The sequence below is a fragment of the Lutjanus erythropterus genome, chromosome 4, assembly GCF_056507025.1.
Source record: "Lutjanus erythropterus isolate fLutEry1 chromosome 4, fLutEry1.hap2, whole genome shotgun sequence".
Lineage (NCBI taxonomy): Eukaryota > Metazoa > Chordata > Actinopteri > Lutjaniformes > Lutjanidae > Lutjanus > Lutjanus erythropterus.
In genome coordinates this window covers 32234772-32359667 of record NC_139320.1, presented here as the reverse complement: position 1 = coordinate 32359667, position 124896 = coordinate 32234772, and the positions used below count along the sequence as shown (strand labels likewise).

General features: G+C 39.0%; 14 protein-coding genes and 1 pseudogene across 15 annotated transcripts; 6 read left to right on the top strand and 9 right to left on the bottom strand.

The window, feature by feature from the left end:
* Nucleotides 1–1337: 1337 nt before the first annotated feature.
* On the bottom strand, nt 1338–2267 carry LOC146328652 (olfactory receptor 11A1-like). The gene has a single exon (XM_084716450.1). It carries the CDS (start codon nt 2265–2267, stop codon nt 1338–1340), a length of 930 nt encoding a protein of 309 aa, XP_084572576.1.
* Nucleotides 2268–6420: 4153 nt separating this feature from the next.
* On the bottom strand, nt 6421–7726 carry LOC146328651 (olfactory receptor 2A14-like). The gene has a single exon (XM_084716449.1). The coding sequence runs from the start codon at nt 7363–7365 to the stop codon at nt 6436–6438; it is 930 nt and encodes a 309-aa protein (XP_084572575.1). The 5' UTR covers nt 7366–7726; the 3' UTR covers nt 6421–6435.
* Nucleotides 7727–16221: 8495 nt separating this feature from the next.
* Nucleotides 16222–17201, bottom strand: LOC146328650 (olfactory receptor 10J5-like). The gene has a single exon (XM_084716448.1). The coding sequence runs from the start codon at nt 17199–17201 to the stop codon at nt 16275–16277; it is 927 nt and encodes a 308-aa protein (XP_084572574.1). The 3' UTR covers nt 16222–16274.
* A 5702-nt stretch (nt 17202–22903) lies between these two features.
* LOC146328649 (histone-lysine N-methyltransferase set-1-like) lies at nt 22904–26956 on the bottom strand (annotated as a pseudogene).
* LOC146328648 (olfactory receptor 11A1-like) lies at nt 26955–28846 on the top strand. The gene has a single exon (XM_084716447.1). It carries the CDS (start codon nt 26955–26957, stop codon nt 27873–27875), a length of 921 nt encoding a protein of 306 aa, XP_084572573.1. The 3' UTR covers nt 27876–28846.
* A 3244-nt stretch (nt 28847–32090) lies between these two features.
* Nucleotides 32091–33020, bottom strand: LOC146328647 (olfactory receptor 4E2-like). Its single transcript, XM_084716665.1, has one exon. The coding sequence runs from the start codon at nt 33018–33020 to the stop codon at nt 32091–32093; it is 930 nt and encodes a 309-aa protein (XP_084572791.1).
* An 8463-nt stretch (nt 33021–41483) lies between these two features.
* LOC146328646 (olfactory receptor 52E4-like) lies at nt 41484–42565 on the bottom strand. Its single transcript, XM_084716446.1, has one exon. It carries the CDS (start codon nt 42563–42565, stop codon nt 41606–41608), a length of 960 nt encoding a protein of 319 aa, XP_084572572.1. The 3' UTR covers nt 41484–41605.
* Nucleotides 42566–43947: 1382 nt separating this feature from the next.
* Nucleotides 43948–45544, bottom strand: LOC146328645 (olfactory receptor 52E4-like). Its single transcript, XM_084716445.1, has one exon. The coding sequence runs from the start codon at nt 45402–45404 to the stop codon at nt 44445–44447; it is 960 nt and encodes a 319-aa protein (XP_084572571.1). The 5' UTR covers nt 45405–45544; the 3' UTR covers nt 43948–44444.
* A 7365-nt stretch (nt 45545–52909) lies between these two features.
* On the top strand, nt 52910–54181 carry LOC146328644 (olfactory receptor 6E1-like). The gene has a single exon (XM_084716444.1). It carries the CDS (start codon nt 52910–52912, stop codon nt 53837–53839), a length of 930 nt encoding a protein of 309 aa, XP_084572570.1. The 3' UTR covers nt 53840–54181.
* A 5918-nt stretch (nt 54182–60099) lies between these two features.
* Nucleotides 60100–61041, top strand: LOC146328643 (olfactory receptor 10J5-like). Its single transcript, XM_084716443.1, has one exon. It carries the CDS (start codon nt 60100–60102, stop codon nt 61039–61041), a length of 942 nt encoding a protein of 313 aa, XP_084572569.1.
* A 6485-nt stretch (nt 61042–67526) lies between these two features.
* On the top strand, nt 67527–68570 carry LOC146328642 (olfactory receptor 10J5-like). Its single transcript, XM_084716442.1, has one exon. The coding sequence runs from the start codon at nt 67527–67529 to the stop codon at nt 68466–68468; it is 942 nt and encodes a 313-aa protein (XP_084572568.1). The 3' UTR covers nt 68469–68570.
* A 6212-nt stretch (nt 68571–74782) lies between these two features.
* LOC146328641 (olfactory receptor 11A1-like) lies at nt 74783–75736 on the top strand. The gene has a single exon (XM_084716441.1). It carries the CDS (start codon nt 74807–74809, stop codon nt 75734–75736), a length of 930 nt encoding a protein of 309 aa, XP_084572567.1. The 5' UTR covers nt 74783–74806.
* An 8063-nt stretch (nt 75737–83799) lies between these two features.
* LOC146328640 (olfactory receptor 11A1-like) lies at nt 83800–84753 on the top strand. Its single transcript, XM_084716439.1, has one exon. The coding sequence runs from the start codon at nt 83824–83826 to the stop codon at nt 84751–84753; it is 930 nt and encodes a 309-aa protein (XP_084572565.1). The 5' UTR covers nt 83800–83823.
* Nucleotides 84754–89886: 5133 nt separating this feature from the next.
* Nucleotides 89887–115997, bottom strand: abcg1 (ATP-binding cassette, sub-family G (WHITE), member 1). Of its 2 annotated transcripts, XM_084717671.1 has the most exons (16): nt 115837–115995; nt 115366–115636; nt 113103–113349; nt 102110–102227; nt 99649–99781; nt 99108–99158; nt 98354–98499; nt 96182–96305; nt 95368–95482; nt 94717–94862; nt 94109–94210; nt 93802–93970; nt 93442–93542; nt 92648–92806; nt 91409–91527; nt 89887–90978 (listed from the first exon to the last, which is right to left on the bottom strand). In XM_084717671.1, the coding sequence occupies exons 2-16, from the start codon at nt 115426–115428 to the stop codon at nt 90750–90752; spliced, it is 2022 nt and encodes a 673-aa protein (XP_084573797.1). In that variant the 5' UTR covers nt 115429–115636; nt 115837–115995; the 3' UTR covers nt 89887–90749. The 2 variants fall into 2 exon arrangements, with proteins under 2 accessions (XP_084573797.1, XP_084573795.1); XM_084717669.1 differs by having other exon boundaries at nt 115366–115997.
* A 3291-nt stretch (nt 115998–119288) lies between these two features.
* Nucleotides 119289–124675, bottom strand: spcs2 (signal peptidase complex subunit 2). The gene is made up of 5 exons (XM_084717668.1): nt 124568–124675; nt 121180–121263; nt 120850–121009; nt 119975–120110; nt 119289–119756 (listed from the first exon to the last, which is right to left on the bottom strand). Exons 1-5 carry the CDS (start codon nt 124607–124609, stop codon nt 119570–119572), a joined length of 609 nt encoding a protein of 202 aa, XP_084573794.1. The 5' UTR covers nt 124610–124675; the 3' UTR covers nt 119289–119569.
* Nucleotides 124676–124896: the final 221 nt, after the last annotated feature.

Sequence of the window (124896 nt, the reverse complement as noted above, 5' to 3'; positions counted from 1 at the left end):
ACCTTTGACATTACAAACATGTATAGAAGAAAAATTATTTTAGAATATAATAAAATTATACTCTAAAAACAAATATAAACCTATAAAACACTATTTTTTCCTCACCTTTTGGCTCTAAACACATTGTATAATTCCAGGTTAACTTGATATAACCTCAGACTTTCTAACTTTGCTCTTTTTGTGACTGATATGAGTAGAAACTTATGCAAAAACAAAGCAGGAGATGACTTTGTTTTCTACAGTAAGATCTAAACCTTTTCTGTGACAATGAAAAACACTTCATCACATAAAAAGATTCAAACTAACTTTGATTTAGAAATGTATTCATTTCCTATGACTTCTTGGTAATATTATTCACTTTTAATAAACAAACATCTACGTTGCTTAACAATATATATTACATGATTTTTACCATGAGTTTACATTGTACTGTACTTAAGGTGTTTACAAACCCAACATATTTTAGACATTTGCAATCCATAAAGTACAGGATTAAAAAGTGGTTGGCAAGTGAGAAAGTATAGTTGTAGCTATTTGTGTATTTGCATATGGAGCAGGGAAGTAAGATGTGATCACAAGTAGTAAGTCAAGATGCATTATGTTGACAGGTGTCAACTCTTAATTGATCACCCAACACACGAGTGTGGACCTGGGAGTCTGAACAATCAGCCTATCCTCACCATGTTAAATTAAAGCACAGCTGCCTGAACTATCTATGAGGTTTCTCACCCGATGTTCTCTTTCTTATAAGACTACACTGTGAGGGTTTTGTTACACAAGCAAGAAAAACTATTTAGGTTCATCAAGTGAATACGTTTGACTTGTAGAGATACAGCTTGGACACAGGCAAACCCAACTGGTAACTTTCCAGCTAATGTTCCAACAATTATACATATACCTTCAGGAAACGTATAAGCTAAAATAAAATATTAACATGAACGTGTAATAACAAAACAAAGACAGAGTACCAGTGATGTTTGTTTCTGATTTTGTTAGAATGTCTTGTTTAATTCCAGGTTAACTTGATCTAACCTCACACTTTCTAAGGTTACTTTTCTCTTTCTATAACTGACAAACATAGAAACATATTCAAAAACGAAGGAGGAGAAGACATTGTTTTCTAGAGTGAGTTTTAAACTTGTCCAGCTGAATAGTTCAAAATTAAAGAATGTCTCTGTGACTATGACAGATTATCTGTCACATCACAAGATTCAAACTTTGATTTCAAAATGTATTATTATTATTTATTTATTTTTATGAGTCGTAATTAATGGTATTCATATGTAACAAACCAATAACTGTTGAACAATATATATTACATGATTTTTTTCACTGGTTTAAATTTTACTTAAAACAAGATGTTTACATGAGCTGCGGATTTTAGACATCTTCAGTCCATAAAGTACAGGGTTAAACAGTGGTTGGCAAGTGAGAAAGTATAATGCCAAGAAAATGCGCATCATATTGGGTACATTGTTCATATTAAATCTGCTCTGTGCAACTTCAAAGAAAGCACCAAAACAAAAGTTGAGCAGAGAAGCGAGGTGAGGTGTGCAGGTACTGACAGCTTTTTGTCTGGTCTCTTTGGAACCAGAAAAACAAACAACAAGAATCTTAATGTACGTGTAAATGATCAGAATTAGAACACTAACTACTATGAATACAGTGTAAACAAGTCCATAGATGTTGTTGACTGTGGTGTCAGAACATGCAAGTTTAACAATAGAGTAGCTGTGACAGTAAACTTTGTCAATAATGTTTCCACACAGCTGTAAAGAGGAAGTCAAACATATCATGACAGCAACTTCAGTAACTGGGAATAACCATGTTAGAGCTATAAGCATGGCAACTTTGTTAGATGTCATAAGTGTGTTATACTGTAGAGGATAACAGATAGCAAGATATCTGTCATAAGACATGACGGCTAAATTACAAAACTGTACATTTACATATGTATACAAACAGAAAATCTGCAGAAAACAGAACGAAGTAGAAATAGTGTGAATATCAGAGAGAATCTGAATCAGAAGGAAAGGAAACAAGCCTGTACTACCCAACACTTCATTCATAAATAGGCTGCAGAGAAAAATATACATCGGTTCATGTAAACTTCTGTTCATACAGATAACCACAATGAGCAAAACATTAGCACAAATAATTAACATATATAATAACAAAACAATCATGAAAAATGCATATTTAAAAATTCCTGTTCCAAAGTAGGCAGAAAGTGTGAAATATGAAACATGTGTTGAGTTTACCATCATGCTCCTTTTTGATTTCCGACACATCAGTTGAACTTTGCCCATGGAAGAGTACTGTCAACGATTATTGTGCATGTATGTTTACAGCTTTTTACAATGTGATTACGTTTAAAATCTGTGGTCATTTTTGTCCAAAAGCACCATAACTAAACAAAATATATTTAGTCTATAAACGGTAAGAAACTTAATTTTTTTCTAAAATAAGCATGACAAATTCACTAAACTTACCATTTTATTATTGAAAGTCAGTGTAATGCTTTGACTTCACAGAACACAGTTTTGACAGTCAGACTGAGTCCCTGTTTAATGAGTTGAAACTCTGCTTCTGCTTCTTTTTAACTTTTTACAGCAGCAGTCATGACGTCAGACTGCTGTCAGCAAACAAGGTAACCTAACCTGATGTTTAAAAAAAAAGTATTAAAGGCAGTTTCAGCCCCTTTTATCTACAGAAATAAATGTATCTTTTTCAAACGATGTTACCATCATTACCCTCATACTGAAAGCTCTGTGTGTCCTATATGCTGGCATGGACGTTAAACAATACATCCACCAGAGCCCACTGCCCAGAGTCCAAAGTTACCCCAAAGAAGAAGAGACGTGACAACAACAAACATGGAATGTTAATGAGCCTCTGCAGAAAGAGACAAAAGTGGAGGCCATGTTGTAGACACCAGCGGTCTGAAAGTCTATTACAAACATCGCCGCATGTGGACAAAGAATTATTTTCACAGTAAGCGTATATGGACAGGTTTTTGTAACCTGCAAGGCATTTCTGCTTGTTGCACATCTGCCAGAGTCAGCGGGCCAGCAGCAGGGTCGTCAGCTGGGAGCCACCTTTCTCAGATGTTTCACCCTTTTGATCCCAGAACATCTCTGGGTGGTCTGCAGCTGGTCTCCTTGGTTCCCCCACTTGGGGCCTCTGAGCCACAGCCACAGGCTCCCTTCCTCAGCCAGTTGGCAGAGATGGACCACAGGACGATGTCTGGCTGTAAGGAAGTGATAGTTCTTTTTTTTTATTATTTATTTTTTGGGATTTTGCCTTTATTTTAGATAGACGACAGCTGAAGATATGACAGCACAGAGGGTAAAGAGAGTGAGGGAGGATGACATGCAGTAAATGGGCTGCAGGCAGGAGTCGAACCAGCAACGGCTGCAGAGGAATACCAGTCTCAGTGTATGGGGCGTGCTCTCTACCAACTGAGCTACAGAGGTGCCCCAGTGAAAGTTATTTCAGGTGGAAACTTAAGCTGCTGGTTCAGGTTGACCCTCACCTACCAGAATCACTGGTTCTGAGGATAATGGGCTGGTACTGTTGTCTTTGAGCCTACTTTCCTCCAACACCTCTTCCAGGACCCGGAGTATTTGGTCATGGTGCCATCTGACTCAGCCCTGGGTCAAAGCTGATTTGCAGCCAGTTGGGATGTGCTGTAAGTTGGGATTTGGGGCATTATAGAGACAGCAGGTTGTCTCTGAGCCATACCAGAGATGTACATTCTGTGGGTTTGGGAGGGTGTCATATGTGGACCTGATGAGGAAGCTCAGCCTTGCCTGTGCCACCTTCCATGTCAACCCAGGCAATGGCCCTGTTGGTGCCTGCCTTACAGTTTGTCCATCTTCCTTGCTGCTGCTGGCTGACAGCTCTGATGTTGAGTGGTTCATCCTCCATTGTTCTTTTTTGTGGCTTTGGACCAACCACCCAACAATCTCTTGTCGCTTTAGTTGATTGATAGCCTAGTTGACTGCTTGTTCAACCCTCTATTTATGCCCTGTTCAGAGTGATGCTTTGGCTTGTTGCATGATTGGGTTGGTCTCTCAGCTTGAACCTGTGGTCATGTCTCACGTGAGCTATTGGCTACACCCAAGAGATGCATAGAAAATACCGAAGCCAATAGCCAATTAGGACACAAAATGAAATAAATTAAGACCAGCAGTCAACCAGTAAGATATGAGAATTAGAAACATTTAAACAGAAGAAAAAGTAAGATGTAAATAGGATGAAATAAAATAATTAAAGCCAACAGTTGACCAATAAGAATATAAAAGCATGTGAGGTAAAAGAAACACAAGAGCACTGACAGGTGCAGCTGAAAAGGAATTTTTCTGTTTAATTTTAAAAGGTAATAGTGTTGTGGCACACCTGACATGATGGGATAGTATGTTCCAGTAGCTTGAAGCGTTAAAACTGAGGGCAGATTTACCAGTTTTTGTGGAGACCCAGAGAATAAACAGGTGACACAAAACTCCTAAGTATGTCCAAGAGATACTGAGGTGCCAGGCCATGCAGGGTCTTAAAAACAAAGCAATAAACTTTTAAAATCAATTCCAAAATTTACTGGAAGCCAGTGTGATGACCTAAGTATTACATGGTCAAATTTTCTTTTTTTAATTAAAACTCTGGCAGCTCTAGCAGTGCTTTTGAATATTTCTGCCAATAGCATGTTTCAGTAGTCTAAATGACTGGAAATGAAAGCATGGATGAGTTTTTCAGTGCCATCTTAGGATAAAAAACTCCTGACTTCGGAAATATTTCTCAAATGATAATATTGGGTTTTGAGTATACAGTTTGTATGGCTCTGGAAAGTGAGGTTAGCATCCAAGATGACACGAAGAGTCCACTGTGACAATTTAGAGGATATATATCCTGTCTGTTAGCCTTAGCCCTGAAAATCATAATTTCTGTTTAATTGTTTAACTGTAAACAAAAATATGGGATATCCAGTTATTAGTGTCCTTGATCCATTCAGATAGTGTATCAATAGAACTAATGCGATTGGGGGACAGGAAAATGTATAACTGTGTGTCATCGGCATAATTATTACACATTGGCCACAAATTACACAATAATGGGCCTAAAATTGACCCATGTGGAACACCCTATGAGAGAAAATTTATTCTGGAGGTAAAATTGCCAGGACAAACACTATAATCACATGTTTTTCTTATAAGGGATTAAGTACAACAGACTGGTTTACACTTAGGGCTTGTTTTCACCTGGTTTTAACATCCATCACCACATTCATTTATCAAAATGTTTCCACAAAGGTGTCCTGAGAAAGACTGATATACATGTTCATTCACATACCAACAACATCATATTACAGTGCATAACAAAAATAAGATGGTGTAAATAATTGCAATGAAGGTAGGGCTGCATCTAATTATTATTTTCATTATTGACAGCCAATCGAGTGTCAGGAAAGCTGTTAAAAAAAAAGCTCAACACAGTTTCCCAGGAAGCAACATTTTCAGATTGTTTCTTTTGTCCAACCAGCAGTCCAAAACCCAAAGCCTTTTAGTATACTATCATTAATGACAAAGAAAGGCAGCAAATACTCACATTTAAGAAGCTGGAACACGCAAATGACAATTTTGCTTGAAAAAATGACTGAAGAGATAGACATGGTTTAGCACACTTTTATTTGCATATATAGCACAGGGAAGTGAGATCTGATCACAGCACCCCCCCCCCCTCTCCGAGGGCTACCTGGTTGATCCTGCCAGTAGCATATGCTTGTCTCAAACATTAAGCCATGCATGTCTAAGTACACACGGCAGGTACAGTAAAACTGCAAATGGCTCATTAAATCAGTTATGGTTCAAGCTGTTTGAAGTATTTAAGAATAAATAAAGGCCCTAGTGCAGTTTTGGACATTTCATGCACAGCTAGCTACTTTCCATCTAATGTACAAACATTTTCATATATTTCCCCTGTTTTAGAATACTTCAACAGGAGACTTCATCAATTATAGCCTAAAAATATAACTCTAAATATATGTATACAATAACAGAAGAAAGACACAGTGTCTTCAGTGCTTGTTTCAAACTCTGTTGGCTCTAAATTCCCTGTATGATTCCTAGTTAACATGATTTCACCTCAGACTTTCTAACTTGTCTGTGCTCTTTCTGTAACTGATAAAAGTAGAAACCTATGCAAAAACAAAGCAGGTGATGACTTTGTTTTCTACAGTAAGATTTAAAATTTCTCCAACTGAAAAACTCCAATTTAAAGAATCTGGACCCACTAAACACAATTCATCACATCACAAGATTCAAACCAACTTTGATTTAGAAGTGTATTTATTTCATATGACTTGTTAGTAATACTATTCACATTTCATAGACAAACATCTACATTGTTGAACAATATATATTGGATGATTTTATCATGAGTTTACATTGTACTTAAGACAAGGTGTTTACAAAAGCTACGTATTTTAGACATTTGCAATCCATAAAGTACAGGGTTAAACAGTGGTTGGCAAGTGAGAAAGTATAATGACAAGAAAATGTGCATCATATTGGGGAAACTGTTCATATTAAATCTGCTCTGAGCAACTTCAAAGAAACAACCAAAACAAAAGTTGAGCAGAGAAGCAAGGTGAGGTGTGCAGGTACTGACAGCTTTTTGTCTGGTCTCTTTGGAACCAGAAAAACAAACTTTAAGAATCTTAATGTACGTGTAAACAATCAGAATTAGAACACCAAATACTATGAATACAGTGTAAACAAGTCCATAGATATTATTGACTGTTGTGTCAGAACATGCAAGTTTAACAATAGAGTAGTTGTGACAGTAAACTTTGTCAATGATGTTTCCACACAGCTGTAAAGAGGAAGTCAAACATAATGTGACAGCAACTTCAGCAACTGGGAATAACCATGTTAGAGCTATAAGCATGGCAACCTTGTTGAATGTCATTAGTGTGTTATACTGCAGAGGATAACAGATAGCGAGATATCTGTCATAAGACATGACAGCTAAATTACATAACTGTACATTTACATATGTAAACAAAGTGAAAACCTGTAGGAAACAAAACAACCTAGAAATAGTATGAATATCAGAGAGAATCTGAATCAGAAGGAAAGGAAACACTGATGTACTACCCAACAGTTCATTCATAAACAGGCTGCACAGAAAAAAGAACATCGGTTCATGTAAGCTTCTGTTCATACAGATAACCACAATGAGCAAAACATTAGCACAAATAATTAAAACATACAGTAACAAAACAATCATGAAAAATACATATCTGAAAATGCCTGTGCTAAAGTAGGCAGAAAGTGTGAAATATGAGACATATGTAGAGTTTACCATCATGCTCCTTTTTCATTCACAACAGATCAGTTAAACTTTGCCCAGGGAGGACTACTTTCAATGATGACTGCACATTTTGATGTAGGTTTCTTCCAATGTGTTTAAGTTTCAGATTCATCAAATTAACTTACCATTTTATTACTGAAAATCAGTGAAATGCTTTGCTCAGACTTCACAGTCAGACAGTCAGACTGAGTCCCTGCTCACTGAGATGAAACTCTGCTTCTGCTTCTTTTAACCTTTTCACAGCAGCAGTCATGACGTCAGACTGCTGTCAGAAAAAAAGGCAGCTTTACCCACTGAAAAAAAAACAAAAAAAAACATTCCTTAATGCAGTTAGAATCCAGAGATCTGAAGAGGGCAACACTGGGGTCTCGTTTAGGCGTTTAGGATTAATTATATGTACAAGGACCAGTGTGTCCAAAGGGAAATCATCTGACATTGGAAACTGTTCATACTGTGACAAACCTCCTTTTTTCCCTCACAAACAAGCAAGCAAGTATTTTGATACTGATCTTGTGTGTGCATGAGAGCATGCTTTTACTGTCAGGTATCTGCTTTATTAAACACAACTGAGGTCTCCCTGTTCATGCTCGCTGATGATTGTCTTGGTAAATTGTTGTGTGTGCGCATGATGCATTTGCTGCTGGTCTGATAGCAGGGGCTCAGGATGGAGAAAACAAAACTTATGCTTTCTAACTACTGCAGCTTTAATTTTCAAGTGTTTTTGACACCACAAGAAGTAAATGTAAATCACATGATGATTGCCACACAAGGTCTACTAACTGTTACCAGTAGATGGCGCAATGACTATGAATCCTAATTAGCATACAGATGTCTTCAGGGCGGGACTGTTGTCAAACGTGTAATTTGGGGCTGACAGGACAATGTACACACAAGTTATAACAAGTTCCTGTTTTATGACAAAACAGTGAAATTTGCCACTCCGCCACAGAAACGCCATTTGAGCAAAACTTTGCTTTATCTTTTGTTAACTTTGGTTTATCTTCACAATAAAGCATCATCACTGTCTCAAGGCTTTTCTGCTAAGAGGAGAGGATCAAAGTATGAAACATGTAATTTCCTTTAGCCAATCGGTGGCGCTGTGTCTATAACTCAATATTGTCCTGTAGACTCCCTCAGGTCAGGAGTCTTATCAAACCTGTGAAGTTTGGGGCAGACTGGATGACGCAAACTGAAAGTGCAACAACTTCCTGTGTCATAGCGTAACATAAAAAGTAACTGCTCCACCACAGCCACACTATTCAATGAGAACTCAAACTTTTGATAACTTTTCCTCACCAAAGTGTCTAGATTGTCAGTTTTTAAGTTATTCTGATCAATTCTGTTGAAAGAGTGTATTAAAGTGCGACACTTTTAAATTGCAACAAATGGAAAATTCAAAATGTACAATTTTCTGTAGGGTTAAGGTTATTATAATTATAATATTATAATAATATTATTGTAGAAATAAGAATATTATATATGGCTTTCAAATAAAACAGGTATATGACTGAGATAGTTTAATGTTTAGAAAGAAACTGTTTTTGTTTAAGCTTGGCAAATAGCCAATAAATTGAAGCTTACTCTCACTTTAACCAATCAAAAGTGGTCCACCTCCTGATCACTGACTGGTCATGAAGGTCAAAGTGCAAACTGTCTGTGCTCAATCCTTCAGGACAGCCAAGTGTCTTGTCTGAGTGGTAAGAACCTCAGCTAAGCAATGGAAAAACTTATTTGAAGTTAATGTTGTGTTTGCTTGTGTTAATACATACTTTTAGTTGGCATTTTAAAATCACAGTGTGTGTAAAAAAAAGTGTGTGAACTGAGGCCTGACGCCATTTTCCAATCTAATAAGTCAATTCATTGCAATGGTGAGTTGAGTCAACCTCTAGTATGTAGCTAACTAGCTAGCTGTAATGCTAACTATCGCTATATTAATCTCCACTGACAAACGTTAGCGCCTAAAAGTCTGCTAGCCGCGATGCTAGTTTTCGCTGTGTTAAACACTATTGAGTTATGCTAAAAACGTTAGCGTCTAAAAATCTGCGAGCTGCCATGCTAGGAACTGCCATAAAAATACCATTGCATTGCGCTAAAAGTGTTAGTAACTTAAAAACTGATTATGTAATTCATTTGAAGGATACTGCTGGCAGGCTAACATGCTCTGTTAGGTTGGTGTATTTAGATTACTGTCATTTATTTTTGCTTTGATGCATGTTTTGCTCTGTATAATTGCAGCAGCTTCTGTGCTAGCTGGCATGAATTCCACTGGCGGTGCTGGTAAAAGATAAAATATTCTTTCTTTAGTTCCACACTGGGGAAATTTACATTGTTACAGCAGCAAAGTTAACTTAAAAAATGTTAAGACTAATAAATAAATAAATAAATAAAATGAAAATACATAGTAAGAGGAAATCTAAAAAATATGAACAATATAAACAGGAATATAAGAATAAAAACAGGAATATTATAAACATGAAATATAACAATAGGAATAATATATACAATATAAGGAGACTTGGCAGTTGAATTTCCACTATTGCACAGAGGGAATAGCTACTGGATTATTACTTGATTATTGCACACTGGAAGTGAAATATTGATATTTTACAGACTGATAATACATCTGATTGAAATATTGAATATTGCACATGGAAAATTAAAAATTAAAAATATTACACAGTATGAAGTGATGTTACACCTGAAAATGAGTAATACTAATATTAAATTTTGCACAATTGGTATGTATCATAGTTCACATTTGCATATTTATTACATGAATATAATTTGAAGCTGCTGTTTCAATCACTTTTAAAATTACTCTACCAATTAATTTGCTGTGTATACTTCAAACACATGATGTAATACAGTACTGTGTGTAAAATATAGCTTTCTGTAGTTTCAGAGCTTCATCTCATTGGCTCATTTTTGGAACTTTGTCATAAGCTTTGATGAAACTCAGTTTTCATTCAGAGAAACTGCCTTTTTCTGTCTTGATTTCTGTGTGCATCAGCAGTAGCTTTAAGCAGAAGCAGGGCTGCACAATATGGAGGAAAAAAAACAACTTACAACACAAGTCTGAATTACAGCATGATTTTTATTAACTCTATCCTTATTCATAGGTTGGGTTTTTTTTTAATCCAAGACTTCAGAGGACATCTCAGATCCATCAGAGGAGAGTCAGAGGATTTGCTTGCAGTAAGAAAACTCAAATGAACTTCTAGTTCAGGTGAGACAGGATTCAACTGTACACACAAAAACCTTCAGCTGTGTCATGTATTTGCATTTCACTATGGTCACTGTTTCTCTTGGCTCCACGTCTCTGGTCCTAATCTTACAGTTCCCTTTGATATTTGTTTCTCATACTGTTTTAAGTGGTAACAAAAACTTACTGAAACTATATTGTGTACTTACAAAACCAAGTGAAATAAAATAAAAAATAGACAGGAAACATCTTCAGTTTCAGTCCTTGTAAGATTGGTTAAATTTGCCAACACAACATGTGAGTTGGTGCATCTAATACTGAAACTGATAGAACTAAACTAAAACTAAACATTTAAGCAATAAAAAAAAACAAAAAAGCAAAGCAAGTAAACCCACTTTGGAAACAAAAATTAAAAATGAATAAAAAGTAAAAAATAATGAAAAATACAGAACTATAATAACTCTGACCACCAGTATTCCCTACACTTTGTTTTTAAGTGAAATTCATTTGCCTGAAAAGCAACAAAATGAACAATAAACAAAGTTAAAGATGAATTTCACTGACAGCATTACTTTTCCCCAAAACTTTCTGTAGATACTGCTGTAATATCCTAATTGTAAATTCTTTTGGCCATGATAATTGTGTAGTGAAAATCTGATATTGTGACAGCCCTGTTTCCCTCTTAAATTTGCTGAAGCCTTAACAGATTGTTTTTTATTGTGATTTGATGCAGGGGAGTCTCATAGACCTACTGAAGGACATGCAGAAAGAGCGGAATCTAGTTGTGCTCTGATCACAGAGGTAACAAAAACTCAGCAGCAGACTCCTGAACCACAAGGTAAGAAATACACAGATGAGACTGTTGATAGTTTTTGCACGTTTGGGTAGTGATAGCTCTTCCTTAAAGGGAGGCATGAAAGCCTGGAAACATATTTACCAAAGGATAGTGCAGCCTAAAAGATTCATAAAGATAGTGCAGAATCTAACTTTCTAAATGTATAAAGTGCAGATATGAAAAGCCTGTTGACTGGCAAGCAAATGTCATACCGAGCAAGTGAAGAGGAGACGTCAGGTGAGGGAGCACATAGCATTGAATTAAGCATTAAAGCAAACGTGGCTACAGGGGAGATGAAGCAGAGGCTGCTGGTAGTTTGAATCATGGGTCCTGGAGTTGACAGTGGTTCCTCTGTAATGGTACAATGGGAATCTCCACCAGGGCAAAAAATATTTTTGTTAAAGGTATAATAAACAACATTTTCATAAAAAAACAATGTATAGACTCACATATTATATAACCCCTTTCAATCATCACTTCTGACCCACTGTTATTGTGTGGTGGTGTCTGTAGCTGCAGACACTATTAAGCCCTCTGCCTGTATTTCCTTGTTTTTTCCTCATTCTTCTGCTGCTTGGGGCTTTCCACCAACCCAAAACATTGGTATTTGATATCCTCGTGAACACTTTGGACAAATTTATGACTCTACCTTAAATGCCAAAAAGCACAACAAATATCCATGTATTCAAAACCCAAAAAATTGTGGGGACCTTTGTGTGGGTCTGTGCCCTAAACATGAGTCAACATCTGTGTTGTTGCTTGGGAAACTCTTGGATGTAATTGCCACTGCTCTTAACAGTCCCTTTTAATTATTGCAGAGCACGAGCTCAAGCACATAGATGCAGGTTAGCTAACTTGAGCATGGTACTGCCTAAAATGAGAAAAGGCTCAAATGCGAGGCTAACAGAGCAGGATGAGGTTAGCATAAATGTTGTTGATGCCGGTACAAATGAAGCTGAACCCGTGGAAAATAAAGGCAAACATGGAAAATCTCTCCGGGATCCAAAGTTGCAGAAAAACCCCAAATATGGCCCGACATTGTACCAGACTACCTATGGTAAGTTCCAATTTGTTGTTTTCACATTGTTGTAAAATGAAAGGAAACGTGTTTAGCTTATATTTTTGTTTTAATTAAGTTTTGTTTTGGTAGGCAATAGTGAGAAAAAAGTAGCTAGTATTGATATATTTTTTTAACTGGTATTCTTAATTTTATGTAGGAATGTTTTGTAATTTGCTGTCAGCACAAGAAGTCCGTGATAAGTCCTTTCAGGCCCACACAGCCTTGGTTAAAGATACGGTTTAATCAAGTGATTTGATATCAGTGATATAATTTGGGAATGCAAATTACATGGGTGTAAGGATTTCTAATGTAAAACAGTTGTCTGTCCTTTTGCTGCACTGTTCAGGTCATACTTTCAAAACAGCCTTTGAGTGAGCATTGAGTGTTAAATTGTGAGGCTGTGATGGGAGCCTTCAGATGCCTTTACTGGCTGGTGTAGCATGAAATCACCCACCACATCAACGATCCAGCTCTATCTTGCAGAGTGGATAGATAGATAGATAGATAGATAGATAGATAGATAGATAGATAGACAGACCTTTATTTAACCAAATTAGGGAATTCCTTTTATTCCTTTTCATTACATGCTATCTGAATCAACCATCACCTTTCATTTATTTGACTAGTGTAACATCTATTTTTTCAAAGATTGGAAAATCAACCAACTACAGGTCCCATCGCATGGTAGGTACAATGCTCGAAATACTTGCTGGCATTGTTGAAGCACCCGTCCTGGAAGACATCAGAAACTCTCCAGTCCTCATGCCACTAATATTAAAAGATCAAGCGATTCAATGTATATCTGTCTCTTTTGGACGTAGTTTTACTTCCTGACTGCCATGCATGACCTCACTGATCCCTCATGATCTCATTGGGATTCCACAGGACAAGATATTTGGTCTTGGGACAGATGGTGCCGCTGGTATGAGAGGTATGTTTACACCATCCTTCTCCACGCTACTTCACACAGGCCAATTCAAGTACTGTTTCAGAGGGGCCAGTTTAAAAAAAAAAAGTTAAGTACCTAACATTTACATTTCCTACATCTGACCTGTGAAGTTAGTAAAATAATTTATACATATATATAAATTAAAGGAATGACTCTGAAAAATGTATCACCACTGGTGGGGTCTCTATTTGAGAATCACTGCTGTACAGCTGTACTCTTCTAGTACAGAGGGAATAACATAACTAACTAAAATACCTTCTTCACTGAATGTAACCTAATTAAGCAACACCTGTAGAGTAGTGTTGAGTGTAGGGAACAACTTAATCTTGCTTTTAGATGTGTCTGCAGATTCTGAATCAGCCTCGTGTTTAAAAAGCTTTTTCAAATGTTTTTTGATACACATCATATCCCTGGGGCAAGGAAAACTTCACTCAGTTTGAATGGTTATTGACCGGTTGCTTTAACATCAGTTATAATAAAGAGGTTTGAGCTCTTTTTTACGTGCATCCTGCATATTTGTCAAATTGATTGGCCAAACGACATCCCTGTGTTATTGTTTGCTTGTTTGTTTTTCTTTTGTAGATTATTCATTATGTTAAACCCTGTTAGAGCCCATATTATGATGGAGAGATTGCTGCAGTTAGGAGTAAACAGTGGCATCATCAGATGGGGTGAATCTTTCCTCAGTCTTTTACCTGACAGAGAACAGTGTATCAGAGTAAATGGGGCAATCTCTTCCCTATTATTACCACAAGAGAGCATTGTTTGTCAAGTCTTATTTATCCTCTGTACAACTGAATGTAGCACCAACACATCTGGTCACATTACTATTAAATCTGCAGATAACACAGCAGTTATGGGTTTAATTCAACATGATGATAAAACCAGCTGTTGTGCTCAGTTTGCTGGTTGGTGTAGGTCCAGTTTTCTACATTTGAACACCCAGGAAACTAAAGAATTCGTTTTTGACTCTGAGACTGGTACCAACAGACACTAACAAATTATTATTGATGGGGAGAGTATTGAGGTGGTAGATGAGTACAAATATTTGAGATCAATTATAGATGCCAAACTGTAAGGAAAATCAACCACAGATAGTACTTATAAGAAAGGTCTGCAGAGTTTTACCTTTCTTTTCCATTGCCTGGAATTATTAATTGTTTGTGAATAACAAAAACAACTTGCCCTTTAAGATTACTGGACAACAGCAAAAATGCACGACAGTGATCTGTATCTGAGTGGTGAGGAAGAGACAGACTATCAATAGAGAGGAAGCATCCACAAGTAATGCGTGATTATGCCTTAATGCACTTATTTTTTCATTTATGAAGTACGCTAAACTGTCATACTGTGAAAACAAAAAAGTTAAGAAACTTACTTCAGTAGATTTTTTAGTTGTGAGCCCAACTGAAACTCTTAAGGTTTTCCAACTAATAATGTTTTGTTGAGATGATTTACGTTTCTTCTTTAGATAAACTGTAATCTTTGAGTTTTGGAAACCCCCAAAAATTGTATTTAAAGAATTATTATTGAGTAAACTTGTTGAAGTGAAAGTTAACAATGGTTTAATTTTCAAGCATCCAAATAATGACAAAGCTCACTGTGAACAATTTTTGAAATACGATTTTGAGTGTTTAAATTTCAAAGATTAAAATTTATCTTAAGAAGAAATCCAAATTATCTCAACAAGGTTAACATTTTTTTTAATTATTTCAAAAACCTAAAGTGTTTGATTCAAAACTCAAAAACCTGTAAGTTGCCTTGAAATTTTGAGTTGTCACAACTGTTTTTTTTTTTAAGTTTTGTTTTCTTAATGAGAGGAAATAAAAACAATGAGATGATCTGTTAACTCGGCCTAAATGCATTTATTTCTCATGTATAAATTATTTAACGTGTATATACATGTGTCAAGATAACATAAGGTGATGTGGCAGTAGAAAATGGTCAGAAGTATTCATTTGTGCACAGTGTAACTCACCCAAGATTTATTGATAATAAATTAACTTAAGTTGTTAAGCTGGGCTTATTAACACTGAACTGGAGATGATGATGTCACAGAAAAATACACTGTGGATACCAAGGTTTAAGAGAATAAGGCTTTAATTATACAGTGTAAGTCCAGTATAGTAAGTTGTGAACTTCAGTGGGTTTGTTTGAGGCATGAAACTCCCGAGCTGACAATGAGTCCTACTCCGGCCCTTACATTATTAATGATGTGGCAGCAGTGTACTCTGTAACAGACAAAAGTAGAAACCCACGAAAGACAAAGCAATTGTTGCTCTTTTCCCAATACGGAAGGGATACTATACAGAGACCTACCTTTAAGAAAAATATAATAAAAACAAAATACAAACTAAAATAGAAACACAAACAAAACCAAAAAAAACCAAGAAAAGTAAGCAACAACTACAATCACAGCCAGGAAAGTTTACATGTAGTTTGTATACTTGTATAAAGTTATTCTGTTATGTTGCCCACAAAGCAATTCTAAGTTTGTATCTGTGCCTGTGTTCATCATTTGAATCTGATCACAGTACAATATATATGTGTACATGTATACATTTAAAGGTATATTTGTTACATATACTTTCTTAATCTCACCTTGGACTGAAAAAAAAATTTTTTCATCATGTCCACAAAAGATAACTATATATGTGCTCTTCCTTATGCCTGAAATGTAAACATTGCTGTGGTACATAGAGTCATATTTACATTGAATAGCTGGAGTTACATATAGTCGATGAATAATCTTATATGGGGTGTCATAGGATTTGTGAGAAGAAACATGAATGCTGTTGACGCTAATTTCATCAAAGCATCCATCTTTCAGAGTTACCAAATTGTTGAGGCTGACACCAGTTTACATTTTACCAAAGACAAAACGTTTACATAAGGTACGTATTTTGGTCATTTGTAGTCCATAAAGTGTAGGGTTAAACAGTGGTTGGCTTGTCAGCCAATATAATGACAAGAAAATGCGTAACATATTTGGTACATTTCTCATATTAAATCTGCTCTGCACAACTTCAAAGAAACCACCAAAGCAAAAATTCAACAGAGAACAAATGTGAGGTGTGCAGGTACTGACAGCTTTTTTTCTGGTCTCTTTGGAACCAGAAAAACAGATTTTAAGAATCTTTATATAAGTATAAAGAATTACAGTTATGACACCAAATACTATGATAAATGAGTAAACCAGTCCATAGATGTTGTTGACTGTTGTGTCAGAACATGCAAGTTTGACAATAGAGTAGTTGTCACAGTAAACTTTGTCAATGATGTTTCCACACAGCTGTAAAGAGGCACTCAAACTTATCATGACAGCAACCTCAGTAACTGGGAATAACCACATTAGAGCAATAAGCTTTGCAACCTTCTTAGGTGTCATACGTGTGTTATACTGTAGAGGAATACAGATAGCAAGATATCTGTCATAAGACATGATGGCCAAGTTAATAAACTGTACATTTCCATACACAAACAAAGTGAAATTCTGCAGGAAACAAAAAGAAGTAGAAATAATATGAATATCAGAGAGAATCTGAATCAGAAGGAATGGAAACACTGCTACACTACCCAGCAGTTCATTTACAAACAGGCTGCACAGAAAAATGTACATAGGTTCATGTAAACTTCTGTTCATACAGATAACCACAATGAGCAAAAGGTTGACACAAATAATTGAAATATATAATAACATAATAATCATGAAAAATACATATCTGTAAATCCCAGTGCTGAAGTAGGCAGAAAGTGTGAAATATGAAACATGTGTAGAGTTTACCATCTTCCTCCTTCTTAGTGCACAACACATTAGTTAAATAGAACTGATAACAATCAATATTCAGTCTGCTGACAGTTAAGAAATTAAATTTCATACAGAACATAAAAATGACAAACTAACTAAACTTACCTTTCTATTATTGAGAATCAGTATAATGCTTCACAGAACATAATAATATGACTGTGATTTCTGAGATGTACCTGCTGTGCTGATACAGTCACACTGAGTTCCTCCTCACAGGGAGGAAACTCTGCTGCTTCTTTTATACTTGTCACAGCAGCAGCCATGATGTCAGATTGCTGTCAACAGTTACCCATTTGGAAAAACAAACAAACAATGCTTTCATGCAATTAATGTCTTAAGTATTTTATAAGCCACAACTTACCATGACTGGTAACACCTGAGGGTTTCACTAATACATGGATCAATTGTTCCCATCCCATAAGGTTTGTATGCAATTGAGACATTGTTTACTACTCCAGTAAATTGGACAAACCTTAGATAAGACTTGGCAACTGGAGATATTTCAAGTCTGCTCAGCTCATAGAACCATTTGCCTAAAGCCACAGAGCTCATGTTATGCTAGCATGATTCAAAGTTGACAGCAGAGTACAGTTGACAGACAGTGAATATAATTTGACAGTATGGCTGAGGACTAGCCAGCTACCAGCCATGTCACTGTCTCCAAATCAGTTTTACACAAAGAAATGATAGGCCATGTACCTGTCTTCTGCAGCCTAAACAATATTCAGCCAGTTCAGTAATGGGCAGGGTGAGATGATTCCCCATGTAACACAAAATATCAGCAAGTGAAGAGGGGCACAGAAAAAGTTGTGAGGGTCATATATTCTTGCAGTTTGTGTGTCACAGTCGCCGTCCTGTGGTGATCACAGGATGAGGCACTTGATTCTCTTGGTGTCACAGAATATTGTAGGTTAAATGGAGGCTTTGATTGCCCTCTGCCAATCACAATCAAGAATTCACCCAGACTGTGATGTAAGTGTAAAAAAAGATGACATAAATTGCATATAGTGTAAAGAAAGTAGAAGTTGATAGACACAAAGCGGAATATTATTTCAAGTGTACAGTTCGAGTGACATGTACGTTAAAACCAGGGCACGACATTTTAAACTGTATTATTGTAATGGATGTTTTGTTGTGAGAGTTATTGACACTATATGATGGTTTAACTGGTCATCTGTAGGAAGAAACTGTTCCTGTGTCTCGTTTGTTTTGGTGTACAGTTCTCTGTGGGGCCTACCAGAGGAAAGAGTTTGGAACAGGTTGTCTACAGGGTGTGATGGGTCTGTACTTGCTGTGTTTCTGCTTATTTTGTGAACTACATCTTCTGTTGGGCCTTTTTCCAATTTTTTAATGATTGTCAGTGTTGGACTCCCACAGAAATCTGAAGGTTTCCACAACAAGGTCTCTCAAGGTGCACTTGTTGTAGAGGGAGAAAAGCAGAGACGAGAGTGCACATCCCATGAGGGCACCATGGCTGTTTGTTACCTATCAGGTCCAGTCAGTTCCTGGGGAGTCAACTGAAGGAGTCTCACAGGGGGTAGGGGGCTGGTGTCCTTCAGGGGCATGGTCCTATAGTCATTTCATCCTGTGATAGAGAGTTTCTTAGAGACCACAATGATTATGAAGCAACTGAAACTGAAGGGAACTTCAATCCATCTGTTAAAGATCTGCATTAAGATGAGGCCATCTGGTCAGCACAGACTTTCAGACAGGAGAGTGACACTGTCTGGTTCTGGTGCTTTCCTGGCCTTCCATCTCTGAAAGACCTGACACACATAATGTTCGCAGGGGGATGAGGAGGTGGCATTTGATGCCGATGGTTGGTTGATGCAGCAGCCCTGCAGAGATAAAGAGCTAGTCTACTGGTTCATCGCCAAGACAGATTCTGCATTGCTCCTCCTGAACTAATTTTTTTCATCAGGTGGTGATCACTTGACAGCTCTACTCCTCTCTGCATCATAGTGTCCAACATATACAGTAGAAGGATTGATGATACAGCCACAAAGTCAGTCATCGATCTTTGGCCTCAGGTGTTCTTGTATCAGGTATTCTTATTAACTGTCTTGTGCTCGAACATGGTGTTTGTTTTGGCCAACCTGTGACCAGCACTTACCACCTAGCACTCCTGTACAGTATGCTTGCTACGTTTCATTAAATTTAAACAGTACATTTTTTTGTGTAACTACTTGACTACCTTTGGTGTGCATAGAGGAGTCATTGCGCACATGTACAAACTGAGATCAATTTGATAGGACTTTAACCAGTTTAGATGGTTGTTTCTATGGACTGAGGAGGAAGGATTTCACTGTTTGCTGCTTATGTAACCCAGGTTAAAAAGCAGACTATATATATACATACATACATATATATATATACTGTTCCTGATTCTTTTTGTTTCCTGCAGATTTTCTGTATCTGTACATATGGAAATGTAAAGTTTATTAATTTAGCCATCATGTCTTATGAGAGATATCTTGCTATCTGTTATCCTCTACAGTACAACACACTTATGACATCTAATAAGGTTGCTATGTTCATTGTTCTAAATTGGTTATATTCATTTATTGAAGTTGCTGCCTTGATATCTTTGACTGCACCTTCACAGCTATGTGGGAACATCATTAACAGCATACTGTGACAGTTACTCTATTGTCAAACTGGCATGTTATGACACCACAGTCATTAATGTCTATGGAATCATGTACATGTTTACAGTAGTTTTTGCTCTTATATTGTTAATTATTTACTCCTATATGAGGATTCTTAAAGTTTGTTTTTCTGGTTCCAAACAGACAGAGCACCTGCACACCTCACCTTGCTTCCCTGCTAAACTTTTCTTTTGGTTGTTTCTTTGAAATAATACAAAGCAGGTTTAATATGAGCAGCTTACCCAATATGTTAGGCATTTATTTATCATTATAGTGGCTTTCATCTCAGCCACTCTTGAATCCTATCCTGTATGGACTGGATTTTACAAAAATTTGCATAATTTATAAAAGTTTTGTTTTTGCTAAAAGTCATATTTCCACTAAATTCAATAGCATGAAAACCCCCAAAGAAAACTGTTGTTTCAACAGTACAATCAGGATGTCTGTATAAAGTGTTTGTACTGAGCAAGAAGAATACATATGTGAATGAAGTTTATGTAATAATAGACTGGAATGTTTGGACATTGATATGTAAAATTTATTACTCCAAGTTCACTGAGTTCAGTTTATGCATTAGATTCAAGGATCTGCTGTATTATCATTACACAACACAAGGAATGTCCAGTGAAATGTGATTGTGTCTGTGGGGTCATTTCTTTAGGTAATGAAGGGGTCAATGAAAAGCTTGATGAATTGTTGGACATGCGCGCGCGCACCCACACACACACACACACACACACACACACACACACACATTCATTCTTGTACTTGCTGCATAGTAAGGACCGAGTCAAACGACCCACTAAGTGAGGACTGGCATTTCTAGCCCACGTATCAACACAAAGCATTTCTGAACACTAGGTGGCACCATCATACTATACATTCACTCAGATTTAGTGAAAAACAAAGTTTCAGGAAAAAGTTTTTAACCAACAGAGTGATGTCTGGTTTGTGTTTTCATTAACCCAAAGTATATCACTGCTACTGTTGATGTTAATAATAATTAATTTTATATAGTAATAGTAATTTTATGTTTTTTACCTAGAATACCCCATAAATACCCCTTCCCTATTCAGTGGCCAACAAGGATGTCTTATTCATCATCAAATATGAATTAATATGACCTGTAATGAATCGTTTACTTCTAAAAATGGTCATTAGAAGGGTAATTTTATCTTATCTAATTTGCCATTAAAATGCCAAATTGGTCATCTCAACTGAGGGTATTTCTGATATTGTATTATCAAACATCTTCCAGGTAATTGGCAAACTGGGAAATAGGAATTGTTTTAGACATCAGACTACAGTAGAGCCCCACACAACTTATTCCATCTTAATAAATAAAGTAATTCATTTGAATTTTTGAAATGTTTTAATGGAACAATATTTGAGAATACTTGTATGATCAAACATACACCTTCCTGAAAAGAAATATACTGTTGCAGTTGTCATTTCTAACAGCACAAAACCACATAGCAGCTATAAGCTGAACAGACAGTTTTTAAGACTACTAAAACATGCTCAAACATACAGCTTCAAACAAGCTGCAGTTGCCAGTTCCCCATAAAAAACAAAACAAAACAACAACAACAACAAAACAGACCTCTCTCCTCCTTTTATCTCTGGTTAAATTTCTCCCTCTCAAAGTACGCTAATACAAAATGTGTTAAGATTACCTTAATTGCTCCTCTTTAAAAATCAAGCTTTCTCTTGATTTTTTCTTTTATTTCATTAGAGACAAAACATTTAATATCCTTCCATATTTGAGTGCGAAGGACTGGAGATTCTTTCCCAATACATAGCAGACAGTCATTCTTTCCTGGCACCTTCTTCAGCGCAATGAATTTTGCCATCCCTCGCTGGACTGCATTCTTCTCTCAGTCAGTCCAGGGTCTCTTCACTTATTTTTGCATCTATATAAAGGTTCCATATGGACAGTAACAAATGCTAACAGACAAGATAGATTTTTATTCAAACAATGATATCAAATTCAGAGCATCCTGTCAGAAGCATGGCTGACACACTCCCCTGGATGTGTCCTAACACCACTGCATCAGCTGTGGAGACTTCCAACCTTCCCTAATAATTCCTTTTAAAGCCTTTGCACTAGTGCTAGACCAAAAGTATCAACTCTAGACAGGAAATGGTCTGATGTCATCCATCAAAGCAGCTAATCTACCAAGAAATCAAACATGACGGCACCAATGCTCCCTTGCTCAGACCACCACTGATGTTCAGGTAGCTACTACAAACATAAATAAACCCCACCGTAAAACACAACAAACATCCTACCAATCATGTAACAACACTAATGAAATGAACCTGTACCACAACACATAATACATCTAATGCAGTCATCCAGTCCTAGTGACTTCTGCATTGTCAGCAAGTGGCAACTGTACAGTCTTCAGAAAATTTACCTGTATTCCCTCTTTGAGATGCAGTTTCCTTTCCCTTCTTGGCAGAGGATTTTGTGGCAGTGACACTTTGTTCCTCTTCATCTGAAAATGGATATTAATACAGTTAAAGTACTGAAGAGTCAGATTCAGAACACTTCACTTGTTTATATCACCTGGACTCACCTGAAACTTCATCATGTTTTTGTTTAGTTGAGGTCTTTTTTCGCCTCTTGACAGGGGGTGCAGTGTTCCTCATCGGCTGCTCCTTTCCATCTGACAAAAAAACATCAGTGGACTCTAACAGTAGTCTCTGGTTCAGAACATATTGTTTTTCATTTTAGTTCAAGTCTGAGATTTTATATTTTTCTCTTCTTCTCTAAAAGAAAAGTTTTAGTAGTGTGAAAGGTCTGATATCTGCAACTGTGTACAGAGTGCAGACTGAGAACATTTGTATTAACACCTGGACTTACCCACATCACGTTCACTTTCCTTATCAGCATCATAGTCATCATGTTTAGTAGTTGCACCCTTCTTTCGCCTATCAGCAGGGGATTTTCTTGTGATCGAGTGTTGCTCCTCTCCATCTGAAAAAATTATGTTTTAGTAATGTGTAAGTATTAAAATCTGAGAGGGTTTACACTAGCACGGTGAAAGAGTACTGAACTCTGAGACCATCTCTAGTGTTGACAGTGCCTGGACTCACCCCCTTCATCATCACTCCAATCAACAGGGGGCCTTTCGGGGGTCCGTGGTTGTTCCTCTTCATCTATGAAAAAATATTTTTTAGTCAAGTGAAAGCACTAATATTTCCATGTATATCATCTAAGAAAGATGACACTTGCACAGAGAAACAGTACTGAATTCAGAATTCAGTAGCAGTCTTCTTTTGTCTCTCAACAGGTGAGCTTGTGGTGGACAGGTGATCCAGATCTCCATCTGAAAGCATAAGTTGTGCTGAAAAATCTGCACTCATTGTTTAGGAAGGTTACCTTTTAATCAAGATAACCTCATACATAATTTAGACTGTGTTTTAAATTTTGGCCCCTTCTGTCACACCCCTGATCTATATGCATCATTGGCACTACTTAGTGAACATGGTGTTGAGTTTGGTGGCTCTACCCTTTAAGTGATAACATGAAGGAGCAAAAAAGAAGCTTACTGGACGGCAACAGTCTCTCCTTGGCCTTTGTGAAGCCATTTCAGACAGAGAAGTGGAAGCACCCTCTACACTGTCATCACTTGAATCGTAGAGAGCATCACAAACATTTGGTACTCTATCCATCTGTAAAAAGGACGTTATATCAAGGTATGACTATCCATTTTTGTTCACATTCTATTAAATTCAATTGCGAAGGAAAGATTTAGGAGGAAGTGGCCTATGTACCAGTTATTGACATTAAAAGTGTTAGAGACATACCAGAATGCTTTTTGTCCTTCTCAACTTTGGAACAAGTTCATCATCTGATTGCAGACTCAAAGTGTCTTTTATAGGATCTTCATTGTCAGTTTCTTCCACTATTTTCTCGCTGGAATCATACAGAGGATCAGAAAACTCTGGTGTTCCATCCATCTGCAAAAGGGAGTTGTGTCAATGTATGGTAATCCACTGTTGGTTAGATGCTATTAAAATCAATTACAAGGGAAGGATTTTTATACCACAGGTCTATTAATATTTTGCTGTGTAATATAAGTATCTGAGACACATCAGAATGTTTTCTGTCCTCAGCTTTTGAACAACTTACATCACAGTGTGCAGACAGAGGTTGGTCTTTCATACAGTCTCCATCAGTGTCAGGATAATCCACTAAGGAAAACCCTCTGACAGTACACACCTAAACATAAATTACCAAAGTTAGATCACATTAAAACTGTTTCTGAAACAGCATGTAACTTGAAGATAAGTGCATGTGGTCTCTTCTAGAGGCCTCAAAGAGTCTTACAGCAACCTATGAAGTGCTGCAATGGATCACATTGAAAATACTAATGATAATAATTACTAAAATGTGTCATCTCTCATATGGATCATTGTAATTCAACTATTTAGTGCAGAGTTAACATAAACAGTACATGAATTCAGTGTCAACATTACCTGTGTTTTAGCCTCATCTCTCTTTGAATCTTCAGGGGAAGTCAGATCCATAGAGAATCCCTCTGTCTCTACTGCCACAGTATCAGCCTGCTTGTCTGTCATCTGGAATTCAGATAAAAAAAAGAACAAATACTGTAGCTATATATCTGAAAGATAACTAGCTGTACTTGGCACGTTTTTGTAATATAATGCATTGGTATACATTGTATATTGTATATATTGTAACCAACACACCTTTTGACGCCATGGTCACTTTGAATCACCATAGTTGTAATCTATTTCAACTCCTACATCTATATTCTCCACAGCAAACAGGCACAAATGTGGCCTGTTGTTTACTATGACATTTTTCATGATGTAGTTTGGAAATTTGTGGTTGTCATTCACTAATCTTCCAAGGGATCCATCTTCTCTGGAAGCATGGATACTGGTAATAAGGTATAAGAAAATACCAAATTACACCAAGTGTATATATCATCACATCTAACTGTGTATTGTGATCCAGCCTGATCCAGATCAGAAGAGCTCTTATCATTAGCTACAGACGTCACTCATCAGCATCAGCTCAAATTAAAAACAAAAACTGATTCACAGCATTAACTGTTGCAGTCCAGCTAGCATGTGTGATTCCAAGATTATTCCTGCTTTCATTCATTCATTCATCAGCTGTTAAAATGTTTGCTTCGGGTTTTAAGTTTTATTTCCCTGATCTCTACAAAACATTTATCTTCATGTGCTTACCACCAGTTATGTTTCTGCCATTCAAATTCAAACAGAAATGTACTCTCAATCTCTGAGTAGTGTCTTGACTGGCATTCTTCCACTGATAGGAGTTCACCCCTTTACTCCAAGACAAAAGCACCTGCTTCGATGGGCTGGGTAGCAAACACTCTTCTTCCTATGAAGGCACATAAGTAAATTACATTCATTCATTACATTTGATTAGGAGATTGAGTCAACTTAACCTTTCCTCTTTGGAAATGACAATATAGTCTTGTAAAATTTTTCAACTGCAAAGGTAAGGATTAAAGTCAGTTCTCTGTCAACACATTTCTGTTTCTGATATATAGCCTAAATATATATTCCTTATGTGTATGTAAATGATAGTAGTGAGATATGCACTTGTGTAATATGCTGCCCTTAAAAGGACATCTTTGTACCTTTGTTATTATCAAGAAATCGTTCCATAAAGGCTTGTCCCTCGAAGACAAAATGTATGATAATGCATCATCAACAGGCCATATCTTTGTCTTCCTTTTGAACATTATGGCCCTGTGAAAATAATTTTAAAATCATTACACAAGCATCCAACATGAGAAAACAACCTCTCCCAACCTCAGCCCTCTGGGGTCAAAACTAATTTTTGCAATTTTTGGGTTTCCTGGTAGTATAACCTCAGTCCTGTAATGCACAATCAAGTTACACATCTTTTTTCAGTGTAACCTGGGCTATCAGAATATGTATGCTGCAGTATCCCCTTAAAGTATAAATAATTATATGACCATAAGGACCATAAAGATAGAAATAATAATAATAATAATAATAATAATAATAATAATAATAATAATAATAATAATCTGCAGCAATTTAAGAATAAAAATAATATAGTAGAATTACATAAACTCCTTTAAATTAAATAAATTTAAATTCGGAGCATTTCTTGCACCTAAGAGCCCTGATATACTTTACACTTTTACACTCAGATGTCACATACATAGGCAAATGACAAAATTTTTCAAATGACAAAAGTATGATTTTAGCTTACTATAAGATTTTTAGCTTTAATATAAATTTAAAATCATGCACAGCTATTTTCTGCATGTCGTGTACATGTAGAAAATATAATAACTGATCAAGGTAGACACTTTAACTATTTGCTTTTCAGTTTTACTGGGGGAATATAGAAATGCAGTAATAATGAAATCAATGCTGTTACATCTTTCACAAACATTTCTTCATGTTATACATGTTATACTGCCTGTTCAGTCATAAATATCTGCATGGATTCTCTATGAGTAAGAATTCATATTACTTTAAAAACAGAAGCTCATTTTTGCTGATGTGATTGAAAAAAAGATCCAGAATAGTGAGTTAGCATCTCAAAATAATGAGGCACTTTGAGATTGTTAACTTGTTATTTTAAGTTTCTCATAATATTTTTCTTGCATCACATGGGAATGGGCTTTCATATTAAAAGTACAGAATGAAGTCAGCTTATGTTTTCTTTACATTAATTTTTCTGAGCTGTCTTTCATAAATAATAAACTGTACATAAGTTTCTTTTTCCCCTTAGTGTTAACAATTAGTCAGTGATTGGTTCCTTTGGTAATGAAGTCAGACAGCTGCGGGGGCGTCCACTGACCTGAAAAGGTTAAAAGAAGCAGAGGTAGATGTTCAGCTCAGTAAGGAGGGGATCACAGTCTCACTCAGGTAAATGTTGTGGTTCAAATAAAGTCATAAACTAACTGTAGTTTAACAACTTAACAGTATATTGACTTTAGTGAAGGAGAGGGTTGGTTTGAGGTATGTTTGCAACTGTTTTCTTGATTATCTCTTTTGTGTCATTACAGTGAATTCTGTTCACATGAGACGGATCATGATAAACTCTACACAGGTTTCATATTTCACACTTGGTGCCTACTATGACACTGGGGTTTTAAAATACATATTTTTCATGCTTATTATGTCTTTGTATATTTTTATTATTTGCATCAATCTTTTGCTCATTGTGGTTATCTGTCTGAACAGAAGTTTACATGAACCTATGTACATTTTTCTGTGCAGCCTGTTTGTCAATGAACTGTATGGTAGTACAGGCTTGTTTCCATTTCTTCTGGTTCAGATTCTTTCTGACATTCACACTGTTTCTGTTTCCATTTGTTACCTTCAGATTTTCTGTTTGTATTCATATGCTTGTGTGGAATTTCTCAACTTAGCCATCATGTCCTATGACAGATACCTTGCTATCTGTTGTCCTCTGCAGTATAACACACGTATGACACGTAACAAGATCATAATCTTTATCTCTGTAGCATGGTTGTATGCTTCTGTTGTATGTTTTCTTCCATTAGCAATGAGTCTCCCTTTACAACTGTGCGGAGATATTATTAACAAAGTGTACTGTGACAACTATTCCATCGTCAAGCTGGCATGTTATGACACAGCAGTCAATAACATTTATGGACTCATTGCAACATTTCTCGCAATCTTTTGTCCTGTAACTCTGATCTTTTACACGTACATGAAGATTCTTAAAATCTGTTTCTCTGGTTCTAAACAGACCAGACAGAAAGCTGTTAGTACCTGCACACCTCATCTTGCTTCTCTGCTGAACTTTTCTTTTGGAGCTTGCTTTGAATTAATGCAGAGCAGATATAGTATGAACAATGTACCTAATATGCTGCGAATATTTTTATCTATGTACTGGCTTACATGTCAGCCTCTTTTTAATCCCTTAGTATATGGCCTGAATATGTCAAATATCCGCAGCATATGTAAAAATCTAATTTTTGTATAAACCACTAATGGAGGTCATCATCCGAGAGATTTGAGCTAAGATTGTTCTGCTTTGCAAACACTATGTATACAGTGATGTATTTTGTCATAGGTAGGAGAATATTGTAAAATTACTTGTTGTGTACTATTGTTACTGTTTTGCATTTGGGAAGATTGGCTTAGTAATAATCATGCTTTATTTGAAAGAAATTTGCATCACATTGTGTTAGATTGGGAAATGACGTACATATTTAATAGAAGAGAGCCAAACAAAAGCCATTGTTTATCAGCAGGAAGTACAATTATCAAGTACAGCTGTTTGTTTCTTTATTAGCCTTGAATGAAAAAAAGAAATTCAACCCAGTAAACAAATTAATAATGACTTAAGTGTTCTTTACTTTCTTCTGGGGTAATTCCACAACAGCAGGGACAAACAAGGAACCCCTGAATGATGAACCTTTGTGAGTTTGTGTTTCTGAGAACAGGTCTTCTCCTCTAACACCACATTATCTGTCATTTGATAGCTATGCTCTCCGGGTCCTGACAGATGGCTTTCTTTAGCTTGTTCAAAAGTAGATGATTGGGAATGACAATATTTTATAACTCCCACAGTCAGATGGCTTGATGCATCATGTTTTTAATACAAGATTTTAGGGGTAAGTCAGAAGCTATAGGAGGCATGGAAACATGATAGCGAATGGCCTGTTGAATGTGATCTAACAAGTCATTAGTGCATTGCTCCCTAATTCCCAAGGATGTCGTTAAAAGCTTTGACACAGCAGTTAAAATACACCTTTTGTGCTCCGCACTGTGCTACAGCCATTGAAAATATCAGTGAAAAGAAATGGATGTGAGCTTACACATACACATACAAAGCAGCTCAGTCTGTAGGGACTTGGCTTGGGAACTGGAGGGGAGCCACTTCTGGTCCAGTGCGAACCAGTCAGTTCAAAGCATGGACTGGCAGCTATTAGTTCACCTCCTGACTGTGTATTTGGCATCTCTCACTTAATGCATATTTGTGCATGTGTGTATTTTGGGCCTGTGTTTCTGAATAAAGAGTGAAAACATGTAATATACCCAAGAGGGATTAATAAAGTATGCATACTTCTTCTTCCACTTATTTTTCTTAATTAGACAGCATGACTGCAACGCCATATTATATCATACATAGCTTTTATAATAGACAAAACAGTGAGAGCTCAAAGGGCCTTCACTTATGGGGTCATTTGTTGGCCATTATAAGGATACAAGGGATATATTCAGCATTTACAACAAGATTGTATAACAAGATTGTGATGCAGTCCCAATTGATGTCAATTGTATGTATGTTATAAATTCAAGCAAGCCTTTAAAAGGCTATTGTGTAAGATTTTTTTTTTTTGGCGGGGGGGTCTATTGGCAGAATATGGCAGAAATGGAATATAATATCTACAGAGGCCACCATATTGCCCCACGATGTTTCTACAGTATCCCAGAATGGACAAAGCTTTGTCTTTTGAGAGGGCCTTTCATGTTTTATGTGAGTTTCGCTGCCATTGTAATTTCTCTCTACTTTTCTCTCTACCCTGTTTCCTGTTTGCTCTTCAACTGTCCATATCAAATCAAGAAAAAAGCTCCCCCCAAAAATCTTAAAACAAGAACTTGTACGAATTGTCTAAGAATTATGTGTACGTTCATTTCAAAAAGAATTTGTCCAAAGAAACATACATTTGTTGACTGTCAAAAAAAAATCAACTCAGTAGAACCACCAACCCTACAGTTACTGTCTGCATCCTTGACCACATGAGTTAAAGGGTTATTTAAAACATTCTTGACATCTCCACTAAAAATTTACCTTAAAGAGAGACCTCTATGCATGATCTGCCTAGAAGTTTGTGATTTAATAGAAATCAAAATTAATGACTACAAGTACACAGATACAATTGAAAGCATACTTTACTCCTTCTGGATGAGTTGACAAAATCGATTTGATGACACCTCCTATATTTCAGCAAATCCATACTTTTATATATGCCATGATTTTTTTTATAAATTCAGCCCATACATCACGGGGTTTAAAAGAGGCTGACTTACAAGAAAATATAATGACAAAAATATATAAAAAATATTTGCAACATTCTGGGTAAACTTTTCATGTTAAATCTATTTTGCACAATTTCAACCAAAAGAGAAGTTCAAGAGGGAAGCAAGGTGAGGTGTGCAGGTACCGACAGCTTTTTGTCTGGTCTCTTTTGAACCAGAAAAACAAACTTGGAGAATCTTCACATAAGTGTAAGAAATTAGAGATACAGTACATGAGATTGCAAGAGAGGCATAAATGAGTCCATAAATGTTATTGACTGTTGTATCATAACATGCCAGTTTGACAATGGAGTAGTTGTCACAGTACACTTTGTTGATAAAGTATAAAGTTTTGATACTGATTTCTAATTCATTGGAGAACAATCTTTTAATTCTACTCTCAGCTCACACCTACATATAACGGTTCACAACATGCATACACTTTGCTTCTACAGCACTGCATTTAATCCACAGGTCATAAAGATTAACATTCCAATTAATAGCAGTGAGGTGCAAGTGAATGCCTGTAAGACAGATGCTGTGCCCATTTATACACAGCAGCTGTAACTTCATTGATCGTTTAAATCCAACAGTATCATCAGGATCTGTCAATTAATGTTCTCTTAGTGGTAGCAAGCATTTAATGACTGTAAAATGAGATCTGCATACCCTCTATGTGTATGTGTGAATACAAAACAACTTTTGCAGTAACTACATTAACTGTCACAGTAATACAGAACAAGCTAGCTGGGCCAGTTGGTAAGATTATCTCCTGGTGAAGCTAATTTCTTCACAGGCAATTAATAAAAGGAGTTTGTACCTACAATTCAGCTATTCAATAAACACTCAGCATCAACAAGACAGAGCAACATCATGAACAACTGAAAGTAGAATTATTGTGTTACATGATCCTGACCGTACATCATAAGCGACTTCTGCACCGCAACAAAGGTAGAAACACGAAAGAGCAAAGTGACAGGAAGCAGAAACAAATGCATAAAATTTCATAATAAAAGTCTCTTAACATAAACGTCTGAACATGATGAATTCACACCATCTCTACTTTTTTGCACCCAGAACATGCACAGTACTGACAAGAGTGTGGAGTGGGTGGGTGACACACTGCGAGTTTGGCTGTGCTTGGCTTTGGCTTGTCTGTTCAGCAGGAAATAATGGAGGCCGCCTGATCACAGCCTTTCTCGTATTACTGCTAAACAGTCACTAAAATATGTTTCTGAAAACATTTAAAGCAGAAATAGTCTTAATTCATATTGACAGTTTGATCTGAGTTTTGTGAAAAGCATACCCTGCATTATGGTGTACTTTATTCTAAATGGACCATAATTTATAAAATCAACATCATGCCGTGTTGAAGATTAAGCTAGTGATTGAGACTAATTTTCTCAAAAGCTTACGTACAATGAGACGACTTGTGGGCTCACCCTGAGCTGGCTATTAGAAAGACAAAAGGTTAAACGCATTTTTGCATTGGCTTTTCAGACCCTGAAGCATCGTCCACTATTTATACAATTTGTGGGCACCCGTCTAGTGTCAGTTTTGCATATGCAAAATAAAGGCACAAAAACTAACTGGATAGGTCAATGCAATAAAAGTACTTAGTTTGACTTAGAAAATATGGTTTGGGTTAAAATAAGTATATTTGTTTAATTAGTTGATGTTAATGTGTAATGTACATAAGATTTGTTACAACTTAGATACATTATGTAAATTTTGAAGAAGTCAGTGATGAGTGTTTGGCCTCACATAGTATACAAACCCCAGATTTCTAGGTGAAAGTCCTGTGTCTGTTTGTTTTACCTGTTGAGTCACTCCACTTTGTATAGTATAGTATATATCAGGATTCAGGAGTTAAGTATTTTAAGCAAGGGGGTTGGTAAAATGTTGCATGGGGTGCAGGAGGACCAAATAATGGCTCTGCCTGCACTGTATTCACAACCTAACACTACACACCTTGATGTTTGAAACAAATACAAGAAACGCAGTCTGAAGTCTGAAAAACTCATGTCATGTTTTCATTGTTTTCCAAATTTATTACTGGAACTTTATTTCACTTCATCAAGAAAACTGCGTTTTCCCCATTGTGTTGCAATATATTTTCTCTTTAAAATTTAAATATTTTAAAATATTCACTGACACACCTCTATTATTACTCCTACACAGCATCTCTACCCCAGAGCAAATGTTTACATATGTTCCTTATTTTGGACATTTGTAATCCATACATGATAGGATTTAAAAGTGGTTGTATGATAAGAAAATACAGAGACAGAATGACTCTTAGGACATTGGGTACACTGGTCATATCAAATCTGGCCCGAACTATTTCAAAGCAGCAGCCGAAAGAAAAGTTCAGGAGAGAAGCAAGGTGAGGTGTGCAGGTACTCACAGCTTTTTGTCTCGTCTGTTTGGAACCAGAAAAACAAACCTTAAGAAGTTTAGTGTAAGAGAAAAGGATTGGAAGCAGAGGGACTAAGACAGTGACAACGGTACCAAAAAGCCCATAAATATTATTCACTTTGGTGTCAGAACATGCCAACTTAGCAACAAGGTAGTTATGACAATACAAACTGTTTATGATGTTTCCACAAAGTGGCAAACGGATGTTTAAAGATAAAGTAATCAGAAATTTCACAAAAGAGTACAACCATATTACAGCAATAAAGATAACTGCCTTCTTAAATGTCATACGTGTGTTATATTGTAGAGGACAGCAGATCGCAAGATATCTGTCATAAGACATGACGGCTAAATTACAAAATTCTACATGTGCATATGTGTACAAACAGAAGATCTGCAGGTAACAGAAGGGAGCGAAAACAGTGTGAATGTCAGAGAGAATCTGAACCAGAAGGAAAGGAAACAAACCTGTACTACCATACAGTTCATTTACAAACAGGCTGCACAGAAAAAGATACATGGGTTCATGTAAGTTTCTGTTCAGGCAGATGACCACAATGAGAGATGTGTTGGCAATAACAATAACAATGTAAAGCAAAGCAGTTAACATGAAATACAAGTATCTCAAAATTCCTACATGTATATAAGTGCTAAGAATGAAGTAAGATAAAGTTGAATTTACCATTATTCTTGTTTTAGGTGACACAACGTTTGCTTTTCATTTTTTAAGCCAAAATGAACAATTTGTTTTAATTGAGGACATCATTCTGAATAACACAGGCATTATTTTCATATTTGCTGAGTATTACACTGACAACACGGCTTCACTGGCCCTTTCTTTTAACACAATTAAGCATAAAGGGGAAAAAAACCTCACAAGCACCATAACACCATAACCTTACCAATTGCTCCCCACCCTTAATTATTGTATAAAATCAAATAGATTCTTTGAATAAGGAACATTCATCTTACACTCTGTTTGACATTTGTCATCTCCTGTGTTGCAGGCTGCTGCAGTAAATAATGGCAGGCTGCAGCAATGTCTGGTGCTTTTACCTCTTCATGACAAAACACTGCCAACATCACAGCAGTCCCCCCTCACTCATGTCATGTCAAGCAGGGAATACCAGAGTTAGCTGTCTGACAGACTTTGAGCTCTTCCTGCAAACTGTCTAAAATTGTGATGACAGGAATTCCAAAATCATCACAAAAGTTAGCAAAAATGTAAATAAATGTATAGATATTAATTAAAGGAAATATTTTCTGAAAAATATCTCTATGGATTCTTTAGAAGTTTAAATGTTTATTCAATTTGCAGTTATAGTTTGAAGGCCTAGACCTAAATTAAGTTTCAGTTTAAGCAGCAGCACCAATAAACATTTAAATGGCAGTAAGAATGAAAACAAGTTAAAATGGGAGTGCATTGATAGTTGACTTGTGTCCATAATACCATGTTCGAGCATAGGGTAAATCAACCAATTTGAATGAACCAACATCCAACACCAGTGACCATTTCATCTAAATGTGAAGTGAGACTGAACTGGTAACTCTTGGCTTAAGACAGTGCCTACCAAGTCTTAGACCAGGGGTGTCAAATGTACGGCCCGCAGGCCAAAACCGGCCTGCCAGAGGGTCCAGTCCGGCCCGCAGGATGACTTTGCAAAGTGTGAAAATTACAGAGAAGACATTAATTTTAGGGTTGAAACGATTCCTAGAGTAATTTGAGTAATTTGATTACTAAAATCCATTTAAATTCGCACGTGGGGCTTATTAAAGACCAGAGTACTGATGAGTGCTGGCATTTAAATTTTGATGTAATTTATTATCACACGGCTGCAGCATCTCTCCTCTCTGCATCAGTGCAGCTCCTCCATACACACACGTACAGTGCAGACACACACAGAGGAGGTCAGTGATTCTCTGACCCTGTCTGTATCTGATCTGTTGACTTTCTTCATCAGCAGGATGTTTTATAAAGACAAAAAGACAAAACCTATCTTGCATTCTGGGTTTTTCCCTACATATTAATCCCCCGCGATTCAGTTTTCACAGCAGCAGAGAATCTGCGTGTGGAGGAGTCTGTTGTTAATGACGGAGTTTATTACAACAGAAACTAACGCGATGGTTAATGACACCAACCATATAAAATTAAACAACTGTATAAGGAGGCCTATACGTAAAACAGGAGAGTTTCAGGAGAGTTTCAGATCTTATCACAGCAGAGTTAACAGGTGAGGGAGGAGAGGAGGGCACATTGATCACTAATCAATCACGGATGCCGTTGTCCTCTCAGACTGATCACTTTAGTGTTAGAACACGCCAACTTAATAATTAGGTAGTTATGGCAATACAAACTGTTAATGCTGTTTCCACACAGTGTCAAATGGATGCTTAAGGATATATTGATGACACATCTGACAAAAGAGTACCACCATATCACAACGATAAAGATTAATACATTGTTAAATGTCATACGTGTGTTATATTGTAGAGGAAAACAGATAGCAAGATATCTGTCATAAGACATGACAGCTAAATTACATAATTCTATATTTACATAAGAATACAAACAGAAAATCTGCAGATAACAAAAAGAAGCAGAAACAGTGTGAATGTCAGAGAGAATCTGAATCATAAGGAAAGGAAACAACCCTGTACTACCATACAGTTACTATTTCTGTACTACGAGAAATTTGTTGGCAATAATAATTATAACGTATAACAATGCAATAACCATGAACTGTAAGTATCTTAATGTTCGTACATGCACATACGCTTTAAGAATGAAATAAAACAAAGTTGATAAAGTTGCATTTAACATCTTTCTTTAAAAAAAGGGAAAAAAATTATTATTAGAATTTTGTTTCTCTTTTTTTAATCCTGCTTGCTTCAAAGACATTTAAAAAGCAGTGACATTGTAACATTTCTTTTCACTGTTTCACTGGACTTTTACTTGAAAATGATCGACAGGTCCGGTTAGAAGAGCACGAAGCACAATGCACTTAAACTTACAATCCATTTCCCTCCCTCACAGGACAAAACATGGTCACATTACACACAGTTTGTTTTTTCAGCTGTTGTGTTGCAGACGGCAGCAGTCACATCAGTTGTTTTATACTCTTAAAGATTGAGAGAACCACCCCCACTTCATCCTCAAGGCTTGATACCTGTTTATAGACAGGTTGACAGGTTCAGTGACCAATTTACTGTATTAGCACGCTCAAAGAAAATCTAGAAGTAGCTCCAAAACTTTCTCAATGACAGAGGTTTGTACAACAGTTCCTCCAGACTGAACACCAAAATATACTGTTTGTAACTGCCCTTCAGAATGTTTTCTGATCTGATGCTACTGTCAGCAGGACAATACCATCTTTTTGTCGTTGTCGTGTTCGAAGACAAAGCGACAACCCAGACCCAGTTTTGCTGCTGACTGCTTGAGGTTTTCTTTCAAAATCTTCATATATCCTTCTTTCTTCATGATTTCTTCCACCTTGATGAGATTCCCAGTTCTAGACACACTGAAGCATCTTCACAGCATAGTACTCCCACCACCGCGTTTCACTGTGGGGACGGTGTTCTTTGGATTACACGCCTCTCCCTTCTTTCTCCAAACATAAGCAACGTCTCTGTGGCCAGAGAGCTCTAGTTTTGTCTCATCTGACCAAAGGACATGCTTCCAGTGTGCATAATGTTTTTCCAGGTTGTTCTTAGCATACTTCAGTCTGGCTTGAAGGTGTCTCTTCTGCAGAAGTCGAGTTTTTCTTGGTCTGCAACCTCACAGTCCATTCCTATGCAGGGCTCTAGTGATTGTCTTCTTTGAGACGACAATTTCCGACTTTGCTAAGTAATTCACTCATGTCTTGGCAGTTGTTCTGGGATCTTTAGACTAGAGATGCACCAATTTCAATTTTCTAGGCTGATTACGATTTCTGATTTTATGAATGGTCTGACCTACGGATTCCAATTTTTAGTCTTTCTAAGAACTGTAATTGAGAGCATTCACAAACATTTTTGCAACTTTTCTTGTAAAAATAAATTGGATGTTCATGATAAGACACTGACTATTAAATATTCATTAAATACTATTTAAATTTTCTTCAAAGTCCTCCAGGTTACAGCTCGAGACTTATTATAGTTTTATATTAAGATTAGGAATCGGGTGAACGTGATCTCATGAGATCATGGAATCTCGCTGGATTTCGCAGGACGCGATTTCACGTGATCTCCTGCGGAAGCAGATGTAAACAAACTGGAGACGGACGTGGTGCAATAGTTTTCTGCAGTAAAACTTTTCCGTGAGAAAAACAGACGCAGAAGTTAAACGAGTCTGGACAAGAAAATGTTTGAGGAGACACATCAACACAGGTTGTTTATTCTTCAGCCAGAACATGTGAGATTTTAACTGTCCCTCTGTGAACAGCAGTCTGCTGCTGGCTAACATTAACTTGAAGAACCAGAGAGTTTACGGCTGTTCTGCGACATCGTCAGCTGCTCTGTCTCGTTGTAGACTGTCTGTCTTCTCTTTATCCTGTTCTTGGAATCTGCCGCTGCCACCATCTTCATGCAAGCATGTGTCTGAGTGTATAGTTTGTCTGCTGTGCGCATGACGTGACCATCATGCAGAACACGTGAAAATGACCGGCACAGAATCGGATATGTGATGCTGACCGGCCGGTCACTGGTCAGGGCCTGTCACGTGAAAACCAGCCCGATTCTGAGCATTGCCGATTAATCGGTGCAAGTCTACTTTAGAAATATCCCTCTTTAGTTTTCTTTCTAGAGTCTTTGAAATCTTTGGCTTCCTACCTCTGCCAGGCTTGTTTTGTATTGTGTGGCTCTCTTTGAATTTCTTGATGATACTTCTCACTCCAGTTCTTGACACGTGGAAACACTGTGATAACTTTGTATATCCTCCTCCTGCTTTGTGAGCATCAACAATTCTTTTTCTCAAGTCTAAACTGATTTCTTTTGTTTTTGGCATGATGCTTTCTCACCTCAAACCTTTACTGAAGTTTTTATACTGTATGTAAATTGAAAGATAACCCTCAGTTTTAACTTGATTTCACAAGCTTTGAGTCATTTTCAGTCTCATCATTGCACAATAGTGGTTTGCGCTATGGCTCAACAAAAAGGTTACTTCTTAAGGGGGGTAATAATATGGCAATTTTTGTTTTTTCTGAAATAATTCTGTTATTGTGTGTAAATAGAAATATTTTATGCTTTCTAAAGAAAACTAGTATGTTTAGAAATGTTATGTTGAAAATTCCTTGCTCTGTTAAAAAAACTTTTAATTTCAAAGGGGGGCTAGTAATTTTGATGTTGCCTGTAACACCAAAACTTATCTCACTCATCATAGAATTCATACTGCTACACACTTTATCCAGTACAAACTATCGTAAATTCTCATTTAGTGCTTTTAATTATCTCACCTGTAGAGGGTACCAGGCCTTCATTTGAGGCAAGCTTAATTAGACACAGGACTTTATTTGTAGTTCCCTCTGTTTTTGTCATATTTTAGTATAATAATGTGATCTTTATTGTAACTTTGGCAATGTCTGCTGCTGTTTTCCCTTTGACGTACAAACCACCTGCAGCCTGTTCAGTATTGCCAGATGCAAAATACAGCAATACTGTACTGAGACTTTAAAATGATCATATTCTAACTAAAATGATCATATATACAGAAACAACCTGGGAAGGGGACAAGACAGTACACTGAATGGCAAAACTATGCCATGTGCACCATACTACACAGAGGCTCTGTCATTTGAACAAGAAAGCAACTGTGTATAACTTCATACTGAATCGGTGGCAGCTCATCTCACAATCACTCCTGTTACCCCGTCAAAATAAAAGGCCCAAACTGTGTCACTGCTCCACCAGGTGCTTCATCAGCGCAATGCTGATATGATTGGCTGCCCTTGATTTTGTTGCAGGTTTATGGACATGTCAAAATTATCAAACATTCAGCTTTTTTTAATTATTATTATTTATCATATATAATACAGCTGTTATAATTATGCCACAAATACAATAATTATCACACATCTAGCAACACTGGCCCTGTTTGTGACAAATTGTTTATTGCTGATTGGCTGTTACTGGTGACGTTTATCCTGGGGGCAGGACATTGCATGACACATTGTATTGTAGAATTCTTGTACTTCATAGGGTAATGTGTCATAAAGTATATTAGTATTGTAGATTATTATTATTAGTGGTAGTAGTAGTAGTAGTGCTATTATAGAGTAGTTACTGTTACAATGTTACAATAGTGGTAACTACAAACAGAAAGAAGAGGCTACATTAGAGCATTTTTTTTTTTTATCTAATCTGAAAAATGATCCTATCCATGACTCAAAACCACGCTTCAATCCAAACGTTGAGGTTTGAAGTTTAATGGTCAGGAGTTTAATCTTTTAAGATACATTTTCCAGCATAATTGATTAGTTCATAGCAAGGGTTGTCATAGGCAACTTGAAGCCGTTTCGCCTCTTGTCCAAGAAGCTTATTGGATGAGAGGCAAAACAACCTGGCGACCTCGATGACTGAGAATCTTCACAGACATAATTGACTAGTAAAAATCAGAACCCCGTAAGGTACAGTTTTCTCCCAGTTCTCAAGAATGAGTAATATGGAACCACCTTTCTAATACATGAAAATTATTAGAAACAAAAACAAATTCACAGTCACCATCAGCTGAATAAAAAAACACCACCTATCAGAGAATTGGTGGCAGATTTCTGCCATGTGCTTACTGTGGATGCTTTTTGCAAGAGTTCTTTTGTGAACTTAAACTTCATGAAATCAACATTTCTTGCTGCTTTAAGACCATTTATATATACATTTTCCAAATACTATTTTTTTCTTTAGTTTTGTTTTGAAGATATAGCCCCTTTGTAAACATTTTAGTGGCAAACAGTTTGTATCTAGTAATTTTTCACTGTTGTTTTATTTTTATTTGTATTTTGTCATTTTAAATGTATTATTTGAACATTTTTTCACCACACTACACATTAAAACTGACAAAGACACTGTCACAGCACACAATCGGGACATTTCAGACCAACTATTAAGAATAACTTAGTGATACTTTTTTACACATTATCTCTCTGACCAGTCAACAATTTATTACAGAACAAATGTTTATATGTATTTCGTATTTTGGACATTTGCAGTCCGAACATGATGGGATTCAAGGGTGGTTGTATGATGAGAAAATACAAAGACAGAATGATTCGTAGGATATGTGGTACACTGGTCATATCGCCATTCTTAAATCTGTAAAGAAAACATGATCTCGTCACACACATTTCAGTTACCAGCTATGCTACAGACAGCTGCAGTCACCTCTGTCAGCTGCATCATCATCTGCTGCCTTATACCTTTTCAGAACATGAATCCCAGCAGTCCAATCAGGTCCCAAACAAGTCTATTGATTGACACATCCACCCATCTCCAACGAATAAACCAAATCCAAACCAAGTAGTTTTGGTGCCTAAGCCTATCCAAGACCTTTATTCTGAAAGTGTAACCAGCTGTTGCATATTTATTGTTGCTAACTTCAATTTTGAATTGAATAAGAATGATGATGGATGATACATTATTTTGAAAGTTGTGCTGACTGTCACAAAAAATGTCAAATTTGGCTCCATGTATATGAATCTGTGTTGGTCAGAAGTTAGTAATGTCTAAATTATCCTCATTGTCTTTTCCAAGTTGATAATACTGAAATAAACCATTCAAATACCTATATACTATATGTATGTATATATGTATATGTATATGTATATGTATATGTATATGTATATACGGTGTTACGAAATTAGGATACAAAAAAGGCTACTATTACAGTACAGAGAAGAAATACGTAATCAGATTACTGGTATATTTGATAAACGGGGATTACTGAGCAGGATTACATTTTAAAATCAAACAGAATATACTACAATGCAGCAGACACATGCACAGTGTACGCACATTGCAACACTTTATGACACAACACCACAACAAATCAACGCGAGAAACGACCAGCCGCGTAGTCTTGATCTGTGTGTAAACATAATGTAAGCTAAGGTGGTTCATCATCATGGCCTCTGCCAGGGAGAGAAATGCTTTTACTGGACGGAAACTCCGGCATCATTTTGAGTTTAAATCAGAAAAGGGGAACAACATCAAATTATGCCTCCCAGCTGTCAAAACACTGTCATCATCCAGGGCGTCGACATCCAATTTAAAGAAACATCCACAGGTACGAAGACAAGCTGCTAAGGTTTGCTGAAATACACAGAAATCCAGTAAGCTAAAGTTAAAGTTTGTTAGCTTGCTAACACATCAATAATCTGTCAGTACTGATTAATTTCTTTTTTTTTTAACAACTAAGTTAAAATATTAGTGTTGTGTTGGTTAAAAATGAATATGAACATGTTTTCTTTGCATTATTCGAGGTCTGAAAACACTGGATCTTTTTTTGTTATTTTGACCAGATGTCATTTTCTGCCAATAAATGCACTACATAGCAATATTTTAATTTCAAATTTGAGAGAAATGTTGTCAGCAGCTTATAGAATGGAACAATGATGTTCATTTTACTCAAATACATACCTATAAATAGTAAAACCAGAGAAACTGGTCATTTTGTAGTGGACTCTTAATTTTTTCCAGAGCGCTCCCTCTCTCTCTCTCTCTCTCTCTCTCTCTCTCTTTCCAATATGGACTACTGGCCATGGCCAAGGACCGAACTCTCCAAGTGCCATTGATTGTCACTTCCAACATGCCGGTCAGTGTGTGTGTAGCTCGGTCAATGTGTCTATGTTTCAAACTATGTAGTTCTCAAGAATGAGTAATATGAATCAACTTTCTAATACATGTTAAATCTTACAAAGGAGATAAAGATTATTAGAAGCAAAAACAAGTTCACAGTCCCACAGTTTCTGTGGGTCACCGTCAGCTGAATAAAAAAACACCACCTATCAGAGAATTGGTGGCAGATTTCTGTCATGTGCTTACTGTGGATGCTTTAAGACCATTTATATATACATTTTCCAAATACTATTTTTTCTTTAATTTTGTTTTGAAGATATAGCCCCCGTGTAAACATTTTAGTGGCAAACAGTTTGTATCTAGTAATTTTTCACTTTTGTTTTATTTTTATTTGTATTTTGTAATTTTAAATGTATTATTTGAACATTTTTTCACCACACTACACATTAAAACTGACAAAGACACTGTCACAGCACAAAACAGGACAGGACATTTAGTGATTCTTTTTTACACATCATCTCTCTGACCAGTCAACAATTTATAACAGAAAATATTTTTACATGTATTTCGTATTTTGGACATTTGCAGTCCAAACATGATGGGATTCAAGGGTGGTTGTATGATGAGACAATACAAAGACAGAATGATTCGTAGGATATGTGGTACACTGGTCATATCAAATCTACTCTGAACTATTTCAAAGCAGCAGCCAAAAGAAAAGTTCAACAGAGACACGAGGTGAGGTGTGCAGGTACTCACAGCTTTTTGTCTCGTCTGTTTGGAGCCAGAAAAACAGATTTTAAGAATTGTCATGTAAGAGAAAAGGATTGGAAGCAGAGGGACTAAGATTGTGATAACAATACCAAAAAGTCCATAAATGTTATTCACTTTGGTGTCAGAACATGCCAACTTAGCAACAAGGTAATTATGACAATACAAACTGTTAATGATGTTTCCACACAGTGTCAAACGGATGTTTAAGGATAAAGTAATCATGAACTTTACAAAAGAGAACAACCATACCACAATAATTAAGATAAGTGCCTTATTAGTTGTCATACGTGTGTTATACTGTAGAGGACAACAGATCGCAAGATATCTGTCATAAGACATGACGGCTAAATTACAAAACTCTACATTTGCATAAGTATAGATACAGAAGATCTGAAGGAAACAAAAGGGAGCCGAAACAGTGTGAATGTCAGAGAGAATCTGAATCAGAAGGAAAGGAAACAAGCCTGTACTACCATACAGTTCATTTACAAACAGACTGCACAGAAAAATGTACATAGGTTCATGTAAACTTCTGTTCAGACAGATAACCACAATGAGAGATGTGTTGACAATAACAATAATAATGTAAAGCAAAGCCGTTAATATGAAATACAAATATCTTAAGTTTCCAACATGCAAATAAGCTCCAAAAATAAAATAAGATGAAGCTGGTTCTGTTAAATTTAGCACCATTCTTAAATCTGTAAACAAAACATGATCTCATCACACACATTTCAGTTACCAGCTATGCTACAGACAGCTGCAGTCACCTCTGTCAGCTGCATCATCATCTGCTGCCTTATACCTTTTCAGAACATGAATCCCAGCAGTCCAATCAGGTCCCAAACAAGACAATAAATGCACTACATAGCAATATTTTAATTTCAAATTTGAGAGAAATGTTGTCAGCAGCTTATAGAATAGAACAATAATGTTGATTTTACTCAAATACATACCTATAAATAGAAAAAAACAGAGAAACTGATCATTTTGCAGTGGACTCTTAATTTTTTCCAGAGCTGTGTATATATATATATACATATATGTATGTATTAGGGGTGGGAATCTTTGGGCACCTGCCAATTCGATTACGATTCAAGGGCTACGATTCGATTATAAAACGATTATTGATGCATCTTTAATTTATGTATATTGATGCACTTTTTCACAACACACATTTCTTTTTGCCTCACTGAATAAGCATTCATCACTTGCAATTTTTAAAAACAGTGCATTTGTAATAAGAAACAAGAGTTGAATTCATTTCCATTATATTTTATTAAACTATTGGAAATGTGTACAAACTGGAAAGTTCCAACATTTGTGCAATACAGTATATAACCACTGACACAAAAAAACATTTTGCTATACCAAAAAAAATGGCAGCACTTCACCTTTTCCGTTGAGGGTGGCAGCTTTCTCATTGCTTCCTCGATTGTTCTCTGGTCGGTAGCACCACTAGTGGCTGCAGCAACAAAAGCCTGCCGTCTCCCTGACTCCTCCGTCGGGTAGAATCGAGTTACATGGCTTCTCATGTTTGTTGTGTTGCCAAAGTATTTTATTTTAGCACGACACAGCTTACATATAACATAGCTCTTGTCCAGTTCGCTTCCGCCGTCAACGTTGTAGAAGCCAAAGTGTTTCCACACATCTGCTGTTAAATTAGAAGGAGCTGTTCTGATCTCACGGGCGAGGTGGCTGGCGGTCAGCCATGTTTGTTTTCCTCTGTGCGCGTGACAGCGTGTCCGCTCCAGGTGCGCATCCCAAAGTGTCCCGGAGATGACGCGTACCACGCTTCTTAGTTCCGCATTATTTAAAACCTTCTGTATTACTTTAATTAACAGATTTAAATAATCGAAATTTGGACAATTGTGAATCGATTCAGATTCGTCCAACAATCTGAAATTTCCCCCACCCTTAGTATGTATATATATACATATATATATATATATGACATGGACTACTGGCCATGGCCAAGGACCGAACTCTCCAAGTGCCATTGATTGTCACTTCCAACATGCCGGTCAGTGTGTGTGTAGCTCGGTCAATGTGTCTATGTTTCAAACTATGTAGTTCTCAAGAATGAGTAATATGGAATCAACTTTCTAATACATGTTAAATCTTACAAAGGCGATAAAGATTATTAGAAGCAAAAAGAAATTCACAGTCCCACATTTTCTGTGGGTCACCGTCAGCTGAATAAAAAAACACCACCTATCAGAGAATTGGTGGCAGATTTCTGCCATGTGCTTACTGTGGTTGCTTTTTGCAAGAGTTCTTTTGTGAACTTAAACTTCATGAAATCAACATTTCTTGCTGCTTTAAGACCATTTATATATACATTTTCCAAATACTATTTTTTCTTTAGTTTTGTTTTGAAGATATAGCCCCTTTGTAAACATTTTAGTGGCAAACAGTTTGTATCTAGTAATTTTTCACTGTTGTTTTATTTTTATTTGTATTTTGTTGTTTTAAATGTATTATTTGAACATTTTTTCACCACACTACACATTAAAACTGACAAAGACACTGTCACAGCACAAAACAGGACAGGACATTTAGTGATTCTTTTTTACACATCATCTCTCTGACCAGTCAACAGTTTATTACAGAAAATATTTTTACATGTATTTCGTATTTTGGACATTTGCAGTCCAAACATGATGGGATTCAAGGGTGGTTGTATGATGAGACAATACAAAGACAGAATGATTCGTAGGATATGTGGTACACTGGTCATATCAAATCTACTCTGAACTATTTCAAAGCAGCAGCCAAAAGAAAAGTTCAACAGAGACACGAGGTGAGGTGTGCAGGTACTCGCAGCTTTTTGTCTCGTCTGTTTGGAACCAGAAAAACAGATTTTAAGAATTGTCATGTAAGAGAAAAGGATTGGAAGTAGAGGGACTAAGATTGTGATAACAATACCAAAAAGTCCATAAATGTTATTCACTTTGGTGTCAGAACATGCCAACTTAGCAACAAGGTAATTATGACAATACAAACTGTTAATGATGTTTCCACACAGTGTCAAACGGATGTTTAAGGATAAAGTAATCATGAACTTTACAAAAGAGTACAACCATACCACAATAATTAAGATAAGTGCCTTATTACTTGTCATGCGTGTGTTATACTGTAGAGGACAACAGATAGCAAGATATCTGTCATAAGACATGACGGCTAAATTACAAAACTCTACATTTGCATAAGTATAGATACAGAAGATCTGAAGGAAACAGAAGGGAGCCGAAACAGTGTGAATGTCAGAGAGAATCTGAATCAGAAGGAAAGGAAACAAGCCTGTACTACCATACAGTTCATTTACAAACAGGCTGCACAGAAAAATGTACATAGGTTCATGTAAACTTCTGTTCAGACAGATGACCACAATGAGAGATGTGTTGACAATAACAATAATAATGTAAAGCAAAGCAGTTAACATGAAATACAAGTATCTTAAGTTTCCAACATGCAAATAAGCTTCAAAAATAAAATAAGATGAAGCTGGTTCTGTTAGATTTAGCACCATTCTTAAATCTTTAAACAAAACATGATCTCATCACACACATTTCAGTTAACAACGACAGATAACCACAATGAGAGATGTGTTGGCAATAATAATGACAATGTATAGCAATGCAGTTACCCCAAAATATAAGTATTTTAAGTTTCCAACATTCAAATAAGCTCCAAGAATAAAATAAGATGAATTTGATACAGCTGAATTTGGCATCATTCTTGTTATGAGAGGCAAAACACCACTGCAAATATTGAAAAGGTTTGTTCCCATTGCTTACCCAAAATGATTTGTTTCATTAAAGGCTTCATTTTGAAAAAAAAATGAAAAAAGCAAGTAGAAAAGTAAAAAAAAAAAAAAATGTACAATATACTATGCAGCCTAAACTTGCCCAGCTATTAAACTCCCCACCCTTATCCTCTGTCCAGACTGTTGTGGTCATCACTAACTGTCAGCGACATCTGCTTTTATATCCCAATCAGTTCTACGTCATTATCGTTAGCAGTACTAGTTAGACAACAATTATTAAGACGCTTCTGTTTTGGAAGCAGCCATTAAATTAGATGCTGACAGTTTTTCAGGAATCCTGTGGGACATGGAATTCCTGTGGGAGTCAGTTTCACTTTTCAACTGACTGGGATGGGACAGGAAAAAACGGGCAAAGGGCAGGACAGAAATCACAATAACAGCAGGTCAATTTTAGATATGCAGTTACAGTATGAATGAACATTAATTATCTTTATTTTGAAAATAGAACTAGTCATTCCATTGTCTTTTTTATCCTCACCTGTCTACTCTGGTGGCTTGTTGTTGGTTGCAGCCACCTGACCAGTACATGACACATGTGGAATGACAATGCATGGTACAGCCACCAAAAATCAAATGCCACAATGGAGTCTGAGTTAGATTTAAGGAAGACAGCTTTGCGACTCAGAGCATAGGACACTGATCTGCACTGACCAAGCCTTCAGGCAAATCTGAAGTTTTAAACACTGTTTGTAAGATGTGTTGATTTGTCATGAACAGGGCTGAATGAGACCAAAACAGTTATTTGGCTGTAAGCATGTTTCTGCATTTCTGCTGTTCTACAGGAATTGACTCGCTCTTGGAGACAGTTTCAAGTGGACATTCAAGGAACTGAAGTTTTTGGCACTTTAGAGTTAGATACATTTTTCAGCCCGGAGCTTGTTTAGAGGAATGGGATACATTCTTCAGGGATTGGGATTGAACAGGAGTGAAAATCCATGTGTGTGTCACCCTCTAATTCAAGTGAAGCATTATTTGCTTCAGTCACATCTGCGGGAAAGCAAGAAGTGAAAAAAAATATGACTGTTGTCAAAACAGAAGTTTCTTATTGTGTTTTATATCACACTTATTTAGATTATTGTTTAATTTTGGAAGCGGCTGATCATAAGATGGTTAAACTTTTTTTTGACTTTTCCTAATGCTGAAGGGTTTAACCTCTTGAAAAGGACTTAAAAACTTTAAACAGTATGTGAACTGTTAACAAAAGACTGTTGTTTCCTTTCAACCAACCTGTGATGAGGCTGACAATTGGCATTTTCTGTGACTAAATGGTCAAAAGCCAAAAATGCCAAAATGTGTTCCTAGATTCAACTGCAAGGGCTATTGAACATTGAAGCCATGAATTGGAACCTCTGTTTTATAGTCACTGAATTTGAGAAAATATATCAAATCGCTCAAGAAAGACCCACATCATAGATAATCAAAGAAATGAAAAAATATAGTAAAATGTCATTAAACCAGGAAGTGAGACAGGGGTCCTCAGGGTATAACTGAGATCTTTAAAACATAGTTGATCAGACCAGCAGCAAATAAACAAATGTGTACATTTGAAAAAAAAACTGTCAGTATGTTCCTAGAAGTGTGTGTGTGTGTGTGTGTGTGTGTGTGTGTGTGTGTGTGTGTGTGTGTGTGTGTACTTTTATAGAAGTATTTCTTCAAAGGTCATGCAACAGAGATATGTTGGGTTTTAGTGTGTTTCTCCAGAATCTCCCATAAGCTTGAGTAGAACTGGTACCAGTTATGCTAATTAAGGTTCCGTTCCATTCAGGTTGAACAGAGACAGGGTGCTGCTATTGTGCATGTTGGCCCAGTATTAACACTCTGCTATGGGATGGGAGAGCTCTGGAACGACCATTTATGAGTGTCATTGGTAACACCTGTGTTTATGCTATGATTTCAGGCCTAAATCTTAAAGAGCTTCAATGGATTAGAAAGTTTGAGCTCTGCAAGTTCCAGCTGTCATGGACAGTTGTTGATTAAGGGAAATCTTCATGATAGTGTGTGTTTGTGTGTGTGTGTGTGTGTGTGTGTGTGTGTGTGTGTGTGTGTGTGTGTGTGTGTGTGTGTGTGTGTGTGTGTGTGATTTTAACACTAAATGAATCTGGACATTAAAGTTCATATCCAACATTGTTTTAGTGACCAGTAAAACTAATTAAACTTTTGTATTGTTGGACCAAATGCCTGTGTGTGTGTCCGTCCTGAGGTGTGATGTCACAGGGTGGTCTGGAGGGAGGCCAATATGCTCCTAAGCCCTCTGTGGACCAGTGAAACCAGTGCTGAGGTCTGCTCAGGCTGATTGGTCTCACAGGTTTACAGCTCGGACTGTAATTTGCAACAGAGGGAACTAGTGGAAACTGTGATTAATGTGAAGATGCCTCGGGGACAAACATGTTGACATGACCTTTGACCTAAGGGACTTCATTAATGAGCTGCAGTCACCTGAGGACACAATAGCCTCTGAGATGATTGCTTTAGTTACAGATAACAATAATATTAGTTTGTGCAAAAGTTTTTATTCATGACTACCACTTTAGATTGTCTGTCAGGAGTTGAAAACTTCAGTAATCATTGTTTTCATATCAGCAAATCAAATGACTGTGTTAATGTTGATTAAGTTACTCATAGTTGCAAAACCACAGAGTACACTCACCAGTTTTGCAGGTTTTTATCCTCTTTTACGTCCTGTTTAGTTTTTACAGCACATTTATCGTGTGTTTCTACTTACCAAGAGTGTCAAGTCACACTCTTCCACAAAATGTCATACCTTTAAAAACTGCTTGATTTTTTACATTTTGTATTGAGCGACATAAAGTAAAAGATGTGTGATTTATAACTCAGGATCAATAATGCAGTCAGTATTTCATCTGAGTTGTGTAAATGAAAGACATCACTTTGGGAACTGATGACTTTTGGGGATTTTATAGATTAAATAAATTGTGTAATGATCAATAGATAAAGCAGTCATTGGATGCTGATTTCATTCTCTGCAGCAATGTACCTTCGCCTTTCTGCATTGAAACTGCCAATAATAATGCATGCTAATATGAATATATTCCTTGTGCTTTTAGTTGCTAATTTCTCCAGCTGCAGGTAACACATGACTTGGACTCCTGTCTGACTCAAGTCACAAATTTGATGACTTTAGACATGACAAAATAACTCAAACACCAACAACTCATGACCATTGTTAGGACTAACACTTACAAAATAATACATTAAAGTACTTAGATTATTTTTTGTTGTAACAAGCAATGTATCATGTTAGTTTTGCAATTCAAGTACTCAGTTATTTGGTTACGCTTTCAAACAGACTGTTACAGTTACAATTTTGCCATGTTTTCATCACTGCAAGAAATACTGCCTGCACCTGTCAGCAGAGGATACTCTGAGGGTGACTTTTTTATTTGAGAAAGAGGACAGACTATAGTTATGGCAGACACTGAATCATGGGGTGTAGAAAACACTCAGACATCAATACAACGCACAACAGGTGGAACGCTTACAGTGCTCAACATCATTAAGGACTTTATCTAAGTCTGCTGGGTTTCGTTCTGGCCAGATCATACAGTCATGGATCCAGGCTGAACCCAAATGCAGATTCTGAAGACACAGATAAGTTAAAAAAAAACAAGTCAACTCCAGGAGAGCTTTGACCGAGGGAGGTTGGAGACATTGAGTCCAAATGGACCATGTTCTCCACCTCCATTGTTGATGCGGCCGTTTGGAGCTGTGGCCATAAGGTCTCCGGCGCCTGTCGCGGCAGCAATCCCTGAGCCCGGTGGTGGACACCTCAGGTAATGGATGCCATCAGGCTGAAGAAGGAGTCCTATCGAGCGGCCCAGGTGGTTGCAGTTGCAAAAACCCGGGTATGGGAAAAGTTTGGGGAGGCCATGGAGGAGCACTACCTGTCGGCCTCAAAGAGATTCTGGCAAACCGTCTGGCTCCTCGGGGGGGAAGCAGTGCCCTGCCGACACTGTTTACAGTGGTGGTGGGGAACTGTTGATTTCGACTGGGGATACTGTTGGACAGTGGAAGGAATACTTCGAGGATCTCCTCTATCCCACTGACACACCTTCTGTAGAGGAAGCAGAGGCTGGGGACCCAAGCTGAAGTCACTGAGGTAGTTCGGAAACTCCTCAGTGGCAAGGCACCAGGGGTGGATGAGATCCGCCCTGAGTATCAGTATAAATCTCTGGATGTTGCAGGGTTGACACGCCTCTGCAACGTCGCGTGGCAGTTGGGGACAGTGCCTCTGGACTGGCAGACTGGGGTGGTGGTCCCTCTATTTAAGAAGGGGGACTGGAGGGTGTGCTCCCACTATAGGGCGATCACACTCCTCAGCCTCCCTGGGAAGGTCTATTCCAGGGTACTGGAGAGAAGAATTTGGCCGATAGTCAAACCTCGGATCCAGGAAGAACAATGCGGTTTTCATCCTGGTTGTGAAACACTGGACCAGCTTTATACCCTCTGCAGGGTGCTTGGGGGTTCATGGGAGTTTGCCCAACCAGTCCACATATGTTTTGGAGAAGGCATTCGACTGTGTCCCTCACAGCATTCTGTGGGAGGTGCTTTGGGAGTATGGAGTTCGGGGCCCTCTGCTAAGGGCCGTACAATCTCTGTATGACCGGAGCAGGAGCTTGGTTTGCATTGCCAGCAATAAGTCAGACCTGTTCCCAGTGCATGTTGGACTCTGGCAGGGCTGCCCTTTATCACCAGTTCTGTTCATTATTTTTATGGACAGAATTTCTAGGCGCAGCCAGCGGCCAGAGGGAGTCCAGTTTGGGGACCACAGGATCTCATCTCTGCTTTTAATGGATGATGTTGTCCTGAACCAGGACCTTCAGCATGTACTGGGGCAGTTTGCAGCCGAGTACAAAGCAGCTGGGATGAGAATCAGCACCTCCAAGTCCGAAGCCATGGTTCTCAACCGGAAAAAGGTGGCTTGCCCCCTCCAGGTTGGAGGAGAGTTCTTGCCTCAAGTGGAGGAGTTCAAGTATCTTGGGGTCTTGTTCACGAGTGAGGGGAGGATGGAGTGTGACATTGACAGATGGATCGGGGCAGCGGCAGCAGTAATGAGGTCGTTGCACCAGTCTGTTGTGGGAAAGAAGGAGCTGAGCCGAAAGGCAAAGCTCCCTATTTCCCGGTCAATCTATGTTCCTACCTCACCTATGGTAATGAACTTTGGGTCATGACCAACAGAACCAGATCTCAGATACAAGCGGCTGAAATGAGTTTCCTCCGCAGGGTGGTGGGCGGGTGGTGAGAAGCTCTGTCACCTGGGAGTATGTCACTGAGGTTGGCTGTAAAGAAGGATTGATGAGTCCCAGCATCACAGTCGGCCTACCAGGAATGGTCCCAGATATTTGGTTCACACTGCAGACAGGACTGGATTTGGAGAAGGCATATGACTGGGTTCCTCGGGAGACATTGTGGGAGGTGCTGTGAGAATATTAGGTGAGGGGGTCACTGCTCAGGCCCATTCAATATCTGTACGCCCAAAGCTGGAACTCTTTCCTGGCGAGGGTGCCTCTGCCAGGGCTGCGCCTTATCCCAAATTCTGTTCATGATATGCATGGACAGGATCACAAGGGGTAGTCATGGAAGGAAGGATTTGCAGTTTGGTGGCCTGAGGATTGCAAAGCTGTTTTTTACAGATGATGTGGTTCTGATGGCATCATCAGTTTGAAGTGGCTGGGTTAAAGATCAGCACCTCTGACTCTGAGGCCATGGTTCTCAGCAGGGAACCAGTGGATTATCTACCCCGATTAGGGAATGAGTCCTTACCCCAAGTGAGGGAGTTCAAGTATCTTGCTGTTTTGTTCTCAAGTGCGGGAAAAATGGAACGTGAGATTGGCCATACAATCTGAGCAGTATAGTGGTCACTACTCTCACCTGTGGTCATGAAAGGTGGGTCTTTTTCTTTCTTTTTTTTTAACCTTTATTTATTCAGGGTAGGCACACTGAGAGCGATGCTCTCTTTTGCAGGGACGCCCTGATCACATTCACACACAGTTACACATTCACACCTGGAAGCCCACTGGAGTGGTTGGGGTTAAGGGCCTTGCTCAAGGACACCTCAGTGGTGGTAATGATAGGGGGGGGCAAGAGGGGCAAGCGCTGCCTTTCACTTTCCCCACCCAGATTTATCCTGCCTGTCGGGGGACTGAACCAGCAACCTTCCAGTCACAAGTTCACTTCTCTAACCTTTGGGCCACCACTGCCCATGAGGGATGTCAAGAGGATGACTGGCATCTCCCTCCGCAACCTGTTTTTGGATAAGCGATTGAAGATGGATGGATGGATGGATGGAGACAACAGACTTTCAAAAATCCTAACCCTAACCCTAACCAGCAACCTTCCGGTCACAAGTTCACTTCTCTAACCTTTGGGCCACCACTGCCCATGACCAAAAGGGTGTCAAGAGGATGACTGGCATCTCCCTCCGCAACCTGTTTTTGGATAAGTGATTGAAGATTGATGGATGGATGGATGGATGGATGGATGGATGGATGGATGGATGGAGACAACAGACTTTCAAAAACTAAAATTAAATGTATGAGCATGACATGAAGTTCCAGTTCACAAGTAGGTTCTAATTCCAGCTGGAAAATCTAATACTGTAACAGTATCTGTATGTCTGTATACTTATAGTTTTGCTGACATAACATCCAAAATGTCAAGAAAACCTTCAGTTTAGCCACAAAATTAAAAGCTCATTGAGCTTCATTATTAGCTATCTTCTCAAAATTCTCAAATATCTGGTCTACAAAGCATTAATTATACATCAATTTCAGTCAGTTGGGTGTTTTGATAATGAGGTCAGACTGCTGTTGTGGGCTGTGATTTGAAAAGTTTAAAAGAAGCAGAAGCTGAGTGTGAGCTTCATTAGGAGGGGGGAGGAGGAAGTGAGAGTTTGATTCATACAATGTCATAAAATTTGTCTTGTTTTAACATAAATGTTATATTGACTTTATATGAATCTAAGATAACAGTTCATATTCATCACATTTGTTTATTGAAAATCATTTACTTAAACAAAATATTGTTCATATGCACTTCATGTGTTATCTTGACCTTCATACCAACAATCATTAATGTGCTTTTGTTATTTTATATTAGTTAATCTCTGAAAATCTGTGACAACATGTAACATAATTAATGCAGTTAATTCATCCTGTAAACAGTGTTATAATTTGTTGGTGAATCAAAAGATGGTGAGAAATTCAACACAGGTTTCATATTTCACACTTGGTGCCTACTTTGACACTGGTCTTATGAAATATTTGTTTTTCATGATTGTTATATTTTTATATATAATTATTGTCATTGCTAATGTTTTGCTCATTGTGGTTATCTGTATAAACAGAAGCTTACATGAACCTATGTACATTTTTCTGTGCAGCATGTTTGTAAATGAACTGTATGGTAGTACAGGGTTGTTTCCTTTCCTCCTGCTTCATATTCTCTCTGACATTCACACTGTTTCTTTTTCCCTTTGTTACCTGCAGATTTTCTGTGTGTATACATATGGAACTACTCAATATTTAAACTTTGCTCTCATGTCTTATGACAGATATCTTGCTATCTGTTTTCCTCTACAATATAACACACACATGACATTTAAAAGAATTGTCACGCTTATTGTTGTAACATGGTTTTGGTCTTTTCTTTCAGTTATTGGCACGACATCCTTGAGTTCCCCTTTGCAGCTGTGTGGGAACATTATTGACAAAGTGTATTGTGACAACTACTCTATTGTAAAACTGGCATGCTACGACACCACAATCAATAATCTTTATGGACTTCTTATCACATCTGTTAACACTTTTGGTCCTGTATCTTTAATTGTTTTTACTTATATAAAGATTCTTAAAATCTGTTTTTCTGGTTCCAAACAGACCAGACAAAAAGCCCTCAGTACCTGCACACCTCACCTCGCTTCTCTCCTGAACTTTTCATGTGGGGCCAGCTTTGAAATATTACAGAACAGATTTAACATGAAAAGTGTACCTAATATATTGAGAATCATTTTGTCATTATACTGGCTTACATGCCAACCGATCTTTAACCCTGTACTATATGGACTGAAATTGTCTAAAATCCGTACCATATGTAAAAGTTTGTTTGGTTGGAAAGTGTAGGGCATCAAAAAGATTTGTTCAGCTTGACTTAAAGTAAAAAACAATAAATGGATGTTTCTGACTCCACTGTACTATTGTCTACTGTGACTTTGTATATTTCACTGTGGCACTGTATTGCTGCAACTGTGACAAGAAGGTGACAAGTGAGGTGTCAGGTCAGGAGCAATTAGTTGTTTAGTGTCTGTAACACCTTTACTAACAAATTCTGTTTTTACTGACTCACTGAACTTTATACTACTCTATAAATGTTCATAATAATGTGTTTAAATGTATAATAAGGTTTGTAAAGTATTATAAGTGGTGGACAACAGTGTTTGAAAGAGGAATCTGAGTCCTGGATTACACAACACATAACTAAGGTGCAAAAATAAAATTCTGAGGTAAAGGCAATTCAGTTTGACAAGAACTTATTAACTGTAAAATGCAAAATATGCTTCATTAGCTGTGTGTATAAACTGCATTCTTTGCTTTTAAACCACAGACTTGTAGACCACCTTGAGAGGAGAGGTTTGTGGATGAGCAAAATGGATAAGGAAAGTTCAGAGGATGTATTGATCATATATATACGGTAACTTCTATTATACATGCAAGAATTAAGGATAATAAATCTACTAATCCACTTACTTAATAAATCTACTTCTACTTGTTTTATTGATTTCAAAAGGGAGTTTGACTGGATTAATAGAGAACTTCTTCAGTACAGGTTGTTAAATTGTGGTGTTAATGGAAAGTTGTATTATGCCATTGAGTCTCTATCATTCATCTGCTACCTGTGTTAATGTATACATGACAGGATGGTTTCCTCAAGAATTTGGTGTGAAGCAGGACGATGTTTTGTCCTCGACATTGTTTTCCATTTATGTGAATGATTGAGCTCTTCAAATTAAAGTGTCTAGTTTGGGCGTTAAAGTTGATTATCAGATTGTGGGCTTATTATCATAAGTGGATGACAGTTTTACTTGCTGCACATAAAAAAATATCTGCAGATTATTAAGGACATTGTTGTGAAATGGTGCTGGAAATGGAGAATAGTTATAAAATCAAGACAAAACACAAATGGTACATCTTAGACAAAAATCACTAGAGAGAAGTTCAGTTGTCTTTAATCCTGGTCCAATAGTGCTGTCATATACTGATTATTATAAATACCTTGCCTTGACACCGGACAAGCACATGACATTTTAAGATGCTGTTAGTATGTTATCTCAGTCAGCAGGTAGAGCCCTGGGATCTGTACTGAACAAAGTTAGACATTGTGGTAATCTGGGATTTTATAACTAAACACAACTTTACAGTTCATGTGTTTGTCCTGTGTCTGATTATGCCTCTGGTGTTTGGAGTTTCCATGAACATTAAAGTTGTAACACTGTGCATCATAGAGTTATGTGATCCTTTTTGGAGTCCATCAATTCACTTCAGTTTTGGCCATCAGTGGAGATATGGGATGAGAGCCTCCAAACATCAGACATATAAGTGAAAATGAAATGCTTCAACATTGGAATAGACCTGTGAGGATGTCTGATCATAGACTCACTACAAAGATATTTATGTAGGACATTTCACATGGTCGTCCCTGTGCTTAGTTGATGAAATCTGCATTTCATTTGAATGCTTTGTCATTTATTTTCATAACAGATGACTTGTGTAATATTCACTAGATAAGAACTAGAATGTTTCTCACATATAGAGGAAAATGGTCGATGGATATACAGTATCTCACAAAAGTGAGTACACCCCTCACATTTCTGCAAATATTTAATTATACCTTTTCATGGGACAACACTGCAGAAATGACACTTTGATACAATGTAAAGTAGTCAGTGTACAGCTTGTATAACAGTGTAAATTTACTGTCCCCTCAAAATAACTCAGCACACAGCAATTAATGTCTAAACCGCTGGCAACAAAAGTGAGTACACCCCTAGGTGAAAATGTCCAAATTCGGCCCCATTAGCCATTTTTCCTCCCCGGTGTCATGTGATCCGTTAGTGTTACAAGGTCTCAGGTGTGAATGGGGAGCGGGTGTGTTAAATTTGGTGTTATCGCTCTCACACACTCTCATACTGGTCACTGGAAATTCAACATGGCACCTCATGGCAAAGAACTCTCTGAAGATCTGAAAAAAAGAATTGTTGCTCTACATAAAGATGGCCTAGGCTATAAGAAGATTGCCAACACCCTGAAACTTAGCTGCAGCACGGTGGCCAAGACCATACAGCACTTTAACAGGACAGGTTCCACTCAGAACAGGCCTCACCATGGTTGATCAAAGAAGTTGAGTGGACATGCTCAGCGTCATATCCAGAGGTTGTCTTTGGAAAATAGACATATGAGTGCTGCCAGCATTGCTGCAGAGGTTGAAGGGGTGGGGGGGTCAACCTGTCAGTGCTCAGACCGTACACCGCACACTGCATCATATTAGTCTGCATGGCTGTCATCCCAGAAGGAAGCCTCTTCTAAAGATAATGCACATGAAAGCCTGCAAACAGTTTGCTAAAGACAAGCAGACTAAGTACATGGATTACGGGAATCATGTCCTGTGGTCTGATGAGACCAAGATAAACTTATCTGGTTCAGATGGTGTCAAGTGTGTGTAGCAGCAACCAGGTGAGGAGCACAAAGACAAGTATATCTTGCCTACAGTCAAGCATGGTGGTGGGAGCGTCATGGTCTGGGGCTGCATGAGTGCTGCCGGCACTGGGGAGCTACAGTTCATTGAGGGAACCATGAATGCCAACATGTACTGTGACATACTGAAGCAGAGCATGATCCCCTCCCTTCAGAAACTGGGCCGCAGGGCAGTATTCCAACATGATAACGACCCCAAACACACAACACCTCCAAGACGACCACTGCCTTGCTAAAGAAGCTGAGGGTAAAGCTGATGGACTGGCCAAGCATGTCTCTAGACCTAAACCCTATTGAGCATCTGTGGAGCATCTTCAAATGGAAGGTGGAGGAGCACAAGGTCTCTAATATCCACCAGCTCCGTGATGTCATCATGGAGGAGTGGAAGAGGATTCCAGTGGCAACCTGTGAAGCTCTGGTGAACTCCACGCCCAAGAGGGTTAAAGCAATGCTAATAGGGTACACGGAGAGGAAGAGTTAAACAACAGAAAATCAAAATCAAAACAAAAATTAAAGACAAAGTGAGTGAAAACAAGAAACGCTGGGAGTGGGCATAGGAGACCTGGAGGGAGGTGCCGCAAGATCTTCTTCTGGGTGCCCACCAGACAGGCTGCAATATATTCCTCCACCTCTTTCTCTGTGGAAGGCCAACAGAAATGTTCATATCTAATGTCTGTGTGTGATGAAGGCAATCCACTGGGCTCCAAGATGGCAAGAGATACAGGAAGTGTGGGCCCAGTGGAGAGAGATAGGCACAAACAATGAATCTGGGGGGCACCCATCCAGCACTTCAACATGAGCAATGGGCTCCCTGACCCTCCTCTCAGCTTCCCATGTAACAGCCCCAACCACACAGGAACAAGGCAGGATATGGAAAGGAGACTTAGAAACAGCAGCAAGGTCAAACAGACAAGACAGGACATCAGGCTTAAAGTTTCTAGATCCAGGTCAATAGGACAGAGTAAACTTGAAACTGTTAAAGAAAAGAGCCCACCTGGCCTGTCTGGCATCAAGTTGTTTGGCAGTCATGATGTACTTCAAGTTCTCATGATCAGTCCACACCATGAACAGGTCCTCCGCCCCCTCCATTCTCCAATGCCATTTTGACTGCCAGCAGCTCTAAGTCCCCCGTGTAATAGTTCCTCTCTGCTGGAGAGAGTTTCCTCAACAGGAAAGCTCAGGGATGGCGTTTGTTATGCTTTGGGGAGCGCTGAGAGAAAACCCCACACATGGCCACATCAGAAGCATCCCCTTTCACCACAAACTGCCAGTGTGGATCAGGTAGAGTGAGAATGGATGCTGAAATGAAGCTCTCCTTTAGCTTTTGGAAGGCCACATCTGCCTGGGGAGACCACTGAAACTTGACATAGGAGGTTAAAGCATGCAGAGACACTGTGCTAAAGTTCCTGATTAAATGTCTATTAAAGTTAGAAAACCTCAAAAAAAATTGCACCAGGTTACAGCTAGTAGGCGTGGGCCATTCAGCCACAGCACTGACCTTGATGGGGTCCATCTGAATGTTCTTAGCAGTGACAACATAACCAAGAAAAGAAACACTTGCCTTGTCAAAGACCCACCAGCGCTCACGCAACCTCTCGGCCAGGGGTGGTGTGGTAAAAAATCTTGCTCAGCGTTTCCATTCAGGCCCAGGGAGCTGCAAACAGGGGAATCTCTAGCCCACTCTACTGTGGCCCAGGCTTCAGCTCTGCTAGAGAGGTGAGTTATGATAAATGCTACCTCAGAGCATTCAGAGGGAAATGTGGACACCTGGACACAAGTGCATCAGCTGGGCGTAAAAAAGAAGGTCATAACTTTTACGCTGGACTTAACTACGTTCAATGTTGTGATTGGAATTTACACTGAGTGCACCAAGCCTGACTGGCAATGGCCGTAGCTGCGCACGTCCACGTGACTACACGCGAATTGTTGATTGTTGCTAAGCAACACACTTCTACGCGAAGCATTATCATGCATTTATCATGTCTCCCGTAGTATTTTGAAAAGCTCTATTGGCATAAAACTGAGCGCAATCAGCACCTGCAGGGTGAGGGACAGTGCCGCATTTCTGTCTGACAGATGCTGCAGCCGAGAGGAGAGCTCTTCAATTAACTCAAACAGCGTTTCTCTGCTAAAATGAAACCTCTCTATCACTTTCTGAATATATATTAAGCATATCTGTCCTGTCGTGGATGACTCTTTCTCTTCCGAATGCCCTCTTGTAAATCATCCTGTAAACAAGATGCGCTGCTATCCTTGTTTCTCTTCTCTGGCTGTGTGATCCTATCAAAACTACCGTGGATACAAGTCTGAGTTTCCAACTTGCGCCTGCTCCACACTAGACATAAAAGTTACACCCAGGCAGAACACACCAGGGGCTTATGTCTAACTGGTGCACTCGTCATAACCTTAAACTGGTCATAACGTTTTGTTCTAAGTCGGATATATCATTACACCCAGGCATATGCCCAGCTGGTGCACTCTGATCCTGCAGCTCAAAATGAAGCCCACACTGAACCAGGAAGGACCAGCAGTTCTCAGAGTCTCCGGTGAAATGCTCAGGCTTGGCTAGGTGAAGAGAAAGAGCAGGTGTTGGAGCCAGTTGTGACACGGAAACAGGAGGCGGATGTAGGAGCAGGAGAAGAAGGGATGAGAGATTCACTGTGGCTCACCAGGTGTTAAAGCAGGTCACTCAGGTGGCTCACTTGAAAGTTCACTCACTCCCATACAGACTGACGTGAACTGCTCCTCATGGTGGTGGATCTGTTCTCCTTGAGCACACATGACAGCAAGCACAGGATCAATAAGGAAAAAGCAAAGGCAGAGTCGAACAACAAGCAAAAATCAAAGACAAACAAAACAAGAAATACACTAAATACTCTATTGAGAGGAAGAATAACGAGACAGGTGAGGCCAATCAGGGCGGGACAGACAATCGGATACAGGTGAAGCCAGTCAAAAATGGAGGGAAAACAGGGGCAGGAAGTGAAGTAATCTGAAATGTGAGGAGATGGGAGTTTCAAAGTAAAACAGGAAACAACATGAATGGATGGAATGAAAAACATAACCTAAAAAAACTTCACATATGTCAAGTGTGGTTTTATTCTAACTGGAACAAGTTGCTTTTGATTGCAAATTGCATCATTTTTTTTTTTTTTCAAAAACTGCCATGAAATTATGCATTTTAGGCCACAACATTCCACAAAAGAGTCAGCAAAATGCTGGACTGACTAAATTATACATCAGTATCAATGAGTTGGGTATTTGATAATGAGGTCAGACTGCTGTTGTGGACTGTGATTTGAAAAGTTTAAAAGAAGCAGAAGCCGAGTGTGAGCTTCATTAGGAGGGGGGAGGAGGAAGTGAAAGTTTGATTCATACAGTGTCATAAAATTTGTCTTGTTTTAACATAATTATTATTTTGACTTTAGTTCATATTCATCACATTTGTTTATTGAAAATCATTTAAACAAAATATTGTTCATATGTACTTCATGTGTTATCTTTACCTTCATACCAACAATTATTGATGTGTTTTATGTTAGCTTAAATTAGTTAATCTCTGAAAATCTGTGACAACATGTAACATAATTAATGCAGTTAGTTTATCCTGTAAACAGTGTTATAATTTGTTGATGAATCAAAAGATGGTGAGAAATTCAACACAGGTTTCATATTTCACACTTGGTGCCTACTTTGACACTGGTCTTATGAAATATTTGTTTTTCATGATTGTTATATTTTTATATATAATTATTGTCATTGCTAATGTTTTGCTCATTGTGGTTATCTGTATAAACAGAAGCTTACATGAACCTATGTACATTTTTCTGTGCAGCATGTTTGTAAATGAACTGTATGGTAGTACAGGGTTGTTTCCTTTCCTCCTGCTTCAGATTCTCTCTGACATTCACACTGTTTCTTTTTCCCTTTGTTACCTGCAGATTTTCTGTGTGTATACATATGGAACTACTCAATATTTAAACTTTGCTCTCATGTCTTATGACAGATATCTTGCTATCTGTTTTCCTCTACAATATAACACACACATGACATTTAAAAGAATTGTCACGCTTATTGTTGTAACATGGTTTTGGTCTTTTCTTTCAGTTATTGGCACGACATCCTTGAGTTCCCCTTTGCAGCTGTGTGGGAACATTATTGACAAAGTGTACTGTGACAACTACTCTATTGTAAAACTGGCATGCCACGACACCACAATCAATAATATTTATGGACTTCTTATCACATCTGTTAACACTTTTGGTCCTGTATCTTTAATTGTTTTTACTTATATAAAGATTCTTAAAATCTGTTTTTCTGGTTCCAAACAGACCAGACAAAAAGCCCTCAGTACCTGCACACCTCACCTCGCTTCTCTCCTGAACTTTTCATCTGGGGCCAGCTTTGAAATATTACAGAACAGATTTAACATGAAAAGTGTACCTAATATAGTGAGAATCATTTTGTCATTATACTGGCCTACATGCCAACCGATCTTTAACCCTGTTCTATATGGAATGAAATTGTCTAAAATCCGTACCATATGTAAAAGTTTGTTTGGTTGGAAAGTGTAGGGCATCAAAAAGATTTGTTCAGCTTGACTTAAAGTAAAAAACAATAAATGGATGTTTCTGACTCCACTGTACTATTGTCTACTGTGACTTTGTATATTTCACTGTGGCACTGTATTGCTGCAACTGTGACAAGAAGGTGACAGGTGAGGTGTCAGGTCAGGAGCAATTAGTTGTTTAGTGTCTGTAACACTTTTACTAACAAATTCTGTTTTTACTGACTCACTGAACTTTATATTACTCTATAAATGTTCATAATAATGTCTTTAAATGTATAATAAGGTTTGTAAAGTATTATAAGTGGTGGACAACAGTGTTTGAAAGAGGAATCTGAGTCCTGGATTACACAACACATAACTAAGGTGCAAAAATAAAATTCTGAGGTAAAGGCTTAAGATAGAAGATAGAAAAGGCAATTCAGTTTGACAAGAACTTATTAACTGTAAAATGCAAAATATGCTTCATTAGCTGTGTGTATAAACTGCATTCTTTGCTTTTAAACCACAGACTTGTAGACCACCTTGAGAGGAGAGGTTTGTGGATGAGCAAAATGGATAAGGAAAGTTCAGAGGATGTATTGATCATATATATACGGTAACTTCTATTATACATGCAAGAATTAAGGATAATAAATCTACTAATCCACTTACTTAATAAATCTACTTCTACTTGTTTTATTGATTTCAAAAGGGAGTTTGACTGGATTAATAGAGAACTTCTTCAGTACAGGTTGTTAAATTGTGGTGTTAATGGAAAGTTGTATTATGCCATTGAGTCTCTATCAATCATCTGCTACCTGTGTTAATGTATACATGACAGGATGGTTTCATCAAGAATTTGGTGTGAAGCAGGACGATGTTTTGTCCTCGACATTGTTTTCCATTTATGTGAATGATTTAGCTCTTCAAATTAAAGTGTCTAGTTTGGGCGTTAAAGTTGATTATCAGATCGTGGGCTTATTATCATAAGTGGATGACAGTTTTACTTGCTACACATAAAAAAATATCTGCAGATTATTAAGGACATTGTTGTGAAATGGTGCTGGAAATGGAGAATAGTTATAAAATCAAGACAAAACACAAATGGTACATCTTAGACAAAAATCACTAGAGAGAAGTTCAGTTGTCTTTAATCCTGGTCCAATAGTGCTGTCATATACTGATTATTATAAATACCTTGCCTTGACACCGGACAAGCACATGACATTTTAAGATGCTGTCAGTGTGTTATCTCAGTCAGCAGGTAGAGCCCTGGGATCTGTACTGAACAAAGTTAGACATTGTGGTAATCTGGGATTTTATACCTAAACACAACTTTACAGTTCATGTGTTTGTCCTGTGTCTGATTATGCCTCTGGTGTTTGGAGTTTCCATGAACATTAAAGTTGTAACACTGTGCATCATAGAGTTATGTGATCCTTTTTGGAGTCCATAAATTCACTTCAGTTTTGGCCATCAGTGGAGATATGGGATGAGAGCCTCCAAACATCAGACATATAAGTGAAAATGAAATGCTTCAACATTGGAATAGACTTGTGAGGATGTCTGATCATAGACTCACTACAAAGATATTTAAGTAGGACATTTCACATGGTCATCCCTGTGCTTAGTAGATTAAATCTGCATTTCATTTGAATGCTTTGTCATTTATTTTCTTAACAGATGACTTGTGTAATATTCACTAGATAAGAACTTGAATGTTTCTCACATATAGAGGAAAATGGTCAATGGATATCTCACAAAAGTGAGTACACCCCTCACATTTCTGCAAATATTTAATTATACCTTTTCATGGGACAACACTGAAGAAATGACACTTTGATACAATGTAAAGTAGTCAGTGTACAGCTTGTATAACAGTGTAAATTTACTGTCCCCTCAAAATAACTCAGCACACAGCAATTAATGTCTAAACCGCTGGCAACAAAAGTGAGTACACCCCTAGGTGAAAATGTCCAAATTGGGCCCCATTAGCCATTTTTCCTCCCCGGTGTCATGTGACCCGTTAGTGTTACAAGGTCTCAGGTGTGAATGGGGAGCGGGTGTGTTAAATTTGGTGTTATCGCTCTCACACACTCTCATACTGGTCACTGGAAATTCAACATGGCACCTCATGGCAAAGAACTCTCTGAAGATCTGAAAAAAAGAATTGTTGCTCTACATAAAGATGGCCTAGGCTATAAGAAGATTCCCAACACCCTGAAACTGAGCTGCAGCACGGTGGCCAAGACCATACAGCACTTTAACAGGACAGGTTCCACTCAGAACATGCCTCACCATGGTCAATCAAAGAAGTTGAGTGGACATGCTCAGCGTCATATCCAGAGGTTGTCTTTGGAAAATAGACATATGAGTGCTGCCAGCATTGCTGCAGAGGTTGAAGGGGTGGGGGGGTCAGCCTGTCAATGCTCAGACCGTACACCGCACACTGCATCATATTAGTCTGCATGGCTGTCATCCCAGAAGGAAGCCTCTTCTAAAGATGATGCACATGAAAGCCTGCAAACAGTTTGCTAAAGACAAGCAGGCTAAGGACATGGATTACGGGAATCATGTCCTGTGGTCTGATGAGACCAAGATAAACTTATTTGGTTCAGATGGTGTCATGTGTGTGGGGCAGCAACCAGGTGAGGAGCACAAAGACAAGTATATCTTGCCTACAGTCAAGCATGGTGGTGGGAGTGTCATGGTCTGGGGCTGCATGAGTGCTGCCGGCACTGGGGAGCTACAGTTCATTGAGGGAACCATGAATGCCAACATGTACTGTGACATACTGAAGCAGAGCATGATCCCCTCCCTTCAGAAACTGGGCCGCAGGGCAGTATTCCAACATGATAACGACCCGAAGCACACAACACCTCCAAGACGACCACTGCCTTGCTAAAGAAGCTGAGGGTAAAGCTGATGGACTGGCCAAGCATGTCTCTAGACCTAAACCCTATTGAGCATCTGTGGAGCATCTTCAAATGGAAGGTGGAGGAGCACAAGGTCTCTAATATCCACCAGCTCCGTGATGTCATCATGGAGGAGTGGAAGAGGATTCCAGTGGCAACCTGTGAAGCTCTGGTGAACTCCACGCCCAAGAGGGTTAAAGCAATGCTAATAGGGGCACACCTATAGCTCAGTCGGTAGGGCGTGCGCACCATGTATTGAGGCTGTTAGTCCTCTGCAGCGGCTGCCGGTTCGAATCCCGCCTGTGGCTCATTTGCTGCGTGTCATCCCCTGTCTCTTCACCCCCCTTTCCTGTCATACCTTCAGCTGTCACTGTCAATAAAGGCAAAAATGCCCAAAAAATAACCTATAAAAAAAAAAAAGCAATGCTAATAGGGTACATGGAGGGGAAGAGTTGAACAACAAAATCAAAATCAAAACAAAAATTAAAGACAAAGTGAGTGAAAACAAGAAACGCTGGGAGTGGGCATAGGAGACCTGGAGGGAGGTTCCGCAAGATCGTCTTCTGGGTGCACACCAGACAGGCTGCAATATATTCCTCCACCTCTTTCTCTGTGGAAGGCCAACAGAAATGTTAATGTCTAATGTCTGTGTGTGATGAAGGCAATCCACTGGGCTCCAAGATGGCAAGAGATACAGGAAGTGTGGGCCCAGTGGAGAGAGATAGGCACAAACAATGAACCTGGGGGACACCCATCCAGCACTTCAACATGAGCAATGGGCTCCCTGACCCTCCTCTCAGCTTCCCATGTAACAGCCCCAACCACACAGGAACAAGGCAGGATATGGAAAGGAGACTTAGAAACAGCAGCAAGGTCAAACAGACAAGACAGGACATCAGGCTTAAAGTTTCTAGATCCAGGTCAATAGGACAGAGTAAACTTGAAACTGTTAAAGAAAAGAGCCCACCTGGCATCAAGTTGTTTGGCAGTCATGATGTACTTTAAGTTCTCATGATCAGTCCACACCATGAACAGGTCCTCCGCCCCCTCCACTCTCCAATGCCATTTTGACTGCCAGCAGCTCTAAGTCCCCCGTGTAATAGTTCCTCTCTGCTGGAGAGAGTTTCCTCAACAGGAAAGCTCAGGGATGGCGTTTGTTATGCTTTGGGGAGCGCTGAGAGAAAACCCCACACATGGCCACATCAGAAGCATCCACTTTCACCACAAACTGCCAATGTGGATCAGGTAGAGTGAGAATGGATGCTGAGATGAAGCTCTCCTTTAGCTTTTGGAAGGCCACATCTGCCTGGAGAGACCACTGAAACTTGACATAGGAGGTTAAAGCATGCAGAGACACTGTGCTAAAGTTCCTGATTAAATGTCTATTAAAGTTAGAAAACCTCAAAAAAAATTGCACCAGGTTACAGCTAGTAGGCGTGGGCCATTCAGCCACAGCACTGACCTTGATGGGGTCCATCTGAATGTTCTTAGCAGTGACAACATAACCAAGAAAAGAAACACTTGCCTTGTCAAAGACCCACCAGCGCTCACACAACCTCTCGGCCAGGGGTGGTGTGGTAAAAAATCTTGCTCAGCGTTTCCATACAGGCCCAGGGAGCTGCAAACAGGGGAATCTCTAGCCCACTCTACTGTGGCCCAGGCTTCAGCTCTGCTAGAGAGGTGAGTTATGATAAATGCTACCTCAGAGCATTCAGAGGGAAATGTGGACACCTGGACACAAGTGCATCAGCTGGGCGTAAAAAAGAAGGTCTTAACTTTTACGCTGGACTTAACTACGTTCAATGTTGTGATTGGAATTTACACTGAGTGCACCAAGCCTGACTGGCAATGGCCGTAGCTGCGCACGTCCACGTGACTACACGCGAATTGTTGATTGTTGCTAAGCAACACACTTCTACGCAAAGCATTATCATGCATTTATCATGTCTCCCGTAGTATTTTGAAAAGCTCTGTTGGCATAAAACTGAGCGCAATCAGCACCTGCAGGGTGAGGGACAGTGCCGCATTTCTGTCTGACAGATGCTGCAGCTGAGAGGAGAGCTCTTCAATTAACTCAAACAGCGTTTCTCTGCTAAAATGAAACCTCTCTATCACTTTCTGAATATATATTAAGCATATCTGTCCTGTCGTGGATGACTCTTTCTCTTCCGAATGCCCTCTTGTTAATCATCCTGTAAACAAGATGCGCTGCTATCCTTGTTTCTCTTCTCTGGCTGTGTGATCCTATCAAAACTACCGTGGATACAAGTCTGAGTTTCCAACTTACGCCTGCTCCACACTAGACATAAAAGTTACACCCAGGCAGAACACACCAGGGGCTTATGTCTAACTGGTGCACTCGTCATAACCTTAAACTGGTCATAACGTTTTGTTCTAAGTCGGATATATCATTACACCCAGGCATATGCCCAGCTGGTGCACTCTGATCCTGCAGCTCAAAATGAAGCCCACACTGAACCAGGAAGGACCAGCAGTTCTCAGAGTCTCCGGTGAAATGCTCAGGCTTGGCTAGGTGAAGAGAAAGAGCAGGTGTTGGAGCCAGTTGTGACACGGAAACAGGAGGCGGATGTAGGAGCAGGAGAAGAAGGGATGAGAGATTCACTGTGGCTCACCAGGTGTTAAAGCAGGTCACTCAGGTGGCTCACTTGAAAGTTCACTCACTCCCATACAGACTGACGTGAACTGCTCCTCATGGTGGTGGATCTGTTCTCCTTGAGCACACATGACAGCAAGCACAGGATCAATAAGGAAAAAGCAAAGGCAGAGTCGAACAACAAGCAAAAATCAAAGACAAACAAAACAAGACATACACTAAATACTCTATTGAGAGGAAGAATAACGAGACAGGTGAGGCCAATCAGGGCGGGACAGACAATCGGATACAGGTGAAGCCAGTCAAAAATGGAGGGAAAACAGGGGCAGGAAGTGAAGTAATCTGAAATGTGAGGAGATGGGAGTTTCAAACTAAAACAGGAAACAACATGAATGGATGGAATGAAAAACATAACCTAAAAAAACTTCACATATGTCAAGTGTGGTTTTATTCTAACTGGAACAAGTTGCTTTTGATTGCAAATTGCATCATTTTTTTTTTTTTCAAAAACTGCCATGAAATTATGCATTTTAGGCCACAACATTCCACAAAAGAGTCAGCAAAATGCTGGACTGACTAAATTATACATCAGTATCAATGAGTTGGGTATTTGATAATGAGGTCAGACTGCTGTTGTGGACTGTGATTTGAAAAGTTTAAAAGAAGCAGAAGCCGAGTGTGAGCTTCATTAGGAGGGGGGAGGAGGAAGTGAAAGTTTGATTCATACAGTGTCATAAAATTTGTCTTGTTTTAACATAATTATTATTTTGACTTTAGTTCATATTCATCACATTTGTTTATTGAAAATCATTTAAACAAAATATTGTTCATATGTACTTCATGTGTTATCTTTACCTTCATACCAACAATTATTGATGTGTTTTATGTTAGCTTAAATTAGTTAATCTCTGAAAATCTGTGACAACATGTAACATAATTAATGCAGTTAGTTTATCCTGTAAACAGTGTTATGATTTGTTGATGAATCAAAAGATGGTGAGAAATTCAACACAGGTTTCATATTTCACACTTGGTGCCTACTTTGACACTGGTCTTATGAAATATTTGTTTTTCATGATTGTTATATTTTTATATATAATTATTGTCATTGCTAATGTTTTGCTCATTGTGGTTATCTGTATAAACAGAAGCTTACATGAACCTATGTACATTTTTCTGTGCAGCATGTTTGTAAATGAACTGTATGGTAGTACAGGGTTGTTTCCTTTCCTCCTGCTTCAGATTCTCTCTGACATTCACACTGTTTCTTTTTCCCTTTGTTACCTGCAGATTTTCTGTGTGTATACATATGGAACTACTCAATATTTAAACTTTGCTCTCATGTCTTATGACAGATATCTTGCTATCTGTTTTCCTCTACAATATAACACACACATGACATTTAAAAGAATTGTCACGCTTATTGTTGTAACATGGTTTTGGTCTTTTCTTTCAGTTATTGGCACGACATCCTTGAGTTCCCCTTTGCAGCTGTGTGGGAACATTATTGACAAAGTGTACTGTGACAACTACTCTATTGTAAAACTGGCATGCCACGACACCACAATCAATAATATTTATGGACTTCTTATCACATCTGTTAACACTTTTGGTCCTGTATCTTTAATTGTTTTTACTTATATAAAGATTCTTAAAATCTGTTTTTCTGGTTCCAAACAGACCAGACAAAAAGCCCTCAGTACCTGCACACCTCACCTCGCTTCTCTCCTGAACTTTTCATCTGGGGCCAGCTTTGAAATATTACAGAACAGATTTAACATGAAAAGTGTACCTAATATAGTGAGAATCATTTTGTCATTATACTGGCCTACATGCCAACCGATCTTTAACCCTGTTCTATATGGAATGAAATTGTCTAAAATCCGTACCATATGTAAAAGTTTGTTTGGTTGGAAAGTGTAGGGCATCAAAAAGATTTGTTCAGCTTGACTTAAAGTAAAAAACAATAAATGGATGTTTCTGACTCCACTGTACTATTGTCTACTGTGACTTTGTATATTTCACTGTGGCACTGTATTGCTGCAACTGTGACAAGAAGGTGACAAGTGAGGTGTCAGGTCAGGAGCAATTAGTTGTTTAGTGTCTGTAACACCTTTACTAACAAATTCTGTTTTTACTGACTCACTGAACTTTATATTACTCTATAAATGTTCATAATAATGTGTTTAAATGTATAATAAGGTTTGTAAAGTATTATAAGTGGTGGACAACAGTGTTTGAAAGAGGAATCTGAGTCCTGGATTACACAACACATAACTAAGGTGCAAAAATAAAATTCTGAGGTAAAGGCTTAAGATAGAAGATAGAAAAGGCAATTCAGTTTGACAAGAACTTATTAACTGTAAAATGCAAAATATGCTTCATTAGCTGTGTGTATAAACTGCATTCTTTGCTTTTAAACCACAGACTTGTAGACCACCTTGAGAGGAGAGGTTTGTGGATGAGCAAAATGGATAAGGAAAGTTCAGAGGATGTATTGATCATATATATACGGTAACTTCTATTATACATGCAAGAATTAAGGATAATAAATCTACTAATCCACTTACTTAATAAATCTACTTCTACTTGTTTTATTGATTTCAAAAGGGAGTTTGACTGGATTAATTGTTGTCCATTTATGTGAATGATTTAGCTCTTCAAATTAAAGTGTCTAGTTTGGGCGTTAAAGTTGATTATCAGATTGTGGGCTTATTATCATAAGTGGATGACAGTTTTACTTGCTGAACATAAAAAAAATATCTGCAGATTATTAAGGAGATTGTTGTGAAATGGTGCTGGAAATGGAGAATAGTTATAAAATCAAGACAAAACACAAATGGTACATCTTAGACAAAAATCACTAGAGAGAAGTTCAGTTGTCTTTAATCCTGGTCCAATAGTGCTGTCATATACTGATTATTATAAATACCTTGCCTTGACACCGGACAAGCACATGACATTTTAAGACGCTGTTAGTGTGTTATCTCAGTCAGCAGGTAGAGCCCTGGGATCTGTACTGAACAAAGTTAGACATTGTGGTAATCTGGGATTTTATACCTAAACACAACTTTACAGTTCATGTGTTTGTCCTGTGTCTGATTATGCCTCTGGTGTTTGGAGTTTCCATGAACATTAAAGTTGTAACACTGTGCATCATAGAGTTATGTGATCCTTTTTGGAGTCCATAAATTCACTTCAGTTTTGGCCATCAGTGGAGATATGGGATGAGAGCCTCCAAACATCAGACATATAAGTGAAAATGAAATGCTTCAACATTGGAATAGACCTGTGAGGATGTCTGATCATAGACTCACTACAAAGATATTTAAGTAGGACATTTCACATGGTCATCCCTGTGCTTAGTAGATTAAATCTGCATTTCATTTGAATGCTTTGTCATTTATTTTCTTAACAGATGACTTGTGTAATATTCACTAGATAAGAACTTGAATGTTTCTCACATATAGAGGAAAATGGTCAATGGATATCTCACAAAAGTGAGTACACCCCTCACATTTCTGCAAATATTTAATTATACCTTTTCATGGGACAACACTGAAGAAATGACACTTTGATACAATGTAAAGTAGTCAGTGTACAGCTTGTATAACAGTGTAAATTTACTGTCCCCTCAAAATAACTCAGCACACAGCAATTAATGTCTAAACCGCTGGCAACAAAAGTGAGTACACCCCTAGGTGAAAATGTCCAAATTGGGCCCCATTAGCCATTTTTCCTCCCCGGTGTCATGTGACCCGTTAGTGTTACAAGGTCTCAGGTGTGAATGGGGAGCGGGTGTGTTAAATTTGGTGTTATCGCTCTCACACACTCTCATACTGGTCACTGGAAATTCAACATGGCACCTCATGGCAAAGAACTCTCTGAAGATCTGAAAAAAAGAATTGTTGCTCTACATAAAGATGGCCTAGGCTATAAGAAGATTCCCAACACCCTGAAACTGAGCTGCAGCACGGTGGCCAAGACCATACAGCACTTTAACAGGACAGGTTCCACTCAGAACATGCCTCACCATGGTCAATCAAAGAAGTTGAGTGGACATGCTCAGCGTCATATCCAGAGGTTGTCTTTGGAAAATAGACATATGAGTGCTGCCAGCATTGCTGCAGAGGTTGAAGGGGTGGGGGGGTCAGCCTGTCAGTGCTCAGACCGTACACCGCACACTGCATCATATTAGTCTGCATGGCTGTCGTCCCAGAAGGAAGCCTCTTCTAAAGATGATGCACATGAAAGCCTGCAAACAGTTTGCTAAAGACAAGCAGGCTAAGGACATGGATTACGGGAATCATGTCCTGTGGTCTGATGAGACCAAGATAAACTTATTTGGTTCAGATGGTGTCATGTGTGTGGGGCAGCAACCAGGTGAGGAGCACAAAGACAAGTATATCTTGCCTACAGTCAAGCATGGTGGTGGGAGTGTCATGGTCTGGGGCTGCATGAGTGCTGCCGGCACTGGGGAGCTACAGTTCATTGAGGGAACCATGAATGCCAACATGTACTGTGACATACTGAAGCAGAGCATGATCCCCTCCCTTCAGAAACTGGGCCGCAGGGCAGTATTCCAACATGATAACGACCCGAAGCACACAACACCTCCAAGACGACCACTGCCTTGCTAAAGAAGCTGAGGGTAAAGCTGATGGACTGGCCAAGCATGTCTCTAGACCTAAACCCTATTGAGCATCTGTGGAGCATCTTCAAATGGAAGGTGGAGGAGCACAAGGTCTCTAATATCCACCAGCTCCGTGATGTCATCATGGAGGAGTGGAAGAGGATTCCAGTGGCAACCTGTGAAGCTCTGGTGAACTCCACGCCCAAGAGGGTTAAAGCAATGCTAATAGGGGCACACCTATAGCTCAGTCGGTAGGGCGTGCGCACCATGTATTGAGGCTGTTAGTCCTCTGCAGCGGCTGCCGGTTCGAATCCCGCCTGTGGCTCATTTGCTGCGTGTCATCCCCTGTCTCTTCACCCCCCTATCCTGTCATACCTTCAGCTGTCACTGTCAATAAAGGCAAAAATGCCCAAAAAATAACCTATAAAAAAAAAAAAGCAATGCTAATAGGGTACATGGAGGGGAAGAGTTGAACAACAAAATCAAAATCAAAACAAAAATTAAAGACAAAGTGAGTGAAAACAAGAAACGCTGGGAGTGGGCATAGGAGACCTGGAGGGAGGTTCCGCAAGATCGTCTTCTGGGTGCACACCAGACAGGCTGCAATATATTCCTCCACCTCTTTCTCTGTGGAAGGCCAACAGAAATGTTAATGTCTAATGTCTGTGTGTGATGAAGGCAATCCACTGGGCTCCAAGATGGCAAGAGATACAGGAAGTGTGGGCCCAGTGGAGAGAGATAGGCACAAACAATGAACCTGGGGGGCACCCATCCAGCACTTCAACATGAGCAATGGGCTCCCTGACCCTCCTCTCAGCTTCCCATGTAACAGCCCCAACCACACAGGAACAAGGCAGGATATGGAAAGGAGACTTAGAAACAGCAGCAAGGTCAAACAGACAAGACAGGACATCAGGCTTAAAGTTTCTAGATCCAGGTCAATAGGACAGAGTAAACTTGAAACTGTTAAAGAAAAGAGCCCACCTGGCATCAAGTTGTTTGGCAGTCATGATGTACTTTAAGTTCTCATGATCAGTCCACACCATGAACAGGTCCTCCGCCCCCTCCACTCTCCAATGCCATTTTGACTGCCAGCAGCTCTAAGTCCCCCGTGTAATAGTTCCTCTCTGCTGGACAGAGTTCCCTCAACAGGAAAGCTCAGGGGTGGCGTTTGTTATGCTTTGGGGAGCGCTGAGAGAAAACCCCACACATGGCCACATCAGAAGCATCCACTTTCACCACAAACTGCCAATGTGGATCAGGTAGAGTGAGAATGGATGCTGAGATGAAGCTCTCCTTTAGCTTTTGGAAGGCCACATCTGCCTGGAGAGACCACTGAAACTTGACATAGGAGGTTAAAGCATGCAGAGACACTGTGCTAAAGTTCCTGATTAAATGTCTATTAAAGTTAGAAAACCTCAAAAAAAATTGCACCAGGTTACAGCTAGTAGGCGTGGGCCATTCAGCCACAGCACTGACCTTGATGGGGTCCATCTGAATGTTCTTAGCAGTGACAACATAACCAAGAAAAGAAACACTTGCCTTGTCAAAGACCCACCAGCGCTCACACAACCTCTCGGCCAGGGGTGGTGTGGTAAAAAATCTTGCTCAGCGTTTCCATACAGGCCCAGGGAGCTGCAAACAGGGGAATCTCTAGCCCACTCTACTGTGGCCCAGGCTTCAGCTCTGCTAGAGAGGTGAGTTATGATAAATGCTACCTCAGAGCATTCAGAGGGAAATGTGGACACCTGGACACAAGTGCATCAGCTGGGCGTAAAAAAGAAGGTCTTAACTTTTACGCTGGACTTAACTACGTTCAATGTTGTGATTGGAATTTACACTGAGTGCACCAAGCCTGACTGGCAATGGCCGTAGCTGCGCACGTCCACGTGACTACACGCGAATTGTTGATTGTTGCTAAGCAACACACTTCTACGCAAAGCATTATCATGCATTTATCATGTCTCCCGTAGTATTTTGAAAAGCTCTGTTGGCATAAAACTGAGCGCAATCAGCACCTGCAGGGTGAGGGACAGTGCCGCATTTCTGTCTGACAGATGCTGCAGCTGAGAGGAGAGCTCTTCAATTAACTCAAACAGCGTTTCTCTGCTAAAATGAAACCTCTCTATCACTTTCTGAATATATATTAAGCATATCTGTCCTGTCGTGGATGACTCTTTCTCTTCCGAATGCCCTCTTGTTAATCATCCTGTAAACAAGATGCGCTGCTATCCTTGTTTCTCTTCTCTGGCTGTGTGATCCTATCAAAACTACCGTGGATACAAGTCTGAGTTTCCAACTTACGCCTGCTCCACACTAGACATAAAAGTTACACCCAGGCAGAACACACCAGGGGCTTATGTCTAACTGGTGCACTCGTCATAACCTTAAACTGGTCATAACTTTTTGTTCTAAGTCGGATATATCATTACACCCAGGCATATGCCCAGCTGGTGCACTCCGATCCTGCAGCTCAAAATGAAGCCCACACTGAACCAGGAAGGACCAGCAGTTCTCAGAGTCTCCGGTGAAATGCTCAGGCTTGGCTAGGTGAAGAGAAAGAGCAGGTGTTGGAGCCAGTTGTGACACGGAAACAGGAGGCGGATGTAGGAGCAGGAGAAGAAGGGATGAGAGATTCACTGTGGCTCACCAGGTGTTAAAGCAGGTCACTCAGGTGGCTCACTTGAAAGTTCACTCACTCCCATACAGACTGACGTGAACTGCTCCTCATGGTGGTGGATCTGTTCTCCTTGAGCACACATGACAGCAAGCACAGGATCAATAAGGAAAAAGCAAAGGCAGAGTCGAACAACAAGCAAAAATCAAAGACAAACAAAACAAGACATACACTAAATACTCTATTGAGAGGAAGAATAACGAGACAGGTGAGGCCAATCAGGGCGGGACAGACAATCGGATACAGGTGAAGCCAGTCAAAAATGGAGGGAAAACAGGGGCAGGAAGTGAAGTAATCTGAAATGTGAGGAGATGGGAGTTTCAAAGTAAAACAGGAAACAACATGAATGGATGGAATGAAAAACATAACCTAAAAATACTTCACATATGTCAAGTGTGGTTTTATTCTCCCTGGAACAAGTTGCTTTTGATTGCAAATTGCATCATTTTTTTTTTTCAAAAACTGCCATGAAATTATGCATTTTAGGCCACAACATTCCACAAAAGAGTCAGCAAAATGCTGGACTGACTAAATTATACATCAGTATCAATGAGTTGGGTATTTGATAATGAGGTCAGACTGCTGTTGTGGACTGTGATTTGAAAAGTTTAAAAGAAGCAGAAGCTGAGTGTGAGCTTCATTAGGACGGGGGAGGAGGAAGTGAAAGTTTGATTCATATCATGTCATAAATTTGTTGTTTTAGAATAACCATTATATTGACTTTATATAAATGTAAGATAACACTTGTTAACTGAAAATCATTTACTTAAACAAAATATTATTCATATGTTCTCCATGTGTTATCTTTACCTTCATACTAACAATTATTGATGTGTTTTATGTTAGCTTAAATTAGTTAATTTCTGCAAATCTCTGACAACATGTAACATAATTAATGCAGTTAGTTTATCCTGTAAACAGTGTTATGATTTCTTGGAGAACCAAAAGAGGATGGTGAGAAATTCAACACAGGTTTCATATTTCACACTTGGTGCCTACTTTGACACTGGTCTTATGAAATATTTGTTTTTCATGATTGTTATAATTTTATATATAATTATTATTAGTTCCAATCTTTTGCTCATTGTGGTTATCTGTCTGAACAGAAGTTTACATGAACCTATGTACATTTTTCTGTGCAGCATGTTTGTAAATGAACTGTATGGTAGTACAGGGTTGTTTCCTTTCCTCCTGCTTCAGATTCTCTCTGACATTCACACTGTTTCTTTTTCCCTTTGTTACCTGCAGATTTTCTGTGTGTATACATATGGAGTTATTCAATATTTAAACTTTGCTCTCATGTCTTATGACAGATATCTTGCTATCTGTTTTCCTCTACAATATAACACACACATGACATTTAAAAGAATTGTCACGCTTATTGTTGTAACATGGTTTTGGTCTTTTCTTTCAGTTATTGTCACGACATCTTTGAGTTCCTCCTTACAGCTGTGTGGGAACATTATTGACAAAGTGTACTGTGACAACTACTCTATTGTAAAACTGGCATGCTATGACACCAGAGCAAGTAACATTTATGGACTTCTTATCACATCTGTTAACACTTTTGGTCCTTTATCTTTAATTATTTTTACTTATATAAAGATTCTTAAAATCTGTTTTTCTGGTTCCAAACAGACCAGACAAAAAGCCCTCAGTACCTGCACACCTCACCTCGCTTCTCTCTTTAACTTTTCTTTTGGGACTTGCTTTGAAATATTACAGAACAGATTTAACATGAAAAGTGTACCTAATATATTGAGAATAATTTTGTCATTATACTGGCTTACATGCCAACCGATCTTTAACCCTGTTCTATATGGAATGAAATTGTCTAAAATTCGTACCATATGTAAAAGTTTGTTTGGTTGGAAAGTGTAGGGCATCAAAAAGATTTGTTCAGCTTGACTTAAAGTAAAAAACAATAAATGGATGTTTCTGACTCCACTGTACTATTGTCTACTGTGACTTTGTATATTTCACTGTGGCACTGTATTGCTGCAACTGTGACAAGAAGGTGACAAGTGAGGTGTCAGGTCAGGAGCAATTAGTTGTTTAGTGTCTGTAACACCTTTTCTAACAAATTCTGTTTTTACTGACTCACTGAACTTTATATTACTCTATAAATGTTCATAATAATGTGTTTAAATGTATAATAAGGTTTGTAAAGTATTATAAGTGGTGGACAACAGTGTTTGAAAGAGGAATCTGAGTCCTGGATTACACAACACATAACTAAGGTGCAAAAATAAAATTCTGAGTTAAAGGCTTAAGATAGAAGATAGAAAAGGCAATTCAGTTTGACAAGAACTTATTAACTGTAAAATGCAGAATATGCTTCATTAGCTGTGTGTATAAACTGCATTCTTTGCTTTTAAACCACAGACTTGTAGACCACCTTGAGAGGAGAGGTTTGTGGATGAGCAAAATGGATAAGGAAAGTTCAGCGGATGTATTGATCATATATATACGGTAACTTCTATCATACATGCAAGAATTAAGGATAATAAATCTACTAATCCACTTACTTAATAAATCTACTTCTACTTGTTTTATTGATTTCAAAAGGGAGTTTGACTGGATTAATAGAGAACTTCTTCAGTACAGGTTGTTAAATTGTGGTGTTAATGGAAAGTTGTATTATGCCATTGAGTCTCTATCAATCATCTGCTACCTGTGTTAATGTATACATGACAGGATGGTTTCATCAAGAATTTGGTGTGAAGCAGGACGATGTTTTGTCCTCGACATTGTTTTCCATTTATGTGAATGATTTAGCTCTTCAAATTCAAAGTGTTTAGTTTGGGCGTTAAAGTTGATTATCAGATTGTGGGCTTATTATCATAAGTGGATGACAGTTTTACTTGCTGAACATAAAAAAAATATCTGCAGATTATTAAGGACATTGTTGTGAAATGGTGCTGGAAATGGAGAATAGTTATAAAATCAAGACAAAACACAAATGGTACATTTTAGACAAAAATCACTAGAGAGAAGTGTTGTGCAGGGAAGGAGCTACATAAGATCATTGGCGATAATTCATAATTAATAATATGTGCGTACGTTCAGTCTCAAGAGCTCGGGCACTGACTTTGTCAAACAGCTTTTATCACAATATACACGAAAAACCAGGACAACTTCTCTTTATAGCATAACAGGATGTATTCACACTGATGACATTAATTTACAATCAACATCAACATTGCTGTATAAACCCTATTAACTATAACATGTTACACAAACAAGCATCAAGAAGGGTGTGTGTGTGTGTGTGTGAGAGGGTGTGGAAGACAGTGAGTGGTTTAGCGAGTGTGTGTGTGTGTGTGTGTGTGTGTGTGTGTGTGTGTGTGTGTGTGTGTGTATGTGTGAGCAGGTGAGTGAGTGTGAGGGAACGAGGTGTGTGAGAGAGAGGGGAGAGGGTGATGAGCCCGAGTGGGGGTAAGACGTGGCAAGATGGCGGCGGTGGCGCTGCAGGCTACGTCACGCGAGAGCCACTGACCACACCCGTAATGGCGGCTCGCCAAGAAAGCACGTGACTCACCACAAAGGAGGAGAGCAGGTAGCGGGAGATTCGAGTAGCTCAACTCCAAGTGTAGGTTAGTAGGGAAGAGGGAGAGAAAGGAAGGCACTCAAAGGTGTCGTCACGCAGGCGGTATTGAGGTGCAGTAACCTGTCTGTGTTACGCAGAGACGCACTCGGCTCAGCTGGTGAGCGGCGTGAATCTGGACATTGAACCAACACAGTCGAAGTACTGACCAATCCCGAGTGCGAGGCGACACAATAGCGGTCCGATGAGGTCGGACTACTATGCATCACAAGCAGACACAAATGAGCGGAAGAAGAAGAGACACAGTAACACAGACAATGTCCTTACAATATTAAAAATTGCAGCATAAAACCGGACGTGGCGGTCCGTATTAACAAGCCCTTACAGTTGGTATAAAAGAAAACACACACTATCTTATATCTGCCCAGAGCTAAAGCCTCTTACTTTGCAGAAGGTGGAGTGATGTGTCGTCGTTCCTCGTGCGTCCTGGTTGCGGCGGAGGTAACGGGGTTAGTGGCTCCCAGCAGCTAACGGATCCTCGGCGAGGGGGTAAGTCTCTGGCGAGGCGAGTCGATTCCGGCTCGTAGCAGGGAATCACTCAGGGAAAGAAGGGGTACTTATCCTTCTTCTTGAAGCGGGCAGTCCTGGTTATCTGCCAGGCTTCGCATCCGCGGGCATCCGGTCGAGAGGGTCGATCCGTGGTCTCGTACCGGGTGGCTCTGTGATCCTCGGCGAGGGGCAAGTCTCTGGCGAGGTGAGCTGATTCCGGCTCGTAGCAGGGAATCACTCAGGGAAAGAAGGGGTACTTATCCTTCTTCTTGAAGCGGGCAGTCCTGGTTATCTGCCAGGCTTCGCATCCGCGGGCATCCGGTCGAGAGGGTCAATCCATGGTCTCGTACCGGGCGGCTCTGTGTTCCTCGGCACACAGGGTGGAGGAGAGGAGAGGAGATCAGCTCGACCAGCGAGGGAAATCCGTAGGCCTAACGCGTCTACTGCTGCACTGTAGTAACTCTTGCTAAAGCGTTCGCCACGTGGGACGAGTTGTTAAATTTAGGAACAGTTACTGGTCACTTCTATTGACTATGGGGTCACAGTCGGAAGCGCTGCCTTTGGGTGCGCTTTGCGTTATTGTAGTCGTGCGTGACGTCATTGGCCATGGCGGATTTCACCCAATGGGAGCTGTGGGTTCCCTGGGGACCCCTGCTGGTCAGCGGGGGTTCTGCAGGGGTTTGACTCTGCTGAGTCATCCAAAAAGAGGGGGTTGACTCTGTTCTTTGTTCTCTTGGGAGCCACATGTGGTCTCAGGCTTTTATGGTTACATGCAGGCCCCAAAAGTAACAAAGAAAGTGTGGACTTTTGTTGGTAATCCTTGTACGGCACAACAGAAGTTCAGTTGTCTTTAATCCTGGTCCAATAGTGCTGTCATGTACTGATTATTATAAATATCTTGGCTTGACACCGGACAAGCACATGACATTTTAAGACGCTGTCAGTGTGTTATCTCAGTCAGCAGGTAGAGCCCTGGGATCTGTACTGAACAAAGTTAGACATTGTGGTAATCTGGGATTTTATACCTAAACACAACTTTACAGTTCATGTGTTTGTCCTGTGTCTGATTATGCCTCTGGTGTTTGGAGTTTCCATGAACATTAAAGTTGTAACACTGTGCATCATAGAGTTATGTGATCCTTTTTGGAGTCCATAAATTCACTTCAGTTTTGGCCATCAGTGGAGATATGGGATGAGAGCCTCCAAACATCAGACATATAAGAGAGAATGAAATGCTTCAACATTGGAATAGACTTGTGAGGATGTCTGATCATAGACTCACTACAAAGATATTTAAGTAGGACATTTCACATGGTCATCCCTGTGCTTAGTAGATGAAATCTGCATTTCATTTGAATGCTTTGTCATTTATTTTCTTAACAGATGACTTGTGTAATATTCACTAGATAAGAACTAGAATGTTTCTCACATATAGAGGAAAATGGTCAATGGATATCTCACAAAAGTGAGTACACCCCTCACATTTCTGCAAATATTTAATTATATCTTTTCATGGGACAACACTGCAGAAATGACACTTTGATACAATGTAAAGTAGTCAGTGTACAGCTTGTATAACAGTGTAAATTTACTGTCCCCTCAAAATAACTCAGCACACAGCCATTAATGTCTAAACCGCTGGCAACAAAAGTGAGTACACCCCTAGGTGAAAATGTCCAAATTGGGCCCCATTAGCCATTTTCCCTCCCCGGTGTCATGTGACCCGTTAGTGTTACAAAGTCTCAGGTGTGAATGGGGAGCGGGTGTGTTAAATTTGGTGTTATCGCTCTCACACACTCTCATACTGGTCACTGGAAATTCAACATGGCACCTCATGGCAAAGAACTCTCTGAGGATCTGAAAAAAAGAATTGTTGCTCTACATAAAGATGGCCTAGGCTATAAGAAGATTCCCAACACCCTGAAACTGAGCTGCAGCACGGTGGCCAAGACCATACAGCACTTTAACAGGACAGGTTCCACTCAGAACATGCCTCACCATGGTTGATCAAAGAAGTTGAGTGGACATGCTCAGCGTCATATCCAGAGGTTGTCTTTGGAAAATAGACATATGAGTGCAGCCAGCATTGCTGCAGAGGTTGAAGGGGTGGGGGGGTCAGCCTGTCAGTGCTCAGACCGTACACCGCACACTGCATCATATTAGTCTGCATGGCTGTCGTCCCAGAAGGAAGCCTCTTCTAAAGATAATGCACATGAAAGCCTGCAAACAGTTTGCTAAAGACAAGCAGACTAAGGACATGGATTACGGGAATCATGTCCTGTGGTCTGATGAGACCAAGATAAACTTATTTGGTTCAGATGGTGTCAAGTGTGTGTGGCAGCAACCAGGTGAGGAGCACAAAGACAAGTATATCTTGCCTACAGTCAAGCATGGTGGTGGGAGTGTCATGGTCTGGGGCTGCATGAGTGCTGCCGGCACTGGGGAGCTACAGTTCATTGAGGGAACCATGAATGCCAACATGTACTGTGACATACTGAAGCAGAGCATGATCCCCTCCCTTCAGAAACTGGGCCGCAGGGCAGTATTCCAACATGATAACGACCCCAAGCACACAACACCTCCAAGACGACCACTGCCTTGCTAAAGAAGCTGAGGGTAAAGCTGATGGACTGGCCAAGAATGTCTCTAGACCTAAACCCTATTGAGCATCTGTGGAGCATCTTCAAATGGAAGGTGGAGGAGCACAAGGTCTCTAATATCCACCAGCTCTGTGATGTCATCATGGAGGAGTGGAAGAGGATTCCAGTGGCAACCTGTGAAGCTCTGGTGAACTCCACGCCCAAGAGGGTTAAAGCAATGCTAATAGGGTACATGGAGAGGAAGAGTTAAACAACAGAAAATCAAAATCAAAACAAAAATTAAAGACAAAGTGAGTGAAAACAAGAAACGCTGGGAGTGGGCATAGGAGACCTGGAGGGAGGTGCCGCAAGATCTTCTTCTGAGTGCACACCAGACAGGCTGCAATATATTCCTCCACCTCTTTCTCTGTGGAAGGCCAACAGAAATGTTAATGTCTAATGTCTATGTGTGATGAAGGCAATCCACTGGGCTCCAAGATGGCAAGAGATACAGGAAGTGTGGGCCCAGTGGAGAGAGATAGGCACAAACAATGAACCTGGGGGACACCCATCCAGCACTTCAACATGAGCAATGGGCTCCCTGACCCTCCTCTCAGCTTCCCATGTAACAGCCCCAACCACGCAGGAACAAGGCAGGATATGGAAAGGAGACTTAGAAACAGCAGGAAGGTCAAACAGACAAGACAGGACATCAGGCTTAAAGTTTCTAGATCCAGGTCAATAGGACAGAGTAAACTTGAAACTGTTAAAGAAAAGAGCCCACCTGGCCTGTCTGGCATCAAGTTGTTTGGCAGTCATGATGTACTTTAAGTTCTCATGATCAGTCCACACCATGAACAGGTCCTCCGCCCCCTCCACTCTCCAATGCCATTTTGACTGCCAGCAGCTCTAAGTCCCCCGTGTAATAGTTCCTCTCTGCTGGACAGAGTTCCCTCAACAGGAAAGCTCAGGGGTGGCGTTTGTTATGCTTTGGGGAGCGCTGAGAGAAAATCCCACACATGGCCACATCAGAAGCATCCACTTTCACCACAAACTGCCAATGTGGATCAGGTAGAGTGAGAATGGATGCTGAGATGAAGCTCTCCTTTAGCTTTTGGAAGGCCACATCTGCCTGGGGAGACCACTGAAACTTGACATAGGAGGTTAAAGCATGCAGAGACACTGTGCTAAAGTTCCTGATTAAATGTCTATTAAATTTAGAAAACCTCAAAAAAAAATTGCACCAGGTTACAGCTAGTAGGCGTGGGCCATTCAGCCACAGCACTGACCTTGATGGGGTCCATCTGAATGTTCTTAGCAGTGACAACATAACCAAGAAAAGAAACACTTGCCTTGTCAAAGACCCACCAGCGCTCACGCAACCTCTCAGCCAGGGGTGGTGTGGTAAAAAATCTTGCTCAGCGTTTCCATACAGGCCCAGGGAGCTGCAAACAGGGGAATCTCTAGCCCACTCTACTGTGGCCCAGGCTTCAGCTCTGCTAGAGAGGTGAGTTATGATAAATGCTACCTCAGAGCATTCAGAGGGAAATGTGGACACCTGGACACAAGTGCATCAGCTGGGCGTAAAAAAGAAGGTCTTAACTTTTAATGCATTATCATGCATTTATCATGTCTCCCGTAGTATTTTGAAAAGCTCTGTTGGCATAAAACTGAGCGCAATCAGCACCTGCAGGGTGAGGGACAGTGCCGCATTTCTGTCTGACAGATGCTGCAGCTGAGAGGAGAGCTCTTCAATTAACTCAAACAGCGTTTCTCTGCTAAAATGAAACCTCTCTATCACTTTCTGAATATATATTAAGCATATCTGTCCTGTCGTGGATGACTCTTTCTCTTCCGAATGCCCTCTTGTTAATCATCCTGTAAACAAGATGCGCTGCTATCCTCGTTTCTCTTCTCTGGCTGTGTGATCCTATCAAAACTACCGTGGATACAAGTCTGAGTTTCCAACTTACGCCTGCTCCACACTAGACATAAAAGTTACACCCAGGCAGAACACACCAACTGGTGCACTCGTCATAACCTTAAACTGGTCATAACTTTTTGTTCTAAGTCGGATATATCATTACACCCAGGCATATGCCCAGCTGGTGCACTCTGATCCTGCAGCTCAAAATGAAGCCCACACTGAACCAGGAAGGACCAGCAGTTCTCAGAGTCTCCGGTGAAATGCTCAGGCTTGGCTAGGTGAAGAGAAAGAGCAGGTGTTGGAGCCAGTTGTGGCACGGAAACAGGAGCTGATGCCGAGGCGGATGTAGGAGCAGGAGAAGAAGGGATGAGAGATTCACTGTGGCTCACCAGGTTTTAAAGCAGGTCACTCAGGTGGCTCACTCGAAAGTTCACTCACTCCCATACAGACTGACGTGAACTGCTCCTCATGGTGGTGGATCTGTTGTCCTTGAGCACACATGACAGCAAGCACAGGATCAATAAGGAAAAAGCAAAGGCAGAGTCGAACAACAAGCAAAAATCAAAGACAAACAAAACAAGACATACACTAAATACTCTATTGAGAGGAAGAATAACGAGACAGGTGAGGCCAATCAGGGCGGGACAGACAATCGGATACAGGTGAAGCCAGTCAAAAATGGAGGAAAAACAGGGGCAGGAAGTGAAGTAATCTGAAATGTGAGGAGATGGGAGTTTCAAAGTAAAACAGGAAACAACATGAATGGATGGAATGAAAAACATAACCTAAAAAAACTTCACATATGTCAAGTGTGGTTTTATTCTCCCTGGAACAAGTTGCTTTTGATTGCAAATTGCATCTTTTTTTTTTTAAAAAACTGCCATGAAATTATGCATTTTAGGCCACAACATTCCACAAAAGAGTCAGCAAAATGCTGGACTGACTAAATTATACATCAGTATCAATCAGTTGGGTATTCGATAATGTAGTCAGACTGCTGTTGTGGACTGTGATTTGAAAAGTTTAAAAGAAGCAGAAGCTGAGTGTGAGCTTCATTAGGAGGGGGGAGGAGGAAGTGAGAGTTTGATTCATATCATGTCATAAATTTGTTATTTTAGAATAACCATTATATTGACTTTATATAAATGTAAGATAACACTTGTTAACTGAAAATCATTTACTTAAACAAAATATTATTCATATGTTCTCCATGTGTTATCTTTACCTTCATACTAACAATTATTGATGTGTTTTATGTTAGCTTAAATTAGTTAATTTCTGCAAATCTCTGACAACATGTAACATAATTAATGCAGTTAGTTTATCCTGTAAACAGTGTTATGATTTCTTGGAGAACCAAAAGAGGATGGTGAGAAATTCAACACAGGTTTCATATTTCACACTTGGTGCCTACTTTGACACTGGTCTTATGAAATATTTGTTTTTCATGATTGTTATAATTTTATATATAATTATTATTAGTTCCAATCTTTTGCTCATTGTGGTTATCTGTCTGAACAGAAGTTTACATGAACCTATGTACATTTTTCTGTGCAGCATGTTTGTAAATGAACTGTATGGTAGTACAGGGTTGTTTCCTTTCCTCCTGCTTCAGATTCTCTCTGACATTCACACTGTTTCTTTTTCCCTTTGTTACCTGCAGATTTTCTGTGTGTATACATATGGAGTTATTCAATATTTAAACTTTGCTCTCATGTCTTATGACAGATATCTTGCTATCTGTTTTCCTCTACAATATAACACACACATGACATTTAAAAGAATTGTCACGCTTATTGTTGTAACATGGTTGTGGTCTTTTCTTTCAGTTATTGTCACGACATCTTTGAGTTCCTCCTTACAGCTGTGTGGGAACATTATTGACAAAGTGTACTGTGACAACTACTCTATTGTAAAACTGGCATGCTATGACACCAGAGCAAGTAACATTTATGGACTTCTTATCACATCTGTTAACACTTTTGGTCCTTTATCTTTAATTATTTTTACTTATATAAAGATTCTTAAAATCTGTTTTTATGGTTCCAAACAGACCAGACAAAAAGCCCTCAGTACCTGCACACCTCACCTCGCTTCACTCCTGAACTTTTCATGTGGGGCCAGCTTTGAAATATTACAGAACAGATTTAACATGAAAAGTGTACCTAATATAGTGAGAATCATTTTGTCATTATACTGGCCTACATGCCAACCGATCTTTAACCCTGTTCTATATGGACTGAAAATGTCTAAAATCCATACCATATGTAAAAGTTTGTTTAGTTGGAAAGTGTAAGGCATCTAAATATTTGTTCAGCTTGACTTGGAATTTAAAAAATAAATAATAAAACAATAAATGGATGTTTCTGACTCCACTGTACTATTGTCCACTGTGACTTTGTATATTTCACTGTGGCACTGTATTTCTGCAACTGTGACAAGAAGGTGACAAGTGAGGTGTCAGGTCAGGAGCAATTAGTTGTTTAGTGTCTTTAACATAAAGCTCTTTATACAGGTTCATAATCATGTATTCAAACTTATAAAAAGGTTTTGTTAAGTATTGTAAGTGGTGGACACCATGTAGTATAATTTCAGCATTCATAATGCTTCATTGCACATTATAACTACCATAACTTTAGCCAGTTATAAAGACACATAGAGAGCAGCTCTAACATGTCATAACATTATACATTTTTTAAAAAACAGAGCAATGTCTCAAAATATCAACAATATCCTATAGCATGACTTTGTGAGCTCTAAGTGAAGTGACAGCATCAGTGTATTAACAATTTGTATTTTGTACAATTTGAAATTATTCTATCTCAGAAACTTAGAATGAATAACATTAGAGCAGTTCTCTATGTGTCATAACTGACCACAGCAATGGTTATTATAATTTGCTGTGTGACCCAGGACTCAGATTGTCCTTTCAAACACTGTCTTCTCTTTGTCACAGAGGTATAAATCATTATGAACACTGAATACAGCAATACAGTCACCACATATAATACTTTAAAAACCTTGTGATAAGTTATCATGCATGATTATAAACATTTAGTGTTTTATAAAGCCTTATAAATGCATATTGTTATGCCCCTGTGTGTAGGCCTATGCGGTATAAGATGCTTTAGATCTGGTGGATATCTGGAGATTTAAAAATCCAATTTTGACCAGGTATACTTTGAGACAGAATCAGGCTAGTAGAATTGATTATTTCTTAATAACCCTCCTGTTTCTTAATAAAAAGGCAGAGTGGATGGAGAAAAGGGGAAAAATGTTCAAAACTTTTTTTGACTCTTCAGCATAGAAATAACTTATTACAAAAATATTTCTAAGCTGATTTTGAATAATGGTCAAGTACTGTCTAACCAGAGAGATATTTTAAAGGAGATTATTTTGCTACGATATTTTCATTTCAGTCACCAGCAACTCCACCCAGCTCTCACAGCCCTTTTCCACAAAATTATGAAAAAAAGATTAACTACTGTGCAAAAACAACATTGTGAGGGTTTGAGCACAGAGGAACTTTTTTCTGCAGTTATGTCTTTTAAATCAGGGAAAACACCTGGAATAGATGGAATACCCGCTGAGGTTTATCAGAAGTTTTTTGACTTAATTAAAAAAAACACTTCTTTGTTGTTTTAATTTTTCATATAATGTCGGGTACTGGCCTGATTCTCAAAAAGAAGGCCTTATCTCATTGTTACAGGAACCCGATGGCCCGATGTGAACCTTAAGAATTGGAGACCAATAACGCTTCAATGTTACGATGTTAAAATACTTGCCAATAGAATGAAGAGTGTGTTAACAAGTATTATCCATCAAGATCAGTCTGGTTTTCTACAGGGTTGTTATATTGGTAATAATATTAGACAGTTGTTAGAGATTTTGGTGAATCCCTGATTAAATAGGTAAAAGTGTTTTATAATGATACCAGCTGTAGGATAATTAATAATGGTTATATCTCTGAATCTGTGCCCCTAATAAGAGGAGTAAAACAAGGATGCCCTTTGTCACCATATTCATTTATAATTGCCATGGAAATATTAGCTATTAATGTGAGCTCTAATGAACGTATAGAGGGACTTAAAGTTGGGAATATGCAAATAAAAAATCTCAGCGTATGTGGGAGATACTTTCTTCCTATTGAGTCCAAAATGTTCTTGTTTGCAAACCCTTCTTGAATTACTGGAACTTTTCTCAATTTGTTCTGGTTTGAAAGCACACTATGCACACTTTTATAAATGTAAAATTCTTAGGATTGGGGGACTGAAAGGCACAAAATATAAATTGCCAAGTAAATTACCGATTATGTGGACAGATGGACCAGTTAATCTTCTAGGTATTATGATCCCAGAAGACTTAGATGACTGTTGTACAATGAATAATAATAATAGACTGAGAAGGATAGATAAGATTTTACAAGAATAGAATGGGAAAACATTAAGACTCTGTGGGAAAATCTTCTTGGTAATACCACAATTTCTTTACCTCTATGTTCCCTCCCAACTCCATCATAGTCCTTATGAAAAAAAAAGACTTCTGAGTTTTTCTGGAATAAAAAAAAACTGAGAAAATCAAAAGAGAAGTTATTTTTAACAATTATGAACAAGGTGGATTAAAATGACTAAATTTGGAAGCACTATGCTTCTCTTTGAAAGCATCCTTTGTGCAAAAATTATATTTGAAGAAGGACTGGTGTCATGTTGTTTCTGCCTTTTTTAGAAAAGTCCAGAAAATGTGTAATGCAATGAAGCTGTGCTTTCAATTGGATTTTTTTCTCTGTGACATTAGATGATGCCTCAGAGATGAATGGTTACATTGTTAATTTGATTATTCTGTTGGGGGAAAGATTTATTTTCAAGGCTACTGGTGAGGATTCCTTAAATATCAATTATTTTAAAATGTTTGTTAAACGCCATTTTATTTTGGAAGGGCATATTGCAAACAGAAATGATGACTTTAAAAAGCACAGAGAAAGGTGGGGAAGATTTATTGAAGCTGAAGGCTGGCAAGAACTTCAAAGGTAATCCTCCTGTCTCTACATATAACAATGAAATTATATTTCATTTAATTTTGTTACTTGTTACCTAGAATGATGGGTCTGCTTTGATGTATTGGTTGTGACAATATAAGCTGTTTGTGTGTGTTTACATGGACGTATAGTTTTGGTTGTGTATTTGCTTAATTTTATAACTGTGATTCTGGTGTAGTTTTGTTAGTGTTTGGTTTGTGTCCATTGATGAGTTGTCTGTTTTGTTAATTAAATTTTAAAAGAAAAGAAGATGGAAAGTGAAAAAGCCAAACCTGATTGGTCAGTTGGCAGCACTTCATATTCTTCATATGGACAGAAGAGGACAGCTCTGCAGATTTATATTTAACATCAGGTTATTGTAATGTTACATTACCAGAATCGTATTTTTCTTCATGTTGTCAGGTGTACAAACAGTCTCTTACCTTGTGCAGAGGTTTATGCTGCAGCTCCCGGCGGTGCCGCTGGTGACGGCCTCTGAAAGCCGTCTGCTGAATCCTTTGTGCTGCACTACCAGCATACAGTGAGCTGAGGATCCAACATCCATACCATCGTCTTGTTTTTCTATCAGATCTGATTTGGTCGTTGTGTTTTCTTTTTTTTCTTATAATCCTGTTTCAGTTTCTTGATCTCCCCGCACTGCTTCGCTGTGTGGTGGAGGCCTGATGTAAGAAGTTGACAGGAAATGCTGTTGAAGATATTTATATCTGCAATCTCCATTTTAAAAATATTTATGAGCTGTTGCTTTTTTATGCTTCTCATGTTTATATGAGGGTTTAAAAATGGCGGTGCGTGCTGCGTTGGCTCCTGTGTTGTCCAGATAACGTCCACTTTCATCTGGACCAATCATCCACTCAGAGGCAGGAGCTAAAAAGGTTCCACAAAATGGAGTTCTAAGAACTATGAAAAAGTTTCTGCAGTCTGACAAGAACTTTTGTTAGAATTTTTATAATCCTGAACTTTTTTGTTTTGTGGCATTTTTCCCCTCTCCTACAATTTCATTTCAAAATCTACCTATAAACAAAGCAACATGCATCACAGTCTTTTTTTTAGAAAACGTGTCAATTGTCAAATTTTGAATTGATCAAATAAAGTCAGTTATCTTTTCTATTTTTTTAGATTATCTGAGTTCCTCTCTGAAGGTTCCCTTCTGAGTCAACTCACCTGTTTTAACTTTCCTCACTCTTTGACAGATCAGGGACAAACGCACTCGTGTGATGACACAATCTGTGTGATTGATGCCTGAATATACAGACGGCTTTACTACTTACTACTTACTTAATAGTTTATCATTTGAATTTATGATCCTATATCAGTACATCTACTGTCACACAGCCATGTGGTGTGGTGGTTGTGAATAAACAGCTCCACCTGCTGCTCACTCAAGGTCAGTACAGCTGCTCTGATCAGTAAATGCTGTTTGTTTCTTTGACAGAAAGAAAGAATTCCACAGTAAGAACAGACAGAGACAAGTTATTTAGAGGTCTCTGACTCAAAGTGACTTCAAACAAACCTCCTCTGAGATGTCCAGATTCAGGACAGTTCTAAATACACTTGTTGTCCCAAATCCTGAATCCTGTCTTGTTTGTCTTGAAAATTAACCATTATAGTAAAGTGCAATTATCAGATCTCTTACATGGGCTATGATTTCAGTCTTTAGTAATTAAAAATATCCTCTTCATTTTTGTAAAATATGTCAAAAATGTGTATAATTTGTTCTGTACTGATGAGGATTGATTCACACACGACGGAGAGTGCTGCCACAGCTGTGGAAGGAATTTGTGATAGAAATTTAGCACACCTGACACCTGTGTGTAATTGTTCACGTGTCATGTAAACAGCTGCTGTGCTTCATATCCTCAGAATCTACTGATTTTACAAACAGACTGATGTTATTCTATATTATTCAAGTAAATTCATCCATCTGATGTGACACTCACCCCCAGCAGCTCTTAAAGTTTACCAGACCTTAATTTCTTCACCCTGTGCAGAGTTCTGCAGCAGGTTTACTCACTCACACACAACTTTATTAAGTACAGCAGCTAAAACTCATGCAGACCAATCCAACAGTTGTCTGTGCAGTATGACCTGATTGGTCCAGCTTTGCAGTTGCAGAAGACAGCATGTGAGAGTTTTTATAGAATACAGAGAACTGTATAAAGAGTTCTAAAAATATCAGAAAACTTATCTCTGATGCAACATTCACAGAAATAATCTGCTCAAAATTCAATCATTTCACACAAATTGTGTCGCTGTTTGTGTTACTTGTGCAGTTTATCAGCTGTTTTGTACTGTTATTGTCATGAATTGAATATAATATGAGATATATCCATCCAGACTCTGTGCAGGCTGCTCACACACCAGCTCCTCTGTGTTGTTAAAGAACTGTCAGTGATGTGGGAGTAAATAAAGTTTATTCAGGAAATGATTCATCTTTACTCATGAACAGTCTCAGATACACAGTGTTTGTGTTTGTGTGGACACAGTCCAGACTTTTAAACTGCGATACAGTACTAGTATAAAAAACGATACTCAATGTCTTTCGATACCACAACAACAAGAAATAAAAGTCCTAGGCACAAAAAAGTTTTTTTTTTTCCTTTTTTAATTAACAACCTGCACACAGTGCTGGTACAGGAGACGTCTCTGAACACTGTCTGGTTTTCCTGCTGAACTGAACTGAAGTTTGAATGAGCACGTTAGTCCTTCTTTTCTAGCTTCAGTACCTTTGATACTATAATTAACGGATATTATATCGTTTTGAATATGTGGTATCGAAAAAGCATCACAATATCAATACTTCTGACAACTTAAGTCCTAAGTGTCTTCACCTCGGAGATAAACTAAAGAAACATAAACTTCATCTCCGTCCTCAGACTCATTAAAAACTGAATCATGAGCATTCAGTTGGACTGCAGAGGCTTTTATTCTGAAAACTGTACATAAAGATCAGGTGTTCTCCAGTTCTGTTGGACAGTTTGTTTTGGTCCTTCAGGTTGTGGCACAGTTGAACTTTCAGGAGTCAGGAGACCAGCTCCTGTCCCTGCAGGACCTGACGTGTCCTCACCTCATCCTCTCGTGACACTCAGAAACCCTTAATCAGACCTCCTCATGTCGTCTCGTCTTTGTGTCGTCTTTTAACAGCAAGCCAAAGTAGGATCAGAGTTCACATGTAGACAAACTCCACATCTACATGCTAACTTTGGCCTAAAGGTTTGGTCCTAAGCGCCAGATGCTCGTCCTCCTTTCCTGGTCCTCGTCTACCTCTCAGCGCTGATCTTGTAGCGGAGGACAAAGTAGGCGATGAGCCTCAAAGAAAAGAAGAAGATGGCGAGAACAATGAAGTCCAGGTAGAGTTTGGCGTCCAGCATGTCCAGCTCCTTCAGGATGGCCTCTGACTTCTGGAAGTGACACGTGTCGTCTTCATCACAGTGAAGATCCTCCCGGTCCAGACCGTAGATGGACAGAATGACGCCCTCGAAACCGTACCTGAAACACAACAAGAGGACAGCGTCATCATGTTTATTTCAAACCTTTAGACCAGCGTTCCCAAATTTTGGGAAATGCAGAGTAAAGTGTGGACCATATTCCCTCAAATAGTGACCAGACAGACCTTTATTTTACCTGCAGAAGATAAGAGGTCTTTATTTGAAGCAGGCCTGTATTAGAGTGAACAGAACACCTGCTCTGAATCTACTGGAATAAAATAGTGCATCCAAATAAATAAAAACAAAGTAGTAGACAAGATGGCTGTCTTACATAACAAACCCTTCATCAATATCTGTAAACTGTAATGATGTCATTATTAGTGGGCACATTCACTATAGTTTAAGGTAGAACTGTAAAGAGTCCATGGTTCCTTTCTTCTTCTTCTCTCTCTGTGCAGAGCTGGAGTTATCTAGTCAAACAGCGCCCCCACCTGACATAGGAGATGTAGGACATCCACTGCAGGTACCAGGGGATGGTGTCAAAACTGACGAAGAACCCAGAGAACAACAGAACAGGGATCGCTGTGACCGGACCAACAAACGTAGCCACCTGCAGGAAACAGACACACCTGAGTAAAGTTTTCTCATTTTTCTTTTCTTTTCGTTTCTAGATTAGCTCTAGACTGACAGGAAATGGGGGAGACACACGGCAACGTGCCACAGGCCAAAAGGCATCCAACAAACAAGCAACCAGGGCGCCGCATTAAGTCTTTTTCTGAGAAAAAAATGTGAATATTCTGAGATTATAGAGTCATAAATTTGCAAGAAAAAACAGAAACTCTCTGAGATTGAAGAAACCGGATGTCTGGCTCTGTAATTTGCTGTTTTTTGAAACCTAATTGCCCGAATGAACTGTCATACACAACTGAGTCGAGATGAAACATGAAAATTAAATATCAGGATTATAATGACCAAATTTCTCCCAGTTATCAGTATTATTGTGGTTTTGTTTGTGCTAAAAATGTTTACTTTGAACTGATACACACGCTGAAATACTTCACCAAGTTTTATTTTGAAAATCTCTCAATGATTTGAAATGACGTGATGTCCTTTGTGACGTTTTGATCGACAAGTTGCGTCTGCATCTGAAGACTTGGTTTTATCCCCAACTTAGGACAGAATTATTTTGAGTTTTTCAAAGTGTGGTCATGAAACACAGTTTTAATAATTAAAAATTGAAATGGCAATACTAACCGCTGGGAATTTTGCATGTGCAGGGTGATATGGTCAAGTTTGGAAAGTTAGGAAAATATCAAGATTTAGTTTAAAGTACTTTAAGTACTATATAAGTTACATTAGATTAACTTCCATAGCTTATGCATTACATAAAAAAAGTCAAGTGTGACTTTTGGTTTCACACGGGACATTAACACCAGTCTCTGTAGTCAAAGTCCTGTGTGTGTTTGACTCCACCTCCTCCATACATGGACTTTCTCACTCACTGTCACCTAAAAACATAACTGGCTTCTTGTTGCTGCTTCGTGGTGAGGTCGCTTTAAATGAGAACTGGTTCTCAACTGACTTGTCTGGTTAAATAAAGGTAAAATAAATAAAAATAAAATGACTAACGTTGGAGGGCTACCTCAGGGGACACTGACAAAGCTGCTGTGAAGTCAGCAGGTGAACTCACCTGTCTGTGAGCTCACACAGGTGAGTTCGGTGACACTGACCTGCAGAGACGTGGAGGCGGCTCCAATCAGCAGACCCAGACTCTGAGCCACCAGGGACGTCAGAACCCCCAGAGACAGGAACAAGAAGAACCGTCCAGCGTCTGGAGGCTGAGCCGTCATCCAGTACACAATACTGCAGTACACCACCGGGAATACTACCTGTACACAGGACAGAGAGTACAGGATAGTACCGATGGTAAAACAGTTTGTTGAGAGATGAGAGAAAAGTCCATTGATCAGAATTTTGTTTCTTCTTTTTTCTTTTCCTATTAATCATCTGATGACCCCTCAGATTTATCTGCCGACCCTTTTCGGGGGTCGATGCTTTCTGGATTCACCTTTGGGTCTGACCGGCCAAATGAGTTTGTAAGTTCATGGAACATGCTTTGTTATTAGAATAAATTAGAATACATCTTGAACTTTCTGCTTTGATCCAAGAAGAACTAATCAGATACAGGTGAAACAAATGGTCATCAAAAAGGGCGGGAAAAGGACAAAGACAGGAAGTAAAGGCAAGACACATGAGGGAGGACCAGGACTACAAAATAAAACGGGAACTAACTCACAGAAAACTCCAAACCATGACAGAGACATCAGTATGAACAATCTAATAATGTCACAACGAATCAGATATCAGGTATTTTACTACACTGCCAGTACTGTTACTACATGAATACTGCTGACAATACTACTGTACTTTGACTGCTAATACTCCAGCTATAATACTGCTGATGTGAGTGATACAGCTCAATCAAAGATGATGCATTTTTCAGTTTCAGAGTAACCTGGATTACCTGGAAGGGGACGTCAGCCATGGTTTTGGCCAGGTAGTAAGCCTTCAGACTGTACCAATAGTTCAGGTGTTCCCTCAGGAAAACTCCCATCTCCAGAGGAACTGACACACAAAAACACAAAGTAATGTAATATCACCTTGGAACTTTATAAAAAGATATTTTTCACATGATATAAAAACAAATAACTCTATTATTTAAGTACGGTACTTGAGTAAATGTTTATTCCACCACCGTGTCTTTGTATGTTCTGTAATGTAGAGATGGACTGACGACACTTCTGATGGGCCGATCAGCCCTGATGTCACTACAACCGTAAAAACTGCTTGTATCTGTATTTTGTGGTTGTGTGTGTGGACTCACATGTGAGCACTGTGGGCATCAGAGCAGCGAACATGAGGAACAGCATGGAGAAGAAGAGGAACCCTGAGTTACTGAGAACCTTCTTGGCCTCGTTCCCGATGCCCAGGTACAGCAGACCAATCAGAACACCGATCCCGATGTGAGAGGAGATTCTCAGGTGAGTCAGCACCTGCTCAATGAGAATGCATTATTCTGTGTGTGTGTGTGTGTGTGTGTGTGTGTGTGTGTGTGTGTGTGTGTGTGTGTGTGAGTGAGAGAGAGCTGCAGTAGCTGGTGGCGTCCAGCAGGTGTCTCTGTGTTTTCTCACCGAGTCTCTGAGGATGCTGAGGAACGTCCGTCTGAACAGGATGGAGAACTGAGTCATACAGCTGGCTGAGAAACTGTGACAACCTTCAGATGACGAACTCTCCTGACGTGTACACACACACACACACACACACACACACACACACACACACACACAAAGTTATTCAATAAAACATCTCTCACTGTAATATCTCTGGTTTAGGGTTCATACGAAGTTAACCGTCATGTGGAAGATGCTTGAATCTGACTGAAGTTCTTGAAAGATTCTTAATTTCCAACATATTCTAGTTAAAAAAAAAAAAAAAAAAAAAAACAGCCTTCAATCAGCAGGAGGGTGAAAAGATAATGACTGAATTTTCATTTTTGGGTGAACTATCCCTTTAAAAGTCCCAGATTTTCAGTTTTATATTGTTTTATATCTCAGTGAACTGAGCAGAACCAGACCGTGACATTAAATCAATCAATACAATTCATCACTCAGATCATCAATATTTCTTTTTTAATATACTTGTAGATTATTTTTACTTTAACGTGTTTTCTTTAAAAAAATGTATTTTGTTTGTTGTTGTGTGTGATTTCCATGTCATTTGTGCTGTGTTTGATTTTCACCTCCTCTGTGCGCTGCCACAGGAGCGGGTGGAGGCTGGTGTCGCCGTTCAGTTCGGTCTGATAATCCTTCTCACTCTTTCTGTCCTGGACGGCTTTCACCAGTCGGACCATCTGATCGCCGTATTCTCCGGACGCCACCTCCATCACTGAGGACACGACAGAGACAACAAGCTGAGACCTCCACAGTCACATGATGGAGTCTTGTTTATTTCTGTCTCGTCTCCTCTGAAGTTTTCTCTCAGCTCACATTTACTTTACATTTTTTGTCTTAACCTGTAATCTGAAACTGTCTGGCAAATATAGTGGAGCACAAAGTACAATATTTCCCTCTGAGATGTGGTGGAGTAGAAGAAGAAAGTGACATGAACACTTAAGTAAAGTAAAAGTACCTTAAAGCTCCTCTTTCAGACAGCTCATGTACACGAAAAAATAGTCTGCTTGTCATGATAATTTGTGTTTAAGTTCAATCACCAAGTTAAGAAACTCTTACAAATCTTCTCCTTCTGATATTGTTCATTGTAAAGTTTCACTCTTGGGCACCAGGGGTCCCCTGTGAGCCTGACTGACTGGTGTTCAGCTGAAACTTTCCTACTTCAGTCCTACTGATCAAATACAAATCAAGTCAAGTTCAGTGAGATGTGTGTTTCTTACCGAAGTCTGCAGGGTTGTGGTATGTGGGACAGTTGAGTCCGAGGTCTCTGAGGTAGGGAACCAGACTGGACACTTTCCCTCTGTAGATACACTGACCCTGACTCAGAACATACAGCTGACACACACACAGACAGACAGGAGGTTTATTAATACCATCAGACTGATGAAGACACGCTGGACTCTTTATTACTGTAGTAGTACTAGTAGTATAAGTATATGTGGTGTCTGACATCTGATTGGTTGTGACATCATCAGACAGTTCATTCGGATGCATCAGCCTCGGAGCAGCATGTTTCTGTTGGAGCGCCTCCTGGTGTGTGAACTATTTCATATTGATTGTTGATTGATTAAAGAAGATAAATGAGTGGTAGGTAAACAGGTTTCAGCTCTTGTTTTTTTATCTGCATCACTGTACACAGATCAATGCAACAGCATGACAGGCTGAAAACTTTACAAACCGAGTCTCTAAATCACCACAAACCACAAAACTAACAGTGATAGAAACAGAGCGCAGGACGCAGGACAACTGACCGCTGTTTCTGTCACTGACAAGCATCTTAATAAAAAGTGATACTCAAGATGGCAGCACTCCTCTCTGGAATATTTTGGACTCATTTTTGTACAGAGGGAGTGGATCTGTCTGCCATCTTTATTTAGAGTCTCTGTTTTGTTATTTCAAATCTTAATTTGAAATAAACTCCAGCTGTCAGATAAAGGAGGTCAGAGTTGAGAGTTTGTCTGCTGGGTGGTGAAGTGCAGTGTGTGTGTGTGTGTGTGTGTGTGTGTGTGTGTGTGTGTGTGTGTGTGTTCTCACCTTGTCGAACAGTTCGAACAGTTTGGCGCTGGGTTGGTGGATGGTGCAGATGACGGTTCGTCCTCCCTGAGCGAGAGCCTTCAACAGAGAGACGACCTGGAAACAAGACGAGCTGTCCAACCCACTGAGACACACACAGACACACAAAGACACACAAAGACACACAAAGACACACACATTACTTCGGTTATTTACTTTTTATACAGTCGTCTTTGAAAATAACAGGACAGAGGGATCGTTCCAGTTTACTACGCAGGTTTTAAAGTGTTATAAAGACTTCAGTGTCTTCAGAGGGAGCTGTGTGAAGTCTGATCAGTGTCCTCGTGTGATGTCACTTGAGTCAGCATCAGCTGAACACAATAAATCAGAAACTGAAACAAATCTGTGAGTGTGGAGTGTGTGATCTCTGCAGGGTGTCATGCTGTTCTATTCTGAAACCCCAGTAGTCAAAAAAAAAAAATGTCCCATTGGACTGGATTTATTCGTCAGACTATTATCCCAAAAACAAAAGCCCAATGCTCCAAAATACACATGTGCTGCAGTCACGTGCTTCTCGGATGGTCAGTGTGATCATGAGCTTTAAGTAGTAATGTGGAAACAACATTTAGGCTCCGCTGCTGTAGGAGACATTACCTCTTACAGGCAAAACACACCCCAATCTGTCAGAGCAAGAGCTGCATTATGGGTAATCCAAGCACCAGTTTTTGACAAGGAAGAAGAATGACAAAAGTACTACAGTGTTTTAGTTTTATGTCACTTTCAACTTCTACTTCACTCCATCTCAGAGGGAAACACTACAGTATTTTTGGTAAGAAGATGAGAAAAAAAAGATGATCTCTGTGGTTCGGCTGAGTGAAATGATGAGGATCAGATTTACAGACACAAACTGCTCCTGATAACAGAACAACTCCTCCATCCTGGAGTCTGATCACCATCAACATCATCAGGTGAATGAAGAACATTTGGTGACACTTTATTTGAAGGGGTGTGCGTAAGACTGACATGAATGCTGGCTCCTATGTTCGCACTATGAATGACAAAACTCCCCCAGTGTTTTATTTACCTGCAGCTACAGTTAGCTGCTTTCAACAGTTACTATAGCAACAAGTAACATTAAATCAGAAGGAAATATTTTTCGTGGTCGGAGCCACTTTAAATTACCTTGGTATGACAGTGGTGTTAAAGTCGCAAAAAATACCAATTCTTGCACACTACAGTTTCATTTAGCAGATACTTTTATCCAAAGCGACACACGTCTGAGAGCTGATTCAACACAAGCAAGAATGTTGCCAGGAGAGAACAACATCAGTCAGTGACATAAAGTAAAGTTCAAGTCTGACAGGACGCAGCTGCCTACAGGAAGTCCAAGTGGCGGTGCACAGAGTGCATAAGATGTACTGGACTTTTTATGGATATCTTGTGCTGTCAATATCTTGTGTTATGAAATATTTGTGTTATATCACTTGACATCTTTATGAAAATGTACCGCTGTACTTGCATTGCAGGAAACTCACAGGTGTATAAATGATGGCTGCATTCCACTTAGGAGGTCCTGCTATTGTGCATGCTGCTTCACTGTCATTGCCACTTGCACATTAAATGGACCTGTGTCATTGTTACTGTTATGAAGTCCACCTGCTTTGACAAGTCAGCTTGTCTGCTGTGCAACCAGTCCATTAGGCTGTTATGTCATTTTTAATGGATTGTTTAAGATGTCTTTGTTATGACAACCTGACATTAACCAGACATCATAAAAATGTGACACAAAGGGACTTAATGACAAAAGTGATAAACGTTCATGTCATGGTTTCGACGTTGTCTCATGCACGCCCCTTCAAGTAAAGTGTTCCTGGATATTTAAGCACATGTCAGTCAGAGAACAGATGGACCAAATCCGTCAGGCTGAGGACAGACACGTGTCCTTTTTGAGAACTCAAAAGCCAAGGTGAGTCGGTTTAATTCATGGAGCCAAAAGTGACAGAAGGTTTTAACAATCTGTGCAACAGACGACACCAACCTGAACTACAACTAAACACAGAGGACAACAAGAGAGCAGAGACAGAAGCTGCTCTGAATGTGACTAAAACTAAAAGACTGAATCAGACACAGGGGACAGGATCAGTGAGGACAGGGAGTCCTTCAGACATAAAGAGTCTGTCGAGTGTCTCTGACCTCGTGGGTTCATCAAAGAACATGACTGGAGGATTATTGACGAGCTCCAGAGCGATGGCCAGTCTCTTCCTCTGACCCCCCGACAGGTGAGACGTCCTTGTCTTTGCACAGTCCAGTAAACCCAGAGCCATCAGGATCTCCCGCACCTGAACACACACACACACACACACACACACACACACACACACACACACACACACACACACAAAGCAGGAGGAAACACAGCTGCTGTTTTAACCTCTGACATGTAAACAGTGTGAATCGCTGGAGGGGGATTTTCCTCGTCTCTGCTTTGTGGTCAGATTGAATAAATGAAATGTATTTCTTCTGTCCACCAGTAGATGTTAGAGGTTTATAAGATATGCAAGCTATTTTAAAAACAAGTTATGGATTATCAAGAGTGGAGTGAATCACGGATGGATCCAAATCTCACTTGTTAAGATAAGAGATAAGACAAGATATTCCTCTATTAGTCCCACAATGATCAGATTTACAGCAGGAAAGTGGATAACAAGAATATAAAGAAGCATCAATAAAAAATATATTTAAAAAATAAAATATAAAAAATATGAACAATTTACTCCTATGAAACTGCAACAAAGTACTTTTTGTTTCGGAAAATGCACAGAAAACGTGACAATATGCCTCTTATATTATAACAATTAAAGCTTTAAGTGGGAAAACATCCCTCCTGTCTTTGTTTTGATTTACGTGCATGTATATGACCAGGAAGTAGTCGGGGGTCAGGACTCACCATCTCCCTGCGAGCCTCCACCTTCTCCTGCAGCTTCAGGTTGGCTGAAACCTGCAGAGACAAGAGACACTACTGAGGACACTGAGGACGTTCAGACTGGTTCACCAAGTTCAGATTACAAAAGCTGCAGTACACTGCAGAGAATACTTTTAAATTCTGCAATACACAATTAAATACTGCATAAACTATAACACCATGAAATAAACCTGGACAGTAAACTGGTGATAAAATCAACACTTTATTTGACAAGGTGTCCATAAAACTGCCATTACACTGTCATAAACATGTCATGAACATGAAGGAGGCTTTATGAAACTTTACGACTGTTGTCATTAACTGTCACTTGGTCATTTGTATCATTTTAATGTGAAGTTGCCTTTTAAAATCTTCATCTGCAAACTGACTACAGAAACCAAAAACTAACTAGTGTTTCCCTCTGAGATGAAGCAAAATAGAAGTTTAAATAAAATAAAACTAAAACTCTTCAGTACTGTACTTCACTGCAGTACTTGAGTAAATGTAGTATTGTAGTGTTTAGTACCATCATGGCCTCGTGCACAGTGAGGTGCGGCAGCAGCATGTCGTCCTGCATGATGTAACAGGAAACCTTCCTGAAGGAGCGCAGGTCTCTGGGCTGACCGTTGATCAGGATCTCCCCCTTCATCCCCGTCTCCCTGGACACACAAAATACACACACTGATACACACTCTGATACACACTCTGATACACAAATACACACTCTGATACTGGAGCTCACAGGTCAGGACTGTAAACCTGCTACATTTTGACTTGTTGTAGTTTTTAAGCAGTGATAGAAGAAGTCCTCAGATATCCTGCTCAATCTGTAAACTCTGTTTTTAAGATGTTACATAAATAAAGATATTATTATTATTAAAGTTATTAGTGCATTCAAAGTTTGATTTAGTAGAAAAATTATCAGCATCAAAATATACTTTGAATAGCAAAAGTAGAAGTACTCACTATTCACAGTGGCTTTTTACAGAATAAAATATATTATTGAATTATAATCACTGATGCATGAAAATGTTCATCACTTTAATGTTGCAGCTGGTGGATGTGGAGATCATTTTAATGATTTGTATATTGTTGGTAGTTGAATCTGAATCTGGTTGATTATGTTTGTTTTAATAATCTTAAACTGTTGCTGTCAGGTGAAGGTGGTGCAGTAAAAAGTTTTTTTTCTCTTAGATGTGGTGGAGTAGAAGAAGAAAGTGACAGGAAATGGAAATATTAAAGTACTCAAAGTTTTACAAATGTAGTACTTGAGTAAATGTACTTAGTTGCTTTCCACCACCAGTTGTATGTTTGTGTTTTGTCATTATTGAGCCGCAGGTTCAGTTCTTTCCTCAGCCTGTAGATGGCGCTCTAATACTTCATCTGGTTTTCACAGTCTGTTGACTGAAACACTGAGCTGTTTGTTTTCAGTCTTTCTCCTCAATTGACTTTTATTTACACCTTAATGTGAAAAAAATTCAGCAGGCAACAAGTTCTTCACAATAAAAAGAAATATTTCTTGTTTTAACTAATAAATAAACCAATAAAAAAAGTTATGTTAATCCATCTGAAAAAGCTGTTGTTTTCTTGTTTTAATAATGTGGAGAACTGATTTGTTACAACAACAAACTTCTCATATAATAAAGACATTTTTTATCTGTTGTTGTGACTGAAATGTTTCTTCTTAAAATGGAATAATTGGATGGTGAGAGAACATGACAAATATCTCACTATGATTTGAAAAACATCTCACTATAGTGTGAAAATATTTTGTTATGATGTGGGGAAAATTGTACAAATGTTTTTACTGGTGGTTGTAAGTAACTAACCACTTTTACTCAAGTACTGTACTTAACTACAATCCTACTTGTCATGTACTTGAGTCTTTTGATGCTACTTTCTACTTTTACTCCATTACATTACTCACGTTTCACTGCACTACATTTATCTGACAGCTTTAGTGACTTTATAAACTTGAGAGTCACGCATGGAAGTGAAAAATTATTTGTGCATCCACCCTGAGTTGTGTAAAACATAAATAAAAACAGAATGCAATGATTTGAGAAAACTTTTTGAAGTTTTAAAGGTAAATTCTTTCTCATTCTTTCTTGATATTCAACTTCAGCTGCTCAACAGTCCACAGTCTCTGTTGTCGCATTTTGTGCTTCATAATGCACCACACATTTTCAATGGGAGACAGGTCTGGACTGCAGGCAGGTCAGTCTAGTACCTGAACTCTTTTACTATGAAGACACAGTGTTGGAACACGTCCACAATGTGTCTCTGCATCGTCTGTCTGAAATAATCAGGGATGTCTCTGAAGAAGACGTCAGTGATGGCAGCATATGTCGCTCCAAAACCTGTATGCAGCTTTCAGTCCAGAGAAGTCTGCAGTGTTTCTGGATGTTGTTGATATATGTCTTTCTCTTTGCATCGTAGAGTCTTAACTTACATTTGTAGATGCAGAGACAAACTGTGTTTACTGACAACAGTTTTCCAAAGTGTCCCTGAGCCCATGTAGTATCCTTTAATGATGTGGGATTTTAATGCAGTTTTTAATGCAGTGCTGCCTGAGGGATCAAAGGTCACAGACATTCAGTGTTGGTTTTCAGTCTTGCTCCTTACGTGTAGAGATTTCTCTGGATTCTCTGAATCTTTTAATGATATTATGGATTGTAGATGGTGAAATCTATAAATTCCTGCAGTTTTGTGTTGTGTTTAATACCCAATCATGATCCTGTCACCTGTTACCAATTCACCTGTTTACCTCCGGAAAGTTACAAACAGGCATTTTTTGGAGCGTTCAAAGACTTTTGTCTTTTGTTGCTCCTGAACCAACTTTTTTGAAAAGTGTTGCAGTCATCACATTCAGAATGAGTGAATATTCACAAAAAAAATTAGGTTTATCAGTTCAAACCTTAAATATCTTGTCTTTGTGTTGTTGTATTCAGCTGAATGTAGGTCAAAAAGGATTTGCTGGTACCCACCTGTACCCAGCCAGAATATTCATGAGGGTGGACTTTCCGGCTCCTGAGGGCCCCATGATGGCCACCAGGTCCCCGCTGGTGAATTTCCCAGAGATCCCTTTGAGCAGAGTCTTGTAACCTGAGACAGAACAGGAACAATCAGTGAGCAGGTTCCCAGACGCTCTCAGAGAACCTCTTTGTCCTCCAGTCACCAGCTCAGGTTTCACGCAAGTGTTCAGTTTGGAGGTTTTTCTCTCCATCCAGTTTCACATGAATCTGCTCCGATTCACAGAAACACCCACAAACACCTGAACCAACCTGAACTCTGACTGGTCCAATCATTTAAGAGTTTTTTTATTCTGCTCAAACTTTTATCTCAAAATTGAGTTAGTGAGCGAGACATTTTCTGTGGAGGAGGACAGAAGTCTCCATCTCTCTTTTAATTAGAAAAGAAAAGAAAAGGTTCTTCAGAAAATGTGAAAAGTTTTTTGTTAGTACTTATTTACTGGACTTTAATGTGTGAAAGCACAGGATGGATAAATGCATAATTTAAGAGGGACATTCTGATTATGATTTATGTTTGCTATGATTTCTTGAGGGATTGTGATTGATTTATAATTCCATGTTTGACTTAATCTTTCTCTATTTTATGTACTTAATTGTTAATTAAACAATAAGCTGTTATGTTTGTTGTGTTTATGTGGTTATAGTCTGTATGAGTGGATCCCAGGAAGAAGAGCCGAAGCTTCTGCTGCTGCTAACGAGGATCCAAACACAGTAAAGTCAAGTAAAAACAAAATAAGGACCCCACCTCCCACCATCCCTGTGGCAAAAACAACACATTCATAAACATCCTCGTCTTTTCTAATAATGTCTGTACGGTCTGTTTAGAGGAAACGATCAATTAAATTCATCTTGAATTAACTAAATAATTAACTAACTGACTAAACAAGCTGAACCACCAACAGCTGCTGCTGCTGTCGTCTGTTTGTTCTGATTTAAACAAACGTTTTCTGAAGCAACAAACAACCCAAAGAAATGTGATTACTGTGCATAGCAACTGGGTTACTATGGAAACCACTGAGGATGACTGTAATGATGATAGTGATGGTGACGGTGATGATGATGAAGATGTCCTGCAGTAACCACTGCAGTGTATTTATCTGCTGATGGAGGCTGAACGCTCGTTAATGAGATTATCAGATTTAATCTGAACGAGTCGCATTTAATCCTCCCTGACCAACAGTAACCTCTACTGCAGTAATACACACTGTACTGCAGTAATGCACACTGTACTGCAGTATTAAGTAATACACACTGTACTGCAATAATACGCACTGTACTACAGTAATACACACTGTACTGCAGTAACACACACTGTACTGCAATAGTACACACTGTACTGCAGTAATACACACTGTACTGCAATAATACACACTGTACTACAGTAATACACACTGTACTGCACTGATTACTCTCAGTTACAAACAAATTAATTTAAAGTAAATTATGAAGTAACTTAAATAAGAGGAAATAATGAAGTTCTCATCATGTGACCTGGGTCATGTGATGGGTGGAGGGTTCTCTGTTCCCTCACAGTCGACTGTCAGGCAGTGATCAATAACACTTATTAAAGTTTGGATGATGACCAATCAGATAAGTGACCTGCAGTCACCACGGTAACAGTCTGTCTGCTGATACCCATGATCCATCAGGATCGACCTGCTCATCACCTTTCATCACATCGTGACTCATCCATCATATTTCACTTTTTCAGGGTTTGAAACATCAGCATGTTCAGCTCTGACCATCATCATCATCATCATCTTCATCAGGAGGAAGGTCAGTCCCACCTGAGCAGGTGTGGTTTTTTTTGTTCTGAGTGAAACTTCAGAGGAAACCTGAGCTGTTCAACTCTGACAGCTGCTCATTACTGACTCAGTACAACAAACAGCAGCTTATAGAGCGGAATGTCCTTTATACTGAGGCTGGATTCATTTATCATCCTCCATAAACTACAGTACACTACAGTACACTACAGTAAACTACAGTACAGTGTGTACTAATACTGACAGACCAGCTACAATTAATGTTAAACAAATAAACCATCCCGATGTTTTTTTCCAAGCTTTAGAAACAAAGTTAGCCAACTTTTGTCATCATCAGAGCACCAGAACGTTTCTGGATGTTGAACAGACATTTCATTGAATATTGGTTTTATATTCAATGAAACTCACCATAAAAAGGACAATAATACAGAAGAAAATGTGATTCATTGGCAGCTTCTCCTAAATCACACAGTTCATACAACCTGTCGCCTTTATGGATGTTTTTAAATGTGACGACTTTGAGGTTCAGAGGAAGGATTCCTGCTCTCAGTTGTAAACCAATAAACACCTCGGACTCCTTCAGTTTGCTGTTACATCAGATTCAGGGCCATAATTGACGCTTCCCTAAGCCCCGCCTTCCTTGGGTTACTGTTGATACACCTGCCAAACGTTCCAATCTCGCTCTGCATTTATGCAGTTTACAGTGATAATGGTGGCAGACTTAACATCAACATTTGGAGTCATCATTGAAACATGAGGTTTTTGAATCCTTAGAGATGTAAACAAAAGCAGATTCTCATTTCTAATTGATGACAGAGGATTTTGTCGCTAAAATAATGACTCACAAGCAGAAGTGAAGCTGCCTAATGTAAGCTAATGCTAATGCTAACTCGACCTGAGTCAGCTGAGAAGTGTTTTAAGTGTAGCTTAAGTGTTAATGTTTCCACCTGACACATTTTAAAACAAGACCCCTGTGAAAGTGTTTATGTAAAGTTAGCTAACAGCTGCGTACACGATATAACAGTAATGCTAACAGACTGAGGCAAAAGCTAGCTTACATCTCAGCAAACATTGGTCGGATGGTGAAATACTACATGATAGATGACAGAAATACACTCATTGACGTGGGAAAAGGAAGCGCAGGGACTCGATTAGTGCAGTGGACCTTGAGACGGGTCACCAGTGAGCCAGAGAGAGTCGACCCACTTTGATTCCACATCAGCCCACATCATCCTCCTCAAACCTCCACCGTACAAAGGCAGATGCTGCTAGTAAGCTAACATGAGCTAGCCAGACATGCTAACATTTGCAGCTTATGTTAGAGCAGTTAAAGACAGAGTTTAATAGATTCACCACGTGTGTGCTCTTGTGTTTCCCGTCTTTGAGAGACGACAAAAAAGACGCCTGAGCATCACTCTTCTCTGAGCCTCCTGCACACCTTCAACATGGAGAGAAATGGAAAGCTTGACAGCCTTAGTTACAGTTGCTAACCTATGACTGGACAGTTGCTGTTTAGAGGCGGGGCTTGGTGAAGGGTCATTTGTGCTTGATTTGAACATATGTTTGTAATTTTGGTTTTAACAAAATATCATGTAACCAATTTGCCTCAAAAAACAAGCAGTTTTCTTCTAATTGTGTTCATGCTGCATGTTAAATTATTACTGAACATATATTGTAAATCTGCTTCATCAAAAATATAATAAATCTCTTAAAACCAAAGAGAATTTTGAAAAAAAAAGAAAAAAACATTTTATTGATGCTGTTTTCTGACATATTAAGGAGATGAGTCTGATCATTTCACTTTTTCATCTTATTGAATCAGGAATCCAACCCAGATCAGCCTGAACAGAACAAACTTATGAACGTGTAATAACAGCGTGCAGCTCTGCTCTGTATGGAGTCTGATACTTTACGTTTTTCAAAGTCCTTTAATATCCTCGAAGCATCATTCAATAAAGGGGAGACACGGGCATCATAAGGTCATGAACAAGTCAACTATCTGAGGTCTTTACTTACTTTAAACTTTGTTCACCAACATTCGTTCAGTTTCTCTCTGAAATGTTTCAGGTTTTGTTACTAACGTCACTCTCATGCAGGAGGGAACGTTCTCAGGACACTGTGTGACGTTCCCAAAAAGTTCTCTAAAGGTAAGAAATGTCCTGAACCGTCAGAGGACATCGGGGACGTTCTTAAAATGTCTTCTGTGGGTTAAGAAAGTGCTGCAGTTCGAAGTCCTGTATGACTTAAAGGGGGGGCGTTCCATTTTGGATATGTTATGAATATAACTGAAGGAACTTATTTGAACCAAGAAAGAACATCATACAGTAGTTTAGTAGTCAATATTTAACTCAATGCAGATTTAAAAACAACCCTCACTGACCAGCGCACTGCAGAACATCAAACACAAACATTCATTCACACAGGTTCCTGTTATTAAAGGTTGTTATTAAGGGTTCTGCAAACATTATGGGAATGGAATGTATAGGCCTTGAGGGAACATCCTATAGTACTGGTCTAAACATTCCGAGAACGTCCTGAATGTTCTCTGACAGTCTGACAAAGAACACCCCTATGCTCTTTAAAGAACTCCACATTGTGAACGTACAGGAACGTTCTGTGACGTTCTCAGGAACGTTTCCAGAACGTACAGCTGGGCCACTAATCATCAAGATTATAAAGAAATACTATGTATACTAATTTAATTTACTGAATTAGAGATAATATCATGAACATATTTTACATGCAGGATATTATATATTGTATATATTGTTTAATATATGTGTTATATACAAATGGAGTATTGGAGCCAAAAGAAAACTTGGAATTTGAGGAATAAAATTAAAATATATAAGATATATAAGAAAAATATCCCAAATATAAAGAAAAAAAAATAAAGTCAAACTGCTGTTGATGAATCAGACTGAAACTTTAAAGTTTGTTAGTTTAATTTGAATCTTTAAGCTGACTGTGACTGCAGTCTGATCACACATAAACCTTGTTACATAAACAGCAGAATTTAAACTCATCAGGTTTCCGTTTCTTTGTCTTCTTCACTCTTTTCTTTCTTTTGTCCTGAGAAGCTGAAACGTGATCTGAGATTTTCTCTCCACGTTCACTGAACATGGTTTTAACATCTCTGCTGCTAGAAGACAAAAAGAACTTTCAAATATAATTCTACTTTATTTAATTTTATTAGTTTTGTCTCTTTGGTCATTTGTAATTTTAGACATTTCCATCTTTGATATTCTACAGTTCTCAAAATGTTTCCTTTAAACAAAAGCATCAGAAACATCTTGTTTTTGGTTTGTTTCTTTCCAGCTCCCCTCAGTCTCAGCAGCATCATCAATACAGGATGTGTCATATATAATTAATACAAGGAAGTTTATCTTTACATCTCCAGACAACACAATATCAAATCAGTTATCACCTGATCCAGCAGATGGAGGATGTCAGGGTGTAGTGAATCAAAGTGGACAAACATCTGACACCTCATCTGGACGCCTGCTGTGCAGGGCTCCATATTAATCATGTCCCTACAGCCCACGGTCACACAAAGTGACTCTGTGCTTTTATCTGCACACTGTGATCCTTCAGAAACAGAAACTTCAGAGCTCCACAAACATCCCGAGTCCTTCACAACTTTCAGTTCAACTTTCCCTGAAAACAGCTACAGTCTGGATTTACTGAGCGACTCAAACTGCTGACACAATCCTTACAGAAGAACCACAAACACAACACGAGTGTCGCCCTGCAGGAGTGTAAGTGTGTAGAATCGGACACATCTATGGTTGTAATGTCTTGCGGTGTTCGCCGCCAGAGGCAAAACTAAAGAGGAGTGATGATGTCGGTGCTGCGAAGGTGAACTGTGAAACAGAGAAACTTTTCTGAACATAAGTCAGTATCTCATGCGCGCACGCACACACACACACACACACACACACACACACACGCACTTTTTCAGGTACTTGTACTTTTGTGAGTAGATTTTCAAGTCTGTACTTTCACTCATACTACACTGCACGATGTAATCTACTTAGTTACTTTTAAAATCACAGTTGAGTACAATTTGAATTAATATCCAAACATTCAGTCTGCATTTTAGAAGCCAATCAGGTGATTTGACCACAACGGGCCAATGAAAACAAAGACATACAGACGAACAACAAAGCAAAACGTTGCAGGAGCACACTTTGGAGTAAGGATGTCTGGTGAAGCCGTTTGTTCAATAAGGAAAATTAATCTTAAGCCTAAACTTTTAAACTTTAAAATGAGAAAAAATGACAAATAAACTGAAAATAATAAAAAAAAAAAAACAAGGGAAAAATGTGTTTTGTATCTTATAAATGACTAATGATGTTTTGATAATTAGCGTCTCCAACTACCGTTTCAGGAAAATGCACAAAATTTGCCACCCTAGTTTGGAGTGGTGACGGTGACATCAATGCTTAAAAGTAACTAATACTCTGAGTAGCACTTTTACTTAAGTATATTTCTAACAGCAGTACTTATACTTGTAATTGTAATATTTTTACTTGTAATATTTTAGCAATGTAACAGTACTTGTACTTGAGTACAGATTTTCAGTACTCTTCATCGCCATGTTTTGTTTACATTGTTGTTCAAGTCGGTCCCTCGCTCCTCATTCCCAGTGACATCACACACACATTGTGGCAGACAACAAGCTGTGATTGGTCACATGGCCGCCTAGCTGCAGTTAAAAATGGGGATGCAAGATTAGAAGCCTGTGGTAAGAAAAATTGAATTTCCTGCCACTTCCTGTCATATAGATCCTCCATCAGGATCAATAAAGCTGCTCCTTCACTATAAAGCTCGGTTTTATATCAGTTTTTCATTGTGTTCTATACTTTCAGCAGTGAGCGACGCACACAGAGCAACCATTTACTGCATAATGCAGTCAGAAAGTACAATTAGCTGATAATCTACCTGATCAGCCACCATCAGTAATCAATACACACATTATTAAACATTAATCAAACTAATAACTAACAGCAGTCAGTCAGACAGACTTTAACAGTCACCTTGTGTGTCTCTAGTCATGAAAATCAATATATCAGCAGTTTGAATGAACTAAAGCTTTCTGCACCAAACTCCATTTAAGAAATGTCACATTTTAACAATTCAGTGTGTGTCTGTAAAAACACAAACCCATAGAAACACAAGATAAAAACAGTCACGTGTCGACAGTCTTCTTGCCAGTTCAGCTTCAATAAAATCCATAAAGATAAACTGTGTTTCTGTATTTTCTGTCACCAGCCTCTGTTGGTTAACCATGTTATTTAAATGGGAGAAGAAGTGGAGATTCTGAAGTTTTGATTGAACATCTGTTCTCACATCTGTGTTGTGTCCTCAACGTGAAGACTGGGATGTTGTTTACAATCTCACAGATTACAGCACAACAGGACTGTGTCACAGTGTTAGGACGTGGTTCATGGAGCAGTAAACCCTTCACTGTGACTGACAGGAGTTTCATCATCAGCTGGTTTCTCTGTATTTTATTTTCTCACGGCGGCGCTGAGCGACAGAGCTGCTGCTAATCTGACCTGCAGCTATTTACAGCAGGAGACCCTGACTGAGATTAACAGATTACAGCCTGATAATCCCGCACACACACACACACACACACACACACACACACACACACACATACACACACACACACAGCATCCCAAATCAGACTGATAATAATAAACTGCTTCTTGTTGAAATAGAGCACAACACCAGAGGAGAGTAACTAAGTACATTTACTCCAGTACTTATATTACAGAAGTAAATAAATCAGTGTCACAGTTTGACCTGTTCAGTAACACTGGGATCATGTGACTTTACTGTCTGAGAGTAAATGTTTACATGTTATTATAGCACTTAATGACATTTGTGTAATTCCGCTGTTTTAAACCTGAGCTCTATTTATTTATTTTATTTATTTTTATATCTTTTACAAAAAAAAAAGAATTTTTTTCTTTTTTCTCTTCTCACTTAAAAAAAACCCTGATATTAAACCTATATAGGATGCAGGTGTTTCGTTTCTTTGTCTTGATATAATTGATAGGATACACTGATAGGAGTTTGCAGCACAGTGTCTGAATACATTATGAAAGGATCCCTGCACCTTTTTTTAAGAGAAAGATCATTTTTATTGAAGCAGAATCAGATGATTTATCACCAGATTCCATTTACAGAAACAATCATTTTATTGCTGCCTCGATCAGTTAGTTTCTGTTACTGTCACTTTAAAATGTGTACCTGTTAATTACTTAGATCCTAAATATTTAAAAAATAAAATAAAATAGGGCCTGGGTTTAAAAATATCAGAATTGTCCTTTAATTTAGTCCAGTTTTATCAAACATTTAGACATAACAAGACCTCCGCTATAAAAAGGGACTTAAGGTTTTGAATCTAAATATTTAGACTCAAAATCATGATAAACAGTAATAATAACTGCATTTTGATTTGCTTTGATTTATAACTAGGGAGACCTGTGATTAATCTTGTAGGCTTTTAGTCTCCCTTGTACATTCTTGTTATTATTTATATTGATTTCTTTATGTTTTTTGTTCTAAATAAAAATCAATCAATCAAAAACCTGAATCAACAGATCCTCTCTGAGCTGTTTGAATCCTCTGATACATGAAATCTGTTTGAATTCATTAAATCCTCATCTTCATATTCTGATCAGCGGCTGACGGCACGACAGCCAGCAGCTGTTACAGACCACTGTCCATCCATCTGTCCGTCCTTCTGACTGTCTGTCTGTCTGTCTGTCCATCTGACTGTCTGTCCGTCCATCTGACTGTCTGTCCGTCTATCTGACTGTCTGTCCGTCCATCTGACTGTCTGTCCGTCTATCTGTCTGTCTGTCTGTCTGACTGTCTGACTGTTTTGTATTAACTACTCTGTTTCATCAAAATGTAATTGTCTCTTTATCTTCAATACCAACACAGAAATCAGACGTCTGATACATCATGTGAAATACTCTGAATACACAACCCTCTTCTTAACATATCATTCATATTGTTATTTTCTAACTATATTCAAAAGAACCACGTACTCACCTCTCACCGCTCCAGTTATATTTTATTGTCATTTTAACTTGATTGTTCTGGAAAACATAAATTATAGTTCATAGTGGAGCTCATCTATGACCCGTCGATCAGACTGATCCACATGTTTACACTAATATTCCATCAAAAATTAGAATCACAGAGTCTCATGTAAACACCTGAGTCAGGACAGATTGATCTGATCTGAATGAATTTTCAATCTGATTGATCGTGGTGGTATAAACCTTTGATAATCTGATTAATAAGGAACTAATAAACATGTAAACATTTGTTCTGATCGTGTCTCTCTGGTTGGAATAAATATATTTTTGGTCAGCAGCAGATAAAACTTTCTATTGCTCTCAGGATATGATGAGGGTTTATCTTGAAAATAACCTGAACAGAAATCTTTCTTCTTCTTCTTCTTCTTCTTCTTCTTCTTCTTCTTCTTCTTCTTCTTCTGTTTCTTCTGTTTCTGGCAGATCAGATGCTGCACAGGCGGTGAAACCAGTTTATCAAAGACACAATATTCTGATGTTTTGGGGCCTGTAAACACGTTTAATCAGATCACTTTATTTTATTTTATTACATGGCTTTGTTAAATACTCGACTCTGATTGGTCAGTTACAGGTCTGTTATTGTCCCTTACTTAATCAAACGAATGAATTGTCATTTCTGATCAGAATGAGTAGAGTCAGACTGAAGGTTTATCAGCTGTGAGTGGAGGTTTTAAAATAGAAACAGACAGTGAGTGATGTTCTGAACTCAGTAAGTCAGTGTTCTCTAACAGACTGACTGACAGTAACCTGCTGGACGTCTCTGATCCTCAGTCAGTGTTTACAGGATTACATCAGAGCTACAGACCTGTTATAACTGCTCCATCTGCAGCAGCGCAGACATTATTATCACTGAACACACAGACTGACGGTCCGCAGACGACGGATTATAATGATTCTTGACTACAATGGAAGAACACTCAGACTTAAGTTAAAGCACCTTCACCCCAATTTAAAAATAGTTGATATTTGCCTCCTGTGAACATCTCACTCCACACAATTTATCCACAGGGGCTCCTCAAGGGTCAGTGCCCTGCCCTCTTCTCTTCCCTCCGGACAACCACAGCCTCTGCTTGCATCTCGTCATGCCTCGCAGTGATCTCATCCCTCTGTACAACAAGAAATCGGTATCCAGCTCCAATCCACCCGGCTCACACCTACAAGGTCTGCCCGAAACTTGGGCATCATGATCAACGATCAACTAACCTTCGAGGTCCACGTGGCCTCGATTGCTCAATCAGACCCTCCCTGTCTGAACATCCAGCACAACTCTCAGTCTTTAAGAGACTGAAGACCAGCTCGTTTCATGAACACCTCCGTGCTTGATTTACTGCACAAAATATCCATTAAAAAAATCCATGCATCTATGTGCTTTGCCTGTTGCACTTCCTGTAGGCTCCTACATCTTATCAGACTTGATCTTTGCTTCATGGCACTGACTCGTGTTGTCCTCTCCTGACTAGATCCTTCCACGTCTCATATCAGCTCACAGATGTACTTTTGGATAAAAGCATCATTGGAAATTGTAATCCCACTCCCACAGAAATACTCCTGTCTCATCCCACTCCCGTCAATCCACAATCCACCTGTCATTACGCAGGGCCGCAAAACCATGATATTGTACAATATTATATAATTAATCAATATGAAAATAAAACTATTGAGTGCCTTAGGAACGAGGTAGAATGGAATTAGAACTGGTTGGTGGGACTATTTATCTTTTAAATACATTTTTAACACAGGAACATAATAAACTGTAGCATACAGGGGCCACTCCGGGGGCCACCACAGTTAGAAGAGCCTGGAAACGTCACTGGAGTCTGAACATTTTGTTTTTTGTGAAAATCCTGCAGAGTTTAGCTTTAAGTCAATTTTTTTGCTGAAGTTTCCCTGATGTTAAAATCAGCTGATTTTTGTTTTTAACAACAAACTGAATATTTAGTTTTTTGTTTGTTTGTTTGTTTTGAGACTCGTGATGACATCAGCTCCACCTCTGTGACAGCTGTTTTTAAAATGTTTCCAGAATAAAGTGTGTGTCAGGCGTGTATCTGGTGTGTGCGTCAGTACCTTTCTTCCTCCACCAGGGTCCCTCTCTGACTGAGTACGAGACGTCCTTGAACTCGATGTTGACCGCCGGTCTCCGCGGTAACGAGGAGAACCTCTGGGCCTCGGTCAGGTTGTTGTCCACCTTCTTCAGGTGTCCCTGCAGCAGCGGCGTCTGCTGGCTGCCTGCCGCCCGCTTGTTAACCACCTCGTCCATACAGACACACACCGTCCGGGGGTCCAACATCAGGTCCGGGGGCCCATTGGTGTTCTGAGGGACAGAGCAGAGAGATGTCAGAATCTGTCCTGTGATGTCTTCACATGTCCACAGAAGACATCAGACCCTGCAGGTGTCTTACTGAAATTGATGGATCAGCCATCAGCAGCAGTTTTAAACTGTTCCTTTAAAGGAACATTCACACTGATTTTGGTGTGTGAACTCAAAACAGACATGGTGGTAAACAGCTGAATTTTATACAGCAGAGCTCCTCATAGTGTCTTCAGGTCGACACGGAGCATCAAGGCTCCGCCCCGCTGCTTCACTTCATTAAATACAATAAAGATCAACCTCACATCTATAATCCTGTTTCTATTTTTCATGTTAGTTATTTCACATCTTACTTTAGCAGTCTAGTGCCTGAACTCTTTTCATACGAAGACACGCTGCTGGAACACGTCCACAATGTGTCTCAGCATCATCTGAAATAATCAGGGACGTCTCTGAAAAAGACATCAGGGATGGCAGCATGTCGCTCCAAATCCCCCTTCATACCATCACAGATGTGACAGTTACCCATGATGCCAACCAACCAATTAACTGACCTACTGACCAACCACCTAACAGTGTCCCTGAGTCCATGTAGTATCCTTTATACAATGATGTGGGTTTTTAATGCAGTTTTTAATGCAGTGCTGCCTGAGGGGTCAAAGGTCACAGACATTCAGTGTTGGTTTTCAGTCTTGCTCCTTACGTGCAGAGATTTCTCTGGATTCTCTGAATCTTTTAATGATATTATGGATTGCAGATGGTGAAATTTATAAATTCCTGCAGTTTTCTGTTGACAAACGTTGTTAAACTGTTGGACTGTTTGCAGTTTTTCACAAAGTGGTGAATCTCACCCCATCCATGCTGTGAACCACTGAAACTTTCCAGGACGCCCCTTCAATACTCAATCATGATCCTGTCACCTGTTACCAACTCACCTGTTTACCTGTGGAACGTTACAAACAGCTGTTTTTGAAAGTTCCACAATGTTCACAGTCTGTTGTTGCTCCTGAACCAACAGGATGAGTCAATATTTACAAAAAAACTATGAAGTTTATCAGGTTTTTAAATATTAAATATCTTGTCTTCGCACTTAATTCAGTTGAATACAGGTTGAAGATGATTTCTGTTGTGAACACGACATCAGACTCAGCTGATCCAGCTGTCAACGCTTTTCTGTACTCATCACATACAAATACACTAACTACTTCAAAACTGTACTTCAGTATTTGTTACTTTCAGTGTTGGTATGTGGGGCAGCGTGTGAGCATCCTGTTCCCATATGGACACTAATCTGAACACACACACACACACACACACACAAACAGGCTGCAGGAGGTAACTGTCGGACAGAGAAGAGCTTAGTCAGCGAGGATTTACTGACAAGAAGAACCAGACTGCTGCTGTGATTCAGCACATAGACTCCTATCTTTATCATTATCATCTTCATCATCAGATGGAGTCAGATCAGTCTCAGTATTGAATATTGACACAGATGGATTCACTTACGTGTTCCTGAATTTGTGTAGACTCCACAGAAAGACTTTTTCTCATATATGAATAAAAAACAGATCCTAAAACATATTTCTGATGTACACATATATTTATTGTCCTAAATAAATGTGGTAGAAATCCACAAATACATGTATATAGTATAAACATGTTGGCAATTTTCATTAAAAACATATCTGGATGTTGTTAAATTTATTTAGACTGTTGAACCTGCATTTACAAACTAAACAGCTTGAGTCACAAACAAATTATCTGTAGCCAATCAGATCCCTCGTTCTGTGTCATCCAATCACATTAGTGCAGATTTGAAGGTGTCATTTAATGTGCAGCTGTTAATGTGATCAGGTAGCATTAGTTTTATTAATTTCAAGTTAATCTTTGATCATCACATTTTCAAAACTCATCAGACAATCATCAACTTCAGTAGCTCACATTTCAAAGAAAAAAACAAATGATTCACATGTCTCCACTGTGTGTCCACTGCATGTCCAGGGTGTCCCCAGTACTCACCATGATGATGGAGTTGGTGACGGTGGGGTTGTGGACGGACCAGGCGGCCATCAGACAGGCCATGGCCAAGAGACAGCAACACTGTGACGCTCTGCTCCGCTCACACACATCTGATCACAGCTCACTGACACATACACTCTGCAGCCTGGGAGGAATGTCATTGACTCCGCCCACCGGTACCCTGACTCCACCCACCTACCTGCTGAACACACCCCTGCTCTCTGATTGGTGGAAGGTTTTGTTTCAGCTTCATCTCTGCTGTGAAGCTCATCTAGAAAATGAAGAGAAACGTTCAGATTCAGTTTCAAAATTGTTCAGTGTGAGGATCAGATGATGTGTGGACGAGTGAGTCAGAGCAGAAGCAGCAGGTCTGTAGGTGTCCTGGCCTGCAGAGGACTGTACTGACCAACAGTGGGACGGAGGAGGACAACCACTGAACTGGAGACAGAGCTGTGGACGTTCAAGGCTCACCGATTCTCGTGGGGAGTGAAGGTCAACCTGCCTGTTCTGATCCTACAGAGGAGCTGGAGAAGTGAATGACAGAAAGCAGTCAGAACACGCAGTGCATTATGGGAGCACGTAGCCACAGAGTGTCCACGCCGACCCCCCGTCCCCGCAGAAAGCGTCTACAATGGACAAGTGAGCATCAGAACTGGTCCATGGAGCGAAGGACAAAGGTGGAAACACTGAAGTAAAGTAACAGTAAAAACTACCAAATTAAACGCAGGAAATACCAAATAAAAGCAAAACAAAAAACAAATAACAAAAACAAGTAAAACAAACTACCACAATAATAACTGGACCGTGGAGTGATGGAGGACGGTGTCCTGGTGTTGACTCTCAGTCTGATGGATCATCTGTGGGATGTTCAGGAACAATAAGTCTGATCGATGGAGGATCCAACTCACAACTGCCTTAAGGTTTGTGCTGCTGACGTCCACAGGACACCTTCAGAGGACGGTGGAGTCCACGAGGGGACAAACGCTACACTATAATATTACAGCAGCTGGTTTTAATGTTGTGGCCGATCAGTGGAAAAAGTGACACATTCATCATCTTCATATTTTCCTTTTGTTTTACTCATACTATGAGATGTGACGTTGTTTCTGTTGTTTGAGTGAAGCTCATGAGGACCAGAGAGCATCAGGACAACGGCTCCACCTGCTGGCTGCACAGGAAGTGAAAGAGTGACTGAAACCAGTCAGAAAATGAAACTGAACACTGATAGTATTCTGGTTTAAAGAAGAAAAACAAGAAGAAACATGCATAAAGTGAGTCGTGTTGTGTTCAGTGCTTGAGTAACAGAATCCATCTTTAATATTCTCACTGACAGGAGTTACAGAGTTTAAGGCTCTGACACAAAGAATCATAAAAAACATTCAAAATCAAACGTTTGGTCGACATTCAGTCCACGTCCTGCTGTAAGGCCTCAACATGTTCCCCTGTTAGCATCATTAGCATCCACAGGCCTGTTAGCTGCGCTGATGCATGCTAACAACGCTAATCTGTCCTGATTCTGACATCACTGAATGACAAAAACAAAATCTCAAAGTTCAAACACAAACCTGAACCCGAACTGGTTTCATTCACATTTTATTTCTCATCTTTCCCACAGAAACCAGTGAGACCATCATGTCCCCCCAGTGATGACGGCTGCTTGTTTTTCACCTGCACAGGTGCTTCTGCTCCCAACAGTGACATGTCGCGTTGTGACTGGTGATAAATTTCACATCTGGAAGCCTGCTGTCATTTTTCTGTCGATTACTTGACACAAAACTCACAGTTAGCACTTCTCCACCAAAATTAGCTCTGGTTCTTGAACCGGTTCTGACCAAGACTGTTGGAACCTTGGTGCTGGGAAACAGATGTGTCTGTGAGCTCATGTAAGGCTGCAACTAACCATGGTTTTCATCTCTGATTAATCTGTTGATTATTTTCTCAATCAATCAATTAGTTAAAAGCCTAAGTCCAACTTTCAGCAGACAACATCAGAGCCTGACGAGGACAGCACAGCATCATCAGCCTAGAAACTGACTTTATAGATTAAAACATGTCAGACGTCCTGTGAGAACATGTTCTATCAGGTTAATCTGTGTGTCTAGAACAGAGGGAGGTCAACGATATGTTCAGGATCTGTCTGATTTACATTGTTTATCTGTAACTAACAATTTATTTTCATTGTCATTTAATGTGTTGATTACTTTCTCAACTAAGCGATCGAGTTGCTTGGTCCATAAAATGTCAAATCTGACATGCCCACTTCAGTCAGCACAAAGAAAACTCGATATTTTTTGGTTCCAGCCGGGAGCAAAATGTTCAGGTTCAAAAACAAATTTATTTTTCATCCAAACAGTTTAAAATTAGGTTCACAAACCAGAACAGAAGCTGAAGAGCAGAGAGAGCTTAAATGTTTAAATCACATTATTGTTCTCATACTGGCCGCTCTGTCTGAAACAGTTTTAGCTCCTGTCCCACATCCTGAAAAGTCCCGTGTGCTCTGATTGGTCAGCTCCCTGCTCAGGGGAGCAGGCACCGCCCACTGTGATTCACCAGGTGTTCAGTGGGCGTAACAGACACCTGTGTAAAGGTGGTGTTAAGTCCTTTGTGACACCAGAAGGGGAAGACAAATCTGACTGTCCAGAATACACATTCTCTGAAGGGAAGAGCAAGGATGGTCTTTTCTCATATTTTGGGGTCTGAAGAAACACCAGGGAGGCATATCATTGATGAAAACCATTAAAAAAAAATGTGTATTTTGCATAACCTGTCCTTTAAAGTTCATTTATTTCATCAGGAGGATTACACCGAGCCACGCACAAAATCAAACCAATCACAACACGACACGTCACGTTCTGTTACTAGAAACCTTTAACAGGAAAAGTTGTGGAGCTGAAATGTTCCAGACAAATCTAAACTTGACACAGAAATACTGACGACATCGTCCTGAATGAAGTTTAACTGCTTGATGAGTGAAAAAATAAGTATTAATACTTATTAAACATTTAATCTGTCATAAAAACGATCCAACGAGCTGCTGAATATCATTAATTGTCTTTATCAAACTGCAGAGAGAATGAGGCTGAACTCATCTCTAAATTATTCACGTAGATGTTTGTGAGTACATGATGTTAACTCTGGTGGGGTTTTTTTCCAACAAAAGGCAGCTTTTTCTGCCCTCACTGTGATGTCATTAACTCGTCTCTTAAACATCAACTGAAACCACTTTTATTAAATGAGGTGAAGCAGCCGCCTGCTGAGGAGCAGCTACATGAATCACAAGGGCGTTTTCACTCAAAACAGCAATTTTTTTTATGTTTTATGAATATTTAAACAAAAATAAAAAGGCCAAAACAAAAATAAACTGGAAAAAAAACATAAAATAAAACCGTTAAACAAGTTCAGACAGGCTGACTTAAACACAAGTCCAATAAAATAACAATCCTTCAGTCCAACACTTGTTTCAGAACAGAACTTATTTCTAATGTTGTTTTCCTGTAAAGACTAAATAATAAATGTGATGTGAGCTGACTGAACGTCAGGTTACAGCTGTCTGATTCTCGCCAACGAGAGCAGCTCACTTCCTGTCCGTCACACAGTTCAGTGGTTTCAGTTCAGAGAATCCGTCACAGTAAAGTTCTCGACCTTTCAAAGTAAAAGCATCGCAGCCAGATGTGTTGAAGCCTCAGCAGCTGGATCACACAGCAGAGATGAGTCCTCAAACTTCTTCACATTAACACACCAAACTAACAGAAATGTCTGATTTATGTCCTGTTTTCTACGTTGTTTTTCACAGTTTGAGCTTCAACTGCTTCTCTTTTAATGACTTCATCTTCTTCTATGGTGGTTTAATGGTTTACTGACGGGAGAACTGGAGCCACCTACTGTTCATCTGTAAGAACCAGCTCCTAATAATCATATGATGGTTGATGATGGAAACAAGCATTCATCTACATTTTCTTTTGATCATTTACTCAAAATTAAAATTTGTTAGATATTTGGATGGAAACATGGATGATCAGATCTCTAAGCATCCTTGAACGCACCATCAGAAGAGTTTCCTGCTCTCTAACAGCCAATCATCAGTAATAAAGATCAACTGAACTCTGTGATTTTTAACTGAAAGTGAAACCAGTGAGCTGTGTGGAAGGAGGAGAATCAAACTGATCATGTATCGATCATGTATTGATCCTGATGTGTTGGTGGATTATTTGGTCTTCTTGTCTGTGGCCAGCGTGTCGTGGAGTTTAGAAACAGACTTTTCAAACTGATCCATCACCAGCGTCCCGTTCTCATCGAAGAACACTGACACCGACTTGGTGAACTCGGCTTCTCTCCAGGCCTTTGACTTCCCGTCGGTGAAGGAGACTCTCAGAGTGTACTGGTCATCGAACCTGTGACACACACGACATTACACTGAATACTTTAAGTACATTTTCCTGATTTCATACTTAACATTTTCACTGCAGGACTTTAACTTTTACAACGTGGTTTTAGCATTTTCACTGCATCAAATGAACTCAATGAGTACTTGAATTAGGATGAGCGATATCTGTATCTGGCTGTGGAGGAGCTGACTCTGTCAGAGTGCATGCTGGGTAAAGACTCAGACCTTTTGAGGGAGGAGGAGAGCTGCCAGATGTGGTCTGGATCCATCCCAGCTGGATCTTTCTGCAGAGCCACCAGGAAGATGTTCTTCTCTTTATAGGAGGTGTACAGAGTCAGGATCCCCATCATGATGAAGTACGTGAGGAAGAGGAGGTCAGGAAGGATAAACCAAAAAAACAATTCACAGATATCATTTATTTAATTACAGATATCCACATGTTAAAAAAAGCTGTTTCATTAAAGATATTTACAATGACATTTTGATTTTTTTTTTAATTAGGTTTTTGAGTTTTATATCTAAAATTCTGTTCTGACTGGTTATAAATTCTTTTGTAGATATCTCAGATTTATAGATTATTAATCGGCTATTAAATTAACCAACAACTATTATAAAAATTGATTATTCATTTGAGTTTGTTTGTTTGTTTTAAGAAGAAATGTCCAAATTCTGATTTCAGCTTCTTAAATGTGAATATTTCCTGGTTTCGTTCCTCCTTTCTGACAGTAAACTGAATATCTTTGAGTTGTGGACAAAACATGTGAGGACATCATCTTGGACTTCGATAAACATTTTTCACCTTTTTTCACATTTTTTGGACCAAACAACCGATCAATTAATCTAAAAAACAATGAAAAGGTTAATTGATGATAAAAATAATCATTATTTGCTGCTCTACATATAAATACTTTAATTCTCATGATTCCAAAAAGAATTTTAGAGATTTCAAACTCAATCTATGATCTCTATAATAAAATAACTGTCGATGTCTACAATGAACATTTTGACTGGTGAGAACTGAGGTGCTGATATCTTAAATCATAACTGGGTATAACTGGGTTCTCAGTAGAACCTCCTGTGTTCTGCTGTTGAAGGATATGAGATGACGCAGCAGGCGAGAACCGGTCTGGACTCGGGGAACGGATGCAGATAGTCCCAGACCAGAGCCAACATGGCGAACAGACAGGAAACAGTGCAGATCAACAGGCGACCATCAACCAGCCTGAAGTTCTCCACATAACAGAACTTCTCCAGGAGCACCTGAAGGGGACGCAGCAGCACGAGGACAGATGGACGGACAGACAGACAGCAGAGAAGGTTAATACTGACTCATTCTGACTCAGTTATATAGTCAGAAAAGCAGTTTATCAGGAAATAAATTAACCTTTAATTAAAAATGAACTGAAGGATCTTTCAGAATAAAAGCTGACCTTCTTGGCAGCATCATCCAGAGAGTTCTTCACAGCGGCTCCGTCCCATTTATCGATCTTCACTGGTTTCTCATCGATTCTCCACTGAAACACAAAGATTATAGATTGATTATTATTTTTTCATAATGATCAGTTCACTTTTTTGTGACGTTCCCTGATCAATTCCCGACTCAAATTTACCCAGGTTTTCTATTCTTTTAAGTAACAAAAAAAAATGTTTTTGTTTTATAAAGTGTTGTTTCACTCTAATTTTGCGTTTAACATTGATAATCCAATACGAGGTATAAACACACAAGTTGTTTTATTTGTTTAATTTTTCCCAAGTTAATTCTTGTCAGCATGATCATTATTAATATTACTGCATCAATACAATCTGTTATATTATAGAGAGTCAGAAACAGAGAAAACTGGAAATTTGAATCATCATGGTCAGAAGCTCCAGAGCAGCTGATAAATGGAAACTGTGATGAAACTGAAGTGTAACATCAGGCTGAGATATTTACTGATTTGCATAACGTGCACTGACACGTTGCACAAATTCACCTGCAGCTGTTTAACTCCAGACATTTTATTCTGATTAATTTAACAACCATGTATGAGACAGAAATGGCTAAAACACAAGTTACACGTCTGTGATTAGTTTCAGTTATTTTCTTTTCGCCAAACTGATGCAAAACAATATGCCACAAGCGATCATCTTAACTGTACCTGACTGCAGGGATTAAATAAAGTCATGTCATAAAAAGTTTAGTGAAAATACTGATCATCCAGTTCAGTGAAGGGTTGACATGTGATTAGTGATGAAATTAATCTTCATCACAGCTAATTTTGAATTTAAGGTCCAGTATTTTTCTGATCAGGCATCTGACAGATATTCAATCTACTTTCAAAGATGAAACTATTATCATTATTCTGCTGTGTTTTATGTGTCTGTTTTTCAGGATAATGATATGATATGATATGATATGATATGATACTGAAATACTAATGAGACAAATTGTTGATATGCATTTTAGGTAAATTAATTGTTATTTTAATAAAATAATAAAAAAATAAGAAATAGTTGTTAGATGAATAATTGTTAGGTGCAGCCCTGCTGTAATTTGTGAAGCTGACACACATCCAGCAGATTGGACTCACTAACACTGACTTTTAATGGCTGTCATTTTTTATCACTTTATATTTTCAGTCTTTCTGATGCTCTGCAGTTATACACCAGCTTACTAATAAAAAAATGGGACATTAAAGAAAGTTTAAAGTCTTATCTCAGTAACCTGTGGGTCTGTACGCTGCACTGTCTGTCACAGCTGAGTCTTAAGAACCGTCGTATTGATTTTTTGTCATATAACGACATCAGGAAATTTTGTCTCAAAACACTTCATTTCTGTTTGTTTTATATGTATTCGGCAATATTCATTATACAGAATACAGAACATATGCATAAACACACATATTTGCAATAATCCCTCCTAAGTGTGACAAAGATATAACAAGAAACTTTATTGTCCAAAATGATACCAGGACACTGAAACAGTGAACTGTCAGTGGTACTTACATTAATCATAAATAACTTTTAATAAAAAACATATAGAGCAAAATATATAGTAAACCTCAATTTAAAAAAGGATCAAATACTGCTGCCTATAAAGGTAACACATAAACACTATCTTCATTATGTTCTGTTAAAAGAGAAAGCTGTTTTTATATTGAAGAACATGTATGTGGATTAGAGCTGCACAATATATCGTTTGAGCGTCGTCATTGCAATGTACGAGTGCGCAATAGTCACATTGCAGGTCCTGTGATGTAGGAGGCAAATGAACTAAACTTTTTCTCATCTAATTTCAAGGGTACCTGACACACACTGCACGCAGCGATCCACCAATCACAATCGTTCTTAATCAGTTTGCCAAAGCAGACCACGCCCCTGCATATGGAGTGAGTCGCAAGATCAGTGCAGGTTAATTGTCTACAAGACGGCAGCAGTGCAGCATAACATAAAGTGCTATTCAAGTCATCCTGTATTTTTTCATATCGCAATATATATCGCAGGGTTAAAAAAAAATCGCAATGTCAGTTTTTTCCCCAATATCGTGCAGCCCTACTATGGATACTGATAAGATCAATATAGCTGTGACGGTAAAATATATAATCAGTCGGGCTCGACCTAAAACTGTCAGTGCAGATGAGAAAACACACCAACATATGCAGTGAGGTCTGTTTCTAGTCTGACTGAAACAGCAACATTTAAATATCAGTAATACAACAAATATTACAGATTTATTTATTTTGAGCTGCACATTTTGCTGTTTGATGTCGGTAGTTTTTTAGATGTTGCGGTTGTCACTGATAGCCAACAGGTCAGAACATCTCTGCAGAACTACAGGACTTCATTCAGATGCTGTTTCTTCTCAGCCTTAATCAAATACTTGTGATTTGGTTCTGGTTCAACAATTTGGATATTTCACTTGACCAAACTGCAATTTCGATTATTCTGTGATTATTGTGCAGCCCTGCTACATATGGACTTTGTGTTCAACAGATAATACGTGAAGAACTGAAAGAGCTGCACTTTCATTCTGAAATGATTCATTTAAATTATAAAGAAACGGTGATGCATTTAATATTTACATTAAAAAAAAACGACTGTTGACAACTTTATTACAGCATAAATATAGTAAAAACACCTGAGGACTCCTGCAGTGACATCTGGGACAGGCTGTTATAACTCCAGAACTGTGGACAGCTCCTTTAATTTGTGCTGACACACAACCACACCGAGACATAAATGTCTGTGAGCCGAAACATCGAAAAACTGATTCTGACTGAGCCCTGAGCTCAGTTCCCATCCTTCTATCTGACAACACATGCACATGTACACGTACACACACACAGAGACACACAGAGTGGAGTTGAAACTGAGGCCGATTGAATGCACCGATCGTCCCGTGAACACCATTTGAGCACCTGCAGTCACACACCGAGTCTCTGAGGTTTGAACCTGAAAATAAAGTTAAATTGTGTGTTTTTGAGTGGAGTTTGGTGCAGCGGGTGAAGCAGCAGCTGTGTCTAACAGTTGGAAACAGGAAGCTGAACTAACAGCTGCAGGTTGAGCTCAAACAGGTTCATGTTCACGGACACACACATACACAGATTCATCTGTTTAACGTTCCGTCTTCTTCACTCTGTGTGAACTTTAATTCAGTGTATTCAGGCTGTGTAGCTGCTGTTAGCCTGTTAGCTCGGCATGCTAACAGGCTAACAGCAGCAGGACGTGTCGGTGTCTCTCAGAGTTTTAACCCTCACAGCAGCTTCACGCTGTCACATATGAACCCGTGAACACCGACAGTTTCCTCCGTTACGACACAATTAAAGGGTTATTTCTTACTTTCTCCAGCAGTCCACTCTTCCCGTTCCTCGCGGCAGCCATCTTTCTTTTCTTCCGCCACTAATACGGAACCTGTGACCTGGACGCTTCCGATTGGCTCTCATCAACTTTTTGAACCGCCGGCCACCTGTGACGTAGCCACGTCCGCGCGCCCGTGGCAGCAGCAGCGCGCGCTTGCACAAAAATGAAAGAAAAACAAAAATGAAAACAAACAAAAAACTAACAAAACAAATACAAACAAAAAAATATTAGGAAACAAAAGCATCGCATGAATGGAACACTATTTTAGTCAATAATAAATAAAATAAAATGAAAAAAATAAGGCCTAA

Bases quoted from the DNA above. Each gene is read 5' to 3' on its own strand.
- LOC146328643 (XM_084716443.1), top strand. From the start codon at position 60,100: ATGAATCAAAAGATGGTGAGAAATTCAACACAGGTTTCATATTTCACA.
- LOC146328640 (XM_084716439.1), top strand. From the start codon at position 83,824: ATGGTGAGAAATTCAACACAGGTTTCATATTTCACACTTGGTGCCTAC.
- LOC146328645 (XM_084716445.1), bottom strand. From the start codon at position 45,404: ATGGTGCTAAATCTAACAGAACCAGCTTCATCTTATTTTATTTTTGAA.
- abcg1 (XM_084717669.1), bottom strand. From the start codon at position 115,428: ATGGCCTGTCTGATGGCCGCCTGGTCCGTCCACAACCCCACCGTCACC. The intron at 99,159-99,648 runs GTACTAAACACT...TTGTCTCTGCAG, and splicing joins CTGTGCACGAGGCCATGATG to GTTTCAGCCAACCTGAAGCT. The intron at 91,528-92,647 runs GTCAGTGTCACC...TGTTTCCTGCAG, and splicing joins CCGCCTCCACGTCTCTGCAG to GTGGCTACGTTTGTTGGTCC.
- LOC146328652 (XM_084716450.1), bottom strand. From the start codon at position 2,267: ATGATGGTAAACTCAACACATGTTTCATATTTCACACTTTCTGCCTAC.
- LOC146328644 (XM_084716444.1), top strand. From the start codon at position 52,910: ATGGTGAGAAATTCAACACAGGTTTCATATTTCACACTTGGTGCCTAC.
- spcs2 (XM_084717668.1), bottom strand. From the start codon at position 124,609: ATGGCTGCCGCGAGGAACGGGAAGAGTGGACTGCTGGAGAAA. The intron at 121,264-124,567 runs GTAAGAAATAAC...TTTGTGTTTCAG, and splicing joins AGAGTGGACTGCTGGAGAAA to TGGAGAATCGATGAGAAACC. The intron at 121,010-121,179 runs GTCAGCTTTTAT...CGTCCCCTTCAG, and splicing joins TGGATGATGCTGCCAAGAAG to GTGCTCCTGGAGAAGTTCTG.
- LOC146328641 (XM_084716441.1), top strand. From the start codon at position 74,807: ATGGTGAGAAATTCAACACAGGTTTCATATTTCACACTTGGTGCCTAC.
- LOC146328650 (XM_084716448.1), bottom strand. From the start codon at position 17,201: ATGGTAAACTCTACACATGTTTCATATTTCACACTTTCTGCCTACTTC.
- LOC146328648 (XM_084716447.1), top strand. From the start codon at position 26,955: ATGATAAACTCTACACAGGTTTCATATTTCACACTTGGTGCCTACTAT.
- LOC146328646 (XM_084716446.1), bottom strand. From the start codon at position 42,565: ATGGTGCTAAATTTAACAGAACCAGCTTCATCTTATTTTATTTTTGGA.
- LOC146328642 (XM_084716442.1), top strand. From the start codon at position 67,527: ATGAATCAAAAGATGGTGAGAAATTCAACACAGGTTTCATATTTCACA.
- LOC146328651 (XM_084716449.1), bottom strand. From the start codon at position 7,365: ATGATGGTAAACTCTACATATGTCTCATATTTCACACTTTCTGCCTAC.
- LOC146328647 (XM_084716665.1), bottom strand. From the start codon at position 33,020: ATGGTAAATTCAACTTTATCTTACTTCATTCTTAGCACTTATATACAT.